The sequence below is a fragment of the Mustela erminea genome, chromosome 4 (genome assembly GCF_009829155.1).
Source record: "Mustela erminea isolate mMusErm1 chromosome 4, mMusErm1.Pri, whole genome shotgun sequence".
NCBI lineage: Eukaryota > Metazoa > Chordata > Mammalia > Carnivora > Mustelidae > Mustela > Mustela erminea.
Window position 1 is genome coordinate 1 of NC_045617.1, and position 133,279 is coordinate 133,279.

At 51.6% G+C, this 133,279-nt stretch overlaps 4 protein-coding genes across 6 annotated transcripts; 3 read left to right on the plus strand and 1 right to left on the minus strand.

Annotated features, from left to right (window-relative positions):
- Positions 1-3,835: 3,835 nt before the first annotated feature.
- LOC116587912 (vegetative cell wall protein gp1-like) lies at positions 3,836-5,829 on the plus strand. Its single transcript, XM_032338397.1, has 4 exons — positions 3,836-4,074; positions 4,506-4,665; positions 4,930-5,654; positions 5,809-5,829. The coding sequence occupies exons 1-4, from the start codon at positions 3,940-3,942 to the stop codon at positions 5,827-5,829; spliced, it is 1,041 nt and encodes a 346-aa protein (XP_032194288.1). The 5' UTR covers positions 3,836-3,939.
- A 21,091-nt stretch (positions 5,830-26,920) lies between these two features.
- On the plus strand, positions 26,921-32,711 carry PDCD2 (programmed cell death 2). 2 transcript variants are annotated; one of them, XM_032338407.1, is made up of 6 exons: positions 26,921-27,253; positions 27,697-27,939; positions 28,293-28,424; positions 29,548-29,651; positions 31,272-31,385; positions 32,123-32,711. In XM_032338407.1, exons 1-6 carry the CDS (start codon positions 26,977-26,979, stop codon positions 32,279-32,281), a joined length of 1,029 nt encoding a protein of 342 aa, XP_032194298.1. In that variant the 5' UTR covers positions 26,921-26,976; the 3' UTR covers positions 32,282-32,711. The 2 variants fall into 2 exon arrangements, with proteins under 2 accessions (XP_032194298.1, XP_032194299.1); XM_032338408.1 differs by having other exon boundaries at positions 26,921-27,060; positions 27,606-27,939.
- A 3,509-nt stretch (positions 32,712-36,220) lies between these two features.
- On the minus strand, positions 36,221-55,958 carry TBP (TATA-box binding protein). 2 transcript variants are annotated; one of them, XM_032338410.1, is made up of 9 exons: positions 55,830-55,958; positions 53,004-53,209; positions 49,423-49,572; positions 49,169-49,383; positions 44,472-44,559; positions 40,388-40,479; positions 38,734-38,901; positions 37,693-37,787; positions 36,221-36,985 (listed from the first exon to the last, which is right to left on the minus strand). In XM_032338410.1, the coding sequence occupies exons 2-9, from the start codon at positions 53,055-53,057 to the stop codon at positions 36,906-36,908; spliced, it is 942 nt and encodes a 313-aa protein (XP_032194301.1). In that variant the 5' UTR covers positions 53,058-53,209; positions 55,830-55,958; the 3' UTR covers positions 36,221-36,905. The 2 variants fall into 2 exon arrangements, with proteins under 2 accessions (XP_032194301.1, XP_032194300.1); XM_032338409.1 differs by having other exon boundaries at positions 49,169-49,572.
- An 8,250-nt stretch (positions 55,959-64,208) lies between these two features.
- Positions 64,209-80,293, plus strand: PSMB1 (proteasome 20S subunit beta 1). The gene is made up of 6 exons (XM_032338411.1): positions 64,209-64,437; positions 66,811-66,918; positions 70,286-70,367; positions 73,009-73,138; positions 78,316-78,422; positions 80,005-80,293. The coding sequence occupies exons 1-6, from the start codon at positions 64,325-64,327 to the stop codon at positions 80,188-80,190; spliced, it is 726 nt and encodes a 241-aa protein (XP_032194302.1). The 5' UTR covers positions 64,209-64,324; the 3' UTR covers positions 80,191-80,293.
- Positions 80,294-133,279: the final 52,986 nt, after the last annotated feature.

Consider the following 133,279-nt stretch of genomic DNA (forward strand, 5'->3'; position numbering starts at 1 on the left):
TGACCCTGACGGTGCGCCTGACCCAAACCCTGACCGTAACACCGATGACGCTGACCCTAAACCTCAGCCTGACCCTGACCCTAACACGGACCCTGACCCTAAACGCTAACCCTAACCCTAACCCTAACCCTAAGCCTGACCCTGACCGTGACCCTGACCCTGACCCTAACACTAACCCTAACCCTAAACGCTAACCCTAACCCTAACCCTAACCCTGACCCGGACACTGATTGTGAGCCTGACCCTAACCCTAACAATACCCTCAAGCTGACCCTGACCGTAACCAAGAAACAAACCCTGACCCTAACACTGACCCTGACGCTGACGGTGAGCCTGACCCTAACCCTGACCGTAACACCGATGACGCTGACCCTAAACCTAACCCTGACCCTGACCCAAACACGGACCCTGACCTTACTCTTAACCCTGATTCTAAACCTAACCCACACCCCTACACTAACCCTAACCCAGACCCTAACCCTGTCTAACCCTACCCTAACCCCACCCCTAACTCTAACCCTAACCCTAACCCCAAGCCCTAACCCTAACCCTAACCCTGACCCTGAACCTAACCCTAACCCTGACCCTAAACTGGAACCTACAATGAACCCTGACTCAGACCAAAAACCTAAACCTGGCCCTGACCAGAACACTGACCCTGACCATGACCCTGTCCCTAAACATAACCCTGAGCCAAACCCTAACCCCGGTCCTAACCCTGACCCTGACCCTAACCCTAACCCTAACCCTAACCCAGACCCTGGCCCTGACCCTAACACTAACCCTAACCTTAACCCTAACCCTAAAACTTACCCTAACCCTGACACTGGCCCTACCCTAACACTAACACTGACCCTGACCCTTACCCAGACGGTAGCACTGACCACGACCCTGACCCTAAGCCTAACCCTAACCCTGACCCTGACCCTAACAAGGACCCTGACCCTAAACCTAACCCTGATTCTAACCCTAACCCCAACCCTAAAGCCTAACCCTAAGCCTGACCCTACACCTGTCTAACCCTATCCTAACCACAACCCTAACACTAACCCTAACCCTAACCCCAAACCCTAACCCTGACCCTACCCTGACCCTGAACTTAACCCTAACCCTGACCCTACCCTAAACTGGCACCTAAACTGAAACCTGACTTTGACCCTAACCCTAACCCTGGCCCTGACCTGAACCCTGACCCTGACCCTGACCTTGACCCCGTCCCTAAACCTAACCCTGACCCTATCCCTAACCCTGGCCCTGACCCTGACCCTAACCCTGACCGTAACCCTAAAACTTACCCTGACCCTGACCCTGAGCCTGACCCTGAACCTGACCCTAACCCTAACCCTAACTATAACCCTCACCCTAACCCAAAACCCTAACTCAAACCCTAACCTTCCCTGTCCTCCTTCCCACCCACCGACTCAAGCCAGGGCTCTATCCAAGGACAGGCTGGGCCTCTGTCCCAGGGAACAACCAGGAAGACCCAGCAGAGGGAGAGAGAAGTGGAAGGGGCCCACTGATCTCCCTGTCCTGATTTGGCCTCCACTGATGACTCCAAGTCCTCTGGCTCAAGCCCTCATTGAGCAGGACCCTGGGACGGATTCTGAATTCTAGGCCCGCTGGGTGGGGGGTACTGGATGACCTTTGCATCCCCAGATGTCCAACCCGCCTGGCCTTGCACCCTGAGCCTTGCTTCCCAGGATAGGCACGGTTCCGGTGCTCAGCAGACTTTGGGGCCACAGAGCACTTGGCAGTGGTGAGGGAACATGGGGGACCAGTCATGGACAGCGCCATGGTGGGTACGCATCCACCACAAGGCTGGGTCATGGGACAGGTGCTGTGTGCAGGTCTCCTGGGCACACCTGGCCCTCTCGGAATGGAGGTCTGTGTGCCTGGTGCACCTTTCCTCCACCTACCCCTGGAGGAACAGCCAGGTTCAAGCGTTTCCATGTCCAACCCTCAGGGACAGTTGGGAACCTGGGCTCAAGAGAGGCAGCGACTGGCCCAGGACAAAAATCGGGTACAGAGTCCAAGGAGCAGAGCTTCCCTCCAGTCCTAGGCAATTCCTGACCCTCCCATGAGGTTTGCTTTGAAAGTGAGAGCTCCTCAGATCCTTGGGGAGAGCTACCCACCCCATCCCATGTGGGGACATGACCTCGGGCATCCCCAGACAGCTAGAGGCATATGTGATTGAGCGTACACACACACACACACACACACACACACACACACACACACACCCCACTCTGCCCAGCTAGGGGTCAGAGGGGGAGACACCCTGGGAAAATGGTGGGTAACAAGGGGGAAAGAAGAAAGAGGTTGGAGACAGCGGGGCCATGGGGTCGGGGGCATCAGGACTCCTGGCAAGGACCGAGATCCAAAGCATGGGGAGGGGAGACAGGACAGGCTGATGGTCAAGGGGTCCCCAAGGGGCCCAGGGGCTTTGCCAGGGCACTGGGTGGGGACAGGGTCTGGGGCCTGGTGTCCATCACCACCCTGGACTACTAGAAGTAGGAAGAGGTACCCCCCAGTGTGGACAGGGCTACAGCACCGAAGGCCTCCCCTTCCTCTTCTATCAGTGGGGCCATAGAGACAGGGTGTCCCTAGTCTCCCACAGGCTTGTAGAAGAGCCTATTGGCCTTGAATCTCTCTCCCCTGACCCACTGTGCTCCCAGTCTTGGGAAATGCTTTGGACTCCCTCGAGGTCCTTCTGAGCAGAAGACAGCCTGGGGGCTCGGGGGGCTGACCTTGTGGGCTTGCAGAATGTGGCAGAGCACTGGACCCCTGGTCTGGGGACCCAGGTCAGGACCCTCCTTGTTGCAGCCTCAGGGTCCCCACTGAGAAGAGGTTCCAGAGTCAGAACTCTGCTCAGGGTGAGAAGGCCTTACTTAGCAAGGAACCGAGCACCAGCCCAGGAGAGGGAAACAGGGACAAGGGAGACTTTGGAGGTTTCTCCCATCACCCCTGGAGCCCCCAGATCCGGCTCCTGGGAGACACCCAGGAACAGAGACAGACGCAGGCACAGAGACAAAGACAAAGACAGAGACAGACACTGAACCCAGGAGAGAGGGAACCAGGAGAAGTCCCAGACTTTCCTCCATCGGCTGGGAAATGGCAGCCAAACATTTTGTCCCCTTCTCAGTCCCACGCGCCATCCACCCTGGGAGGACGGATTCGGGAATGCCCGGGGTCCCCTGTGGGGGCTGGCCAGCACATGGGCGCAGACGAGGCCCTTGGACCTCCATCTAATGGGAGCCCCGGGAAGTCTGTGTCACCAAGGTCAGAAGCCATGCACTGCAACCTTGCCACGGGGGATGGTCCCATCCCGGACCATCCAGGCAGGAGGACGGTGGCTTTGCCTGGATCCCAGAGCAGATCCAGGCCCCTCTGGGCCGTGTTCCATGCCCCCGCCCAGCCCCTGGCTCACCCGTGCCTGGCCAAGTGTGTGCACCAGCCTCCTGGGAGAGCGGGGATGGAATGTATGCAGGGGTCCTACCCCTGATGGCATCCCTAGAAGGAGAAGCCAGGACACCCCCAGTGTGCAGATGGGGAGACTGGGGAAGCCCTGAGAGCCACAGGGTGTGTGCGGGCTCACAGTCCTGGGCAGGAGCAGGAGCCCGGTCCGAACCCAATTCTGGGCCCTCCCAGCGGGGACAACTGCTGCACCCAGGCCTCCCAGGGGCTGTGGGGAGGCCGTGTGGGGGTCACTGGATGGACAGGGCATGGGGTGGAGGGGGAGCCTTGAGCAGCTGGGGGAGGGGCGCCCTCAGGGAGCTCTGGTGGGAGCAGGAAGTCGGGTAAGGAGCCCCCAGGCAGTGGTGACCTCACTTCCCTGACGACACAGCCCAACGGAATTGGAACCCACGTATCCAGGCACCCACATTCCAGAGAAAACCCCCCTGCCCAGCTCATTTCTGGGCAGATCCTGAAGGAAGCGCCATGTTCTGCTGCTGCCTACCGAAGCCCAGAGGATGCAGGCAGAGGAGAGCTCGCCCGCCAAACACGTCCCCCCACTGGGCAGGTCGTGTCAGGCTTCCCCGACGACTCTGGCCCTTTGGCAAAAAGAATCAAAAGGTGACACCGGGAGGCTCAAGTCAGACAGCCCCACACCTTCTGACCGACCCGTGTAGGCCTACGTCTCCTCCCCGTGTGTGTGTGTGTGTGTGTGTGTGTGTGTGTGTGTGTGTGTGTAAAGAGAGCTCATGGGGGGTGGAGATGCCCCGAGCAGGAGCAGCCTGATGAGGGGTCAGATGCCTGGTGGGCAGGTCATGTTCACACCCCAGGTTAAGGCTGGCTAGGTGGGACGGAGTGTGGGGGCTGCACCCTTCTGCCCAGGGTTGATCCTGAGACCCTGCAGGGACGGGTCACTGACCCAGGTGCGGGGCTGTGCACGCACAGGTCTGCGTGGGATCTGGGAGAAGCAGGGGCACTGGGCAGGAGCACGGTGGGTACGGCCGGGCAGGGCTCTGACGCCTCTTGCACACTCCCCGTCTCTGCCTTGGCAGGCCACGGATGAACTAGGAAGGAGGCGGGAAGACACGCACTCCTCCCCGACCCCGGAGTCCCCGGTCCTGGGAAGGCCTCCGGTACCTCCCAGAACACTGCCCGCGGTACTCCACTGGACTGCGGTCCTGGACACGGAGCCCACGGAGGCCAAGTCCGAGGGTGAGAAGGCTGGGGTGGGGTGCCTGTGGCTGTGTGGGGAGGGGTCGGTGCTGGGCCCCACAGGGAGAAGCCCCCACAGGCCGGTGTGGGGCCAGGAGCCTCGACTTGGCTCGGAGCACCCAGGGGGTGGACTGCAGTCGGGGAGACGTCCCCGGGAGGGTTCCTTCGTGGCTGCGGCTTCTCCGGGAGGCCCCGGGCTGGGCTCTGTCTCTGCAAAGCCACAGGGAGAGGCAGGCCCGTGGGTGACCTTCTCTCCTCTCTCAGCTTCTCCAGTGGAGGAGCTAGACCCACTCCCAACTTCAGCAACTCCGGAGGGGCACATGGTGTCTGGAGTCACTTCGGCGGGAGACCGGGAGCCCACAAGTGCCGGGGCGCCTGCCCACGAAGATGCTGATGCTGTCCGGGGAGAGCTGGCTCCTGCTCCTGCTCCTGCCCCTGCTCCTGCCGCTCCCCCTTCCCCTGCCCCTGCCAGAGCGACTCCCACTTCCCCTGCCCCTGCCTGGGCTCCTGTTCTGGCCCTTGACCCAGATCCTCCCTTGGTCCCACCCCTTCCCCGACCCCTCCCTGGGCCCCTGTTCCTGCCCCAGACCCAGCTCCTGCCCTTGACCTCGCCCAGGCCATCACCCCTGCCCTTGCCCCAGCTCCTGCCCCTGCCCCTGCCCCTTCCCCCACCCCTATCCCTTCGCCTTTCCGTGCCAGGGCCACTGCCCAGGCACCTGCCCCTGCACCGGCCCCAGACCCAGGTCCTAACCCTGTTCCTGCCCTTTCCCTTGCCCCTTCCCGTGCCCCTGCCTGGAAGGCCTCCACTTTCCCTGCCGGTGCCCCTGTTCCTGCCCCAGACCCAGCTCCTGCCCTTGACCCTGCCCCAGTCATCACCAAGGCACTTGCCTCAGTTCCTGCTCCTACTCCTGCCCCTGCGTCTGCCCCTGCCCCTGTCCTTTCTCTTTTCCCTGCCAGGGCCACTGCCCCTGCACTTGCCCCAGAACCAGGTCCTACCCGTGGTCTTGCCCCTGGCCCTGCCCCTGCCCCTGCCCCTGCCCCTGCCCCTGCCCCTGCCACTTTCCCTGTTCCTGCCCCAGACCCAGGCCCTGTCCCTGCGTCTTCCCCTTCAACTGCCGCCATCCCTTTCCCTGGCCCTGCCAGGAACACGCCCCCTTCCCCTAGCCCTGCCTAGGCCCCTGTTCCCGCCCCAGACCCAGCTCCTGCCCTTGACCTGGCCCAGGCCATCACCCCTGCCCTTGCCCCAGCTCCTGCCCGTGCCCATTCCCCTGCTCCTACCCCTTCTCCTTTCCCTGACAGGGACACTGCCCCTGCACCTGCCCCGGCACGTGCCCCAGACCCAGGTCCTGCCCCTGCACCTGCCCCTACACCTGCCCCAGACCCAAATCCTAACCCTGTTCTTGCCCCTGCCCCTGCCCCTGACCCTGTCCCTGACCCTGACCCTGCCCCTGCCCCTGCCAGGAAGGCCTCCTCTTTCCCTGCCGGTGCCCCTGTTCCTGCCCCAGACCCAGCTCCTGCCCTTGACCCTGCACCAGTCATCACCAAGGCACTTGCCTCAGTTCCTGCTCCTGCTCCTGCTCCTGCTCCTGCTCCTGCCCCTTCCCCTGCCCCTGCGTCTGCCCCTGCCCCTGTCCTTTCTCTTTTCCCTGCCAGGGCCACTGCCCCTGCACCTGCCCCAGACCCAGGTCCTACCCCTGGTCTTGCCCCTGGCCCTGCCCCTGCCCCTGCGTCTGCCAGGAAGGCCTCCACTTTCCCAGCCTGTGCCCCTGTTCCTGCCCCAGACCCAGGCCCTGTCCCTGTGTCTTCCCCTTCAACTGCTGCCATCCCTTCCCCTGGCCCTGCCAGGACCACTGCCCCTTCCCCTGGCCCTGCCTAGGCCCCTGTTCCCACCCCAGACCCAGCTCCTGCCCTTGACCCTGAACCAGTCATCACCAAGGCACTTGCCTCAGTTCCTGCTCCTGCCCCTTCCCCTGCCCCTGCGCCTGCCCCTGCCCCTGCCCCTGCCCCTGCCCCTGCCCCTGTCCTTTCTCCTTTCCCTGCCAGGGCCACTGCCCCTGCACCTGCCCCAGACCCAGGTCCTACCCCTGGTCTTGCCCCTGGCCCTGCCCCTGGCCCTGCCCCTGCCAAGAAGGCCTCCTCTTTCCCTGCCTGCGCCCCTGTTCCTGCCCCAGACCCAGCTCCTGCCCCTGCGTCTTCCCCTTCAACTGCCGCCATCCCTTCCCCTGGCCCTGCCAGGACCACTGCCCCTTCCCCTGGCCCTGCCTAGGCCCCTGTTCCCGCCCCAGACCCAGTCCCTCTCATTTGCTCCTGCTCCTTTCCCTGCCCTTGCCTGTGCTCCTGTTCCTGCCTCTGACCCAGCTCCTGCTCTGGATCCTGCACTGGCCACTACTGCTGACCCTGTCCCCACCCCTAGCCCCACCCCTGCCCCTACACCTTCTCCTGCGGGACTCCCAGACCCGCATCCAGAGCCCACAACTCTGCGGGGAGATCTCCCCAGAAAAATGCCGTCAGTTCCATCCCCTGACCCCGACATCCCCCCAGAATGTTTCATCCCCCCTCCTTGTGTCCTTCCTCTCCTGTACGGAGTCACCATTCTAGTCTCCGTCCATCTCCTGTATGCCGTGTATTATTTATTTTAAATAAAAGTTCTTGTTTTCCCTTGAACACATCATGAGCATGAAGAGCATCCCCAACGCTGTGCCACCACGCCCCAGAACATCGTTGCAGGCTATCTCCTTCCCCAAAGGAGGAGACCCTGAGCCCAAGCCCTCCTGCCCATTGTTCCCCCCAGCCTGGCCCCTCGCAAGCCCTAAGCTGCTTTCTCTTTCTGTTCCTGCACGTGTTCTGGAGGTTTCTGGAAGTGGAATCCCTCAATAGGTGCCTTTGTGTCTGCACCTATTTTCAAAGGGCCCTTGTTTGGGGTTTGGTTTGCTTTGGTTTGGTTTGGGTTTGTTTGTTTGTTTGTTTTCTTTTTTTTTTTTTTTTTTTTGGCTTGGTTTTTGTTTCTTCTCTCTGTTTGACATAGAATTTCCCTTATTGGATGTTGAGACGCCCAATGGATTACAGAGGAGATGTCATCCTAGGGACCCCTTTAGGAATTCTGGGCACAATCTCGGGGCCAAGGCCCCTGTTCCTGCTGGGACACCACAGTCGGTCCCCAGACAGGACACGGCTGTTTCCTCCTGTGGCCCACACAGAAACCAGGGAAATGCAGAAAGCTGGAAGACACACCGCGGAGGGCAAAAGCATCGCTCACAACCCTAAGCCAGAGAAAGGTCTCCCATGGGTCTGCTCCACTCCATGCTCCAAGTCACTGGGCCCCACAGGGACAGAGACAGGGACAGAGACTAGACACGTGCAAGTTCAAGGGGGAGGAGAGGCACACGGGCACTATGAGTCAGGAGATGCAGGAGCTCCCGGGGAAGGACTCAGGCAAAGGAAACCCTGGGGAGGCAGTGCTGGTCCCCCTCAGACTGGCAGGTGTCTGGTCTGGGGACCAGCAGCCCTGGGGAGAACGTGAGGAAGCAGAGGTCCGATGCAGGGCCCCTGGAGAGAAGGCGGACAGGCACCCCTGTCTGAGACAACCGTGAGCGGCACCCATCCCAGGCCACAGGTCCACCTGTCACCTAGGAGGGCTCAGCCTGGGACTCACCCCCAGAAACTCTGGCTCGGTTGGCCACGGATATGTTTTCAGTAGGATTGGGCACAGCAGTGGTGAGACAGCAGGGAATGGAACAGTGTTCATGCCCAAGGGGATGGAGGGGATCCTCATCCCCGTCCTCCTGACACAATGTCCTGGGGCTCCTTTCTCAGTGTGGTCTGGGGCACAGGATCGAGGCAGCCCCTCTGAGACCCCACTCCTGCCACCCTGCTCCTGGGGACATTCATAATAGTTTAAGGAGGACGTAGAGAGGATCCAGGATGACAGAGGGCCAAGGAGAAGGAAGGTCAGCACTGGGAGGACAGATGGACCAGCCCCGAGCCACCATGCAGGGCCTAATCCTAACCCGAACCAGAACCCTAATACTAAGCCGAATCGGAACCCGAACCCGAACCCTAAACCATAACCCTAACACCGAACCTCAACGCGAACGCAAACCCTAACCTCAAATCGTAAACCTGAACCCAAACCCGAACCCTAACCCTAACCCTAACACTAACACTAACGCCTAACCCTGACCAGGACCCTGACTGTGAGTCTGACCCTAAACCTAACCATACCCTGAAGCTGACCCTGACCCTAACCAAGAAACAAACCCTGACCCTAACACTGACCCTGACGCTGACGGTGAGCCTGACCCTAAGCCTGACCGTAACACAAATGACGCTGACCCTAAACCTCACCCTGACCCTGACCCTAACACGGACCGTGACCCTAAACCTAACCCTGATTCTAAACCTAACCCTAACCCCTACACTAGCCCTAACCCTGAACCTAACCCTGTCTCACCCTACCCTAACCCCAACCCTAACACTAACCCCAATCCTAACCACAAGCCCTAACCCGGACCCTAACCCTGACCCTGAACCTAACCCTAACCCTGACCCTGACCCTAAACTGGAACCAAACTGAACCCTGACTCTGACCCAAAGCCTAAACATGACCCTGACCCTGACCTTGACCCTAACCCTGACCCTAACCCGAACTCTAACCCGAACCCTAACCCTAACCGTAACTCCTAACCCTGACCCGGACCCTGACTGTGAGCCTGACCCTAACCCTAACCATACCCTGAAGCTGACCCTGACCCTAACCAAGAAACAAACCCTGACCCTAACACTGACCCTGACCCTGACGGTGCGCCTGACCCAAACCCTGACCGTAACACCGATGACGCTGACCCTAAACCTCAGCCTGACCCTGACCCTAACACGGACCCTGACCCTAAACGCTAACCCTAACCCTAACCCTAACCCTAAGCCTGACCCTGACCGTGACCCTGACCCTGACCCTAACACTAACCCTAACCCTAAACGCTAACCCTAACCCTAACCCTAACCCTGACCCGGACACTGATTGTGAGCCTGACCCTAACCCTAACAATACCCTCAAGCTGACCCTGACCGTAACCAAGAAACAAACCCTGACCCTAACACTGACCCTGACGCTGACGGTGAGCCTGACCCTAACCCTGACCGTAACACCGATGACGCTGACCCTAAACCTAACCCTGACCCTGACCCAAACACGGACCCTGACCTTACTCTTAACCCTGATTCTAAACCTAACCCACACCCCTACACTAACCCTAACCCAGACCCTAACCCTGTCTAACCCTACCCTAACCCCACCCCTAACTCTAACCCTAACCCTAACCCCAAGCCCTAACCCTAACCCTAACCCTGACCCTGAACCTAACCCTAACCCTGACCCTAAACTGGAACCTACAATGAACCCTGACTCAGACCAAAAACCTAAACCTGGCCCTGACCAGAACACTGACCCTGACCATGACCCTGTCCCTAAACATAACCCTGAGCCAAACCCTAACCCCGGTCCTAACCCTGACCCTGACCCTAACCCTAACCCTAACCCTAACCCAGACCCTGGCCCTGACCCTAACACTAACCCTAACCTTAACCCTAACCCTAAAACTTACCCTAACCCTGACACTGGCCCTACCCTAACACTAACACTGACCCTGACCCTTACCCAGACGGTAGCACTGACCACGACCCTGACCCTAAGCCTAACCCTAACCCTGACCCTGACCCTAACAAGGACCCTGACCCTAAACCTAACCCTGATTCTAACCCTAACCCCAACCCTAAAGCCTAACCCTAAGCCTGACCCTACACCTGTCTAACCCTATCCTAACCACAACCCTAACACTAACCCTAACCCTAACCCCAAACCCTAACCCTGACCCTACCCTGACCCTGAACTTAACCCTAACCCTGACCCTACCCTAAACTGGCACCTAAACTGAAACCTGACTTTGACCCTAACCCTAACCCTGGCCCTGACCTGAACCCTGACCCTGACCCTGACCTTGACCCCGTCCCTAAACCTAACCCTGACCCTATCCCTAACCCTGGCCCTGACCCTGACCCTAACCCTGACCGTAACCCTAAAACTTACCCTGACCCTGACCCTGAGCCTGACCCTGAACCTGACCCTAACCCTAACCCTAACTATAACCCTCACCCTAACCCAAAACCCTAACTCAAACCCTAACCTTCCCTGTCCTCCTTCCCACCCACCGACTCAAGCCAGGGCTCTATCCAAGGACAGGCTGGGCCTCTGTCCCAGGGAACAACCAGGAAGACCCAGCAGAGGGAGAGAGAAGTGGAAGGGGCCCACTGATCTCCCTGTCCTGATTTGGCCTCCACTGATGACTCCAAGTCCTCTGGCTCAAGCCCTCATTGAGCAGGACCCTGGGACGGATTCTGAATTCTAGGCCCGCTGGGTGGGGGGTACTGGATGACCTTTGCATCCCCAGATGTCCAACCCGCCTGGCCTTGCACCCTGAGCCTTGCTTCCCAGGATAGGCACGGTTCCGGTGCTCAGCAGACTTTGGGGCCACAGAGCACTTGGCAGTGGTGAGGGAACATGGGGGACCAGTCATGGACAGCGCCATGGTGGGTACGCATCCACCACAAGGCTGGGTCATGGGACAGGTGCTGTGTGCAGGTCTCCTGGGCACACCTGGCCCTCTCGGAATGGAGGTCTGTGTGCCTGGTGCACCTTTCCTCCACCTACCCCTGGAGGAACAGCCAGGTTCAAGCGTTTCCATGTCCAACCCTCAGGGACAGTTGGGAACCTGGGCTCAAGAGAGGCAGCGACTGGCCCAGGACAAAAATCGGGTACAGAGTCCAAGGAGCAGAGCTTCCCTCCAGTCCTAGGCAATTCCTGACCCTCCCATGAGGTTTGCTTTGAAAGTGAGAGCTCCTCAGATCCTTGGGGAGAGCTACCCACCCCATCCCATGTGGGGACATGACCTCGGGCATCCCCAGACAGCTAGAGGCATATGTGATTGAGCGTGCACACACACACACACACACACACACACACACACACCCCACTCTGCCCAGCTAGGGGTCAGAGGGGGAGACACCCTGGGAAAATGGTGGGTAACAAGGGGGAAAGAAGAAAGAGGTTGGAGACAGCGGGGCCATGGGGTCGGGGGCATCAGGACTCCTGGCAAGGACCGAGATCCAAAGCATGGGGAGGGGAGACAGGACAGGCTGATGGTCAAGGGGTCCCCAAGGGGCCCAGGGGCTTTGCCAGGGCACTGGGTGGGGACAGGGTCTGGGGCCTGGTGTCCATCACCACCCTGGACTACTAGAAGTAGGAAGAGGTACCCCCCAGTGTGGACAGGGCTACAGCACCGAAGGCCTCCCCTTCCTCTTCTATCAGTGGGGCCATAGAGACAGGGTGTCCCTAGTCTCCCACAGGCTTGTAGAAGAGCCTATTGGCCTTGAATCTCTCTCCCCTGACCCACTGTGCTCCCAGTCTTGGGAAATGCTTTGGACTCCCTCGAGGTCCTTCTGAGCAGAAGACAGCCTGGGGGCTCGGGGGGCTGACCTTGTGGGCTTGCAGAATGTGGCAGAGCACTGGACCCCTGGTCTGGGGACCCAGGTCAGGACCCTCCTTGTTGCAGCCTCAGGGTCCCCACTGAGAAGAGGTTCCAGAGTCAGAACTCTGCTCAGGGTGAGAAGGCCTTACTTAGCAAGGAACCGAGCACCAGCCCAGGAGAGGGAAACAGGGACAAGGGAGACTTTGGAGGTTTCTCCCATCACCCCTGGAGCCCCCAGATCCGGCTCCTGGGAGACACCCAGGAACAGAGACAGACGCAGGCACAGAGACAAAGACAAAGACAGAGACAGACACTGAACCCAGGAGAGAGGGAACCAGGAGAAGTCCCAGACTTTCCTCCATCGGCTGGGAAATGGCAGCCAAACATTTTGTCCCCTTCTCAGTCCCACGCGCCATCCACCCTGGGAGGACGGATTCGGGAATGCCCGGGGTCCCCTGTGGGGGCTGGCCAGCACATGGGCGCAGACGAGGCCCTTGGACCTCCATCTAATGGGAGCCCCGGGAAGTCTGTGTCACCAAGGTCAGAAGCCATGCACTGCAACCTTGCCACGGGGGATGGTCCCATCCCGGACCATCCAGGCAGGAGGACGGTGGCTTTGCCTGGATCCCAGAGCAGATCCAGGCCCCTCTGGGCCGTGTTCCATGCCCCCGCCCAGCCCCTGGCTCACCCGTGCCTGGCCAAGTGTGTGCACCAGCCTCCTGGGAGAGCGGGGATGGAATGTATGCAGGGGTCCTACCCCTGATGGCATCCCTAGAAGGAGAAGCCAGGACACCCCCAGTGTGCAGATGGGGAGACTGGGGAAGCCCTGAGAGCCACAGGGTGTGTGCGGGCTCACAGTCCTGGGCAGGAGCAGGAGCCCGGTCCGAACCCAATTCTGGGCCCTCCCAGCGGGGACAACTGCTGCACCCAGGCCTCCCAGGGGCTGTGGGGAGGCTGTGTGGGGGTCACTGGATGGACAGGGCATGGGGTGGAGGGGGAGCCTTGAGCAGCTGGGGGAGGGGCGCCCTCAGGGAGCTCTGGTGGGAGCAGGAAGTCGGGTAAGGAGCCCCCAGGCAGTGGTGACCTCACTTCCCTGACGACACAGCCCAACGGAATTGGAACCCACGTATCCAGGCACCCACATTCCAGAGAAAACCCCCCTGCCCAGCTCATTTCTGGGCAGATCCTGAAGGAAGCGCCATGTTCTGCTGCTGCCTACCGAAGCCCAGAGGATGCAGGCAGAGGAGAGCTCGCCCGCCAAACACGTCCCCCCACTGGGCAGGTCGTGTCAGGCTTCCCCGACGACTCTGGCCCTTTGGCAAAAAGAATCAAAAGGTGACACCGGGAGGCTCAAGTCAGACAGCCCCACACCTTCTGACCGACCCGTGTAGGCCTACGTCTCCTCCCCGTGTGTGTGTGTGTGTGTGTGTGTGTGTGTGTGTGTGTGTGTAAAGAGAGCTCATGGGGGGTGGAGATGCCCCGAGCAGGAGCAGCCTGATGAGGGGTCAGATGCCTGGTGGGCAGGTCATGTTCACACCCCAGGTTAAGGCTGGCTAGGTGGGACGGAGTGTGGGGGCTGCACCCTTCTGCCCAGGGTTGATCCTGAGACCCTGCAGGGACGGGTCACTGACCCAGGTGCGGGGCTGTGCACGCACAGGTCTGCGTGGGATCTGGGAGAAGCAGGGGCACTGGGCAGGAGCACGGTGGGTACGGCCGGGCAGGGCTCTGACGCCTCTTGCACACTCCCCGTCTCTGCCTTGGCAGGCCACGGATGAACTAGGAAGGAGGCGGGAAGACACGCACTCCTCCCCGACCCCGGAGTCCCCGGTCCTGGGAAGGCCTCCGGTACCTCCCAGAACACTGCCCGCGGTACTCCACTGGACTGCGGTCCTGGACACGGAGCCCACGGAGGCCAAGTCCGAGGGTGAGAAGGCTGGGGTGGGGTGCCTGTGGCTGTGTGGGGAGGGGTCGGTGCTGGGCCCCACAGGGAGAAGCCCCCACAGGCCGGTGTGGGGCCAGGAGCCTCGACTTGGCTCGGAGCACCCAGGGGGTGGACTGCAGTCGGGGAGACGTCCCCGGGAGGGTTCCTTCGTGGCTGCGGCTTCTCCGGGAGGCCCCGGGCTGGGCTCTGTCTCTGCAAAGCCACAGGGAGAGGCAGGCCCGTGGGTGACCTTCTCTCCTCTCTCAGCTTCTCCAGTGGAGGAGCTAGACCCACTCCCAACTTCAGCAACTCCGGAGGGGCACATGGTGTCTGGAGTCACTTCGGCGGGAGACCGGGAGCCCACAAGTGCCGGGGCGCCTGCCCACGAAGATGCTGATGCTGTCCGGGGAGAGCTGGCTCCTGCTCCTGCTCCTGCCCCTGCTCCTGCCGCTCCCCCTTCCCCTGCCCCTGCCAGAGCGACTCCCACTTCCCCTGCCCCTGCCTGGGCTCCTGTTCTGGCCCTTGACCCAGATCCTCCCTTGGTCCCACCCCTTCCCCGACCCCTCCCTGGGCCCCTGTTCCTGCCCCAGACCCAGCTCCTGCCCTTGACCTCGCCCAGGCCATCACCCCTGCCCTTGCCCCAGCTCCTGCCCCTGCCCCTGCCCCTTCCCCCACCCCTATCCCTTCGCCTTTCCGTGCCAGGGCCACTGCCCAGGCACCTGCCCCTGCACCGGCCCCAGACCCAGGTCCTAACCCTGTTCCTGCCCTTTCCCTTGCCCCTTCCCGTGCCCCTGCCTGGAAGGCCTCCACTTTCCCTGCCGGTGCCCCTGTTCCTGCCCCAGACCCAGCTCCTGCCCTTGACCCTGCCCCAGTCATCACCAAGGCACTTGCCTCAGTTCCTGCTCCTACTCCTGCCCCTGCGTCTGCCCCTGCCCCTGTCCTTTCTCTTTTCCCTGCCAGGGCCACTGCCCCTGCACTTGCCCCAGACCCAGGTCCTACCCGTGGTCTTGCCCCTGGCCCTGCCCCTGCCCCTGCCCCTGCCAGGAAGGCCTCCACTTTCCCTGTTCCTGCCCCAGACCCAGGCCCTGTCCCTGCGTCTTCCCCTTCAACTGCCGCCATCCCTTCCCCTGGCCCTGCCAGGAACACTCCCCCTTCCCCTAGCCCTGCCTAGGCCCCTGTTCCCGCCCCAGACCCAGCTCCTGCCCTTGACCTGGCCCAGGCCATCACCCCTGCCCTTGCCCCAGCTCCTGCCCGTGCCCATTCCCCTGCTCCTACCCCTTCTCCTTTCCCTGACAGGGACACTGCCCCTGCACCTGCCCCGGCACGTGCCCCAGACCCAGGTCCTGCCCCTGCACCTGCCCCTACACCTGCCCCAGACCCAAATCCTAACCCTGTTCTTGCCCCTGCCCCTGCCCCTGACCCTGTCCCTGACCCTGACCCTGCCCCTGCCCCTGCCAGGAAGGCCTCCTCTTTCCCTGCCGGTGCCCCTGTTCCTGCCCCAGACCCAGCTCCTGCCCTTGACCCTGCACCAGTCATCACCAAGGCACTTGCCTCAGTTCCTGCTCCTGCTCCTGCTCCTGCTCCTGCTCCTGCCCCTTCCCCTGCCCCTGCGTCTGCCCCTGCCCCTGTCCTTTCTCTTTTCCCTGCCAGGGCCACTGCCCCTGCACCTGCCCCAGACCCAGGTCCTACCCCTGGTCTTGCCCCTGGCCCTGCCCCTGCCCCTGCGTCTGCCAGGAAGGCCTCCACTTTCCCAGCCTGTGCCCCTGTTCCTGCCCCAGACCCAGGCCCTGTCCCTGTGTCTTCCCCTTCAACTGCTGCCATCCCTTCCCCTGGCCCTGCCAGGACCACTGCCCCTTCCCCTGGCCCTGCCTAGGCCCCTGTTCCCACCCCAGACCCAGCTCCTGCCCTTGACCCTGAACCAGTCATCACCAGTGCACTTGCCTCAGTTCCTGCTCCTGCCCCTTCCCCTGCCCCTGCGTCTGCCCCTGCCCCTGCCCCTGTCCTTTCTCCTTTCCCTGCCAGGGCCACTGCCCCTGCACCTGCCCCAGACCCAGGTCCTACCCCTGGTCTTGCCCCTGGCCCTGCCCCTGGCCCTGCCCCTGCCAAGAAGGCCTCCTCTTTCCCTGCCTGCGCCCCTGTTCCTGCCCCAGACCCAGCTCCTGCCCCTGCGTCTTCCCCTTCAACTGCCGCCATCCCTTCCCCTGGCCCTGCCAGGACCACTGCCCCTTCCCCTGGCCCTGCCTAGGCCCCTGTTCCCGCCCCAGACCCAGTCCCTCTCATTTGCTCCTGCTCCTTTCCCTGCCCTTGCCTGTGCTCCTGTTCCTGCCTCTGACCCAGCTCCTGCTCTGGATCCTGCACTGGCCACTACTGCTGACCCTGTCCCCGCCCCTAGCCCAACCCCTGCCCCAACACCTTCTCCTGCGGGACTCCCAGACCCGCATCCAGAGCCCACAACTCTGCGGGGAGATCTCCCCAGAAAAATGCCGTCAGTTCCATCCCCTGACCCCGACATCCCCCCAGAATGTTTCATCCCCCCTCCTTGTGTTCTTCCTCTCCTGTATGGAGTCACCGTTCTAGTCGCCGTCCATCTCCTGTATGCTGTGTATTATTTATTTTAAATAAAAGTTCTTGTTTTCCCTTGAACACATCATGAGCATGAAGAGCATTCCCAACGCTGTGCCACCACGCCCCAGAACATCGTTGCAGGCTATCTCCTTCCCCAAAGGAGGAGACCCTGAGCCCAAGCCCTCCTGCCCATTGTTCCCCCCAGCCTGGCCCCTCGCAAGCCCTAAGCTGCTTTCTCTTTCTGTTCCTGCACGTGTTCTGGAGGTTTCTGGAAGTGGAATCCCTCAATAGGTGCCTTTGTGTCTGCACCTATTTTCAAAGGGCCCTTGTTTGGGGTTTGGTTTGCTTTGGTTTGGTTTGGGTTTGTTTGTTTGTTTGTTTTCTTTTTTTTTTTTTTTTTTTGGCTTGGTTTTTGTTTCTTCTCTCTGTTTGACATAGAATTTCCCTTATTGGATGTTGAGACGCCCAATGGATTACAGAGGAGATGTCATCCTAGGGACCCCTTTAGGAATTCTGGGCACAATCTCGGGGCCAAGGCCCCTGTTCCTGCTGGGACACCACAGTCGGTCCCCAGACAGGACACGGCTGTTTCCTCCTGTGGCCCACACAGAAACCAGGGAAATGCAGAAAGCTGGAAGACACACCGCGGAGGGCAAAAGCATCGCTCACAACCCTAGGCCAGAGAAAGGTCTCCCATGGGTCTGCTCCACTCCATGCTCCAAGTCACTGGGCCCCACAGGGACAGAGACAGGGACAGAGACTAGACACGTGCAAGTTCAAGGGGGAGGAGAGGCACACGGGCACTATGAGTCAGGAGATGCAGGAGCTCCCGGGGAAGGACTCAGGCAAAGGAAACCCTGGGGAGGCAGTGCTGGTCCCCCTCAGACTGGCAGGTGTCTGGTCTGGGGACCAGCAGCCCTGGGGAGAACGTGAGGAAGCAGAGGTCCGATGCAGGGCCCCTGGAGAGAAGGCGGACAGGCACCCCTGTCTGAGACAACCGTGAGCGGCACCCATCCCAGGCCACAGGTCCACCTGTCACCTAGGAGGGCTCAGCCTGGGACTCACCCCCAGAAACTCTGGCTCGGTTGGCCACGGATGTGTTTTCAGTAGGATTGGGCACAGCAGTGGTGAGACAGCAGGGAATGGAACAGTGTTCATGCCCAAGGAGATGGAGGGGATCCTCATCCCCGTCCTCCTGACACAATGTCCTGGGGCTCCTTTCTCAGTGTGGTCTGGGGCACAGGATCGAGGCAGCCCCTCTGAGACCCCACTCCTGCCACCCTGCTCCTGGGGACATTCATAATAGTTTAAGGAGGACGTAGAGAGGATCCAGGATGACAGAGGGCCAAGGAGAAGGAAGGTCAGCACTGGGAGGACAGATGGACCAGCCCCGAGCCACCATGCAGGGCTTGGCTGTGATTTCCTCAGACCTCACCCAAAATACTGACTCCTGATGTGTGGCCTGACTCTTGGGCTTTCTCTCCCTCTCTCCCTACTCATTTATTTATCCCATCATCCCCCCCCCCCCCGTCCTTCCCCTCTACCCCTCCCTGCCCTCCCTGACTCCATGCTCCTCCCTTCCTGCCTCCCTCTCGGCCTCCTCCTTCCCTCGCTCTCATCCCCCCGCCCTGCCATCATCCCTCCCCCATCCCCCCTTTCCTCCGCTCACTTCCCTCCCCCCATCCTCCCTCATGCCCCCCCTCATTCAGGGGAGGACCTGGGGTCCCTGCTCTATACTGAACACTGGGGCTTCATCAGTGAGCACCTCTCCACCCATTTGGTCACATCCATTATGGGAGGGGACGGGGGGTCGTCCTCAGGGCTCGCAGTGGTGATGAGCACCAGGAATCTGCTCCTGAAAACAGAGGCCCATTTCACAAAGAAAAGAATGGAAAGACACATGCTTGGCATTTCCTCAGGAAAAATCTAGTCCTGAAAAATAATGAAAATTAAATACATTCCGATACATCCAGCTACATCTGTTCAGTCATCTCTCACCAAAATGACTAGGAGGAGGAATGCCCAACAGAAGAAAAATACAGAGGATGGAACTTCTGCAACAGAGCTAACGGCTATCAACATAGACAATATGTCAGAAAGAGAATTCAGGCTAACAATTATCCAGGCAATAGCTAGGTTGGAGAAAGCCGTGGATGACCAAATGGAATTGATTAGGGCCGAGCTGAAGGCGACCAGAGAAGATTTTCACAATGTTAGGGCAGAGCTAAAAGTTACCAGGGCTGAGGTTCACAATGCTCTCAATGAGTTCCAATCTAATCTAAATTCTCTCAAAGCTAGGGTTACTGAGACAGAAGATAGAATTAGTGATCTGGAGGACAAACAGATAGAGAGAAAGGATCAGGAGGAAGCCTGCAGCAAACAGCTTAGAAACCACGAAAACAGAATCAGGGAAATAAATGATACCATGGAACGTTCCAGCGTCAGAATTATTGGAATTCCTGAAGGGGAGGAGAAAGAAAGAAGTCTGGAAGATATAGTGGAACAAGTTCTTCATGAAAATTTTCCCAATCTCGCAAATGGAACCAGCGTTCATGTACTAGAGGCCAAACTGTCTCCACCCAAGATTATAGATTCCAAAAAAAACATCACGACATCTGATAGTCAAATTGAGGAATTATAATTGTAGGTATAATCTCTTGAAAGCCTCTAGGACAAAGAGGCTCCTTACTTACAGAGGAAAGCCCATCAGCATAACATCAGGCCTGTCCACAGAGACCTGGCAAGCCAGAAGAGGCTGGCAAGATATATTCAGGGCACTAAATAAGAAGAACATGCAGCCAAGAATACTTTATCCAGCAAGACTGACATTCAAAATGGAGGGAGAGATAAAGATTTTCCAAGACCGGCAAGACTTAAAAGACTATGCAACCACCAAGGCAACACTGCAGGAAATATTAAGGGGGGTTCTATAAAAGAGGAAAAATCCTAAGAATAGCATTGAACAGAAATATAGAGACAGTCTACAGAAAGAAAGACTTCAAAGGCAACACGATGTCAATAAAAACGTATCTATCAATAATCACTCTCAATGTGAATGGCCTAAATGCGCCCATAAAATGGCATAGGGTTGCAGATTGGATAAAATGACAGGACCCATCCATATGTTGTCTACAAGAGACCCATTTTGAACCTAAAGATACACCCAGACTGAAAGTGAAGGGATGGAGAAGCATCTTTCATGCCAATGAGCCTCAAAAGAAGGCCGGGGTAGTGATTCTCATATCAGATAAATTAGATTTTAAACTAAAGACTGTAGTCAGAGATACAGAGGACACTACATCATTCTTAAAGGGACTATCCACCAAGATGATCTAACAATTGTAAATATCTATGTCCCCAATATGGGAGCAGCCAATTAAATAAGAAACTGTTAATCAAGATAAAGAGTCATATTGATATGAATACACTAATAGTAGGAGATCTTAACACGCCTCTCTCAGAAACAAACAGATCATCGAAGCAGTGTTTTCTCCCATTCCGTGGGTTGCCTCTTTGTTTTCTTGACTGTTTCCTTTGCTGTGCAGAAGCTTTTTATTTTGATGAAGCTCCAGAAGTTTATTTTGGCTTTTGTTTCCTTTGCCTTTGGAGCCATATCTTGAAAGAAATTGCTGTGGCTGATATCAAAGAGATTACTGCCTATGTTCTCCTCTAGGATTCTGATGGATTCCTGTCTCACATTGAGGTCTTTTATCCATTTTGAGTTTATCTTTGTGCATGGTGTAAGAGAATGGTCGAGTTTCATTCTTCTACATATAGTTGCCCAGTTTTCCCAGCACCATTATTGAAGAGACTGTCCTTTTTCCACCATATATTTTTTCCTGTTTTGTCGAAAATTATTTGACCATAGAGTTGAGGGTCCATATCTGGGCAACCCACGGAATGGGAGAAGATATTTGCAAATGACAGTACAGACAAAAGGTTGATATCCAGGATCTATAAAGAACTCCTCAAACTCAACACACACAAAATAGATAATGTATCAAAAAATGGGCAGAAGATATGAACAGACACTTCTCCAATGAAGACATACAAATGGCTATCAGACACATGAAAAAATGCTCATCATCACTAGCCATCAGGGAGATTCAAATTAAAACCACATTGAGATGTCACCTTACACCAGTCAGAATGGCCAAAATTAGCAAGACAGGAAACAACATGTATTGGAGGGGATGTGGAGAAAGGGGAACCCTCTTACACTGTTGGTGGGAATGCAAGTTGGTGCAGCCTCTTTGGAGAACAGTGTGGAGATTCCTCAAGAAATTAAAAATAGAACTTCCCTATCACCCTGCAATTGTACTACTGGGTATTTACCCCAAAGATACAGATGTAGTGAAAAGAAGGGCCATCTGTACCCCAATGTTTATAGTAGCAATGGCCACGGTTGCCAAACTGTGGAAAGAACCAAGATGCCCTTCAACAGACGAATGGATAAGGAAGATGTGGTCCATATACACCATGGAGTCTTATGCCTCCATCCGAAAGGACGAATACCCAACTTTTGTAGCAACATGGATGGGACTGGAGGAGATGATGCTGAGTGAAATAAGTCAAGCAGAAAGAGTCAATTATCATATGGTTTCACTTATTTGTGGAGCATAACAAATAGCATGGAGGACATGGGGAGTTAGGAGAAGGGAGTTGGGGGAAATTGGAAGGGGAGGTGAACCATGAGAGACTATGGACTCTGAAAAACAATCTGAGGGGTTTTAAGTGGTTAGGGGGGAGAAGTTGGGGGAACCAGGTGGTGGGTATTAGAGAGGGCACGGATTGCATGGAGCATTGGGTGTGGTACAAAAAACAATGAATATTGTTTTGCTGAAAATAAATTTAAAATAAATTTAAAATAATAATAATAATAAAAAGAAAATTAAATATATCCTAGACTTCATGCAATGTGTGTTCTAATGGCCCATACACATTGATTCCTAGAAACAACAAAGAGTAACTCATTCAATGTTAATTGGGTGTTTGTGACACATCTTTTCTGATCAAATAACAACATTTCAGCCAACATCTCCAGGGCCTCTGAGTTTACCCAAAGGTTTCTGTGATCCTCTGACTCTTCCATCGACCTCCGGGGAAGCTCAGTCCTATTGCCTTCCTTGTCTCCTGCCTCTTCTGGGACCCTTCTATGGACCCCTACTCCCGCCAGGGCCTCCCCACCAGGACTCCCCATGCCCTGTGGCCTGGTGCCCAGATCCTGCACTGGGTCCCTTGAGCCTGGTGCTTTGTGCAAGGCCTGTGTGCTCCCTCTGGGGTCACGTGGCATCTCCCATGTAGTGGCCTGCATCTTTCTGCACTGGGTCTCTGACGAATCTGTGAGGCCAGCCTATGCCCATACCATGGGCATGGAAGCACGAGTCCAGAAGGTCCAGATGACCTGCTCCCAATCCCAGCGTGTGGAGCCTGGGCCAAGAATGGTCCCTGAGCAGGGGATGGCTTGGGTCTAAGGAGCCTAAGGGAGGACGTAGTACACTGAGCCCATAGGAGAGTGAGAACGGTGGGGGCCTGGCACTCAAGCCAGCTGGAAGACCACACCCCACCCACACTGGCTCTGTCCCCAGGACTGGAGGTCATCGGGGTATCTACCCTCCCATGCTGCAGGCTGGCAATGACTGGCAGGCGAGGAGGCACTACTGGAGCAGGAGAGAGCCCTCTGCAGAGAGGAGGGGGCAGGGGCTCTCCCAGCAGCAGGTGCACTGGGGTGGGCTGAGGGGGCATCAGGAGACAGCAGTGTCTACATCTGGGGTCTCCACACAGACCCCCTCCTCAGGCTTGGCACAAGCTCGTCTGGATGGCCTTTGTGCCCCAAACACAAAGTCTGACTCAGGACCTGCCCTCAAGCTCCTACTCCCAATCTTTTATATTCAGCTCAAGTGACAAGAAAGGGCCAATAGTTTAGGTGGTGTTGGGTGCAGAGACATGTGATTTTCTGCCCACACTGTAACACTGCTGGCATTTTAAAGATCTCAGGGCTTTGATGCAAAAAACGGTAGGATGCCTGGGACCATGGAAAGCTTTCTGAAACGTGCCTCTGTGCCCTGCAGCCCTCCCAGCCCACCAGCTCTGCTTAGATCCCTCCAGGCCACAGACCCACAGTCTTGGGTCCTCGGACAGCCCCAACAATGTGCCTTCAAAAAGGTGGGGCACCAGGACACACTGCGGATTCCAGCAAATCCCCCGCCCAGAAAGTGCAGGTCAGGGTTCCAGGAAGACACCAGAGGCGCAGGAGTAACTGAGGAGCATCTGAAGGCAGCCACCTCACTACTGGGAGAGTTGGTGGCAAGCGAGAAGTCACAGAGGACTCCAAAGGTCTGGACTTGGTGTTTCCCTCTCCTGAGATGGGGACACCTGTGGGAGGAGCAGGTCGCCAGCTGGTGCGGGATGCAGGCGCCTGACATGGGCAGATGGGGTAGGTGAGGCCCGAGACCCCTGGGGGATGTTCCTGGCATCTGGACTGAACAGGTCTTCAAAGCTGCAGATCGGTTGGGATCATCTTCAGGCTGAGAAGGAAGATGAGGGGGACAGAGGGGACTGAGGAGGCTCGGCGTAGACAGGAAAGGGCTGAGCCACGCCTTTGGGGGAAAGTGGGTCAGCTCCAGGCTCATGGGGACAGGCCTTGAGGCCATTATGCTACATGAAATAAGCCAGTCCCCAAAGGACTGATACTGAAGGGCCCCACTTGTGAGGGACGGAGAGCACCGGTTCATAGAGGTGGAAGGAGCTAGTGGGTGCCAGGGCGGGGGAGGGGAGATGGAGGGTTAGGGTGAGGGTGAGTCGAGTTCGGTTTGGAGTGAGGACAAAGTTGTGGCAGTGGATGGAGGTGGCAGGTCCAGAAGAGCGAATGTACTTACTGCCACTGAAACGTGCTTAACAGAGTCGGTTGTATGTCTGATACACCACAATAGGAAAAGAGTGAGTCAGGAGATCAGGGTCATCATGAGTCCCAGGAGGGCCCTGGAGCAGGGATCCTGTATCTTAGTTCTCGCTCTCACGCTCTGACCCTTGTTGGTGACTGAGCTCACAGCAGGCACCCAGTGAATGCTTGCGAAGACACAGCGCAGGCAGATGGGGGCACAAGCGCAAACCCACCAGTGGGCACTGAGGAGTCCCAACAGGACCTGCATCCAGACGGAGCCAGTGCCCACATTTTACAAACACCAGCACAGAAATAGCCATTCAAAACCAAGGCAGGAACCACATATAACCCAGAGGGTTCCATTCTCCTGGAGGCTGAGCTAGCGGCCGCAGCCAAGGCCTCTGGCAGTCAGGGGACTGGGGGTCTGGCAGGTGGCTCGGCACACCCTTGACCCTGAAGCCCCATGGGACTGGGAGGGAAGACCCAGCCAGGGCCCATTCTGGCTCCAGGGCAGCTGCAGGGCCACTCCCAGCCCCACCAAGATGTGTCTGTTTAGAACCAGGGAGGAAACCTTTTCTCTTGACTGTTCTTTTTAAAGATGATTCTCAGCATTGACACAGAAAAACATCTGATATATAACTGGAGCTGTTCACAGTTGCCAATGACCCAGAAGTTATCAAAATGTAGTGACCACAAAGAGAGGAACTTGTGTCCCCAGGCAGGCCTCCCATATGCTGGTGTGGCTGGGAGCCCTGGACATCTGGGCCGCACAGTCTACCTCAAAGGGACAGAAGAAGGAACCTGCTCTAATAGCTCCACTGGCAGCATCCCCAGATGGAAACGGGGGCAGCCCCTCACATGTTCCTGGTGTCCTGGTGATTCTTGCGCACAGCCATGTCTCTCAGCTTCTTCATGATGGGGGAGGGGTTGGTGGGTAGCCCAGCAGCTGCGGATCCCACAGGTCCTCCAGGGACAGCCCAGCATCTGAAGGTCCCACAGGCCCTCCAGAGAACAGCACAGCAGCCACAGGTCCCACAGGTCCTCCAAGGGACAGCCCAGCAGCGGTGGGTCCCACAGGTCCTCCAAGGACAGCCCAGTCACTGCAGGTCCCACAGGTGTTCCGGGGATAGCATCTTGGTGAGTTTGTGATCCAGCAGGTACCTGCTCAGGTGGCTCTTGTCATGCCACATGGCCTCCATCCCACTGGCCAGGTCGCCCCACATCTCACGGTGACGGGCCAAGGTCAATCAGTGAACTTCCACCACCAATACCCTAAAAAAAGGCCCCCAGGTAGTAAATGTTGTCCTGATCCCTGGGGATGTGGGCCTGGGACTATGGCTGGCACTTGTAGCTGAAGTCCTTGCAGGCTGCCCAGTAGGAACTAGGGTACAGGGTGCCAAAGAGGGGGGACAGGATCTCCACACCCCTGTCGTCACAGAACTTCAGGTCTACGCCTGCACACCAAGTCGTCCACCTCACGGAGGAAGTGCTGCTTGCAGAAGCAGCTGACCATCACCATGTGCTCCACAGACACAACCTGCCAGTGTGGGGCACCACCGTCCTGGAGGACCACCACCCTCCAGCCCTCCTGGTGAGGACACAAGGGCCCGGCAGCCAGCTGGTCAGTGAAGATGTAGCAGGTGACCCTGTGTCTCACCATGAAGACCACTATCTTTCAGCCCTCCCGGACAGGCACACGGGCAGGGCAGCCGGCTGGTGGATGAAGACATAGTAGGTAACCCTGTGGTTACCATGAGGACCACCAACATCTGCCTCTCCCAGAGGGGCACATGGGCCCAGCAGGCAGCTGGTTGGTGAAGATGTAGTAGGTGACCCTGTGTCCCACCATGGAGGGTTTCTCCACTGTCTGCAAGAACAGGTCCAGGGAGCTATAGGGACAGGGGACAGGGTGTGAGGAGGTTCACTGCCAGAGGCTGGCAGCAGGACCCCAGAGCTGGGGGCCGTGAACATGTACACCTTCTTCAAGGGGCAGGCTCTGGGCTTCTTCAGCCAGAAAGGTCACACTGGAGAACATCCACTTGGAGACTTTGGGAGAGGAGTGGAGATGGTATCGATTTCTGAAATGAAAGCTGATGTTTTCAGATCCATTGTAATGAAGACAGAAACTAAAGCTGAGCCACAGACTACGGCTGATCTGACAGTCAATTGGGGAAAAGAAGGGCAGACAGATCTGAACATTTGCCACTAAACATATGCTACGATTCGTGACACACTGATTCCAAGTAACAAATGTTCAGTAATTAAAGATCAAGAGCAGAGGGATGTCCAGAAGGAACTGAAACAGATCTCCCCAGTGGGGTTGTTTTGGACGAGTGTCTCTGGCATTACCTCGTCTTCGCATGACTGAATTATGTGTATCAGAGAAAGGAGCGTATGTCACAGACGGGAGGTGTGAAACGTCACTGGACTCTCTAAGCCACCTGGGGCCGCCCCGCTGGAAGCACACGCTCGTTGGGTCAAGCTGGGTCGGAGCAGGCAGTCCTCCCTGGAGTGAAGCAGATCATTCCTCAACGATGTGCTGCTCCGCACGGTTCCCGGACCCGACAGACAGAGAGGAACCCGGCTCTTCTCCCTCCGAACGCAGTTCACGTCTACAAACACCCTACTCAGAAGGGCGGTGGCTTCCGCCATGTCGAGAACCTAGTTGCTGAAAGCAGACATCCTCGGGCTCCCGGGGCTGCCGGGACCCCTGCTCAGGGCGAGCCCGCGGGCCCCCTCGTGTTCTCGGTCCCTAAGAGATAAACATTCTCGTGTTGTCTCTGCTTCAGCAAAACGACTGCATCCCGTTGCTCCAGGCTCTACGAGGGACCCGCACGCCCGGCCCAGGCGCGGCCCGAGACCTCACGGCGTCCGCACGCTCCAGTCCGCGGAGACTCAGACGCGCGCTCTCGGGAGAGCCGACACGGAGACGCGAGTCGCTACAAAGTAACTCCGGGAAACGGAAGCGGGGGGGGGGGGGGCAAGGCTCCGCTCGCTCGCGGCCCGGCCGGCCCGGCCCTCCCCGCGCGGAGCGGCCCCGCGGGTCACCGGAGCGGCCCTCGGAGGAGCAGGGACCGGCTCCGCGGCAGGCGGCCAAGCGCCAGACTTGCTGCATTTGGAACTGGAATCTTATTGTCAGTTTTTACTTAAAAAAATAAAAACCCGCGTCCGACGTGGCCAAGGGCCCCACGTCCAAAAGGCGGGGAAGGGGCACAAGCGACACTCAAGACGCCGTCGAACTCCTCGGTGAACTCGCACGCGCCTCTTCCGGGGTCATTCAACTCCTCGCCCCGCGCCCAGGTCACGGGGCCGGAAACAGTTCCTTAGTCCCGCCCCCACCCGCTCCGGATATCCGGTTCTGCGCTGACGTCCGCCTTCCGGCCGCGGAGGGCGTCCCCGCGCACGCCGGCCCAGCTCGCCGTATGGCGGCCGCCCGTGCGGCGGAACTGGGCTTCGTGGAGGCGGCGCCGGCGTGGCGGCTGCGCAGCGAGCAGTTCCCGAGCAAGGTGGGCGGGCGGCCGGCGTGGCTGGGGGCGGCCGGACTGCCGGGGCCCGAGGAGCTGGCCTGCGCGCTGTGCGGCCGCCCGCTGGTCTTCCTGCTGCAGCTGTACGCGCCGCTGCCCGGCCGCGCCGACGCCTTCCACCGCGGCCTCTTCCTCTTCTGCTGCCGGGCGCCGCCGTGCTGCGCGGGCCTGCGGGGTGAGCGGCGGCCGGGGGCGGGGGCGGGGCGGGGAGTGTCGGGGTCCCGCGCGGAGGCCGGGGCCGGGGGCGGGGCGGGGAGTGTCGCGGTCCCGGGTCCCCCCGCCGCCTCCCCTGGGCGCGTCGTGCGGGCCGAGGCAGGCGGCGCGCTTCCCCCGACGGCAGGGACCGTCGTCCGCGCAGCCGGGCCCGCACGGCGCCCCCGCCCTTCTGCCGTCGCGTGACGGAACCCGGAGTGGGAACCCGGAGCCCGACGGACACCGGCTGCGACTGCTGCGGTGCCGAACTGGCCTCGTGCCCCGACAGAAGATCCGATCCCTGAAGTCAAAAAGCTCCTGTTTCTGTGTTGAAGGAATTCGCGTCTGTTCAGCCCCGGGCCGGAGGCTCCGACAGGCGGGATTGTCCTGTCGGTGACACTGACATTCCTCCTCCTCCTCTCGCAGTTTTTAGGAATCAGCTGCCCAGGAAAAACGACTTTTACTCGTACGAGCCGCCTTCCGAGGACCCTCCCGCAGAGACGGGAGACCGCGTGCGCCTCCAGCTCCCGTCTGGGGCTCATCTCTGCAGGGTTTGTGGCTGTTTAGGCCCCAAAACGTGCTCCAGATGCCACAAGGCCCATTACTGCAGCAGGGAGCACCAGACTCTGGACTGGAGATCCGGCCACAAGCAGGCTTGCACACCGTCCGGTGAGCGGCGCATCGGACGTCCTAGCTCGGTTTCGTGGCCTCGGTCAACCCAAGGTTTTTGTTTTGAGATTAAAAGTTAAGATTAGAGAAGGCATTCTGCTTCTCAGAGTCCTAGTAAGGGATACCGCGAACACCTCTGAGAGAGGAGCCCTGAGGTCTTGCCTGCTCAGTTATGTCCCAAACTTGCTTTAATACAGGCGTTTAATTTACGACCTGAATTGCAGGGACTGCGAGGGTTGATTTATTAGGGAAAACTGCTGCTGCATGCAGTATACTTCAGAAACGGGGGACGACTGGATCCTCTTTAAAACTGTGTGATTGGTAATGATGCTAGTTACGTTTTCTTGTTTCAGATTATTTGGACAGAACGATTCCAGACCACAACTTCCTTTTTCCAGAATTTGAAATTGTAATAGAAACAGAAGATGAGATTACCCCTGAAGTTGTTGAAAAAGAACATGAATCAGAAATCTTGGGGAGCATGGGTAAGGAACCAGTTTTAGAACTTGATTCACTAAGTGACTGAGTAAAAGGCTGAAAAGAAAAGGCTCAGTACGCCGGAAAGAGAGGTCGGTACTGACAGGAAGTGAACTCACTTTGGAGTCCTGCAGCCTGTGATTCTCAAACACGATCACTTGACTGTATCCTTCCTGTTCCTCCTCCTTGGTATATGTGTCAGGTAGACTCTGGTTCTGATGAAGACATGTCAGGGTAAGTATCCAGGTGGTCATTTGGGTAGGGCTCCTCCACAAGATGCTGTAAACCTGTAGTTCCTCTGGATCCCAGATCTATTTCTCAGATCAAGGTCAAACATGGGAGACACTTGGCGTAGTGTTTGGCGAGCAGGTGCCCTTTAAATGTTTCTCTCGTCTACCCAATTTTCCAAGTTACCGAGAGGTGCTAACGGTATGCTAAATGTAGTATCTAGGTCGACCAGATACCTAAGAGAAGGGTTAGTAGCCAGCATTTGTCCAGGTCTTACTCTGCATCAAGGGCTTTTTGTGCACGATCTCATTAAGAATCCTGAGAGCAGTACAGTGAGTTAGAAACTGTACCTCATTTTGCAGTGAGAAGTTTGAGGTTTTCTGGGTAACATGGTCATGTAACCAAAGTTGCTAAAGATTCAAAACTGCAGTTTGAGCTCCCATGTTGTTGACTCCAGAATTTGAGCTCTTAACTACCACAAAATTGGGTTTTAGAGTCTGAAGTCTTTAGAATATCTCCTTATTGGTTTATAGTTCCTATTCTGGTGATAACAAAAATAGACTTTGGTACATGGAACACAGACTAAATCCTGTTGAGGACAACAGTGGTTCAGAGAGCTGGGATCCTAGGAGAGGCGTGGGCAGAGAGAACACGGAGTGAGCAGACCCGCTGGGAGAAGACATGACTGAGACATGAAGACATGGGGATGGGCCAGGCAGCTTAAGGGCAGTAGTGAAAACAAAAGGTATTAAAATAGGAAAGAGCCCGTGGGGAACATGGGGCTTTTGCGATCTCATTTAACACTAATTTGGTTGTTTGGAATTTCCTGCCCTCAGCATGTGGGAAGTACCAGGTCATGGGCACTAGTTCTGTTGCCCTAACAGTTGTGCCGGTATTTTTCAGGTGAAGCACTTGAGGAGGAATTGGATTCCATGGCAAAACACGAATCCAAGGAAGATAAAATTTTCCAGAAGTTTAAAACTAAAATAGCCCTTGAGCCAGAACAGGTAAACTCTTCTTTCTGTTCTTCTCAGGTGGTGTTTTCAGGGTACAGTCCCTGACAAGTAGCTACGATAAAGGTAGTCTCTTAAGAGTGGGAATTCTTCACCCAGATGGTCTGCTGATCCTGTCAGTAATTACTGAAAAACTAGAGGTTATGCTCTTTATCACGTGGGGTCCATCATTGGACACAGATGAGTAAGATGTTGCTTGTAATACAGGCAGTTTGCGCCAGTGGCAGCAAGAAAGGAACAGGTATTTTTGCCCATTTATCCAACAAGAACCTTTTGCTTGTAAAACCAACATGATACGTAAACACAGACACTGGTTTTGTGAGAAGAAAAATGGCTTTGGGGTTTGGGAAGAATCCTCGATTCTAGAGTTACATGAAGAGCTCTGATGTAACTGCATCTACAGTGTAAAAAAATTAGAGGTTAGTTGTGAGGATGAAGGGGGAACTGGAGGCACATAGTAAGTGCTCAGCAAATGTCTCCCTTCTTCATCTCTGTTCTTCCATTAATATCATTCCCCTTAAAGACATTCGTCCTAAACCTAAATCACTGAAGAAAGTTCAACTAAATGCCTGAAAAGCAGTCACTGAATTAAATAAATACCCAGGGGAAGAACATCATGAGAACAGACCTAGGTCCTAAACACTGCGAAGGTAGTTTTTAGTAATGCATATGCCTTTTTGTTTGTTTTAAGACCTTTTTTTTTTTTTTTTTAATTTGACAGGCAGAGATCACAAGTAGGTAGAGGCCGGCAGGGAGCGGGGGAAGCAGGCTCCCCACTGAGCAAAGAGCCGGATGCAGGGCTCCATTCCAGGACCCTGAGATCATGACCTGACTTCCAGGCAGAGGCTTAACCCAATGAGCCACCCAGGTGCCCCGATAATGCACATGCTTTAAAAAAAAAAACCTAGGAAAGACACTCAGTTACAATGCAATTTATCTCTAATATTTATCTAAGCAACTGTGTATTATTTAACATTTGTCCCTTTAAATTTCTTTAAAAATATATATGTATGTATTTTGAGAGCAGTACAAGCAGGGGCGGGGGGGCAGAGCAAGGGAGAATTTTTCATTTGAGCATTTTATCATTCGTGAGAGCATGCTGAAAGAGCGCACACACAAGGGGAGGGGGAGAGGGACAAGCAGACACTGCTGAGCCTGGAGGCTCCATCCCACAGCCCTGAGACCATGACGTGAGCTGAAACCAAGATTCAGGTGCATAACCAACTGAGCCACCCAGACACCCCTGGTCCCTTTTAAAGTTTTTAACAGAGGTTCCGTTTACTGTGAAAATAAGCAGACTCTGGGCTACATTTTGGATTCAGAAGCTGGTAATGGAGAAACAGGATTATGGTGGGACCCTCACAGAACATTCCTAGGATTCAGATTCTAACCGTATTATCATCTACAAAAAAGGATTTTGGTATCCTGAGTCAGATAAGCTAAAATACCTGATTTGATAACTTTGAAAAAGCATTAGTGGTGCCAGGTCTGAAGTGGGGGGACAGTAAAACTGTTTCGGGTGAGTGTTCATCACAGTCCCCCAGGTTATCACCAGTCGTGCTGGCAGCTCAGAGGACATGGTGGAGATTTGCTCACGATGCTGGCTGATTGCAGGTTCTCAGATACGGCAGAGGGATTGCACCCGTCTGGATCTCTGGTGAAAATATCCCTCAAGAAAAGGATATTCCAAATTGCCCCTGTGGTGCCAAGAGAATATTTGAATTCCAGGTATGACCTTAAATGACTACTTTAATATATAATCACCCTAAGTGATGTTATTAAATGCCGCAAAACTTCACTGAAATAATACATGCACATGGGTCCTGCCGTTACCACGGAAAGTGCGTCCCACCCACAGGCTTATTCCCTGGAGGGAACAGTCTTACCGTTTCGTCCAGTAGTGCTCTAAATTAAATGCTTTTTCTGATGACTTGTCAGTCTGCTCGTCTCTGGACATCATCTGCTGACCGGCACGTAGTTCCTTCTTCCTTCTGGACTCCCAGTGTGGTTACATCATGATTTTTAGTGTCTGCCTTTTGTTCCCTTGTAATTGTAAATATTCCTTCTTTTCTTGGTATGGCAGTTAAGGTCTTTGTACTTGGTGACAGGAGCGTTTGAGAGGCCTTAGTAAGGTTTTGGTCTTAGTTTGTGGATTTGTTAGGAAAACAGGTGGATATAGTCATTAAGACAAATGGTTTTTCAAAAGGAATTGTTAGGGTCACAATCCATTTGGGTTAGGTAGAAATGCTCTTGTCCTGTGGATCTGCTAACCTTACAGAGGGGTCGGTAATACTTGTTGCTTGAGGAAAAAAAGGAATTGTGAAGACTGTATCCAACAGTAATTGGTTCTCAGTGTCAAAGCCAGCGAGCAGAAAGACCAGGGGCCCTGCAGTCTGGTGAGGAAGGTCTGTTGAAAGCAGTGTTCCCTGCCTCAGCGCAGGGCTCTAATCGTGTCATCTTCTCAGGTCATGCCCCAGCTGCTCAACCACCTGAAGGCCGACAGACTGGGCAGGAGTATCGACTGGGGTGTCCTGGCTGTCTTCACCTGTGCTGAAAACTGTAGACTGGGGACTGGCTACACAGAGGAATTTGTTTGGAAGCAAGATATAACAAATACACCCTAAAGAGAATGTAAAGCCTTAAAAATGCTCATAGTCTCTTAAACCTTGCAAGTCCATTTATCCTAAGAAATAATTGCAGCAGAGACAAAGGTACAAAGATGTTGCTTTAGATGAGTTTACGGTATGTAAATATTCGTGCAACAAAAATGTCTGGTGACAGGTAATTAAGTTCTGGTGACTCCCTACAGAAGAAGGTAATGCAGTCTTAAGGATACACACCTATACGCACAAGATAAAGGTTTCAACGGACACCAAGATACTCAGAGTATGTTTATATTTTTAGGAAAGTATTTATACATGTGTATGTCTCCAGAAATCGAAAGATCCATATTAGCGTGAGCAAGTTAACCAAGGATGGTGGGAATAAGTGAAGTAATCGCCTATGTGTGTTTCTTTCTACAATAAAAATGGGTTAATTGCCTAATTAAGATAATCATCATGCGGAGCATTTTCCCCACTAAAATTTGCAATGTTAAAACCAAGAAAACTATGTGGGTAAAACCTGAGGAGACATGACGGGTAATCAGGTCAGTGTCTCCAGCTCTAGCATATGTGGAAGCCCAGGACACTGGAAAAATACAAACCCCAGCAGGCTAGTGAGTGTGGTGCACACCTGACACTAGAAGAGAAGCCCTCCTTTAAAACTGACCTTGATCAGCCGGCAGCACGGCCCAGACAGGAGATGCAAGGCCAGAACGACTGCCTTTCTCCCCTCCCCCTGCCCCCATGCCAGTGAACACACGGGGAATAAATCTAAGTAAGGAGGCAGGAACTGGCCATTGGAATTTCCCTAGGGAAATCTGGCCCGGAGGTCCGCTAAATCTGTTGACTGTGCTAAGGCTCCTTCCAGCCCTAGCGCTTCACAATTCTGCTGTGACCGTCCAGTTCTTTCAGCACCAGTGATACCTGCCCAGCACGAAAGCAAGCCTGCAGGGACACTGCTGCTGATCAGCACTGGAAAACCAATAGCTAATCTAGCCATAAGTGCATCATTTTGTTAATGTCACCATTAGTTAATGTCACTACACTTTTGTAGGAGAACTCCTGGTCGATTAGCCCCCGTCATACGTGTACCTATATACATACAGTTCATAAACGTGTGTGAAATAGCGCCACCTGAGAAACCAAAGTATCGCCCTACGACGGGGGGATTTGTTACTGGGCGGTAAAGAGGGAGGCGTCACAGTTTTCAAGCTGGGAGAGCAAAGTCTGAGAATCCCACATACGGTGATAGAGCGGGTGGCCGGTGGAGGGACACATCACAAGTTGTCATCAACTGGTGGCAAGAATCAACACTTGGTGGGAAGCTTGGTGGCTTCTGGAAAACTGGGCTAGTGGTGGGGGTCTTCACACTGCAAACTATCGTAAGTCTCCCAAAGCAGAATAGTGCCCTGACTGCTAACGATTTGAACAAAATCCATTAGGGCTGTCTGGAGACCTCACTAGAGGACAGAGGACATTCTCGCAGGCATGTTGGCAACAACCAGCCAAGCTGTTCTTGAGATGTGTACCCCTACCAAGTTCTGGCAATTAGGGTGAGGGTTCACAGGGTCTTTCTGCTTACAGACTAGTCCAAATCAACAGAAGGAAAGTCCCAGTGCCAGCTAGCATCCATGTTAAAAGATGGCCATCACACGCAAAATAACACAAAATAGAAATAACCTAAAACCAAAAATTTACACAAAAACACTGAGCAATTCAGTTCTAGAAATGTCAAGATGCATTGAAAACCACTAAAACGATCACATCTCACCCAGTAAGTTCCTGTGAAGGATGTCCTTCACTATCGCTGATCCAGAGTCCACTGTCCCCCAAAACTTGTTGGGCTCAGACGCTGCCTGACGCAACTGCTCACCCCTACCAAGAGAGCAATACACTGACGTGTCCTTTCAGGTCAGATACTGAATGCTGGCCTCGCCATCCCTTGACAATTCAGAGATCGCCGCAACCTAAGTGTGTGTAAGTGCTTCTGATCATCACCTTGGTGGTCGTGTGATCTGAGGCGACTGCGTGTATAATGTACGGTGAAGTAAGCGACCGTGGGATTCCCTAACTCTCCAGTCCATGGTCTTTAAAAAGTTAAGGATTCTCAGTGTAAAAAACGTGATTAAATGAAACTTCCATAGTCCTGAATTTGAATTGGACACGTAAGCACTCGGGTATTTTACCTCAAAAACTTTCAAACGGAAAGAAGCAATCATTTATCCTGCTATGTGAAATGTATCACTTTATAAAAAGTATTCCATGAGCAACTGGAGAATAAGTAGAATCTCATCATTTGCAACCACTAACCAATTCACAGACTGATGAGAAGACAGACAACCGGGCACTGGATTCCTAACCGAGCACGCCACTTGCATAGTCTTTACAGAGGGACCAAGCCTCTGGAGGCAGCCGCTCATCTGCAGGAAATCGAACATAGGAACGTGCTGAACTACACCACGTGTTTGAAAATAGCAAAACACATACTGTAAGAAACAACCAGCTGTAAATTTGGCTGTACATGTTAAGGAAAAGATAGGGAAGGGCACCTGGGTGGCTCAGTGGGTTAATAGGCCTCTGCCTTCGGCTCAGGTCATTATCTCAGGGTCCTGGGATCGAACCCCGCATCGGGCTCTCTGCTCCGTGGGAGAGCTCTCTGCCTACTTGTCATCTCTCTCTCTGTCAAATAAATAAATAAAATCTTAAAAAAAAAAAATAAAGGAAAAGATAGGGAACGGGACTATAAGAAATGAAACAGAAACGCATCCATTTTTTTTAAATGGAAGATTATCCCATATTAGTAATTTAGGTAATAACTATAAAATTCAAGATTAATGGTTATTGGTGGGCGGGGGGGGGGGGGGTGTTGTGGCTGGACCGGCACAGGAGGGGCCCCTGGGACACGGGCAAGGTTCTGAATGGTGGCTGCAGGGATGTCTACTGAGTGACACGCTATGCTAAATGCTTGTTCTGTTAGGTCTGTGTGTGCTGTTTCACAGGGAAAAGCTTCAGAATTCAGTAAAGTGATTGGGAATAAGAAATATGTCAACAAGAATCGAAATGTAATAAAAAATTACATAACAGGGCCAGAGAATACTTAGGAATTAACTTTTATGAAATACAGAAGCCCTCTATGAAAAAATTACAAAGCTTGACGAAAGAACCTGAGAGAAGACCTATTATGTGGAAAAATACTTCTTTCTTGCGTGGAGGAGAGGATATTGGATTGACAGACGGCAGCGGCTCCCCCCTAGGCATGGTCACTACAGAAATGTCTGCTCTGAACCACAAACAGGCATGCGAGGGTGCTTCCTACCGCACTGCTGAGGATGCTCAAACACCGCCGATACGGAAGGAAACAGGTAAATACGTAAAGGTACGTAGGCGAGGGTGCTGTACATCTGTGATGCTATCAGACTCCACGACATACGGACTGAGAAACAGAAAAGCTATAAAACAACAAGTGCTTTAGTAAGATCTAAACACGGACCGAAAGGAAAGAATCTGCACAGAAGGGGTCTGGGAGATACCTGGGGAACTAAGCAAAAGGGAGAGAAGGAAAGAACTCTTCCTTCTGACTGCTTGAAAGTATACTTTGACAAATTAACCCAAACAATAAAACCCAAGAACTTACAAATTTCCAGGTAATATTCATGAGAAAAACAAACCCCTCGCCAGGCTGTACACACAGCCCAGCTTTCATACTGAAGGACTCTGGCCGAGGGGCAAATACCACAGCTGAGGCCAGCGTTTGCTCACCGGAGAAAGAGGACAAAACCGAATTACAGGTTTCGTGAGAATTACAGGCAATGAATGTCTCTGGGAAACAGGAGGGCTCGATATATGGAACATAATAAACCCATGTTTCGTGAGCAATCTTAAATTTTCAGGTAGCTCATCCATGATCACTGGACACACAATGAAATGTTGATTGAAACAAACAAGCAAGCACACACTGAAATGGTTTCAGGCAATTATATCTAAAATACAACTTTAACAGTATGATCACACGAATCTTACAAGGTATCATTTATGACATCGATCTAACACTTTTATAAACAGCATTTGTTGTACAGAGTACTCTGAAGGAAGAAAACTGTGCACAGCCGTCCGTGCTCGTTACCACGGCTCCTCTGGCCTACAACACTGAGAAGGCGGAATGTGTCTGGCACAAAAACAACCCCTAGGAGTCACGAATTAGAAAAACAACACTTTTAAAAAAGATTTTTACTTTTCTGGTAGAAATATAAAAACTGTGGTTTATGGGGAGGAAATTAAACAAAAGAAAAAGTCCAATCAATTGTAGAAGTGGTGGCTTTTTTAACACTTGAAGTTTTGTACCTCAAACCAACTTGCTGACAGCAGTATGTGTTTAAAATCTAAATATAAATAAACGGGCAGCGCTGCCCAAACAGCAGCACAGTACGAGCAACTTACATAACGCTGCGGCGTTCTCTCTGCAGAAGTGAGACCGCTTCTCGGCAACCCCGCCGGGAACGCGTGCTGGAGAGCTTCACGGGGTGCTGCAACCCACAGAACATCATCTTACCAAGTCGGGGCCGTCCGCAACACCACCATTTACATGTACCAAAACTGATTTGTTTTAAAAACAAGTGGGTGCAGAGGCAGGAGTACAGAACAGCCATTATGTCGTCTTCCTGAAACCCTTTAGAATAGGGTAGATATTTTCAAATGCTTCATAAATTTCCGCTCTGACTTTAGCACCTATGAAGACAGGTTGGAGAAGAGAGTCAGAAAAAGCTTTTCTTAACATGTTAAAGAGGTAAAATTACTTTAAAACTGCAAGCACAATTCTCTCCATTACCAGTTAGACACAGACATTAAAACATTAATGAGGGAATCCCTGGTCACAAAGCTGTTTTTGTTTTTAAAGTATTGTTTTCCTAAAATGGATTTTTAAAACTGTTAAGAACTGTGCCCTGGACGGCTGCAGCTTCCCTCAGCAGCTCACATGTGACCGGTGTCAGTCCCTGCATCGGCACGTGACCTGAGCAGCTCGTGACCCAAGCGCGCAGAAGGAAGGACCAAACCTTATTCTCCCGCCTGCTGCCTTCAAGCAAACTCTTCTGAACCTTCGCCTGGTGTCTCCAAATGGCACTGCTGATGAATCTCAAAGTTCTACTGGAGGGTTTCCAACTTAAAATGTCATCTCTTGACAGAGGGAACGGCCACCTTCCCTGCTCTGCCCACTACAGGTCTTCTGTGGTCCCCTTTCCCTGCTCTCCCTTGCCTTGGTGGATACGTTTCTCGTCAGACTGTTAGGGTAGAGGAGAACGAAGGGGCAAAGGCATCTGTCTGTACCGCTTGCTAGCCACCTGTCCCCAATCTGTGAAACTACTTCTCAGCACTGAGAAAATGCTGTTCTTGAAATTCTTTCAAACCTTCAGACACTACTTTCTGTTACAACTTACCTGTTAATACAACTTTTCCAGAAACAAAAATAAGAAGAACAATTCTGGGTTTGATCATCCTGTAGATTAAACCAGGAAATAACTCTGGCTCGTAACTAGGAGGAAAATGGCAAGAAACAGTTTAGAAACGAAAAGCTGTCCATGCTCTGGGGCAAAATGGGGACCGGCACAGGGAAAATACTGACTAAGCCACAAACTCACTGGGAGGTGAACCCAAAGGAGCGAGAACTTAAGGGCAGTAAGGGCCATCTGTCGTCAGCACGTGAAGACCTATCTCTAATGAGTCTGGATCTTCTGATGTAAGTGAACATGAGACCCTCAGGTGTACGCTCTGCAGTGTCTTACCTTATCAAGGGTCATGAGTGGCATGTCTGATTCGAACCCCAGCCGCCTCAACCAGTTATAATATGTGTGATTAACCTAGTGGGAAATGCAGAACAGGCTTCCCTGAGGAAGGTACACTTGGGAGGACATCTGAAATGTGAGAAGCTTCCTAGGTGGGAAGTGCAACAGGAGGATGCCAGGTATAAAACTGAAAAACAAAAGCCTTTGTCCAAGAGGGGCACAGCAAGTCTGAGGGGCGCAGGGAGCAGAGAGGCTGGAAAGGCGGGCAGTGGCCTTCTAAGTGGCAGGGAAAATAAGAGCAAAGAATATTCATTTCACTCAAGTTTATACTTTGCTGGCAGAGCTCATATAATGTTCAGCAGAAAAAATAAAAAAAAAACTGGGGATACAAATTGACAGAAGAGGTTATAGATTTAATTAATGCATTTAAAATGCATTGATTGAGCAATAAAATAACAGGGAATCAAGTTCATCCCAGTCAAGGGGAATAATCGATGTTAGTAAGTGAAGCGGGAAGCAGGAGAATGGTAGGATTACTACATTTTCCGAGACATAAGGAAGAAACCGCAACATTACATACATTGGTCACTACATCATCTGCGCTTACATACTGTCTGTTTTGCATGTTTTATCATGAACCGTGTTTACACAGATTACAAACGAACTGTTGCCACAGGCAGTACATTTCAGACTCACCTGCTAAACTGCTGGTGGGTCAGCACAAGGCCTTCTAACCTTATAGGGAACTTCACATCACAGCTCCCCACCATGTTCTGAATCTTGAAGTCCAAGAACTTGGCTGGAAAACCTAACTTCTGTACAACTCTGGCATATTTCCTCGCTGCCAGTCTGGACTGTTCCTCACTAGGGAAAGGAAAAAGTGAGATGGTCATAGTCAAAGCCACAAAAAATAATTACTTACATGAATAACTTATAAAAAGGTCAAACTAGAAAAGCTTATTTTTTAAAAAACTGAAAAACGGCACCCTCCGTTAAGAGGAAGAGAAAATAACAGAAGACATTAACTATTTTATTATGAAGTCCTCCTGTGTCCTTGACAGAGAACTGCAGGCTCACTCCATATTACTGATACACCCAGGTTTCATACAAGAAGAGCATCATATCTCCCCCACTATCATGAGTATTCCTGTATTTTACCCCACAACCCTGAGATGAAAATACTTCATTTTGACAGGAAATCCTCATCTCCGATGCGATTTGTACGTGACGACTGCATACACTAATTCTATCCTCTTTTATGTCAAACCTCTCACTATCCATTCTTACTACTCATCAGTTGGACAAAACTATGGCTTAGTAGTGCAGAGCTTACGTAAGAAAAGCAAAATAAAAGCAATAACACCATCGTGAGCAAAAGACCCTCAAGTGCAGGGCCACAGGAATGACAAAAATTCAGCACACATATATGCAATGCTTTTTTTTTTTTTTCTGGAGGAAAATAAATTTATTTGCAGTTTCCTATTTCACTAAAATAAACTAGACACACACTATTCAGCATGTAGCAAAGGGATAAAGAGGGCTGAACAGTGCACATGAAAAGCCTGTCTGGGAAAGAAAAACTGCCTAGAACTGACTAATAAACCAGAAGTTTTCAATGCTCCATTCAGGGGAAACAAGTCTCCTAACTGAAGACTTCTGTGAAAGCCAGGGATGGACCCGCATCTTGCCTTCTGAAAAAACTCAGAGACCAGGAACCACAACGTCCACAACAACGGCCTTCCCTTCATCAAATAAGCAAAGGCATCCACAGTCCGCTCTGTGTGTGGACAACTCCAAGGCACAGGAATTATCTTTTATTTCAGAAGTTTAGTTTCCTTCATTTGTTGAAGCTTTACGACGCTGATGTATCTACTCCTCCCTCAACCACCGCCTTCTACCAGTTACACGGCGTCGGCTCCACAAGCCTTAGAGTCAAGGCCCGAAGCGTTAACCTTCACAGACAGGATCACTCTGAACAGGTGCAGAGCACAGGCAACACCCCTTGTCTGGAAAGGGGACACTCGTTAAGACCTGCACAACCCCACCCTCCTGGGTAGAGGCAGACGGCCTGTAACAAGGGGCAGCAGGGCTCTGTGGCCAACGCACACGGGGCTGTCCCGCTGCCAGGACCCAGCCCATCTGGAGTCCCTCACACCATCAGCTCTGAGATTTTGTGGTTCCTGACCAGTTTGTTTTTTCACTTGGGGATGAATCTGTGCTATATATAAAATTTTTCACATACAGGAATCCTTAGTCATAGCTTAGATGTTACATTTTATCAAATATACATAAAATGCAACTGGATAATCATGGTAACATATGACCAGGAGAATGAACTCCTTAACCCTACCTCTTGGCTCCTGTGCACACCATCTTCCCAGAACTGAATATCAGTGCAGTGGTTCGGGGCTCTCTTATTCTCATGATTACAGCAGCAAATCGCTAAAAGGGTCAGAGACAACCGTCAATAAGGCCAACTGCTGATTTCCTTTAGAAGAACAATGACAAACACACATACAGAGTCACATACGGAGTTCTCGTAAGGTGCGACACGTGTTCCCACACAGGCTTCCCTCACAGCATCACGCGTGCTTTTTGCACAGGGAGCAGAATGAACGGTGGCTACTAAGTAAGGCGAGCCCAGGTCTGCACACTCTTTCACAGACAGCGCAACAAGTAGCAGCATTTGTGGGATGCCTGTGACACAGGCAGTAAAGCAACCAGCTCTTAGTTTCGGCTCAGGCAGTAATCTCGGGGGTTGTGGGATAGAGCCCCGAGTCCGGCTTCGGGCTGGGCGTGGAGCCTGCCTGGGGACTGTTCTCTCCCACTCACTCTGCACCCCCAATGAAAGAAAAGAAGTAATATTTGCAAAACGTTTTACTTATTACACCCTTAATAAATACCAGTACCTCTTCCTACCTTGCCAGCTTGTAGAATTGTAACTTCTGTTTTATTAATGATTTTTTGGGCAGATAGACTAATAAACCTTCTCTACCTCCAGCATGGGAGTAAATCAGATTACAAACATACCAAGAGGTACTGAAATGACCTTATGTTTCCAACTGGCTTTTAGAAACAGTATTAAAGAATCAACACTTACAAAATACCAAATTAAGAAAAAAATCAGTTTTTATCTTTAATTTCTACTTTTTAAGCTTTAACAATGTTTTTATTGCTAACATTATAACTCAAGGGGAACATGTTTCAGCCATGGATTGAATTAATTGCCTCCAATACTAGCTTAATTGATAAAAAGCAAAAAATAGCTTTCAAATAACTAAAAATTTTAATATCTGGTAAAGAAAAATTCATTTCTAATCAAGAGGACTCTTCAACAAATTAGACGGCTTTAGCAATTTTAGTTTAAAACTGTGGTCCCTTGGGGCGCCTGGGTGGCTCAGTGGGTAAAGCCTCTGCCTTTGGCTCAGGTCATCTCAGGGTCCTGGGATCGAGTCCTGCTCAGCGGGGAGCCTGCTTCCTCCCCGCTCCCCCCCTCCCCCGCCTCTCTGCCAACTTGTGATCTCTACCTGCCAAATAAATAAATAAAATCTTCAAACAACAACAACAAACTGTGGTCCCCCGTCAGATTTCACCATCATACTAGCACTATATTCTAATTTATACAAGTCCCAGGAAAGGCCTCATCATTTAGCACTTCTTATATTCCCTCTACTGGTTTTTTCGATCAAACAGTATCAATTCACTGGAGACTATAAAACTGTAAAATTACATATTCAAAGTAAATAAAATGATAAATGATTAATTATTCTAATGCTACAGGCTTAGCACAATGGATAAACAGTTACTTCCAGATGTTAGTTACCCTGGGCTCTTGGACAAATACTTAAAAAATTTTAATATTTAGATAATCTCTTAAGATAAAAATAAAAACACTGGCCAAAAAAGTTTTTATTTGGTATTTACTTTTTTTAATATTCGATACAATAACAATTCAATTTCTTGGTGGAAAGACAATGTTGGTCTACATGTTTACCATTTTAAACAATTACAGAACAAATATATAGCGTGCTCGGACGGAGAGACAGCAAGACACTTCTTGGTCATCTACCTTCTAATTTTCCTTGCATCTGTAAGCAACAACACTTGGTTACTTCAGCTAAAAGCTGAAATGGAGTAAAGTGAGGAGACAATTACCATTCTGTAAAAACAAAAATTCTCCTCACACGTCTCTCTGTTAGCAACAACAGGTACTAAGGTCCATCTTTCATAAAAGCAAAGTGACTTAACGCAAACTTCTGGATAGCACGGGAAACCTCTACTGGTCAAACCAATGTCATATACAGAGTCACGTACCCGCTTATGGGTGAGCTACACTTCCAGAGGAAACATCACCGCACACATCTCTACGTGACGTACAGGGAGCAGACGGAGACACGAAAGAGACATCGGGGAAGTTGGCTCCAAACTGCCTAGATGAAAGCGTTTCAGGCTCTCCTCCCTGAAACACTATTCTCAAGCATCAGGATCAGAAGCACGGAATCCTGCCCCAGTTTGCGTGTACTGAGAATCCAAATGGCACTAACCCCAAATCTACTAAAAGGCCTCCAGAAAGTGATGCCTCCCGAAAATACAGCTTCCTCCCAAGACTTCTCTGAATCAAGGACAGCACAACAGACTTTGTAGATTTACTGCCTTTCCTTTCTCTCATTTCTTCCCCTTGGTTTTCATCATTCTGTGCTGTGTCCAAAACGGTATAAGAACAGGATTTCACTTTGTGTATGAGATTTCTACCCTGACTGCGGAGTTCCCGGATTGTGGCTCAGACAACAAACGAAACCCCTCCCCCAACGATCACAAATTCACGGGCTAAAACAGAGCTGGCTCATGACACTGTCCTCAACTATCTACCGGCCAGCCAAGCGGTACTGGTACAACTGCTAGTAAGTGGATAAATATAGGGGGTGGGCAGGGGGGACGCAGAACAGAACAATCAATCGCTTGAGATAAAAAGACTTCATTCCTAAAACTGACCCAACTGATTCCTGGGAGTTAATTCTTCAGTTAGGCATCAGAAAACTAAAACAAAACAAAACAAAACCTGGATATATGAAGGGAATCCCATTTATTTCTCAGGACACTTACGATGCTTCTTACTCTTCGCTACTCTTCCACTGTCGAGTATCCAGGTGCTAAAAGGCTGCCACTTGGCCCCTCTTTTCAAGGTAACATTCAAATAATGCCACATGAGACAAAGAGTAAAACCCTCATAGGCAACCCAGACTGGGAATTCAACCAAAGCGGGAACATGGGAGTCATCAGGAAAGGAAACGGTGCTGACCCGGCAAAAATGAGAGGCACAAACCACACGATGACACACATTACCCAGCCGGCCAGTCACAGATAATTCAGTTAAATTCTCAAGTTTTTCTTTCTGCCTACTTTTCTTTTTCTTATATAAAACCTTATTCTTTGTTTGACAAAATAAATTCAGTATCAGCTCCCCAGGTAAGAAAGTAAATAGCACGCTAATAATAAATGTTCTCAACTTTAGGGAACAGTCTTCTGCTGGGCCCTGTCCCGGAAGCCCTCCATCGGATCACGTTCTACATTCAAACACCTCACCTGTCTGCTCTGGTCCTCAAAGAATGTCCACTCGTCTGTGAATGCAAATATGCACTATTTATTTTTAAGATTTTATTTTTTTATTTATTTGATAGAGGTCACAAGTAGTCAGAGAGGCAGGCAGAGAGAGAGGAAGAAGCAGGCTCCCCGCTGAGCAGAGAGCCCAATGCGGGGCTCGATCCCAGGACCCTGAGATCATGACCTGAGCCGAAGGCAGAGGCTTTAACCCACTGAGCCACCAGACGCCCCTGTACTATTAAAAAACAAAACAACAACAGCAAAAAAACAGCTTATCTACTAATGCAGAGTCTTACCATGTACTCAGGCTGCTACCTTAACAACAAATTCTTATAGGTATGTTATCCCACAATCTTTTTACTATAAAAAGTTTAAAAGTTATACAAATTTTAGAAAAATATAATAAACTCCCTTGTACTTACCATCCAATTCTGAAAATTATTAACTTCTGGCCACCCTGTTTCACCCAAATGCCCCTCCCCATCCTCCAACGGGCTCACTTTGAGGTAGATTCCAGAGCCTGTCATTCCACTCTGCACAGATTTCAGAACATAGATGCGATCACACTACAGACTTTGTTCTTTAATGTCACAGGATCCCCATCATAACGGGGAAATAAATTTTAGTAGTTTAACATGTAGACTGCTATTACTCTAGGGTCTCTCACATGGTGACTCTTCAATAAAAAAATTAAAAAAATATGCATTTTGCTCTAATTCCTCATTTTGTTGGTACCAACAAACGTAGGCATGACACAAACATTTTGGTTTAGGGACCTTTAACAGTAAATTCCTGTATTATTACAGTTTAAAATACATTAAAATCGCTCTGACCTTGGGATTATATTCAGCATTTCGGGCACGAAGTGCAATGGTCTTTAGGTCAAGCTTACAGCCAAGATTCACGGTGGATACAATATTTCTGCAAGAAATTTGAAAAGAAAACATGATCATTTATTTAACTTTTATAGGTTGAGATGTTAGATAATTATCTAGAAATTTGATTCTTTTACTAGAATAAATTATATTAACTGTATTTCTTTAAACTGTTGACATTTATTGAGTGTTTACCACACACCATGGTCAGCATCTTACATAGTTACCCACTTAATACTTACAAAGCACTATGAAGTAGTAACTATTAATATTCACATTTTCAGGGGAAGACGCAGAGGCTTAAATGGGGCTACTTGTGCCAGGTGAGTCAGGGTTTGTGCTCATCTATCCCCAGAGCCATGCCTTAGCCTTCTGAACGAAGCCCTGATAAGCCCTTCGAATGAAACTAATTGCCCTTAAACCATCTTGCGCTGAGGAGGAACATCACCATCCTGTGAATACTGATTCCAGAGGGCAAATACACCTCCAGTTGTTTCTAGCTCATTGCTGCTTTTGATTCCTTTCCTGTCCTGTCAAAATGCAATACTCTGGAAACCTGAGGGCTCACAATTTGATTGGATAAGAGGACAGCTGGGTACCTTAATACACAATTGTTAAGAGCAATGAGAATGATCAATCCAATGAATGTTTTCATTTCTACATCATCTGTTTCCTTCCAATCAACTTTATACACACCTACCTTTGGCATTTCTCTCCTTACAAATGGAATCAAGTAGGTAGTGGGGCATCTACCACAAATTAAGTCATACGATTGCTACATGTATTCTTATTTTTTCTTTTTTTTTAACCAACAGCAGTGCATAAGGGTTAAACTTCTCCGTATGCCCAACACTAGCTATATTGTTTTTGACAGTAGCCATCCTAATGGGTATGAGGTGGTATCTCACCGCAGTTTTGATATGCATTTACATAAACAATGTTTAGCGACCTCGAGCACCCTTTCATGTGCTTATTGGCCATTCACAAATTTTCTTTGGAGAAATGTCTATTCCAGCCCTTTGCCCATTTTGCAATCAGGCTCTTTGTTTTTTTGTTGTTCGGTTTTTAGTTCTCTAAATATCTGGATAATCATCATTTATCAGATACACAATTTGCAAGCATTTTCTCCCACTTTGTGGTTTGCATTTTTACTCTGTGAACAGTGTCTTTGGATACACAGTGTTCAAAATTTTCATGCAGTCCAATTTCTCTATTTTTTTCTGTTGTTATCTGTGCCTTTGGAGTCACATCAAAGAAAATACTGCCAAATCCGGGACGCCTGGGTGGCTCAGTTGGTTAAGCAGCTGCCTTCGGCTCAGGTCATGATCCCAGCGTCCTGGGATCGAGTCCCACATCGGGCTCCTTGCTCGGCAGGGAGCCTGCTTCTCCCTCTGCCTCTGCCTGCCTCTCTGTCTGCCTATGCTCACTCGCTCTCTCTCCCTCCCTCTGTCTCTGACAAATAAATAAATAAAATCTTTAAAAAAAAAAAAAATACTGCCAAATCCAATGTCATGAAGCCTTTGTCCTAAGTTTCCTGCAGAGTTCTATTGTTTTGAGTCTTACACTGAAGTCTTTGATCTACTTTTAATTTTTTTGTTTGTTTTTTATATCCAAAATCCTGTCATCTTGATTCATGGTGCTTTTAGAGCTGCTTCCGCCTAAAAGGCAGGCTTTTCTTCCTGTGGGCTGACAGAGGACAGTGGAGCAGTTGACACACAAAGCTATCATTTATGGTGACTAAAGACAGTGGTGATTTCGTAGCATCCCAGGTACTTCACGGCCATGAAGTAGGAGCTGGGGCTCTGCACCAGGCGCTTCTTCTTGTACTTCCTCTGCTCTTCTGAGGTCGGGTAAAGGAGGTCCTTCATGACAGGCATGTTCTTATGGCGAGGTTGCCGCCATAGTTTCTGAATGTGGTGTTAGTTAAGGGCTTGGGTTAGGGTCATTCTTGTGCATGTGGATATCCAGTTGTCCCAGCACCATTTGTTGCAAAGACTATCTTCTCTATTGAACAGTCTTGGTACCCTTGACAAAAATCATTTGACCATATATGCAAGGGTTATTTCTGGGTTCTCTGTTCTACCGCATTGGTCTAAATGTCTGTGTCTATGCCAATACCATGCTGTTTTGATCACTGTAACTTTGTAGTAAGTTCTGAAATCAGGAAGTGTCAGTGTCCCAGGCTGTTCTTCTTTTTCAGCATTGTTTTGGTTATTCAGGGTCCCTTGGGATTCCATATGAATTTCAGCCTGAGTTTTTCTATTTTGCAAAAAATATCACTGGGATTTTGATAGGGATAGCACAGAATACATAGATTATTTTGGGTAATATTAAGCTTTTGACAATATAAAATCTTCCAATCTATGAACATGAGATGTCTTCCCACTTATTCAGGTCTTCTTAATTCAGCAATGTTTTATAGTTCTCATCATAGGTCTTTCACATCCTTGGTTAATCTAATCCCTGAGTATTTCCTTCTTTTTGATCATGTTGCTCATGGAATTGCTTAATTTCCTTTTTATATTGTTCACTGTGTACAGAAATTCAACTGACTCTTGAGTGTTAACTTTGTAGCTTGCCACTTTTCTCAATAAATTCACTTATTAAATTGAATACTTTTTTGTGGAATCTTTATGATTTTCTATGTGTAAGATCGTAACATCTGCAAAGAGATAACTTTACTCCTTCCTTTCTATTCTGGATGCCTTGCATTTCTTAGGACTCCTCCAACTAGAACTTCCAGTAATCTGCTAAATGTAAGTGCCTTATTCCTGATCTTACAAGAAAAGCATTAAGTCTTTCAACATTGAGTATTACGCTTGCTGTGACTTTTTACATATGGATTTTACTAAGATAGTTTCCATCTTTTCCTATTTTGTTGACTGTTCTTATGATGAAAGGATGTTGAATTTTGTCCGTTCTTTTTCTGCATCAACTGAGACGATCACTTTTCTTCATTTCATTGTTCTGGCGTATTACACTGGTTGATTTTTGTGTGCTGACCCACCCTTGCACTCTAAGAATAAAAATCCCACTTGCTCATGGTGTATAATACGCTGCTTAATGATGTTTCCTCGCATTTTGTTGAGGACTTTTCCATCAATGATCATGGAGATACAGGTCTTAGATTTTTTTTTTTTACAGTGTCTTTGGCTTTGGTGTCAGCACAGTGCTGGATTCACTGAATGAGTTAGGAAGCATTCCCTCCTCAATTTTTTTGGTAAAGTTTGAGAAGGATTAGTGTTAGTTCTTCTTTAAGTGTCTGAGAGAATTCCCCAAAGCCGTGTGGTCCGTGTGGTCCAGGGCTTTTCTCCTGCTTTACCCTCCCCCCAGAACCCTTTCTTTTCTTTTCTAAGTTTATTTATTTCAATAATCTCTATACCCAACACGGGCTCAAACTCACAACCCTGAGATCAAGAGTCACATGTTCTTCCAACTGAGCCAGCCAGGCCCCCCTTAAAAACATATTCTTATATATTAATTATTTACCCCAATTCTTCATAAAGCCTCTAAGATTTAGAGGCCATTGGATTCTCACCCAGAAGGGCTCTTAGTTGATATGGAAACTCAGGAATGGCTGACTAGATGCTCTGTAGAGTATCAGAAAGTTTAAGGTGCCAGCAAGAAACCAATACCCCCATCACAACTAGTCATAATTTGATTTAAACAAGAGGTGCAAACTTAAGTGCCCACAAGACCCAAACAAGTATGCAAGACAACAGGAAGTGGTGTTGACAAAGATGAATTCACAAGTGATTATCTCTCTAAATCAGTAAAATGCAAAGTGTCTGATTTTTAAAACTATGTCAGGTCAAACACCCGAGGCAAGATTTGGATAACAGGATCCATAAGTAAATATTACTTAGCTCTAAAAATGACCAGAGATGGCTTACAAGAAAACTAGATGATGTAGTTATTGCAAATGACCCTCAATTCGGCAGTAAGTTTTCCAAAACCAAAGGCTATGTACTTCTCACTGACAGACCCATGAGAATATCTGTATGCTTTTCATAATTTTTTTTCCTACTCCCACCTACCCCACACCCAATTCGGTTACATAGAGAACCCATTTCATTTATGTAGCAAAGTCCATTCAGGACAAGAAAAGACATCCTCAGCTCATGGAAAGGACACAGCTCTCCAAAGCGTTATATGCGGCCCTCATAATAACTAATGAAGATAAACATGGATCACCATGAACTAACAAAAACTAAGTCACTCATCTTCCCTTCCCAGAAACTGAAAACTTGACAAGGGAAGGACACTACACAAGGCTTGATTCACCAGATCAGCCGCAGGGCAATGCCTGTAACAACTAGGTAGCTTGTGTATCTGGCCCAAAATTATAAACACAAGCTACCAAATGTCTGAAGAGGTCATGCAAGTCTTTTACTGAAGGGACTGACTCTCTAAGGCAGCTTAGCATCCCTTTCTCATGAGAGAGCGCATGTATTATTAATCGTTAGCATATGATTAATTAATATGTATTAATTAATCGTTAGCATACGAGCGCATGTATTCTTAATCGTTAGCATACGATTACCACTGGCGCTACACCCTTCCACAAGCTCATCTACCCGAAAACAAGAAGAGCAGCACCCAGTCGAGGGAGCCTTCTAGGGCAAGGGAGAAGACCCAACACGGAGAGTACTCACTGCAGCTGCGGCACGATCCCCGAGCTCTCAGAGGCGGGTGTGGCAGGGGTAATGGGGGTCATGGGGGTCATGGGGGAGGGATACAGTGGAGTGGTGCCCGGCAAGGGTGCAGTGGTAAGAGTCTGTGAGTGGAAGAGCTGTGGTGTCTGGCCCGAGGCCCCCGGGGCGGCCTGCTGGGAGGTGGACTGCTGAACCGCCGCCACTGCCTGCTGCTGCTGTTGCTGCTGCTGCTGCTGCTGCTGCTGCTGCTGGGCCTGCTGCTGGGCCTGCTGCTGCTGCTGCTGCTGCCTTTGCTGCTCCTCCAAGAGAGAAAGGCTGTTGGTGTTCTGGATAGGCTGTGGAGTCAGTCCTGTGCCGTAAGGCATCATCGGACTGAAGATAGGGATTCCAGGAGTCATGGCACCCTGTGGAAAATCAGGAGAACAGTACAGTCAGGCCAGCTGGGAATGGGTGTTCCCGGCACGTGTGCAGTAGAGGAGGAGGGGAGATGTAGGAGGACAGATGCCTTCGAGTATCAGTGGGATTATGATGCCTTAGTAAAAAGGCATTTGCTGTTCTTATACGTATCACTTTCCTCTTCATCATAACGCAGTAGGTAAAAGCTTAGTATCTGGGATCAAACCCAGGTGTGAAATCCAACCCTGCGACTTACTACATGTGAAAACTTGAGGAAGTTGCTTAGCCCTTCAGGCATATCCACAGGATAATATTCTAATATCGACAGAGAGAATAAGGAAACAACTAGAGTGACTCCCCATCTGTGTTTAAACTGCTACCCTAGTATACTGCCTGGCTAGTTCCCCGTTCACTTTCAAGGGATCTGTCCAAGTTTGAATGATTATTATAGGCTTACCCTAGAGATGCCTCTTAACTAATTCAACACAATGACAGGCACAAAGAAAACACTGAAATGTTAACAACAATAATGACAATTATCAGAATACTCTACAAAAACGTGGGTCATTTGCTCTCCAAGAAGTTTAAATCAAGAAAATCCAATACTGTATTGTTCTGTTAGATATTGTTCTAATAGAACAATATCAATTTATTTTTCCAAATGCTTAACTTTTGCAGACACTGTTACATTTATTAACTCTGGGGAAGGGGAAAAACAGATGCTGTTTTTCCCACATTAAGGAAAAGAGAACTGACACCAGGAGACAAAGCTAAATGACTTTCCTGAGACCACAGATCTCCCTAGTGGAGAAGCCACAATCACAGCTACGTTCTCCTGAGATCCAGTCCAAAGCACTAACCAGACACCGAAATCCATGGAGCCCACGGGGCCTGCAGAGCTTGTGACTTCATGGACCTCTTAAAACTATACCCAGTATTTTGGCAAGAAGGGATCCATAGTCTTCATTAGATTCTCACATGGGGGCAAGATCCGAAAGACAGCCTAACCCTTTCCCACTTCTACCACTTTATCCGGCAGAACACACAAACCAAAACTGTCTAAGATATTTACAGTGAATTGTTTAACCAGCATAGTGGAAGGAAGAATGAACGTATACTGCAGCCCTAATAGTACAGATATTATTCTGCTGCATCTAACACTTAGGTCTAGAAAATACTGGCAAGAAAATATTCAGGTTCTGTTACTTTGAAAAGATTAAGGTTTTTTAAAGATCTGCCTCTTTGGGGCACCTGGGTGGCTCAGTGGGTTAAGCCGCTGCCTTCGGCTCAGGTCGTGATCTCAGGGTCCTGGGATCGAGCCCCGCATCGGACCCTCTGCTCAGCAGGGAGCCTGCTTCCTCCTCTCTCTCTGCCTCTCTGCCTACTTGTGATCTCTGTCAAATAAATAAATAAAATCTTAAAAAAAAAAAAAAAAGATCTGCCTCTTTACATCACATATACAAATGAACACAGAATGGACCACAGACATACACGTAAATGGACTTCAGAAAAAAAAGTAATAGCTTCTACTCTCTGAAAGAGAGTAGAAGAAAATTAACAAGTAAGCCACACCACAGACTGAGGGAAAACATCTACAATACCTACCCCTGAGAAAGAACCCATACCCACAACACAGGAAGAGCAATTACACTTCAATAAAAGATAGACAAGCAATCCAATAAACAAACAGGCAAAGGATGAGGAGACATTCTACAAATGAAGGCATGTAATGGGCCAATAAGCACTTGAGAAGATGCTCAAGACTGTTAGCCATCAGGAAAATGCAAACTGAAATCACGAAGAAATACCACCACCAGAATGGTGAAAAGTTAAGGCCTCAGGTGTCAGTGAGGATGTGGAAGGACCAGAACTCTCCCACGCTGCTGGTGGAACTAGATCATGGTCTGACACTTTCTTGTAAAGTGAAACATACACTTACCATATGACCTAGCAATCCCCCTCCTAAGTGTTTACCCAAGAGAGACAGAAACAGTACACACAAAGCCTGTTCACAAATGTTTACAGCAACTTTACTGATAAAAGCCTGACCTAGAAGCCCCCCGAATGTCAGCAACTGGAGAACGGATACACAAAAGGTGGTACATCCACACAACCGAGTACTATTTGGCAATGAAAAGGAATCTGCAGACAATCGGACATTATATTGGGCAAAGAAAACAGACACACACTAAAGTACATCCTGATATAATTCCATTTGTATGAAACTCTAGGCAAAACTCTCTTTAGCTGTGAATCAGCAGATCAGATGCGTATTTTACATACACAATTATCAAAACACTTAAAATAGATGTTTCCATTTCATGAAAATCATATCTAAGGTTAATTTTTTATTTAAAAATCTTTTATGTAAATTCAGTGAATGAACACATAGGGTATTATTAGTTCTGGAGGCAGAGTTCAGTGACTCATCGCTGCCTACAACACACAGCGCTCATTACATCACGTGCCTCCTTAATGCCCCCACCCACCTCCCCTCTAGCAACCCTGTGTTTCCTAGAGTTAAGAATCTCTTGGCTTGTCTCCCTCTCTGATATCATCTTATTTTATTTTTCCCTCCCTTCCCCTATGACCCTCTGTTTTGTTTCTTAAATTCCACATATGAGTGAGATCATATGATAATTGTCTTTCTCTGACTTATAGACTGTATTTTTCTTTAGATTTTTTTTATTTATTAGAAAGCACAAGTAGGAGGGGTAGAAGAAGAGGGAGCGCAGATCCCAAGCAGACTCCACACCAAGCCCAGAGTCCCATATAGGGCTCCATCCCACAACCCATGAGATCGGGACCTGAGCTGAAACCAAGAGTCAGACCCACCACCAACTGAGCCACCCAGCACCCACAAATAACGTATCTACTTTTTTAAAAAATGTAACGTTTTGGGGGCACCTGGGTGTGAGCTCAGTCAGTTAAGCAGCCACCTCTTGGTTTCGGCTCAGGTCATGATCTCAGGGTCATGGGATCGAGCCCAGCACAGGGCTCTGCGCTCAGTGCAGAGTCTGCTGGAGATCCTCCTCCTCTCCCTCCCCATACCTCTCTCTCAAATAAATAAAATCTCAAAACAAACAAACAAAAAAAAGTAGATGCTATTTGGAAACTTAAGCATAAAAGAGAAAGATAAACCAGAATATAACCTGGTGACAGTTACTTTCAAAATCAAAGACCCGATAATCAACATTTCAAAAATGTTTAGGGAAAGATTAAGACTTATAGACAGATACATATTTTAACTCCCAAAATTAAATACTGCCATGCCTACTCAAAGCCTAATAGAACTTCTCAAGAAAATAAGAGAAACATAAAACCATATAAATCCATTTTCAACAATAAATGGTTAAATTCCTTCCTTCCTTTTTACAAGGGCTCTAATAATGCGGATTCTACCCCATCTACTCCCCCCCCCCACCCCCCGCTGTATTACCTGAGGGGAGGCCAGGCCCTGAGCGTAAGGCGGCAGACTGTTGTTCTGATCCATGATGTTCACCTTCTTCTGGGAAAATCAAGTACCTCTGCACTGGAACGCGCCTCGGCATTCAGTCTTTTCCTAGAGCATCCCCAGTCCACGCTTCTTAGCAACTTCCTCAACTGCTTGCATTATCTTCATGTACATCAACAAACAGTAATCTGCTTTGAAAAAAGTTCAAAGTTTAATGTAAGAATACAGGCAAGCTGTACAGTCTTATAAACCAATTTCACAATTACACAAAAACTAGAAAAAAACAATGAACCTAGTGTGCAATATTTTTTCTAACTTTATAATGCTGAAATGTTATTTTTTTCTATGTTTACTGTGATGGTATGTAGAACTATCAATAGAACAAAAATTGTTTTATTACATGTTTAAATACTTACAACTGTTCAAGATTAAGGTGTCAAAATTGATGTTAAAAATCTTTAGGGAAAAGATATCCAGGGAAAACAAATTGCTAAGCAAACTGTCATATCTGAGTAGAAATATTTACTGAGCACTGTATCAGTGCTATTAGACATTTATATTCTCCACAATGTCTTGGGTGTTAAGTTCAATAAATACTGAATTGGATCCAATACGTTTTGACCGTTTATTGATCTACTAATTTAATAGAACACTGTAATAGAAGCTGTACAGACCCCAAAATAAATAAAACGTGTTTTTATACACGTAGTAACTTGAGCTCTTCAAAACCCATAAATACAAACTGTGCTCTCTCTAGTTTTCCTTAACTCGTTGTCTCTTTACTAGCTGCACATTTTTTATTTCTTTTAGACAAAAAAAACGAAGCGACTACCTTTTGTTGAGTTTAGTTCAGATGGATCGTTAACTTGCTATGAGAACTGATAGCATCAAACAGGACTGGCTGATGAACACATCACCAGCACCACCCAGGGGCGCCTGGAGGGCTCAGAGGGTTAAGCCTCTGCCTTCAACTCTGGTCTTGATCTCAGGGTCCTGGGATCCAGCCCCGCATGGGGTTCTCTGCTCAGCGGGGAGCCTGCTTCCCCCCACCCTCCGCCTATATGTGATCTCTGTCAATAAATGAAATTTTTTTAAAAAAAAAAAGCAGCATCTAGTTATCACATAGTAAGCACAGGATAAATGTTAGCTATTATTATTTCAGTTTAAACATTATTATCTAATAAGATATTGTCACATATAAAACTTACTGGTCTCAAAGTTACATGTTACATATCAAAGACACATCAAGCATGTGTTGGTACAAACCGAGCACTCAGATATTCCTTGAATGAATGACAGAATGAGACAATCACTTTGAGAGGACAAAGGACCCAAAGACTATATAACCTACATACCCATCACTGAAAAAAAAGAAAGAGAGAGAGAGAGAGAGAGGGGAAAGAAGGGAACACCCACTTCTGAAAATGTCAGACACAAGAAAATTATATTTTTAAAACTGCTGTCCTACAACCGCAGTGCTACAAGTAGGAGCACGGTAAGGGCACGGCCGTCAGCATCACGCTCAGTCCGGAGGCAGGCAAATCCCCGCGGCCAGACGGACATTCCGGCACCGGAGGGGCCTACGGAGCGCAGCCGGCCACTTCGCCACGCGCCCGCGGACAGCGCGGCACCGAGGCACCACGCGCCCGCAGACCCGGACACCCTGCCCGCTGCTGTGAAGCCGGGCGTCTTCGCAAAGCTCGACCGCGTCACTGCGTCCGGCGGGCCGCTGAGCAGAAACTCACGCATCAGACTTTCAGGCCAAAGATCACCGCAGGACGACAGGACTCCAGAGCGCGCGGCCCGCGAGACCCAAGCTCAGGACCCGCACGGCCGGCGTCGGCGCGGCGCGCGGGCTCCGAGCGCGACTCCGGGTCACAGCGGCGAGAGCGGTGCGGGGACTCGCACGTGCGCGTGAAAAGGTGCCCTTCGCCGCGGGCCGGGCCAGTCTGGGCAGACCCAACTGCCCGCAGGCGACGCTCCGTGGAGGCCGAGACCCGAGAGCAGACGCGCAAGAGACGTCCCCAGTCGCCGAGGCCCCGGACCCGGCCCGGCATCGCGACCCTCCGCGCGGGGAACGCGCGCCGCTGGGCTGGGGCGCCGCTGGGCTGGGGCGCGGCGCCCGGGCTGCCCGGAGCCGGGCGCTCGCCGCGCCGACCGCACGCCTTTCCCGCCGCAGCACGCGCGCGGTCCTCCGTCCCCGCTCACGGCGGCCCCCGCAGCGCCCACTTATCCCTCAGACACGCAGCCGCGTGCGGGGCGCGCTCCCTTCCCGCAGGCTGACGCACGAACGATGGCCGACGGGGAAGCCTCGAGCCTCCCGGCTCCCGGCGTGGGCGCACCTCGGTCGGGCGCGCTCTCCCGCGCGGGCGCCCGGCGACACGTCCGGATTCGGGAGCCGCGCCGCTAGGCCTGCGAAGGCCCGGGCTGCTGCCTCCCCTCGGGCTCTCCGGCGCCCGAGGCCCCGCGGCACTCCTGCGGGCGGCCGGGCGGGCGGGCACCGGCCGGGCTCCACCTGCGCTCCGGCCGCAGGCTGCGCGGCGCTGCTCGGCCCGGGCCTCCCGGAGCCCGGCGCTCCGACGACGGACGCCGCCTCCGAGGCCAGCCGCTGAGGGCACCGGGGCAGCGGGCCGGGCGGGCGGGCGGGCGGCCGGTAGAGGCCGGAGCGGCGGCGGCTCGAGCCCGAGGAACGTCCCCCTCCCCCCGCGGCCTGCGCGCCCGCTCAGCGTCCCCCCGCCCCGCCCCCGCCGCTCGCTGCCGGTCGCCTCTGCGCGAATCCCCCGGCAGAGCGGAAGCTCGAGCGGCCGTTACCTGAGCCCCCGCACAGACCGCCGCAGGCCCGCGGAAACGAAGCTGAGCCGCGGGCGGCCCAGGCGCCCGCCACGGCGACCCTTCCCGACCCTGCCGAACTTCTGGCGCGCGCCGATGATGTCACTTCCGCCCGTTCCAGCCTCGGCCTCCGCAGGCGGCGCCCACTGGGGCGGCGGCCATGCGCAGTGCGGGCGCAGGGGCACTTCCGCCGCGGCCGCGGCCCTCGGCGGAACGGGAAGGAGCGGCGGGCGGCGCCCCCCGCAGTCCCGGGCCGGGGCGGCCCGCGGGTGGGCGCTGGCTGCGCGGGGGCAGGATCGCGCTTCTGAAACGCGGCCTTCAGACGCGGTGCAGCGGCGTCGCTCTCTGCCCCAGTCGGGTCGCCCGCCGAGGGCGTCCCGCGGGCGGGACTGCGCGAGCCGGCCGGCCGGGGAGGCTCGAGCCGGGGCCCGGGGAGGGGCCGGAAGCCGCCGGGTGTGCGGACGCGTCCTGGCCGGTTCTGCGGCGCCGTCCCGCGCGCTCTTTCCACACTGGCCGCGGAGGGCGAGGCGCCCGGACCCGAGCGCGACCCCGGGAAGAAGGCCCGCCCCGGCGTCTTTATAGGAGTTCAGGGCCGTTGATCACTAACGGGAGGGCAGCGGCCCTCGCTTTTCTTGACCAGGCGCAGAACGACGGTACCGGCCAGCCCCGTTACCGCCGCGCTCCGAAGCTGTGCGGGGGGAATGGCTCGCGGTGTCTGCTCCGTGCGGGTGGGGCGCCTGGTGGCTCGGTCGGTTAAGCGTCTGCCTTTCCCCGGGTTGCGATCCCAGGGTCCTGGGACGAGGTGGGCATCAGGCTCCCTGTTCCCCCTCTGTCCTGATCCCTGCTGGGGTTTTCTCGCTCTCACTCTCTCAAATAAATAGATGAAATCTTTTTTTAAAAAGAACGCATGGTGTACAGGTAAAGATTACTCACAGGGGCTAAGGGTGCTTGCTAGAGCTCAAAGGGTACTGGTGTGGCTGGACTGGTAGGGGAGCCGTCCCTTCCCCACTTTCAGTTCCTTCTATCCATATCTGGGATTAAAGAAGGTCCTCTTCTGGAGCTACTTCCTCCTAATTGGGGACCACACAAGGATCTTGGAGAAAAGACTTTTACTGAGTGGGGGGTGGGGTGTTTCCGGCATTTCTACTAAGGGAGACTCTGAGGGCATCTCCAAGCTAGTATTGAATACAGAGAGCTCCTGCTTGACAGTTGCCTAAATTCAAACAACCAAAGACAAGGAGAACAAGAAATAGAGCAATGCGTAAGAGGGTGTATTTCCATTTAGGAAGAGTTAAATTTAGCCAGTTGCTAAAAGGTCTAGAGCTGGAGCATCTATGGTGATGATGTGTTTAACTCTTTCGTGACATCAGCTACAATTTTTAGTAATTCGGGACATATGCACAAATACTCAATGCAAGCACAGGTCCTCCTTGAGCTGCAGTCAGTATCTGTAAAAACCATTTGGTTTTAGAGAGCCGCCTTCTGAATTTGTGAGTGACAGGTTCGCCAAACGGTGGCACTGTATGCTTGGCTAACGCCTCTACTTGGAATTTTAATTCGCTAGAGACAGCTCCTGGGACAGATAGAGCTAAGGGGATAAGGGAATCAAGAAGCCTTATTTGCTGGAAGCCTAGCCTTAACAATGCCTTAATTAAGAGTAATCATGGCAAGTGGGAGGGGGCCTGTTCCAGGAAATAAGGGTATCCCCAAGTGCATCATCCAATCCTACCATAAGTAAGTTAGGCCATGCACTGTCTCCACAAGTCCATTGTTAACACCATGGAATGGGGTATGCTCCAGCTTTGAAGGAACAGTTTTGCCATCCCAACCACAGAGAACTGGTCAAGGTGATAGTTGAGTTTCATAATTGTTGGGGAATCCATCCCATTGTCCCGCTGTTCGAGTAATCATATGCCCACGTGGTCTTGTTATTATCCCCACAGAGAAGCATGAGGCCTGTCTATACATCACCTACTGTGACAATTTCTCTGACGTTTAACTCAAACTGTCTAGCACAGGCAAACACTCAAAGATAATCAGGACTAGAACTTCACATCGACGAAGGTGTGTTATTGAAACATAATTTTTCTTCCTAAAGTCGCCCTCATTTCTAAAGATAGCCAAATTGAGACTAAATCATTTGAAAAACAAGTCCAATTTTAACAACCTTGGCCTAATTATTTACATAAGCTCAGCAAAAATAGTGATTGACTGTATAAATTCTTTAAAACTTGCTTTGCTAGAACTTTTCATAAGGATTCTCTAGATTGAAATTTAATTTTTTTTTAAGATTTTTATTTATTTGACAGAGCAGAGGGAGAGTGAGGGAGAAGCAGACTCCCTGGTGAGCAGGGAGCCGGATGTAGGGCTTGATCCCAGGATCCTGAGATCACGTCCTGAGCCAAAGGCAGAAGCTTAACTGAGTGAGCCACCCAAGCCCCCCAGATTGAACTTCTAATAGTGTCTTGAGGCCAGAAGCCAAGCCAATACTTGTGTCAGATTTGCCTGTAATACCTGTAGATTTGGGTGAATTCCTCTTCTTGAGGTACCCCAAATATTTTAAAGTTTCCAGTACCTGCCAGGAAGAGACATTCTTGACTCACCTAGCAAGGCTGCTGGGGAATTCCTACGCAAGATATCCCACTGACATCCCCAGGGAGCTTTAATGACTCTGTAAAGTCAACCTTAATTCCTTAAAGCTGCCTAGTCAAATCTGATTCTATGTATGTCTCTCTCCAATATGGCATTCCAGTCAAAGCCTTGGTAGTATAATGAATATTTCCAATGATGTCCTGTTACAAAAAGAACAGAATTTTGCCAAATTTATGCAAATAATTTTAATTGTCATGAAAGAAAGAATACTTAAGAGTTTCTGAATTCACGAGGGTTTGAGTAGGGAGAAAAGTTAAATGATTAAATTTATTCACAAAGGAATATGTTATCATATTTCCATCAGTCACAGATATCCTAAGAGAAAATTTCCTTAAATTTGGAAGAGCAAACATTAGAGAACTAGCAATGTTTCAAACCAGGCTCATCAGTAACTTGACATACCAAATAAAAGAGCTTAATGAGTCAAAAAGACTTCATTTAGAAATTGAATCTAGGGAAGTTTATTTTAAAAAAACCTCTAAGTTCTAAAACACATGCCTAAATAGGACCGTTATTATAACACTTAATTTTTTTAAGTTTTTTTTAAAGATTTTATTTATTTATTTGACAGACACAGATCACAAGTAGGCAGAGAGGCAGGCAGAGAGAGAGGAAGAGAAACAGGCCTCCTGCTGAGCAGAGAGCCCGATGCGGGGCTCGATCTCAGGACCCAGGGATCATGACCTGAGCTGAAAGCAGAGGCTTTAACCCCCTGAGCCACCCTGGCGCCCCTATAACACTTAATATTTGATTAACTATTTAACGAAGGTGGCAATAAGAGAGTCTCCAGAAGGTTATATAGTTAGCAAAACTTAGCTCCTTTAATATTTGAGAAGTTTTAGTTCTCTTAAGTAATCAAAGACCTGATAAAAGCAAAACACAGAAACTTTGGTTTTCTGCACAAAGAAAAAAAACTTTGTTTATACTTTCTTATCAAGTAACTATCATATCAAGTATAAGAAAGTATTTTATCAAGAACTGACCAACAGGGCGCCTGGGTGGCTCAGTGGGTTAAGCCGCTGCCTTCGGCTCGGGTCGTGATCTCGGGGTCCTGAGATCGAGTCCCGCATCGGGCTCTCTGCTCGGCGGGGAGCCTGCCTCCTCCTCTCTCTCTCTCTCTCTGCCTGCCTCTCTGCCTGCTTGTGATTTCTCTCTGTCAAATAAATAAATAAATAAAATCTTAAAAAAAAAAAAAAAAAAGAACTGACCAACAGGGCGCCTGGGTGGCTCAGTGGGTTAAAGCCTCTGCTTTCGGCTCAGATCATTATCCTGGGGTCCTGGAATCAAGTCCGGCATCAGCGGGGAGCCTGCTTCCCCCTCTCTCTCTGCCTACTTGTGATGTCTGTCAAATAAATCAATAAAAATCTTAACAAAAAAAACATTGACCAACAATTCCAGAAAACTTTTTTTTAATAGAAAGAAAAACAGAATTTCAGTCTTATACAAGTATACTTTTAAAATCCATTCATTTCCATCTTAGTTTTGAGCACACATAAAATTATGTTTTTCCCATTTGAAAAACACAAACCTTCACAAACCTTCTACAACTTTTTCATTCAGATTTTGTCCTAAGCCTTTTTTTCTAAATTACCAGTCTCCTTTTAGGACAAAATTACTTTCTTTTACCTGAAAAAAAGTGTATTCTCTTTTCTCTTTTTTAAGATTTATTTATTTATTTATTTGAGAGAGCGAGCGAGAGCTAGCACGAGCAGAATGAGGGAGAAGCAGACTCCCGGAGCAGGGTGAGAGACGCTCAGGACCCGGGGATCATGACCCGAGCTGAAGGCTTCATGACTGAGCCACCCAGGCGCCCCATTCTCATTTCTTTTTCTTTTTTTTTTTTTAAGAGAAATCAGGGAGATTGCCACTTTACCTTTTTTTTTTTAAGGTTTTATTTATTTGACAGCAAGAGAGAGAGCACAAGTAGGGGGAGCAGCAGGGAGAGGGAGAAGCAGGCTCCCCGCTGAGCAGGGAGCCCGATGTGGGACTTGGTTCCAGAACCCTGGGATCATGACCTGATTTGTTTAACTGACTGAGCCACCCAGGCGCCCCTCCGCCCATTCTTACACATCTCTTTCTTTCCTACATAGAGAGTTGCTTTCCTTATTTCCATCAGTCTTCACTACACTTGGCAGAATTTTAACTCTTAGAAACCTTCCTCTCCAGTGAAAATTAAGTAGTAACCAATTGTGAACTGTTACACCAGAATTCTGCAGGGGGCAAATTTATTAATACATTTCATAATTTCTAAAAACATATGTATTATAGCACAATCTTTCAATTAAGTATAAACTGTGTTTATTAGCAGACCCAAGTATCTTTAGTTTCTCTGTATTAAGAAGCCAGAAGCAGATAAGCCTGTTTATCGAATAATGTTTTAGTATTTTATCTTATTTAGAAAAGAATTACATATCCAGTAAGTTCAGCCCAATTTATCATTTAACTTAGCAAAAGTTCAAGGTTGCCAAAGATTTTGAAAGCTATATGCCTTTTTATTTATTCAACCTACTTGATTATAACAATTACTTATGAAAACTTTGAGACAGACAAAAAAGTCATTTTTGTTGACAATACAACAGATACAAAATGATTTTTTTTTTTTAAGATTTTATTTATTTATTTGACAGACAGAGATCCCAAGTAGGCAGAGAGGCAGGCAGAGAGAGAGGAGGAAGCAGGCTCCCCGAGGAGCAGAAAGCCCGACGTGGGGCTCCTGGGATCATGACCTGAGCCGAAGCCACCCAGGTGCCCCCATAATGATCTTAATTAATAAACTCAGGTAGAGTAAAAGCTAATGTATTGTATTCCATGCAGATAACTCTAAAAACATGTTTATTTTAATTAAACCAACAGCACTGAATTAGGTTTAATACTGGACACGTCACACTTGCATCCACTAAAAGACCACTGATTTGTTCCCCGCTGTCACTTTTTACCTGGGGCACCTGTGGGGGTCTGAGGTTAGCTCAATTCAAGCCCAGGGAGCCCCTGGGGTTCCTTCACGTTAATTTGGGAGGCGCTTTATCCTGAACACCGTTAAGGAGGGGCCCAGCCTCTTGGGGTGCTTTGCACTCCTTGATAATGAGGGGAGGAGGAGCAGCAGAAGCCAGTGGCAGGGGCAAGCACCCAGCACGGTGGAGCAGCTGTGTGAGCCGAGTCCCCGGGGTGCAGAAGCAGAAGGAGCAGGAGGTGGAGGCCGAGGTGCAAGGGCACCACCGGAAAGGCTGGGAGCAGATTCAAAGCTTCGAGTAACATTCCCCACCCACCCCTGTCTGTCTCTGGCTCTCTCGGCAAAAGTTTTTTTTTCCCTCTGGTTGATTTTCAGCTCGCTGCACCTCGTGGGACGCCTGGGTTGGTTAGTCGGTTAAAGGTTTAATGGCTGCCTTGGGGGCACCTGGGTGGCTCAGTGGGTTAAGCCTCTGCCTTTGGCTCAGGCCTTCGGCTCAGGTCATGATCTCAGGGTCCTGGGATCCAGCCCCACATCAGGCTCTCTGCTCAGCAGGGGCCTGCTTTCCGCTCTCTCTCTGCCTCCTTCTGCCGACTTCTGATCTCTGTCATATAAATACATAAAATCTTAGAAAAATAGTTTAAAATTTTTTAAAAAATGGCTGCCTTGGGCTCAGGTCAGGATATTAGGGTCCCAGAGTCTAGCGCCCTGCTCAGCAGGGAGGCTATTTCACCCTCTCCCTCTGCCCCTCCGCCTGCGTGGGTGTGTGTCCCCGCACGCGCGCGCACAGTCTCTCATATAAATGCATAAAATCTTTAAGAAATAATAAAAAAAATTAAAATAGACCCTCGTGGACCTTCTTTGGGAACAGAAGTAATATTCCTCATCTTCCTGGGACTTCGACTCAGTGAAGCCCGGACGACCTGCCAGCATCGGCCCCGCTCTAGAAGTTGGCTTCGCCAGCTAAACTGAAGGCGTCTTCGCTTCTGGTCCTCCCCAAAGCTGGAGTTTCACCGACGGAACCAAGCCAAGATCCCTAATTGGGAGGCACCGGATGGGAGGCAGGAATCCAAAGGAGCCATGTAGGGGTCCCCTGACCTCTCCAACTGGTACCCGGGCCAAACCGCGCTCCAGTAAAAGCTCATCCTGTCCACGGTCCTAGCTTCCCGGCTCTAGTCTATTCGGCCCGGGGGCTTTCAGGGCGCTAGGATGGCGTCTCCCACTAACACGAGGGTGACACGACACAACACAGCCGTCCCCGACCCGCAGCAAAGCTGATCTGTTCCGAATGCCCAATGGACTGCCCGTTGCTCGGGCCCCTTCAGTTCCCCCGGAAGCCAGGCCTCTGCGAGGGGAGGATATTAGCCCCGGACGGCGCTTCCCGGGGACGCGGGCTCCGGCACGGCTTCCGCGGACGGACGGGTGCCGAGGTCCGTCCGCCTCCCCGCGGGCTCCTCCCTCTCCACCAAGACAAACAACGAACTCGGCAGCCGGTGTCCCTGGGGCACCAGCGAGGAGTCGGCCGGAGGCGGACCCGGTGTCCTCGGCTGCGGGGGCGGCCGCCTCAGACACCCCGCCCGGCACCAGCGAGCCCGGAGCCGCGTCCCGCGGTCCCGGCCGGCCCCGGTTCGCGCACACTCGACGCCGCCGCCCCCACAGCATCGCGGCGCGGGCTCCGGCCCCGGCTCCCGGAGGGTCCTCGCGTTCCCCGCGGCGCCGCCCGCACCCGCGTCCGTCCGGGCTGGAGGCTCCGCCGGCCACGGAGCCGCCGGCCGCCTGCCCCCGCGGGACGCGGCGAGGAGCGAGTCACGCACACACGCGAGCGCGCCGGGAACTCCCCCGGGGAAGAGCGCGCGCTGCGTCCCGCACAGAGCCCGCCGAATCCTCCGCCCGGAACCGACCGCGGAGACCCGGCCTCACGCTCCGCTCGCCGAGAAACCTGCGGGAACGTCCCCGGAAGCTCCCCAAACGCTTCCGCGGCCCCGGGCTGCGCGCGTGTCCGCGGGGCCGTCCCGCACGAGCCAACCGCCCGCTCGCCCGCGTCTTCAGGGCCCGGTCCACGGTCGCGCAGAGGCCGCCGCACAGGCGCGCGCGGACTCGCACGGGCTCCGGGGTCCCAGCCCCGCCCCGGGCCCCGCCCCCAGCCCCGCCCCCGCGGCGCGCCGGGACGGGACGGGACGGGACGCGCGTTCCGCTGCGCACGCGCGGAAGACTCCCTCCCGCCAGGCTGTCAGCCGGCTTTCGGGGCGGGGACACACCCGGCCGCTCCGAACCGGGGAAGCCGGGCCGCCCGCGCTCTCCCGCGCCCGTGCTGTGCCGAGGCTCCAGCCCGCGCCGGGCCCGCTTGCTTCTGCAGCGGGGCCGGGCAACGCCCACAGAGCCGTCGAGCTTCCACAGTCCAGCCAATTTTCTTGTAGGGTCAGACTTTGAAATTTTTGTCCACCAGGCGTGAATTCCAATGTTTTCTTGGGAAAGGAAAACCTTTCTTAGGGAGAAAACAGAAATCTGGCGGCCTCCTCGGAAGAGGGGGCGCCTGGCTCTCCACGGGAGCAACGACAGCGGCCGGTAGGAGCGCTGCCGGAGCCGGAAGTGAGGGGACTTCCGGCCGGGCGCCCTCTCGCCGTGAGACCGCGGGCGCCGCCGGAGCCGGAAGTGACGAGACTTCCGGCCGGGCGCCCCCTCGCCGTGAGGCCGCCGGAGCCGGAAGTGAGGGGACTTCCGGCCGGGCGCCCTCTCGCCGTGAGACCGCGGGCGCCGCCGGAGCCGGAAGTGACGGGACTTCCGGCCGGGCGCCATCTCGCCGTGAGACAGCAGCCGCCGCCGCGGGAGCCACCGCGGGAGCCACCGCCGGAGCCGTCGGAGCCGCCCCCGCCGTGCGATGCTGTCGACCGCCGTAGGGTGCTGGGGACCCGGCCGAGACCCGGCGATGGAGCCCCCCAGCACCGCGGGCCCCGTGCAGCTGCGCTTCTCGCCCTACGCTTTCAACGGAGGGTAACGGCCCGAGAGCCTCGCTTTCCCCCGTCCCTGCTACAGGCTGTCGGCGGCCTTGGCGGCACCGCGCTGCCCCGCCGGCCCCCCTCTCCGTGCGTCGCCTTGCCGGCCGGTCGCTCGTGCCGCAGCGGGGCCGTAGACCGCAGTGGAGGCCCGGCTGGGACCCCGAGGCTCTCCTCGCGGCCTGAGCGGGGCTCCGGCCGGACGGCGAGGCCGCGGGGCGGCCGCCGGTGCTCCTGGGGGCCGCTGGGTCAGCGTCGGGACGCGCTGGTCGTGGGCGCGTCGCCAGCGGAACCTCGCTCGGCGTTTACGTGAAGGCTCGGTGCCTGCGTCCGAGAGCCCGCTCGCTTCGGGGGAAACGGGAGCGGAGCGACCCTTGGGATGCCGCCGCCCTCCGGTTGTCCGTCTGCACCGGCGGCTTCACGCTGGTGCTTCCTTCTCGGCGCGCGGGGGCGCGGGGCGACCGGCGGGAGGCGGCGCCGTCCGTATCCCCGCCCCGGTTCGGGCGGACCCGGTTCTTGGCGACGGCCGGGGGTCCGTCGTGTCCGGACGGGTCGGACCCGGGGCGGCTCTCGTGTAGCCTTGTGGCTGCCGCCGGAGCGCGGCGTCGTGCGGCTTCTCGCCGCCGGACCGCATCACCGCGCGGGCCAGTCCGGCGGAGACGCTGCGGGGACGGGTGCGCAGTCCGCGGCCGCTCTCGGCGTGGCTGCGCGCGGTCCCCGCAGAGCAGCTGGTTCAGCCGCGCTCCTGGCCCCCCTCGCCGTGGGAGGGCTCCCGAACGGGTCCCTCCTCTTGGGCTTCTTGTTTGTTGATTTACTTGTTTTTCCTTTGGGGCTTCTTAGTTGAAACCTTTCTCCCTCGATTTCCGCTGTCGCGTGACCCAGGTCGCCAGAACCAAAACCAAGCTCGTTACTCCTCAGTCCCTTCTTTGCAGTCATAAGGGATGCCGCATCCTGCTTGACCAGGGCTAAAGTCCTGGCCATCCCAGCCGGCTCTTGCACTTCTGTCACGTTTGGTAGTTCCAGAAACTTGCCCAGTTTGTGTTTTTCCCGTGTCCCCGCTCCCTCCAGGTCGCACTGCGGCCGTGCTACTGCGTTCGCCTCCTGGGACCGCGCTTTCGGCCCATCTCGCGCGGCGCTCCTGGCCCAGGAGCCTTCGTGAAACTCCACTCAGCTCTGCACTGGAACTTGAGGGTGTTGTGAAGTCACCCGCGCGCCCTTCCATAAGCCCTAGGTGCTTCCCCGAGCTCACAGCGAGAGGAGCTCCTGAAGAAGTTGTGTGTAGTTTCTGGATACTCCCGGTCCCTTTATTCTTTGTCCACGGGACCCGGAATGCCGCCCTTTTGTACTTAGAGCTTCAGGGCGCGTCCACCGCAGGGAAGGGCCTGAAGCCTGGTCTTCTGTGAAGCATTGTGCTGGGTGCTGTGGTCCGTGTCGTTCACCCTGGCAGTCGTCCCGTTACTCGGGAACTGGTACTGCCCGCGCGGACTTGGACCTCTCGGCGGCCATCACAGAGCCAGCAAGTGGCAGAGCCAGCAAGTGGCAAGGCGGGGTCTCCAGTATCTCAGGGATCACACTCTCCTTCCTCCGACCTGTGCCACCGCAGTCACAGCTAACACGGGGGACCCGTCATGTTTCGGGCTTTACAGTTATTAACTCCTTTAATTCTTGCGCGATCCTGATAGGTAGTTACTGTTAGGATCTCTGATGTGTGTATGAGGACACGGAGGCCTTGGGATGTTAAGCAGCTGACCCACAGTCCGGAGAGATCCGGAATTAGAACTGGATAAACTTCTTTGGGAATTCGTCCTTCAGGCCTTTTCAGTAAACTGTGAGCAAAAATCATACGCAGTAAGAGGAAAGGTTTGGGTTTTGCTCATTCATTTCCAACAGATGCTGTTTACTGAGAGCTTGGATGTGAAGGAATGAAAACCACTGAGCCCTCCTTTCAGCTCAGAGGGCTTTTGTGTTGGTACCACTGTCTGTCCCTCATCCCCTGGGCAGGACTAGGGTCCGGTTTTGTGATATCAGTATCTTGCACAAGGTCAGTATTTAAGGTTTTTGATGTTGTTATGTATTGATGATGTTATGAGAAGCCAGTGGTTTTTCTGTTACCTTCTGTTAAGTGACTTCTGCTCTGATTTAGGCGTGTGTTTTTCAGGGAGTACTTAAATTTTTCTTTCCCAGATGACTCGTAGGAAGGGGTCTTTTCCCTCTGATGTTTCATCTTTCATCTGAGTCCTGCTCTTGCTCAAATCCCATGGGTTTTATTCCAATATATGCTACAGGTAACTGTCCTCTAGAGAGAGGTGCTATTAATCATCCACAAATATTCATTCATTTTTGTGTCTCTCCACCCCCCCCCACCCCGCAGTACTGTATTGGCAATCGCTGGAGAAGATTTTTCGATTGTTGCTTCTGACACTCGATTGAGTGAAGGGTATTCGATTCACACCCGGGATAGCCCCAAGTGTTACAAATTGTAAGTAAATATTTCTAGGGATGCATTTCCCAATGCCTTGTGGTGGTGTACTGCTGTAAGAGATCCCACTTCTAAATGGTTTATTTCATGAGATTTTAGATTGCGTATTTAGAGCTTAGTTTGCATTTTTGTTAGAAAATTGCTTTCTGAATTAGTATTTCTTAATAATTCAATGTGTAGTCTTCATGGTATTTGTTGTACTGGCAGGAAATACTCTTTTTTTCTTTCTTTCTTTTTTTTGCAGGAAATATTCTTACCTTAACATTTTATCATAAAAATTTTCAAATATACAACAAAGGTGAAAGAGTTTTATAGTGAACACCTGTGTGCTGTCACGTGGCTCTTATTGTTAACATTTTGTATAGTTACGTTATCACATAGCTTTGCATTCTTTTATGTGTTAACCCATTGCATGTTTTTTTAATCTCCCACTTTTTTTTTTTAACCAGAACATTTAGCCAGAATCTAAGCAGCTATATCTGTGAGCCACAGTCTTAATGGGCTAGCTATATTTTTTCTAAACCATGAAAATGAAATATGCACTGATGGGCATTGGTTTGTAGTTCACATTTTTGGAAACAGTTACAAATGGTGGTTAATTCCTAAGTTAGTCCACAAGAGCCTGTTAACCCTGAATTGTAACAGGAATGGATTGATAGGGTTCAAGTCCTTTGGATCGGGTCCTGTGTTATGAGTAGGTAAAGAAGAGGGTTCTGTCTTCTTTCCTGGTCCAGGCCCAGCCTACACCCTACCCTAAAGAACAACTGATGGTTGTCTTCATCTTCCCAGTCCTCTTCGCGTACTCTTTTTTTTTTCCTCTATGAGACTTTGAGAGAGCGCGCATGCATGCACGAGAAAGAACATGCACAGGGGGCAGAGGGAGAAGCGGGCTCCCTGCTGAGCCCAACACAGGACTCCATCCCAGGACCCTGAGATCGTGACCTGAGCTGGAGGCAGACGGTTAACTGACTGAGCCACCCAGACGCCCCTTCATCCACTCTCCTTCCATCTTTGGATACCCCTTTCTCCTCTCTAATTCATAGCGCATGGATGCTACCTTATTTCTTCTTGATGTTTCATAATTTGAAAGTAGTAAACGTCACAGATAAAATTTAAGAACCTAACTTTACAAATACCATTGTCATGCAAGGTTCTGCTTATCTTTGTGATGTTCTGCTTTAGCGTGTGTGTTTATAAGGAGAATACCTGTTCTTTTTTCTTTTTGTGCAGTACTACAGGTATGTAGATAGATAGCACGTTAATAACGTCCTCTACCCTTATCGTCCGTCTGCAGCACTGAACCATACATAGAGCTGAAGCTGCCTGTGTACACCTAATCCCAGGCCCTTTGGGGCTGACTTAGAGCCAAACTTGCTTCTTCCCCACCTGTTGGCGAGTCTGCATTTAGTCTTCATTCTTTGCATGCAGACTCTCCTCCCTTTAATGTGCACCTGAATATCTGGGAGAAGCATCTTAAAGCTCCGAGATTTTGTCCTACTCTGTTGGTATTATTCCCCCATCTTGATACTAAAGACACTGCAGCCTTACGGGGAATTGGAACTCTTTAACTCGGTGCAGTGAGACTGGTTGTAGCGATAGGTCAGGAAATGCTAGTGATGCCCCCAGAGCTGTCAGTTCCCCTGGTTGGGCAGGTATGATTTGTATAAATCACTCATAAATCTCTGGAAGGAAGAGTGTATCATGTGACTTCTGCAATTATCTTGATGATATTGATACAGGTTTTCGTATAGATTGATACTGAAATTCAGAAGTCTTTGAGACCTGGTTGAATTTCTTTGGCTCTACCAGAATTTAATCAGTTCCACAGTGGTGGGCATTTAGGTTGCTGTTTGTTTGTTTTGTTTACAGAGCCATTAACATAGCACGTATACTTTCCCAAATAAGCGTGTAGTCATCTTTGCAAACTTACATCAGTATATTTACAGGATAAATCTCTAGCAGTGGAATTACTGGACAAAAGTGATGTTCACCTAAATTTTTACTAGATATGCCAAATGACCCTTTAAAAAAATTAAATTAATATATACTCTTAGCCAGTTATTTATTAGGAGTACCATTTTCCACAGCCTCCCCAGCATTAGGCATTATTAACCAGGCTAATAGATTGAAATCATCTCCTGTGTAGCTTTGGATTTGTGAACAACATGAAGGGTCTTCATATGTTCGTGGTGACTTGTGTTTCCTTTTATGTGACTCATTTAACTGTACCAGTTTTCCCATTTTTTTTTTTTTAATTGAGATGTAATGGACATATACAGTGGTTTCTGGTGTACAACATAATGATTCCATATTGGTGCGTATTGCAAAGTGATCACCACAACAAGTCAGTGAACACCTGTCACCGTATGTTATTACAGAATTTTTTCTTTTGTTGGGGACTTTTTAAGATCTGTTCCCAGCAACTTTAAAACATTCAGTACAGTGCTATTAATTCTAGTCCTCATGCTGCACATTACATCCCATGATACAGTGTGTTAATACTTTTGATATTGATAGGAGCCCTTTTAGACTAAGGTTAAAATTAGACTTCGGTCATATCTACTGTAGGTTTTCTTTTTTCTTTATCATTTTTCTCTCTATAAGTTTTAATCTGAGGGGTACCTGGGTGGCTCAGTGGGTTGTGTGTCCACCTCTTGGTTTTTGCTCAGGTCATGATCTCACAGTCAAGAGGTGGAGCCCTACGTCAGGTTTACGGCTCAGTGGGGAGTCTGCCAGGGAATCTTTCTCCCTCTCTCTGTCCCTCCCTCTGCTTGCTCACTCGCTCCCTCACTCTCTCAAATAAGAAGTAAATCTTTTTAAAAATTTTAATTTGCGGGGCACCTGGGTGGCTCAGTTGGTTGAGCAACTGCCTTCAGCTCAGGTCATGATCCTGGAGTCGTGGGATCGAGTCCCCTATGGGGCTCCCTGCTCGGCAGGGAGTCTGCTTCTCCCTCTGACCCTCCTCCTCCTCATACACGCATGCGCGCGCTCTCTGTCTCTCTCTCTCTCTCAAATAAATCTTTAAAAATATATTTTTTAATTTGCTGTGTAGTCACATTTATGAAACTTCTCTGTGTGTACATTGGGTTGTATCATATTTAAGTAGGTGGCTCCCAACCCAAGATTGTATCACCTGTGTTTTCTGTAGGCCACTCACTCTTTAATTCTTCTAAGTCTTTGATCTGCATTTAATTAGTATAGCGTAGGGAATAAAGTGATGACCCCCTCCCCACAACAACAAAGGGCTAACTAGTCCCATTACCGTTTGGTAAGTAGTGGGAATAGGAGTTTTAAATTTAAAATTGCCCAAGGCATGTTTTACTTTGTTATCTGACCAGCTCAGTTTCTTGAAATGTGCTTTTTACAGAACAGACAAAACAGTCATTGGATGCAGCGGTTTTCATGGAGACTGTCTTACCCTGACAAAGATTATTGAAGCAAGACTAAAGGTAGATGCCTTCCTTATATGTCTATGCTATGGAAAGTTAATGGCAGTTCTTCCACTGTTGGAAGTGTACAGCAGAACTGTCATTCAGAATAGCGGAAGAAGCTCCAGGTTAGCTGATGAAACTACATGTCGCCCATTCTGAAAATGAAATGATACTGTTCATACAGCCACATGAAAGTAGCATAATGTGAAACTGCAGAATATTCCCTTTGTTAAAATCTCTGTGCAATATAAAGGTTCTCTACCCTTTTCAAGGTAGCCTGGGAAGGGTTTCTTCAGAAGATAATCTTCAAAAACAAATATTCTCTGGAGGAGGCAAGCTTCTACATAGGTGCTTGGTTTGGAATGCCATTAGCTGACGTGCTTTCTCTCTTTGCGGCATTGCATTCTGAGTCAACAGGATGCAAGAGCAGGAACAGGAGTAGACGAGGCAGGGGTGTTTGGATGAGGGGGTACAAGCCAAGCTGACCTCCCCTGCCACCTTGGTAGGCTTCAGTGACTGCCCGCTAGGGAAGTTTTGATACCTGAGGGGTAGGAGTAGAACAGCAGGAAAGGGTGGTATGAGAAGGAGGTGCGAGAGTGAGCCTTTCTAACCTGTCCTGCAGATTCTGGAGGGGCTGACGGTGTCACTGCCTGCATGTTTTTTGTGCGAGATGGGTAGGCATGAGGAACAAAGGAGTACTGACTTTCAGTAAAAGCAGAGGCACGTCGATTTTTTTCTTAAAGATTTTATTTATTTGAAAGAGGGAGAGAGATCACAAGCAGGCAGAGAAGCAGGCAGAGGGGGAGGGGGAAGCAGGTTCCCTGCTGAGCAGAGAGCAGGATGTGGGGCTCGATCCCAGGACCCTGAGACCATGACCTGAGACGAAGGCAGAGGCCTAACCCTCTGAGCCACCCGGGCGCCCACGTCTGGATTTTTATTAAGCCCTTTGTATGTTCAGCAGTATGTAACTTCCAGTCATTTCAAGGAGAGTAGGCTGGAGTAGTGTAGCCTGTATTAAAATGGGATTTTAGGGGCGCCTGGGTAATGCAGTTGGTTAAGTGTCTGACTCTTGGTTTCAGTTCAGGTCATGATCTAGGAGTAGTGAGGTAGAGCGCCACGTCAGGCTTTGCCCTCAGAACAGCGTCTGCTTAAGTTTCTCCCTCTCCCTGCGCTGCTCCCTCCCCTCCGGCCTATGTGCACGGGCATGCTCTCTTTTTCTCTGAAGATAAGTAAAACAGGTTTTATCTGTGAGAGTAACTAGTAAATACATACTCTTCACTGGCAAAAATACAAGGGTGGAGTAGGGTTCACTTCTGTCGGGTGCGCGTCCCAACTGTTAGGTGGTGGTGAAGAAGTTAGCAGAGGCGGTCACGTTCTGTCTTTGCCTGGTTTTGAGTAACACGAGATCGTATGCACTTACGAATGATGTCATAGGTACTGGAGTTTGTAATAAATGTAACCTGTTTCTGAATCATTTTGAAATCGCTCGTTGGAGTGTACACAGGATTTCATTCAATAGTTCACCATTTATTAGTAGTATTTGAAATCTTTACATTGAACGCTTCCCTGTACATTTATGGACATGTTTATATGCGTCCTGGTACATATTTTGTAAGTGAAACTTAAGGTACAAAAGTACATGACTAGCAGGGTAGTGTTGTGTTAATAAAATAAACAAGGAACAGTGAATTCAACACAATTACACAATCCTTGAAATTTCTTTAATGTATTATCACATAAATGGTGTGGTGATTAAAGTGTTAATGCTTGGTTTTGAAACAAAGATTATTTTTCCTAATTTTTTTTTTTTTTTTTTTTTTTTGGTATTTTGACTGATTATTTTGGCCTGTATTCTTAAGTGAATCTTTAGAGATGCTTGTTCTGTGGCTCATAAATTTGTGAACTTAAATTTATTTTATGTTTGTAATTTTTGTAGAATTTCTCTGTTGGATAATTTAGGGTTCCCTAAGACTGCAGTAAATCTGGAATTCAAAATCACAATAAGGTTTGCTTTGGATACTTGTATTCTCCACTGTAGATGCTTTAAGGAGCAAGAGCACTTCCCAGAGTAAGGGTCCCGCCCTCACACCTTCTGTTCTCACAGGTATCTGCTCTGCAAAGAGAAGGGCTTGTATCTGGGTCTGATCAAGGGTCAGCAAACTTGACCTGTAAAGGGCCAGAGAGTAATTATTTTCAGCTCTATGGGCCATTGACTCTGCTGTTGCAGTGCGCAGGCAGAGGTAGATCTATGTAATGAACGAATGAGACTGTTCTAAGAAAGCTGTTTTTGCAGAAGCAGTTGGCGGGCTGCATTTGGTCCAAGGGTCTAGTTCGCTGATGCCGGCAGAGGTAGAGGGGGGCTGGACTTAAGTCTTCCTCCCAGGTCACCCCACGTAAGCCTCGTGTGTGCATTTGCTCTTGAATGAGCAGTTCCTGAGATAAAGGTGGCATGGAAGATAGCTGAGGGCAGATTTAAAGTTCTTTCCCTTAAAAATTTTTATAGCTCTCCCAGATGGTATGCTAGTATTGCTGTGTGATCACAGAAGAGATGAGCACCCTTTCACCAGGTCGGCGTTCACCCTTTAACTTGATTGTTCCTCGTTCTAGTCTGTAATACAACCTGCCTCTCCATGCTTGTTACTTTTGTTAATACTTGCAGATGTACAAGCATTCTAATAACAAAACCATGACGACCGGGGCGATTGCCGCCATGCTGTCCACAATCCTCTATTCAAGACGTTTCTTTCCCTACTACGTGTACAACATCATCGGGGGACTGGATGAAGAAGGTAGAATTCTTTCATTCTGGAAAATGGAGTGGGGGGGGCATGTTTTAGATAACGTGTGTTTCCATGTAGAGTTGAAAAGAACCACAGACACCATCTTGCCCAACAGTTTTATTTTTCTTAATTAAAGCAATAAGAAACTGAAGGTAAAAGGAAAGTAAAGAGGTGATCAGCAAATTGTATCCGGAAGCCCTGATAATGACTAGTATTTTCTTTTTTTTTTTTTTTTTTTTTTTTTTTTTAGATTTTATTTATTTATTTGTGAGAGACAGAGGGAGAGAGAGCGAGCGAGCACAGGCAGACAGAGAGGCAGGCAGAGGCAGAGGGAGAAGCAGGCTCCCTGCCGAGCAAGGAGCCTGATATGGGACTCGATCCCAGGACCCTGGGATCATGACCTGAGCCGAAGGCAGCTGCTTAACCAACTGAGCCACCCAGGCGTCCCAATGACTAGTATTTTCTGAAGCTCTCACATGAGTTCAGGAGTAGATCATTAGCATTTGAATCTTACGGAGAGAAAACACACTTGAAGAAGTTTGATCTAATTATCATTCTACATTCCAAAAGTATTTGACTTTTAAGTTTTTAAAAAGCAGTGCCTTAAAAGAAATGTATGCATTTCCAACATTGTATCCTGAATGTATTCAGGACATTCTGGAGGGCCTAAGAAGATCAGTCTCTGTTACTTGACATGCCCATCCTGTTTTTTGATACAAAGCTGTATTACAGAGCAGGGACCCTGGTTTTCACTGGGTCTCATTTGGATTGACTTTTGTTAGCTTCCAAAAACCAGACACTATCTCTCAGGACAGATCTGTGCCACCATTTACAGCAGTCCACTGAAAAAAAGTTTTAGAAATGCCCGACTAATAACAATATATTAAAGTGTATCTCCTGAGAGGGAAAATTTCTGGATGGCAAGGAGTTGGGTTCTTCTCCTGTCCTGTATCCACTTTTTACTCCTGCCCCTTCTGTTCCGTGGGCTTTTCCTTTGTTTTCTTTCTGTCTTAATAGCTGCCCCCAAACGTGGCCTCCGGGAGCATTCTAGTCATGTTATCTACTGTGGTTTAGATGTAGACAAATTAGGTTGACACAGTGTATTTTGAGGCTTTCAACCTTATTGCAAACTGAGAGGAAATGTAAGGCATGGATGTAGTCTAGCCTCAGATTATCTTGCCAAACCCAACATGCTGAACACTTTTTTTCACTTAAATTATATCTGACTTGAATGTCAAATAAAGTCAGGTTTTAGCAACATTAATAATAGCTGCCATTGAATTTGAGAACACCAGACAATATCCTTTGAGTTTTACTGAAAGACACACACCAGTTCAGGAAAGCTCACATCTACTGAAGGGCAAGGGCAAAGCCAAGGTTTGGGTTTGAATCTGTTTTGAGTTCAAAGCTCTGTTCTTTGATGTTTTGGTGGTATTCTCAGGCATTTCCAACTGTCTTTTTTTTTTTTTTTTTTTTTTTTTTTTTTAAGATTTTATTTATTTCTTTGACAGAGAGACAGCAAGAGAGAGAGAAACAGGCCACAGGCCTTTGGCTGAGTAGGGAGCCTGATATGGGGCTTGATCCTAGGACTCTGGGATCATGACCTGAGCCAAAGACAGATGCTTAATGACTGAGCCACCCAGGCTCCCCTCCAACTCTTTTTAAATCTTCTCTGGTCTGCCCTGATTATCCTTTATGTTTATTCTTATTTTTTAGAGGATTTTATGTGACTAGGAGACTAGGAGAGCAGTGCTCGTAATTGAGACTTTTAGGGTAGGTGGGTCAATGTCTGTCCTTCAGGACACTGGGGTCAACGGCTGAACTTAGGACAGTGAGATCAGTGGTTGTCCTTAGGGCACTAGATCCAACAACTGCCTTTTGGGATAGCCAGTTCAGTAGCTGTCCGCTCTGACCTTTGCGCTGTTACGTCTCTACTTACAGTCATGCTTTAAAAATCACCCCCCCCCCCCCCGCCCGTGGCCCAGTTAAAAATGGCTTTAGTTTTTCTGTAACAAAAACAGTAGTACTGTAGAAGTTTTGAACAGTACGAGAAGATACAGGAATGAGAGTAGTAATCACGCCAAGCTTCTACTTTGAGAGGAGTTCTATTAAACTTCTGGTGAGCATGCTTCCAGATATCTTGGCGGTCACGTGTGCTTGTGCGCTGTGTAAGTAGAGTGTGTAGTGCATGCGTCTGTACATGGGATGTGTTGTCACGGAGACAGTTTTATGCCAGTGAGTAAAGATCCGTAATGAATCGGTGACTGACTTACATAGGTTGTAGCTCCACCAGCATTCACCTAGCAGTCCTCTGAAGGTCATTTAAGTTGTTTGCAGTTTCCGTAATAGAAACAATGTAATGAACATTCTTGTACTTACAGTTTTGTAAACTTCTTAACTACTTACACCTCCCTGGAAAAATTCCCGGAAGTTCAGTTGCTGGGTCAGAGAAGACATATTTTTGTCATGTTGATGCCATCCCTGGCTTGCTCTTCAGAAAGGCCTTTGTAGCTGGGGCATGAATACCTAGGAGGGGTTTTAGCTCTGTAATGTATGCAGTGGATGCCTCCCAGGAGTTTTTGTTTTTTGTTTTTTTAAGATTCTATTTATTTATTTGACAGAGATCACAAGTAGGCAGAGAGGCAGGCAGAGAGAGAGGAGGAAGCAGATGCCCTGCTGAGCAGAGAGCCCGACGTGGGGCTTGATCCCAGGACCCTGAGATCATGACTTGGGCCGAAGGCAGAGGCTTAACCCACTGAGCCACCCAGGCGCCCCTCCCAGGAGTGTTTTGTCTCTTACGTTTTGGGGGGTGTCTAGCTAGGGCAGAATTTTCTGAATTGCATATGGTCCAGGCTAATGGTCCTTTTTTTTTTTTTTTTTTTAATGACATTGAGTGTCCTACCTTGTTAGGACTCTCCCTTTTAGGGTTTATGTTTATTTCTTTCTAGGTCTTGTTTTGACTTTATTTTTTACATTGAAGCTGTTGTGCTTTTTTAAGATTGGGCATTATGGTGAGGAAAAAGCACCCTATCTATAGTCAAGATTCATGCCATTCTGCTCTGATGTTACAAATGTCTCTCTTGCCTTTGTTAAGTCGGGGGAAGGTCTTCAAAGCTCTGGTCTTCAACTTACCCCACCCTTCTTTTCCTTCAGTGTGTTGTGTGTAGCTCTTTCTGAGATTGGTTCTGCCTTCGGTTAAAACCTGGGCTCGTTTCACTTGTGGCCTCTTGGCCTGCTGAGAGATAGAGTGACTCTTTGGCTTTGTACTTGCTGTCCCTTTTTCGTGTGTTGAAGTTAGTGAACTGGCCACTGGGATGTCCGTCTTGTCCCACACTTGCTCCCAGCAGAAACACTCCCCGGGTTCTTCTGGGCGACCTCAGCACCTCAGAACGCTGCCTTCTCAGCCGAGAGGTGTAAGTAATTCTGCCTCCGAGAAAGCGCACACCGCTGAGCGCAGCAGAGGCCCGTGGGTGGGAAGACAGCTGTCCTTGTCTCCCGTTTCCCAGGTGTTTAAGTTCTGGTGTAATGTGTTTTCTAGATCAGATGTGTCATTTTTAAGGCCTACCTCGTAAATGACCCATGATTTCTCACACCCAAAACACAGTTGTTTTAAAAAAAATTACAGTGGCACATGTGCTCGGTAACAGATTCAGTACCGAAGCCTACCAGATGATTCCCTTCCTTTCTGGCCTCCAGTCCCACAGAGAGAACCAACTACAGTTTGCAGGTTATCTCACCGTACTTTTTGTGTGCTTGTACAAATATGTATATGTTTTCCCTACGCTTCTAAACAACAGGACTGTGCTACAGGTATTATAGGGCTCTTCATTGCACATCGTCTGGTGGTTGTGGGCCGTGGGGCAGCCCCGTCTCCCTCTGCGTTCCGGGTTGTGCTGGTGAAAATACGCCTTCCTGTAGGTAGACCTGATCTACAGGTGGGATTGTTACTGGGTCATAGGGTATGTACCTTTCCATTTAAATGGGTACTACTGCCAGATTGCTGTTTCAAAAGTCATAGCAATTTATGCACCCTTCAGGAGAGCCCGAGAGGCCCATTTTTCCGCCCCTTGTAGCGCTCTGTAACTGCTGTTAAGAGTGGGTGCATTCAGGGGTGCCTGGGTGGCTCAGTCAGTGAAGTTGCCGCCTTCAGTCCAGGTCATGATCCGCAACGGCTCCCTGCTCAGCAGGGAGTCTGCTGCTCCCTCTGCCCCTCGCCCCTGCCCCTGTGCGTACGTTCTCTTCTCTTTCTCCACCGAATAAAATATCCAAAAAAAAGAAGAAAGAAATGTGTACATCCAGATTCTGGTTTGGTAGTTTTGTTTTGTTTTGTTCTGTTTTGTTTTTTGTTTTTGCAATACTGATCAACTCCAGTAGTACAGAGCAGAGTGATGACGTTTTAGGCAGAAACTTTTGCCTGTGGTGTTTGTGTTTTTCTGAAATTTTTCCTTTATTAGAATCAGGTTTTTTTATAGTGTTGATGCTAAAGAGTGTGCTACTGCTTAGTTTAAAAACACAGTGAGGGGTTCCTGGGTGGCTCAGTCGATTAAGCGGATTCCTTCAGCTCAGGTCATGATCCCAGGGTCCTGGGATCAAGCTGGATCCCTGTTCAGCGGGAACGTGCTTCTCCCTCTCCCTCTGCCTGCCACTCCCCCTGCTTGTGCACGCTCGCTCTCTCTCTCTCTCTCTCTCTCTCTCTGTCAAATAAATACTTTAAAAATAAATAAAAAGTAAAAACACACAGTGAATCTTCTTTGTGATTGTTCACATTAGCAGAAGAATTTTAACTCAAGTCGGTGCTAGAAGTACACTAGTTCATTTGTTAGGACTGTTGAGGAGCTTGGTGCAGAACTCCGAGCAGGAGCTGTGACTCACCAGTGTGCCTGCGAGACCACAAATGTACTGGGAGCCACTGGGCGATCCACGATGTCCCCCTGATGACAGCAGGGAGCTCCAGGGGCAAAAACACCATCAGGAAGCAGGAACGGGCAGGTGTGCCTCTGACCACATTCTGGGAAGAGGGGAGCAGACCCCTGGCTATCACAGCGGATGTACTTCTTACCGAATTTGGCTGGAATTTTAGTTACGTGCATAGCCCATTTGTGTCCCACTTCGACTAGGGTTATTCTTGCTGTGATCTGGGATTGTGGTCAGGATGGGCCCCTATAGAGATTGTTTTATTCTTTCAGGGAAGGGAGCCGTGTATAGCTTTGACCCCGTAGGGTCCTACCAGAGAGACTCGTTCAAGGCTGGAGGCTCAGCCAGTGCCATGCTCCAGCCCCTGCTTGACAACCAGGTAAGAGACTGCATCCATGTTGCATGTGACGTTGACACAAAGTGCTTTCCTCTGCGTTCTCCTGTTTGCCAGCGGAGGAGAATGGAGACATCAGGGCTTTCTTGTGTGTCCCTGCTGAATATGTTCCAGTCTTCCTGTCTCTGTTTGGCTGGCTGTCTTGTGGCCTCTTTCTGCCCCACAGCGGTAGCATCTTCTGTGTTCTATGAAGTCCAGGCTCTGGTGTCTACAGTGGTTAGTGGTCGCTCCATGTTTTCAGTTCTCTGGCACCTTTCCCTGAAGATCTTGAAAATAACCTTTCTCCTGGGAGCCCTCCTACACCGTTGGTGGGAATGCAGGCTTGGGCAGCCACTCTGGAAAACAGCATGGAGCTTCCTCAAAAAGTTGAAAATAGAGCTACCCTTCCAACACAGGAATCGCGCTACTGGGTATTACCCTAAAGATACAAATGTAGTGATACGAAGGGACATGTGCACCCGAATGTTTATAGCAGCAATGTCCACAATAGCCAAACTATGGAAGGAGCCCAGATGCCCATCAACAGATGAATGGATCAAGAAGATGTGGTATATATACACAATGGAATACTAGGCAGCCATCAAAAGAAATGGAATCTTGCCATTTGGGACGACGTGGATGGAACTAGAGAGTATTATGCTGAGTGAAATAAGTCAGTCAGAGAAAGACAGCTATCATAGGATTTCTCTGATCTGAGGAATTTGAGAGGCAGGTGGGGGGTTGTGGGGGGTAGGGAAGGAAGAAATGAAACAAGATGGGATCGGGAGGGAGACAAACCATAAGAGACTCTTGATCTCAGGAAACAAACTGAGGGTTGCCGGAGGGGAGTTGGGGGTAGCGGTGGGGAGGCTGGTGAGGGACACTGGGGAGGGTACGTGCTGTGGTGAGTGCTGTGAGCTGTGTTCGCCTGATGATTCACAGACCTGTACCCCTGGGACAAATCATAAATTCACCATTTTTCTGTCACCACTTTTGTATTCTAACTTCAAAGTACATTTTTTAATTTACCCCTTTTCTGTTACTGTTGCCTAAATTGAGGCCTGCATTTCCCAGCATCCTTTTGCCTCCAAGCTTCCTTCCTTGTGCTTCTGAAGTGTATTACAGATGTGTAGCCACTGGTGTGTGCTGCTTCTCTGCCTCATCTCCTGCCACTCTTCTTTACACCCGCACCTCCGGTGTGGTGTGCCTGCCCCGTCACCAGGCCTTGGGTCTGCAGTGTCACTCCCCTCTGACTGTGGCTCACCCTTCCCACTCCTGCACCCAAGTGTCTTCTGCCAAAGCCTTTCCCTTCAGGCGACCTAGTTACGGCAGCTCCGGCTCTCCTGGCTCTTTTTCCTTCCTGCTGGGAGCACACTGTGGCCCGCAGCTCTGCTTTCGTACGTCCTCTCTAGGCTGTGTGTGCTCCTCAGGAGCAGGAGCTCTGTCTTAGTGAATGAGTGTCAGGTGTCACTGCTTTTCAGCTCGCAGACATACCAGGTTTGTGTGATCTGTTCGTTGCGAATCCTCAGATACTTGAAGGCATTCATACTGTCATGTGATGACTCAGCCACCTTTCCTGTCCCACCAGGTTGGTTTCAAGAACATGCAGAACGTGGAGCATGTCCCACTGTCTTTGGACAGAGCCATGCGGCTCGTGAAAGACGTCTTCGTTTCTGCGGCTGAGAGGGACGTGTACACCGGGGACGCGCTCCGAATCTGCATTGTGACCAAGGAGGGCATCAGGGAGGAGACCGTTCCCCTGAGGAAGGATTGATTTCTGTGCTGTTATCCTTATCACTTCAGAACTGGTGAATTTTGTATCTTGGAACTGTTGGACTGATGTGCTTTATTAAAAAATAAAGGCTGAAGTAAGCAGTCTGTTATAACTTGTGGTCTCTAAGCAGGACAGATCTAGAAAGTAGAATTTCTTTTTTCCTTCCATTTCCTTTTTCAAAGATTTAATTTATTTGAAAGAGCGAGTGAGTGACACATGAGCAAGGGGAAGGAGAGAAGCAGACTCCCCGCTGAGCAGGGAGCCTGATGTGGGGCTCAATCCCAGGACCCTGGGATCATGGACCTGAGCCAAAGGCAGTCATCTGTCAACTGAGCCACGCAGGCACCCCTTCCTTTCTTTCTCTGCTTCTCATATTTTTCTGTCTTCCAGAGCTATTTTTGTATTTTAATCCATTTTTAATTTTTAGATTTTTTTTTTTTAACAAGCTCTGCGTCCAACATGGGGCTCAAACTCATGACCCCAAGATCAGGAGTTACATACTCCACTGACTGATCCAGCCAGGCACCCCTGTTTTTGTATTTAAAAGATGAAAAAACAAACAGGTCCTGTCAGTTTTTCCCTTCTATTTATTTTTCCAAAGGTTTTATTTGAGAGAGAGACAAATAGAGGACAAGCACGGGAAGAGAGAGAGAAGCAGACTCCCCGCTGAGCAGGGAGCCTGACACGGGGCTCGATACCAGGACCCTGAGATCATGACCTGAGTTGAAGGCAGAGGCTTAACCGACTGAGCCACTCAGGAGCTCCTTTTTGTTCTATTTATGAGCAAGAAATTTTTCTGGAAAAGATGACTCTCTCAGTCGGCTGCTCACTGGATAATGACAAGCCCTTGTGACAAAAAGGGTTTTTGGAATTTAGTCCACCCAGCTTACCTTAAAGCGTGGAGTATTACCACTTTCGACTTCAAAGCCATCTCGGTTTTATTAATGAATGTGAATGGAATGTCTTAAAGTTTCCGATCCGTGGAGTGGCTAAGCAGTCTGAAATGGCTGTGTGGGAGGAAAATTCGAATCAACCAGAACAGAAGAAAATGACAAAAGCAAAGAGCCCTTCAAATCAGCTTTAGTCAGACATCAGCAGGAAGAATTTTTGTAAACACTGTAAGAACATCAAATCCGAGGGCACCTGGGTGACCTAGTCGGTTAAGTGTCGGACTCTTGATCTCAGCTCAGGTCTCGATCTCAGGATCGTGAGATCAAGCCCTGCTTTGGGCCCCGTGCTCGATGTGGAGCTTGCTAAAAAAAATAAATAAATAAAAATTCGAGACCTAAACTTTGGTAGAGCTAAAGTAGTATCCGTTTAGGACAATTAAATAAATTTCATCTCCACTACATAAAATGGGAGCCATTTTCTTGGTGTTGAGCAAGTCACATGGTACGGTCTGACCTAGGGGTTGTGATTGGTTTTGTGGTGTATGAACGACAGCGGGGTTTTCTTTTTGGCCTCCTGTTAACTAGAATTATCAAAACTCTAAGAGATACGTATTTTAAAATGTGGTGAGAAGTCCATTGATGCGTCACCTGAAAGCTGATGACCCAGGAGAGGTGATGTGTGAGGAATGCCCTGTCCCAGCTCAGCAGTTGGGCTGAGAGCCCATTTTCCCTTGTACCTTTTCTGTTCATGCCCCGGGCAGATCAGATGATGCCCACACTGGGCGGGGCACCTGCTTTACTCCGTGCACCAATTCTAATGCTGATCTCACTCAGAAGTGCCCACAGACACCTGAAAGTAATACTTGGCTAGATATCTGGGCGCCCTGCGATCTGGGCAGGTTCACCTAAGACTAGTCCTTACAATTTTACAAACTAGGTATGCTTTTTGTTTCAAAGGAGTTTCCATTGATTTGGGGATTCAATTCTCCAGTATTTAAAAAATACAAATTTGTGTGTCTAGAATTTTCTATAAGGTCCCCACCTCCAAAGATTGCTAGGGAAGTTTTACAAATTTCATGTCTTTTTCTCAGCTTCAGGTACGAATTCTTGGGACCTAGTCTTTCTCTAGACCTTGGGTGCAGTCTCATTTGAAGGCTTGTGTTTGCAGTAGGCTGGAGTCAGTACAGCCTTGTGTTGAGGACATGGTGGCATGTGGGTCCTTTCAGAGCTAACTCCAATTATTTGGGTGGCTTTTATAAACCATTTAGCCACGGTTCCTCTCCTGAAAAAGGCAGCCCCTTAGCACTTCGGTAGATGAGAGTAAATTTCTAGTTAGCCTTTGGTTTTTGGTGAAAAGCTGCTATTAAGTTGACTTCCCTTCATAGGTCAGATTTGCGTTGCTGCCTACTGCACAGAATGAAAGGGATTGAGAATCTGATGCTATTAGAAACTGTAGGAAACTAGTGCTTACTCAGTGTTGACTGTGACTTAATTTACACACATGGAATTGAAATGTGTGTGTGTATGTTCTCTAATGATCAGAAAGGGTAGAAACACTTCTTTGAAGCCTGCTCAGCGGAACTCCCCAGTGGGGTTGTGCCAGCCCAGCTGGACCTGGGACTGGCAGGTGCTGCTCGGGCCTCCAGGGTTCATACACAACCACGTTTACTGCTGCCATTGCAGAAAGAAAAAACAGGCTACGGGACCAACTCAAGCCTACTTAAGAGGAATATGGACCAGTTAGTATGACAGTGTCCTTATGACCAAAATGTCTTGGCTGTTACCCTGACAGTTTCTTCCCCTGCCTTTCTGTACCTAACACCTAGAAGGGCCCTTCATGGCCAACGGCATTTGCTAGCTTGCTCTCTGACTTGAGGTCTGCATTCCTTCACCTCTGACTTCCAGATTACGACTGGTGGAGTCTCTTGTATTGGAAGAAAACTGGTTAAAAACTAATTCCTAGGTGCACCCCAGATATATTATCCTAGTCTCTGAGCTGGGCCCTAAAAATATTTTAAATCCGATACCCAGATGAAGTATACACAATTTTAAAAACTCCCTTAACTCTTCAGATGTTCAATCAGAGAAACAACTTGTAGGAGACACCCAGCAAGGGATTTATGATGGGGTTTGACCTGGTGTGCTTAAGAGGAGCTGGACCTGGTCTGTGTGTGGTGCTGGAGCCTAAAGTCCACAGTGCAGGCTGTTGGAGAGGGAGGGCAGGTGTGACGTGGAGGATTCAGGAACACTGGAACTGGCGAGTCAGGGCCATGAGCACACTTGGGTCACCCTCACTACCTCCAGATAGCCCACCTGAGGGACGGGACGGGGACAAGGGAAAGCTAGAGTGAGTCAGGCAGGAGCTGAAGGCACTGCCCATGCCCCCTCCAGGTGGGCACCAGAGCACGACGGCTGCTGCTTCCCCCCTCACCTGCCAGCCCCCCCCCCCCCAGGGTTCCCAGCATCCGGCCACGCCTGCACGTGGGAAGGAGATCCGTTTCCTTCCCGTGCTGTCGCTTCTACCAAGGAGGGGGTAGCTCCTTCCACGCATGGTCTGGGCTGCTGCAGGAGCCTGAGGGCCGGGTGAGTCGGAGGTGCAGGAACCTCCTGCCTGCATTCTGCGAGGCAGCTCATTTTCCTCCAGGACAGAGGACAGGGGAAGTCCCACCTGCAGGATCATGGGGGTTTGTCTATTAACATCCTGGGTCTTGTTTTCTGTCGGGGACAGGGGAGGGCTCACAGCATGTGTGTGCATTTCGGAGGTGGTGCGTCTGGGTATGTCCAACGAAGGGAGGCCCTGCCTGCCTGGGCTGTGACACCCGTCTCTGTCCTGAAGGTGAGTCACAAGCAGGTGCTGGGCTCCACCATGTAGCACAAGATTAGTGTCCAGGTGGCTCTTGGGTCCGAGTGACTTCTTGGAGCCTGGAGTCATCCTTGAAAAGTAATTTTTCTATAATGGGAAAATCTCCATTCAAAAACACAACGTGGGGAGAGGGAGTGGGCGCCTGGGGTGGCGCAGCTTGCTAAGCATCTGACTCCTGGTTTCGGCTCAGGTCTGATCTCAGGGTCCTGGGATGGAGCCCCACATCAGGCTCTGCACTGAGTGGGGAGTCTGCTTGAGTCTCTCTCTCTCTCTCCGCCCTTACCTCCTGCCTGCTTGCTCTCTCTCTCTCTCTCACTGAAATAAATGTTCAAAACAATGTGGGATGCGGATTGACGTTCACGGGGCTGACTAAGGAGGCACAGGTGATCTACGCTGTGCGCCCATACCACTTTGTCGTCCAGCAGATCTGAACTCGTGCCTCTTCTGGAGAGCAGCAGTCCGCTGGAAGCTTGTGGAGTTGGAAGAGCAGTTAGCTGTGGTCCAGGGAGAGGTGCCACTCACGTTCTGCAGCGGCGACCACTCTCCCAGGGGCCACCAGATGGCAGTGTCGGCTTGCCCAGGCTAGCCATCCCCGGCAGACGCTCCGGTGGGTCGCCTAGCGGGTCTGAGGCCCACCCTCTGCCAGGACACAGACTGTGCTGAGGTTTTGAAGGGGCCCTGAGCCCAGCTGTAAATCCTCTTTCATACCTGGAAGGAGGGATGCCTTGTTGGTGCTCTAAATCTCAGATGACCCTCATACCGAAGCGGAAAGGGCTGGTGATAAACCCAACAAACTGGTAGTAATCTACAGAAGAGGGGCTAACCCAAAAAGCTGGTAGGTGGTAATCTGTGCTGGAGATCCTGAGTGTGTGTATGGGATGGGGGTACTGAGGTGGGGGCAGAAAGGGGGGGGAGGCTTGTGGTCTGGAGAGACAAACATCAAAACACAGACTTTGTTTGGAAGCAGAGAAATTTATGGGGTTTCCCAGGCAACGGACGGGCAGCAGAGATGACATTAAGACTCAGTATTCATTTGATTCTACTGGTCTCTCTTTCTCCGGGTTTTCTGTGTTTTCTACCAGCAAGTCCTCTTCTTGTGCTTTGGTAAATTCCTTTCAAATGAACCTTGATGTTGTGAGGGGCTCTAAATGCCGCTGAGATTCTCGCTGAGGATTTTGTATAGATGCCGACGCCGAATTTACCACAAATCCTGAGGCTTCATCTCGGTTACGGACGTTCTGAGTCCAAAGACCAGACGGCCTGCTTCCTGCGGAGTTCTGCTCCACCCCAAGAAAGTGTGAGAGAAGGCTTGATTCTTTCTTTTTAATTTAAATTCTAGTCCGCTAACATGTTCATCACCCACACACAGCTCGCAGGCCTCATCCCTGCAAGTGCCTCGGTAATGCCCACCCCTCGCCCCCACCCCCAGCAACACTGTGCTCTCTTAACTCAGAGTCTCTTAGGGTTTGTCTCCCAAGCGAAGACTTGCTTTTCTCAGAGCCTTTGACTCAACAGGATATGGCCTGTGCTGCTTTCACTTACCACTGGCAAGGGGTCACCGTGTTTCTCCTTGTCCTCTTTTTCTCAGAGCAGAAATCAGAGAAGTCCAAGACAGACCTACACGTCCTGGCGATAAAAGGAAGGTCCATAATGAGAATGACTCTATTTCCTATACCAAATCTTGAAACATGCTATAATACAAGGTCTGACCAAATATTTGAATTTAAGGCTGCCTTTGAAATATTAACAGTTGTAAGAGACTTGTTAAGAATCCCTATTTAATTTTATTTTCCTCTCTTAGTATTTATTTTTAATTATTTCAAAAACTACAACTGGATTCTGATTTTGTTTATGTTCTTGACTCTGTCATATTAGCAGTTTTCATTAACGATTAGAATTGATTCTTGAGAACCACAGGAGGGGCCTCGAAGGTGGGGACACTGCTGGCCCATCTGTGCTGCTTTTCCTGTCCCTTACAATTTTCAGAATAGTCCTGCACAAACACCAAGATGTCGGTGAGCTTCTCGGAGGCGAGCCTGTCGGACTGCACCAGCTGTGTTCTTCCCGCTTCCCGGGAGCGCCGCTGTTTACAGCTCCTCTGGAGCCTCGTCAGGCTTAGAAAAGCCTTGTCCCTGGGCGCTGAGGCTCTGAAACTCAGGCATCGTAAAAGGATCCCCTGCCCTTTGTGGTTTCCCTGCGAAGCTATTTGCAACAACGCCAGCCAGGCCAGCGTTTCTCAGGGGAAGACGTGAGCCTGGAAAGACACAGGGGCCTACGCAGGGCCAGGGATACCTGCAGGGTGCGGAGGGGCCCGTGGGCTTCGTCACAGTCCCGCCCGTGGGCTCTCAAGAGGATAGAAGTCCGCACCAGGGCCGGCACTGATCGTTATGAGAGCGTAGACACGAGAGGATGATTTTCCCGAGAAATCAGAATTTGCTTATTTCTGTTGTTTATTAAGAGGTGGGTTGGGGTGTTTGTTCAGACAGTCCCTGCTCCCTCTCCACTACGCTGACCACAGCCGTCCAGCTCCTGTCATGTCGCGGCGCTTCGTAAGTCCCGGGGAGAAAGCTGGGAACAGAGACATGACCCCCCGCCCTCTTGTGCCTGAGCACATCAGGTGTCTCTGGGGAAAACCAAAAGTGTGAGGTAACTGAGTGGGCAGGTGTCCACTTTAGAGGGTCAGGGAGGAGGTGACATTCGCGCTGAGACTCGGTAAGGAGGACAAGCGGGTCCTGGGGGTCCGGGGGACGAGCTTGCAGCACACACCGGTTCCCCCCACACCCTGAGCACCATCTCCATGCCCAGCCCTGGGGCCCAGCCCGGGGCAGAACGGACTCCGGCCCTCCCGTCAGGGAGCTCGTGCCCTCGTGGGGAAGGCGGGACGACCTAGCTGGGAGCGCGCGTCGCGGAGTCCCGTGTGCGGTTCTTACCAGCCGCCCAGGGCCCGGTGCGGGGAGAGGGACGAAGCGGCCCGGGCTGCGGGCCGGGGGAGGCTAGTGCAGGTGTCTGGGAAGGAGCCTCCTCCCGCCGGACACAAGTGAGACAAGGCCGCTGATGCTTTCCGAGACAGAAGGACCGACGTCCCCACCCTGAAGCCCGTCCTCGCCATCGGCCCCTCGCTGTGCCGGGACACGGCCAGGGCCGGGCTCCTCCGTTAGTTGTCGCTCCTGGCGACAGAGACGTGCAGCGCATCTCGTAAGTAGAAGCCCTGTCCCGAGAGGGGGCGTTTTAGTTCCAAATCCCTTAAATAACCAACCATGGGGAAGTTGGCAGTTTGCGAAATACTCCGTGTGGGATGCTATCCTGCCACTGCGAGGGCCGACTACGAAATCCGTGAGGGAAACACGGCAGGACGTGAGGGCAGAGCGCTGACTGCACACCAGGGGAGCTCCGGGTGCTTGCCGAAATGAATCCAAAACACCCACGTTAACCCAGCAGGGCAACCCGGTATGTGCGGTTTTCTTTATTTTACAGACCTCCATAATGAGATTTTATTGTTTGTTTATTTATTTATTTATTTATTTTTAAGATTTTATTTATTTATTTGACAGAGATCACAAGCAGGCAGAGAGGCAGGCAGAGAGAGGAGGAAGCAGGCTCCCCACTGAGCAGAGAGCCCGATACGGGGCCTGATCCCAGGACCCTGAGATCATGACCTGAGCCGAAGGCAGCGGCTTAACCCACTGAGCCACCCAGGCGCCTTTGTTTATTTATTTTTAATTTTAGGACAAAGCTTGTAAATTGGAATTCTAGTGTAATAACTCCTCTCCCTCCCCTGCCTTTTTTTTTTGTAAAGGAATTTCTACCCTGAACCTGGGACTCGATCCCACAACCCCGAGGTTGACAGGCACAGCCAGACAGGCACCCCACTCCTCCTCCTTTTTGGCCAAACTTCTCAAAATATTTTATTTTGATTATAGATGCAATACAGTAGTCAACTTAATAGGGGAAAATGTAAGGGGTAACTTGGTTTGCGTCAGTAACAAATCACTTTGTTCGACAGAGCGTCTCACTGGTAGCCAGCCAGGGACGATGTCCGTGGGCACACCTGATGGCCTGCTAATGAGTGAGAAAGAGACTGTCGTCTCCGTGAGCGCTGTCTCCACAAACCCAGAAATGTTCAGGCCGTGTGCAGGGCGAGGCTGGGAGGAGGTGTGTTGACTCACTCCCGCACAGGGCGTGAGCCCGCTGGTGCTGCCCTACTGTGCACAGGCTGTTGCTCAAACTATCTGCTGGACAGTGAAACTAAAACCCCAAGCTTTTTACTTTATTATTATTTTTTAAAGATTTTATATACTTATTTAGAGAGCACATGTGTGCTTGTGGGGAAGGGCAGAGGCAGACGGAGAGAGACTCAGGCAGACTCCATGGGGCTCCATCTCGTGGCCCTGAGATTGTGACCTGAGCCAAAACCAAGAACTGGACGGTCCACTGACTGAGCCACGGGTGCCCCCAGAAACACCAGACGCTTTATAAAGATGTACACGAAGACTTTGGGTTGTCTGGAGAAACCCACAGAAAATTATGACTTCCCTTGGGATTCATGAAAGTGAGAGGAGTTTTAACCTTTATGCACATTGCAAAGTTCTAACAATGTGGATTTCCCTCGGAAAAGACTGCTCGTAGGGAAAAATGACCAGTGCTTTTCTTACTCCTTTGGAAGTTGGAGCAAGGTCACATTCCTTCTTATAGTTTTCACGAATTGGTCAGAAACATCCACCTATCAAAACTCATCAGGAAGTTTGGTTAGGTTTGGAGGGATTTTTACTTTCTCTAATCCCTTTAATAAATCTACATCATTCCATGTCCTTGTAATGCTATAAGAAAAATAATTTTGAAATTTTAAGTACAGAAAACCTAAGTAGCTGTTCAGTGGCTCCAAATTTACAGCCAGTGTGGGGCTGGGTCCCCCTGACGCCTCAGCCCCTCTCACCCTGACACTTGCCATCCCTTGGGCATGGGGGCTTGTGCGTCTGTCCTAAATGAAGGAATTTCCTAGAGGGCAAGGTCTTATCTTTGTTTATCATCTGAAGTGACTGTAGGCTTCGGTTTATTACAAAGCACAAGCTCTGTTTTCCTTAAATCCCTCCACTGCCACATCCACTTGTCCAGGACTTTGACGATGGGACATCTCACGTGCACGCAGAAGGAGCCAAGTGACCAGCACGGCGAAACGCTATGTGCCCCTCACGCACTTCAATACCTCCTTGTGCTCAGGCTTATGTCATCCTTCCCACCCCCTAGATTATTTCAAAGCAAATCTCAGAAATTCTATAAAACTTCATCGTAAATATTTCAGCCCTGGAGAAGATAATGACCATATATTAAAATATAACACAGTACCACAATCATATCTTTTTAACATTAACTGTGATTCTTCAATCAAATATCCAGTCCAATGTCAATTATCTTTTTTTTTTTTAAGATTTTATTTATTTATTTGACAGACATCACAAGGAGGCAGAGAGGCAGGTAGAGAGAGGAGGAAGCAGGCTCCCCGCCGAGCAGAGAGCCCGATGTGGGGCTCGATCCCAGGACCCTGAGATCATGACCTGAGCCGAAGGCAGGGGCTTAACCCACTGAGCCACCCAGACGGCCCTCATAAATGTCTATTTACAGTTCATTCAAGTCAGGAGCGAAATCCCTCTCTCTCTCTCTCTCATTCACCTGACGTGAAATTGTCCAAGAGGGCAGGGGGTTTGTGCTGCAGACTTCCCTGCTTTGTGGACATTACTGACTGCATTTCTGTAGCTCCTTGTAAATCTGTAGATTTAGAAGCTTGATCAGATTCAGTTCCGTTTCCACTAAGAGCAAAAGACGTTTGTATGAGTCTAGATATTGCTGAATTGAGCAAATCGGATCTGTTTCTATTAGTTGAGCGAAGGCTCCAGTGCACCTGGGCCACTTGTCGCTTTTCCAGGCAATTTTGCCAGAAACGGATCGACAGGGTTCCAGCACCGCTCAGGAGACCCTGACCTCTTCGTAGGGTCTGGGCTCTGATCTCTCCTGACCTGCTCAGCCGGAGGAGGACGCCAAAGCCGGGAGCAAAGGGACATCACAGAAAGAAGCGGAGCACGTGTGTGTCTTCGGACCGGACCCCAAGACCCGTTCTCTCCAGCTGCTGACTGTCCCAGGCTTTCCAAAGGAGCCAGTGGCGAGCACACATTCTGGAAAACAGCCTCTTCCTGCCGTGTGACTTACTGAGGTAGTCACCGTCTCATTTCCTTTATTGTGACAGGTGCTTCTGTGAACCGCGTAGATGTCTTCTGGTGATCCGAGACCCACGGCGGAGGACTGCCGGCCCTTCCCGGGGTGCCACTGTAAGACCACCCTAGCCCTTCTTCGATCATAGGCTCCACATCAGCCAGATTCCCCGCAGGCAGGGCGGATGCCCCTTCCCACGGTGGGGGCGGAGGGGGGACCTGGGGGGCCCCGGCCTCTGCAGGAGCCGCTCCTGGCCGCCGGTGTGCTGGGCGACATGGGAAGCCCTTCACAAGGTCTCGGCAGCTGCTTCCCGGCCGTGCCTTTCCTCCCAAGGTCCTTTGCTTTTTGTTCTTAAACACGGTTTCTACTCGTTCCCGCTCCCCTGCTCTGTGTCCGTAACACACACGCCGCTTGCTTTCTCAGAGAGCAGACTTTCCAGCCCATCTGGTCCACTCGCCGGCTCCGGCAAGTCCCCTTACAATTCAGCCCTCTGGTCCCCGCTTTCCTGGGCTTTTTGGCTAACACCTTTATCGCATCTTTTATTCCTAAGGGGTCGCGCTCAGGACGGCTGCCGGTCCCATCTCATCTCTGCCATTATGTGTCCTGTCCGTGCGCTGGGACTATTTTTGGGAGAGTGCGCCGCAGTGACAGCTGTGGGACACATTTAACCTGCCCGCTGAAATGTCTCCATTTCCAGCTTCTGTACATGGCTCTGCCTGGGCACAAACGGCAACAGGGTCGGTGTGACTGGTAGCTCTTCTGGGAGGCTCAGGTGGTCCAGACTCCCTTTTAGAAACTTCAGGGTCAAGCTATTTGTAGCGAGGACCCCTCACACTCCAGCAGCCACACCTGCTTCCGGCCAGCAGGCGGGGACTGGGGTCCCTGATGGCCTTAAAAGGAAAGGACTTGGGAGAGGCCGCCCTGGGTCAGACCGTGGGCTGCACAGGCCGGTGCTTCTCTCTGAGGGCAGTGCCAAGGGAACGATTCGTGGGCACGGGAGGATGTCCTCCCAGAGCCTGGCCTCAGAATAGCCTGGCTGCCCTGAGCTACTCTAGGAGCGCGCCAGGAGTCCCTCTCCGCAGTCCACGGAAGCCACTGAAAACCTATTTATATTTATGTCTGTGCCGTCATGAATCGCAGTTGAATTCAAACTGTCATTCCTGAGGCATTTTGTTTCTCCTTTGTTTTCCTACGACGAAAGCTGTCTTTACGCCTCAGGGCTGTCCTCCTGCCTCTATGGCTGGGGACTACATGGAATGTCATGGGTCCCCTCAACTTGTGAATGTACCTCGCAGGGTGACACTGAGGGTGACCATCCGACGTCACGACACCTTCAGCCTAAGGAGGGCACCACAGGTGGCCCACGGCACCTCAGTGTACGGCAGAAACTAAGTAGCTCACCTTTCGGAGCAGATTCCACCCCGAAGAACTGTTGTCCCAATTTCCTTCCTGACTACAGTCAAAGCTTTTACAGGGAGAAGAGTGCACGCACATGTGGCCAGCCACCTCGGCTGAGCCACGGCCACCCTCCCTTTCTCCACGGCACTCAAGCTGCGACAAATGCACAAGGCAGGAGGTCCAACTCGGGAGGACGCTGAGGAAAGTCACAGACGGGAAGCCGACTCACGCCAGTCTCCGTCCGGAGAGTCCGGGCTGGGCTCGCTCAGCAGCCTGGGCGCGCCGGCACCGCAAGAGGAGCTCACGGTGTCCCAGAGCTCCGGGGTGTTCGTAAGCGTTCTGGGCAACATTGTGTAAAATCTAACAGGAAGGGGGCACGTACACGAAATAGGGCCCAAGGACCAGGGGGACCCTTCCCGCATTGAGAGAGCAGCGGGGGAGCCAAGCCCGCTGGGCCCCTCTCCGGTCGGCCTGTGGTCTGCCCCTCACTCACTGGCCGGGGGAGCCCAGCCGAGCGCACACCGTGGCGCCGTCTCTCACACTCACTTCTCGGGCAGCCCCACACTGATTGTTGGTCGAAGACACCGCAGCACTGCTGGTTGTAGGCTCTGGAGTCCAGCGGCTTCCCAACGCGAAGGCCTCACGTCCCAGCTCTGAGGCCCTGGGCAAAGCGTTGGACGTGGGGAAGCGGCGGGTGCCTTGCCGGCGAACTGGGCGGATACCCCACATCTCCAGGACGTCCTCGGAGTGAGCACTAAAGGAGCGACCGCGTGGGCCCGGAGCCTGACGCGTAGTAGGGCATCCTCGGGGAATGGCGGCCATCCTGACTAGGGCCTCCATGGTGTTCCTGCGCTCCACAGGGGACTCCGGCCCCAACCCCCAGCTCCTCTCCCCTTACCCTTCCAGTCCTTCAAGGGGCGGCTCGGGGCAGCCTCCTCTGCCCCCCCCCCACCCCCAACACCCTTTCCTCTCTCGTCCTGTGCAGGTGCTCTGAGCCGGTGACTCTGCACGTGTCGTCCGCCATTAGCCCGGGGACAAGGACGTCACAGCTGTGCACTCTGGCTCTGGATCCGTGTCCACCATTACTGCTTACTAAATAGTGTTAAACTAGTTAATCACATCCACTTGCCGGTTTCTTGCATAAAGCTTTGGCTGGCAACTATAAATGTCTTTGATTCCTGAAGAATTCATTGTTACTAAATCTGTAGGAAAACCTGACCCAACACACTGTGGCTCGGCTGGGGTGGGGTGGAAAAGATAAAAAGAATTCTTGGTGGTGGAAAGTTGGAGGAGCCCCGAGCCAGCACCTCCTCCTGTCCCAGCGGAAGCTTGATCTCCAAACTAAGCCTCTGTTTCTGAGCTCGGGGGGGCAGCAGCTGCCGCAGAGGGCAAGGGACAGTGCTCTGATCGGAACCCTTCCAAAACAGCGTCCCCCCCAGCCGGCGGCCGCGCCTGCTGGCTTTCTCTGAGCCGGCCTCCAGCCCCTGGCCACTCCCTAAGGTCCCTTGGGGTCACTTTGCTGCCTACAGCCTTGAGATCTGGGGACAGCTCCTCTCACCTTCTGCCTCTGGTGAGCAGTTAAAATCCCATACGTGCAAATGGAGTAAATGACCCAGTATGATACAGTCACTGCTTTTAGACTCCAAAACTTTATCTTTTTATTTATTTTTAAAACTTTATTTTTAATTGGTGCTTAATAATCTTGTCCTTGACCTAAAATGTTAAAAATCCTGGTCATGGGTCCTTATCCTTCAGTAGCTCATGAAATCAGTTTTCCCAAGCATATGGCTTTTCTGTTTTGTTTTTTGTGGTTTTTTTAAAGATTTCATTTATTTATTTACTGGAGAAGAAGAGGGGGAGGGGCTAAGCCGGGGAAGGGAGGAGCACAGGAAAGAGCCCGCGCGGCGCCGCCTCCAGGTCTCCAACGGGCGGCCCTGGATGTGAACTGGGCCGGAACCAAGTCGGCCCCCAGGCGCCCCGTGGCTGCCACACGTGCAAGGTACCATTGTGCAAGCTGGTTCTCATACGCACACGCACATGTGCACACACCCCTATTTTAAAAAAATTTGCTTTCTTGGAATCCGTCTTTGTATTCCCAGGCCTAAAATAGTCCGAGGAGTTACTGAAGCCATGTTCTCTGCCCTGACTCCTTTGCTGCTTCAGTCTTAGTGAAGTCCCTGCTGGTCTTGGACCCCGAGGACTCCGGGTATCTCCTGGCCAATCTGCGGGCCTTCGGGTCTTTGCCTCACCCCTTCTGCTCCCCACAGGGCAACAGGTGTGAACTTCCTTACCTGCAAATCTGGCCAAGCCCGTTCCCTCCTGGAAATTCTTCATGCCTATTGTTTTTATTCACCTTAAAATATTTACATACAAGAGAATTAACTCTTCTGGATGCACCTGTGCCGGTTTTGACAAATGCATACAGTTGGTAACAACCAGCAGCACAATGGAAACACAGAGGGTTGCTTCTCCTCACAGAAATCCCCTGTGATCTCTCCCCCAACCCCCAGCCCTTGGCAACCATGGATCTATTTTCTATTCCTTTAATTTCGCCTTTTCCAGAATATCCTATAAATAGAATCATACACCTAATGTTTAATTTTTTTAAGTGATTGCAAATGGTGCTGTATTTTTACTCTTGGTGTCTGTGTAGTCGTGTCTGGCGTGTAGAACATTACTGGTTTCTGTGTATCCGTCTTCTGTCCTGCGATCTCACTGAACTCCCATATAGCTTTAGGTGTTTCTTTGTACCGGTTCCTTAGAACACCCTCAATAGACAGTCGTGCTGTCTGTAAGTACAGACGTTTTGTTCCTCCTTTTCCGCCTGTATACTTTTTATCTCCTTTTGTGGCTTCACTGTACGGGCCAGAACTGACAGCACTAGGTAGAGTGAGAGTTCTGAGAACAAACATTCTTGCCTTATTTCCAGTCTCAGAGGGAAAGCATTTAGTCTTCACCCTGCAGCATAATGTTAGCTGGAGGCTTTTTGTAGATGTTCTTTGACGTTGAGGAAGGTCCCCTCTATTCTTATTTTTCTGAGAATTTTTAATCACGAATGGATGTTACATTTTTGTCAAATGCTCTTCCCATATCAATATGATCATATGACTTTTTTCTGAACCTGTTATTTTGAATACTTTGAATTATTTTAAATTAAAAATGATAGTTTGATATAATTGAAGTAATTTATATTATATTTAAAAATTATTAATTTGAGGGGCGCCTGGGTGGCTCAGTGGGTTAAGCCTCTGCCTTCAGCTCAGGTCATGATCCCAGGGTCCTGGGATCGAGCCCCGCATCAGGCTCTCTGCTCAGCGGGGAACCTGCTTCCCTCTCTCTCTGCCTGCCTCTCTGCCTACTTGTGATCTCTGTCTGTCAAATAAATAAATAAAATCTTTTTTTAAAAAGATTATTAATTTTTGAATATTGAACCAGTTTTACATTTCTAGAATAAACCTCACATAGTCAGGGTGTATAATTCTTTTCATGTGTTTCTGAACTCTATTTGGTACTATTTTATTAATGTTTTTGCACCTGTATTTATGAGGGAAATATGTCTATGAAATTCATTTCTTTGGTACTGTCTTTATCTGCTTTTGAATAAGAAAAATACTAGAATCACAAAATTAATTGAGAAGTAGTCCCTCCTCTTCTATTTTCTGCAAGATATTGTACAGAATTGGTGTTAACTCTTCTTTAAACATTTGGTAGAATTATCCAGTGAAACCATCTGGGTCTGGGGATTTCTTTGGGGAGTTTTTAAATTATGAACTCAATTTTAAGAGTTATAGGGCTAATCATTACACAACTAATAAATTCTTAAACGCCACATCAAAAATTAATGATGTACTATATGTTGGCTAATAATAAAAACATATAGTAAATAATATAACATAATAATAAAAAATCTAAAATAAAGAGTTATAGCGCTATTCAGATGATTGATTTCATATTGAATGAGAGTTGTGGGAGGTTGAATTTTTTTTCAAACACATTCTTCTCTTGTTTCTTTTTTTTAAAGATTTATTTATTTGACAGAGATCACAGGTAGGCAGAGAGGCAGGCAGAGAGAGAGGAGGAAGCAGGCTCCCCGCTGAGCAGAGAGCCCGATGCGGGGCTCGATCCCAGGACCCTGAGATCATGACCTGAGCCGAAGGCAGAGGCTTTAACCCACTGAGCCACCCAGGCGCCCCGAGGTTGTATTTTTTCAAGATTTGTTCTATTTCATCTAAATGACCAAATTTATGTGTAGAGGTGTCTGTAGTGTTCCCTTTTGATCCACGTGATGTCTGAGGTCTAGTGACATCTCCTGTCTCATTCCTGATACTGGTGATCTGTGTCTTCTCTCTCTCCCTCTTTCTCTGTCTCTGCTTTGCTAAAGGTTTGGCAATGTTATTGATCTTTTCACAGAATAAGTTTCTGTCTTAATTTTTTTTTCTAGTATTTTAAATTTCATTGATTCCTGCTCTTTATTTTTTTCTTTGCTTTGTGTTTTTCTAGGTTCTCGAAATGAGAGCTTAGATTATTGATTTGAGAAATCACATGTGTTCTCCAACCATAGTAGACTCAAACTGGAAATCAATAACAGAAAAAAGAAAAATAACAGGAAAATCTCAAAGATGAAGTCTCAAGGAAAATGAAACAAATACATTGCTCTAAATAAAAAGGATGTACAACCTATCATACTTACGTGTATGTTTCCAAATCTGGTCTGCCCGTCGGTCAGTCTGTCTGTCTGTCTTTCTCTTCCTTCCTTCCTTCTCTCTCTCTCTCTCCCTCGCTCTTTCTTTCTTCCTTTTTCGTTTTTTTCCTCCAAGACATCTTGGTATACCTTCCATGGGCACTTGAAAAGGACATGTATTCTCTTGTTGTTGGTAGGACTGTTGTATAAATATTGACTGAAGCTTGTGGGCTGGTTCTCAGCTCCAACTGTAATAGTGGATTTGTCTGTTTCTCCTTTCAGTTCTGGAAGTTTTTGTTTTGTTTCATATATTTTAAAGCTCTGCTGTTTGGTGCATACCCATTTAGGGTTGCTATGTCTTCCTGGTGGACTGGTCCTTTTATCATTATATAATGACATATTTGGGCTCTGGTAATTTTCTTCACTCTGAAGTCTACTTTACTTGAGAGTAATATAACCACTTCTGCTTTCCTTTGATTACTATTTCCATGATGTGTGTATTTCAACTTTTCTACTTTCTGCCTATTTCATCATATTTGAAGTAGTTGTAAATAGCATAACGTGAAGTCATGCTTTTTAATCCTCTCTACCAATCTTCCTTCTAATTGGAGTGTTTAGACCATTTATAAGTAATTAAATTGATGCTGTTAGGGTTTAAGTTGCCAGCTAGTTTTTTATTTTCTAGTTGTTCTCTCTGTGTTTTTTCTCCTTGTTTTCATTTTCTTTTTTTTTTTTATAAGATTTTTAATTTATTTATTTGACAGAGACATTGAGAGAACACGAGTAAGCAGAGAGGCGAGGAGAGGGAGAGAAAGAGAAGCGGTCTCTACACTGAGGAGGGGTCCGACGTGGGGCTCGGTCCCAGGACCCCGGGATCATGACCTGAGTCGAAGGCAGAGGATTAACCAACTGAGCCACCCAGGCGGCCCTGTTCTCTTTTTCTTAATCTTTTTGTAGATTACCATCTTTTTACAATTCCATTTTGATTAATCTATATATTTTTTAAAGATTTTATTTACTTACTTGCCAGAGGCATAGCGAGAGAGGACACACAAGTAGGAGGAGTGGCAGAGGGAGAAGCAGGCTCTATGCTGAGCAGGGAGCCCGGTGCGGGGCTCGATCCCAGGACCCCGGGACCATGACCCAGGCTGAAGACAGACATGTAAGGACCGAGCCACCCAGGCGCCCCTATATATTTTTTTTAATTGTGTCTCTTAGTAAAGTTTTTCTAATTATTACATTATTTATATAAGGATCCAAGATTCCTTCTTTTCTTTATTCCTGTCTGTTTAGAGGACTTACTTTAACCATTAATTTAGGGTAGGTCAGCTGGCAACAAGTCTTCTTACTGGTTCTTCATCTGAGCATGTCTTTGTTTCCCCTTCATATTTTTTCTGGATATGTGATTCTCGGTTGACAGTTCTTTTCTTTCAGAACTTGAAAGAAGTGTTGCTTTCTTGGTTTCTGATGAGAAATCTACTGTCATATGAACTGTTTACCCCTATAGGTAAGGTGTCATTTCTCTTACTCCTTTCAACATTTTTTCCTTGTTTTTAATTTTCAGAAGTTGAGTTATGATGTGTCTTGATGTGGATTTCTTTGGGGTCATCCTGTCTGGGGTTCACTTAACTTTTTGAATCTATAGATTTATATATCTCTTGCTAAATTTGGGAAACAGCCATCATCATCATCATCATTTAGCACTTTTATGTCCTGCCCTCTTTCTTCTCTCTCTTTGACACTCCAGTGATATGAATGTCTGATCTTTTGTTACGGTCCTATAAGTCCCTGAGGCTCTCTTCTGTTTTTTGTTTTGTTTTGTTTTGTTTCGTTTGTTCAGACTGGATAATTTCTACTTTTCTATCTTCTTGTTCAGTGATTCTTTCCTCTACCCCCTCCATTCTGCTCTTGGGTCCATCCCTTAAATTTTTTATATCATTAATATATTTTTCATTTCTAAATTTCCCATTTGATTCTTCTTATATCTTTTTTTTTTTTGCTGAGATTTTGAATTTTTTTCCATTTATTTTTAGTGCATTTATATTGCTTGCTGAAGCATTCTTATGATGACTTAAAAACCTTTGTCAGATGATTCTAACATCTCTGTCAGTGTTAGAAACAAATCCTTGTTTCTAACACAGTATCTCACAAACATATAATATTGTCACACTTGTTTTTAAAAGCCATTTAATGGTATCACATTGTGGTTTTAATTTGTATTTTACTAATGACTAATAATGTTGAAAATTTTTTGCTTATTTTTTATAATAAATTATTTATCATTACATTTTCTTATCATTACATCTTCCTTAGTTTTTAAAAAGCTCCCTAGCATCTAGATAATCCTTGGCATGGCATATGGGATCCCGTATAATGTGACCTCTGCCTGTATTTTCAACTTCATCTTCCAGTTGAGTATTGCCCTGATGACCTCCCTCGTGATTGAAAAGGTATTACAATATCACAGTAGACTTCCTTCACATTCCGACTCCCAAATCTATAACCACACCTACACCTGTCACTCTTTATTCCCTCCTAATGTAACTGGAGAAGTGTCTCTCCTCCTAACAAATGTCAACTCTTTTACAGAGTTTCCCTCCCACATTGTCTAGGACTTCGTTCCTTCCATTATTCCCTTTTCTGTCATGTGCAATTGATTTTCATTGGCACCTGATTATTCTTACCAGCAGACTACTGTGCTCTTGTATATCCCATCACAAGGAAACAAGAGAACCTCTCTTGCCCCCTAATTCCCTTCCAGATGTTTCCTTACTCTTACTCTCTTTATACTCAAATTTCTCAAACACATTTTCTATAATTTTCCTGTTCCTTCTTTACTGTCCTCTGACCCACTAAAGTGCTCTTGTCAAGGCACCACTGATCTACTTGGGAAAAATCTAATGAAGAGTTCTCTTGCTTGACCACTGCCTTCCATTTTGAAACAACCTCTTGTCTTAGGTTTGGTGATGCCTTATTGCTGTTTCTCCTATTTCTCTAGCTGCTCCTGTGTGCCTTCTCCTTTTCTGGTTGTGCTTCTAGTTGTGCTTCTAAGGAGTCAGAAGGCTACTCTTAGAGAAAATTGGCTTTTGTGATACAGTTTTTTAAAATTATATTAAAGTGCATGAAGATATCTTTTCATTGAAAAGGAGTCCATGATTATATGAGTTAAAAATCTATTAACCACTCACATGCAGCCCTATTTTCCCCAGAACTAACTGAATGCGGGGCCTATAGCCCTCCAGCCCTGTATGTCCAGGCCCCCGGCTGCCCAGCCTCACGTCCCTTCCCAGATGACATGTATTCAAGTCTTCATGCTTTTAGAAGAGTTTCCCTCAGCTCTGCAAGTAGCAGCTTCTCTCTCTCAGCGACCCTGTCTGAATGTTCTTTATCAGAGCAAACTGATTATTGTGTCCCTGGTAATTAACACCACCTGCAATAATCTGTTCACACCACCTGAGGATGATCAGTCTCTGCCATTAGATTAAGCCCTTTGGAGGCAGCAACTCTGTCCCGGTGTTTAAAACAAACAGGGCACGTGCGAGCAGTGTGACAACTCCCGTGAAGCCAGCATTTGTGTACAAATTCATATTTACACGCACAGAGGCTACGTGTGCACCTACTCATGAACGCAGGCAATCCTCATTACTCACTGGTGCTGTATTCAGGCACCGGCTTGCTTGCTAAGATTCCTTTGTAACCCCATGGTCGCAAGGGACACGAGAAGAGCTGGAGAAGAGGGGAGTCACCCGTGTGCGTGCTCCCAGCTGAGATGGAGGCAGGCGACACTCTGCCTTTCTGTTTCAGCTCTCTCTGTAAAGAGGGATCCCTTTGCCTCCGAGTTAGTGTCATGTTTTCATATGTTTTTGCTTTTTATTGGTGATTTTGCCAATTAAAGTGGCCCTCAAACCTAGTGCTGACGTGCTGTCTAGGGACCCTGAGTACAAAAAGGCTGTGACAAGCCTCATGGAGAAAATATGTGTGTAGATAGCTCGTGCAGGCCTGGGGTAGAGGTCTGCTGGCAGCAAGCTCAGTGTTTGGAAGTCAACGGTGGATATTAGATAAAGTGTCTTGAATAGAAATGCACCTAAAACAGGTTGACATTGTCATTGGTTGGTGAAAATATTGTGACCGGAGGGTCATAGGAACCTGACCCTGGTATTTTCCTCTGGGAAAAACGATTTAATCTTCACTAATTCAAGGTTTGTGGTGACTTTATAGAGCATAATTACTGCAAACGGCAAGACTCAATAGTAAAAACACATATACCTTTCTCCAGTTTGCTTCCTTTAATCCTCAGTTGCGGGGGAAGCTGGAAAACTGTGCACACGCACACACGTGTGTGTGTGTGTGTGTGCGTGTGTGTGTGTGCGTGTGTGCGCGTGTGTGCGCGTGCGTGCACGTGCGTGTGTGCGTGTGCGTGTGCGCGCGTGCGCGCGTGCGTGCGTGTGTGCATGTGTGTGTGTGTGTGTGTGTGTGTTTTGTCTGTCTTCTATGAATGTCTGTTTATCCTCTTTTTTAAAAATACTTATTTATTTGGCAGAGAGAGATCACAAGCAGGCAGGCAGGCAGAGAGAGAGGAGGAAGCAGGCTCCCCGCTGAGCAGAGAGCCCGATGCAGGGCTCGATCCCAGGACCCTGAGACCATGACCTGAGCTGAAGGCAGAGGCTTAACCCACTGAGCCATCCAGGTGCCCCTGTTTATCCTCTTTATTCATTTTTCTATTAGTTGTCTTTTTCCTAAGAAGATAAATACTTTATTGATCTATTATGCATATCAACTCTTTATCTCTTACTTTACAAACATTTCATTCCAGTTGCCACTCTTTAAACTTCACTTCTCTGGTCTTTTCACACAAGGAAGTCGCAAATGTTTAAATGGTCAAATCAGCCAGTCTTTTCTTTTGTGACTTCTGGGTTTGTGTTTTTCATAGGATGGCCTTCTTCAACCTACATTAATAAACAGACTTCTCTATTTCCTACTATGTTTTTGAAGGAAGGGCGCCTTCTACTTCATCTGGGATATTTTCAGCATTTTAAGGTGGGAAACTGCTGAATTAGCAGCTGCTCGAAATTTCTTCTTCCTTCTTCTCCCAGACTTATTTTCCATTAACGCCTTAGGATTGGAATCAACTGATTGCCTCTGCCTGCGTGTCTGACTCCACACACATTGTCTCCCAGCTTTGCCCCTCCAGCTGCTTGTCAGTCTGGGGTGCGCGCTGGCTCGCCGTCTGGGTGCCCTCGGACACTGGTGAGCCCTGGCACAGCAGCTCCACTTCCCTCAAAGACCTCCACTCCATTCCCCCCTCGTGCAACAGTCCTGATGTCTCCAGTTATCCTTGATGCTTTAAGGAAGTCTTTAAAAAATGTTTGTATGTAAGGTACAGACTAAAGCCCATTCTTGAAAGAAGACCTTAATAACCAGAGACCTATTTATTTATGTCTTAACTTTATTTTATTTAGTAATCTCAGCACACAACGTAGGGCTCAAACTCATGACCCTGACGTCAAGAGTCACACTCTTCTGGCTGAGCTGGCCAGGTGTCCCAGGCCAGAGACCTTTTTAAAACCTCTGAAGAAAGGGGTCTGGGGGGCTCCATCGGTGAAGCGTCTTCCTTCGGCTCAGGTCGTGGTTCTGGGGTCCTGGGATTGAGCCCCATGTTGGTCTCTCTGCTCAGTGGGAAACTGCTTCTTCCTGTGTGGCTCCTCCTGCTTGTGCATGCTCTTTCTCTCTGTCAGATAAATAAATAAAGTCTTAAAAACTAAACAACGCCTCTGAAGAGAGCAGAAGTGCAGCAAGTCCTGACTTCACCAAGATGGGTGTCTGCTCGTCTCCTACAGGTCCCGTTGTCCCCGCATGTCCCCACTGGCTATGTGACAGCTCCTCGTGTAGGTGTCGGGCCGTAGCCAACTGGGCAGCGGGAGCTTGGAGCCTGACCTTGAATCATTTCCTGTAAGTGAGGCCCTTGCCAGCGGCTGCCAGGCTGGACAGCTATGGCGGGGTCATCTACTGGAGTGAGACAAAGCCCTTTCTGCCCTCTCGGCTGGCCTGGGAGCCTCGAGGCTGAAATGAGTTCCCCCACGTTGCTGCTGGACTGAACCACTGCCTTTGGGCCTTTGTTGGGTGAGGAGTCACCGTGTATAGACCGCCACCGCCCCTTACCGCTTTTGTTCCCTGACTCACTAAAGCTGAGAAAAGAACTTGTGAACTCTTAGAAGGCTTTTTCTTTCATCAGTCTCTGTTCCAAAGGATGAGCAGATCGGAGACGGACGACTTTGCAGAAATGAAACCAAGTGAGCAAAACCCAACCCAACCTAACAGTTGTCAACATTCGAAATAATGGAAGTTGAGAGTCTTCTTTCCAGATATTAGTTATGCTCTATTTTCTGTTGTAAAGACCCTGAATCTTTCTCCAGTGAAAGAAACCTTCATTTCTTTCGGCTCACCAGACCCTGTGTCAGAACCGTTTGCTGTTTTTCAGATTCTTTAATAAACTTAATTTGTTTATAGGGAGGATGTTTCCCCAGAGACTCTGGCTACTAGAGATTAATCCAGTGCCATGCTCCTCTGGCAATCCAGAGGGTCACAAACATGGTGATGTGATGATGAAGGCAAAGAAAAGGCCCTCGACGGTAACAGGAGAGACACTTGCTGCTTCTGTTTCTGGGGATCTCTGAGCCCCTCACACATCACCCTTCTAGTTGGCTGTGGGGTGGTGCTCTGGTCCAGGCGGGTTCAGCCCCCTGGATGCCTCTGGAAGTGACGGCTCCCCTTCTGTGGTGCGTGGGTCTGCCCGCTATTTCCAAATTCAGATGACCCTTGAACAAAGTGGGGGTGAGGGCTCCCCATCCCTTGTGCAATCAAAAATCTGTGCATAACTTTTGATTTCCCACGCACGTAACTACTTAATAGCCTACTTGCTGATAACGTGAAGAGTCGATTTTCACATACTGTGGATGTCCTATGTATTATGTACTGTAGTCTTACAATAAAATAAGCTAGAGAAAAGAAAGAAAGTGTTATGGAAGAAAAGTTACATTTGTAGTGCCACACCGTACTTACCAACAAAAATACCCATGTAGGTGGACCTGTGCCGTCCTAACCCGTGCTGCTCAGTGGTAAGCTGTCATCAGGTCTGTGTGCAGCCTCTGTCCAGAGCCCAAGCTGAGCCCCCAGGCTGCCAGCCTCGCACGGAGGGGGACCCACGCTCGTCCCCTTTGCGGCTGTCTGTTGGGAGGGTTTGGGGGCCTGGGTCAGGAAGGCACTGTGGCTCTCTCCCGCCCAGCAAGAAGCTGCGTCCAGGGCCGCCCAGGGAAGCAAGGCTCAGGGGAGAGCAGGCTGGAAACCGGGCATTCCTTCCCAGCAGGGACCCCATGGGCCTGTGGGCCCCTGTGCACGTGCAACTTGCTAGAAGACAGGGAGGGAGAGGTGCCGGCTTTGGTGTCCCGAGGACTCACTCCGTTCTTAAGGTGCTGCGTGGTTTGCTCTTCATTTCTTCTGGCCTCTGAAACGCCACTTCCTCGCCATCCTCCTAGCCTGCTTGGCCAGCACCTGGCCCCTTATTCACGTGTCTGCTGGTTACGATCTTGTCCCCTTGCCCGCCGCAGCCACGAGGGCAGGACTTCCTCCGTCTTGCTCGCGTAGACCGGTGCCTGGCCTGCAAACTGTTCAGCAAACACTTCTTGGTGTTTGACCCCCGCCCGGTCAGAATCTGTTCATAGTTTTCCGTCGTCCCGAATGCCCGTGTGCCTGGCACATGGCGCGTCCTCAGTGCACGTGCACCGGATGAGTGAAATGCCGGCCTCATAAAACTTCTCCTGATATTGCCAATAGAACATGTTTTCTGCCTTCTCCGAACTCCCACAGACCTTGTTCAGAGTTTGCTTATGACACCAGGTTTCTGCCTCCTTTCTAGGCTTGTTTCTAGGCTTGTCTTGATCTCTTCATGAGACAATACGATGCTCGACGTGGAGCTTTTCTTTCTCCCTTTTCCTTCCTGGGATGAAGGGACCAGATAAATGTTTGGTGATAGACTGAACTGAATACATGAATGAAGGAGTGAGCAAAAAATTAATGACTGAAAATAACCGTGTAGACCCTGCCTGGATTGAAAGCATGGGAGAGAGTTAAGACAGGGAGGGGCACCTGGGTGGCTCAGTGGGTTAAAGCCTCTGCCTTCGGCTCGGGTCATGATCCCAGGGTCCTGGGATCACGCCCCGCATCGGGGTCTCTGCTCAGCAGGGAGCCTGCCCACCGCCCACGCCCCGGCCTGCCTCTCTGCCTACTTGTGATTTCTGTCCATCAAAGAAATTAATAAAATCTTTAAAAAGAAAAGAAAAACAGAAAGAGGGAGCACCTGGGGGCTCAGCGGTGTGGCGGCAGCGTCTGGAGGCATGGTGATGAAACGGGCCATGAGCGTGTGGCCAAGGCTGGTGGCATGCCAAGCACCACCCAGAGAGAGTGGCTGGAGGGCCCAGGGGTCCCTTTTCAGGAAGCCTGACCTTGTCCTGAAGGCTTTGTGAAGCTGACCACCCATTCTCAGGAGGAGGATGAGGCGTGGGATTTGTGATTTTGGCCGATCACCCGCCCGCAGCTGTTTACGGGAAGGGCTCCAGGGGAGATGGTGGTGGTGGAGAGGGGTGTGCAGATGGGGAGGTGCTCGGATAGCAGAGCAGAAACTGTGGCCATGGGCAGGGTGTGGAGGAGGACGGGCAGGGAGCCCCATCTTCCTGGAAGTCTCAGATGCCTGGACCCAACGCACTCGCACTCTCCACTGGCCTTCTCATCTGTCCGCCCTGCCCACCCTCTTGTCCACGTTGGAAATGTGCACGAGAGGCAGTGCCGAGAGCCCGGGACAAGCATCAGAGTGGGAACGGGACGGGTGGGCCCCCACAAGTCCCTGTAGGCAGTCTCATTTATTGGGACTCAGTGGTCTCCAAGAAATGCAGTTCTAAGAGGCCTTGTCCCTTCAGGCACTCTTTGTGGGTGGAGCAGTGACCAGGGGGAGGGCAGCTGTCCTTTCATAGGCCAAAGGTCAGAGGTGGCCTCCACAGCTGGCCGCCGACAGGAGCGTTGGAAGAAAGCCCCAGCCAGCTGTGCCCACCGCTCAGGCTGAAGGGCTGCATGGTGAAGAGGGGGGAGGGGTTCAAACGGGAAATGAGACTGGAACTCCCCAAGTCCCTTTGTCCCTCGGTGGGGACAGTAGCCCTCGCCACCCCCCCATCATACGGACGACACCAGCCGTGACTGTCTACTGACTGTTAAGGATTGGGCTCTGTGCCCTGTGCTGTGCACGGATCCACGACCCCGTCCTCACAGCGCCCTGCGAGGTGGGCACCGTTATTACCCCCAGCTTCGAGATGAGGACACTGAGGCACAGAGCTCAAGGAAGTCACTCATCCCCAGTGACGTTTTGGCCTGCAGGACAGAGACTGGGGCTTTGTAACTGCAGTAACCCCACATGCAGACGTGGCAGGCTTCTGGGGGAGCAGCTGGCCGCCCCAGGGACCGGGGGAAGACAGACTCTGAGGGAGTGCTCTCATGTGTCCCGGTCAAGGCGGGGCAGAGAGAGCACAGAGAGGGTTTAGCTGGTCAGTGTTACGGAAGCTTCCGCTCAAAGAATGAAGATCTTCTCAAGTTGTGATCGAAAGAGCCAGAAGCCGCCTGAGGGCTTCCGTCTACTTGAACAGATGCTCCCAAAGTCACCGCCAGGGTTTGTAAGAGGCGCTGGAATGCCTGATCCCAAAAGAGAAGCCAGCCCTCACCCAAGGTAATCGTCCGTTATTATTTCGGAGTATGCGAGCGTTAGGACCACGGCTGAGGGACAGATTTCCCGCAGTGAGCCCACGTGGGCAGGGACCTGCTCCAACACTCCCGTGAAAGGCGGCGCGAGCTGCTGCAAAAACACATTCTGACACCCGAGGGACTCGGCAGGACAGGAGCACCCTTCTTATCCTCGTGAGGTCCACGACAGGAGCACCCCAACAGGGGTTCTGGTGATGGGGAAGGGTCCCTGGTCCCTGGTCCCTTCAGGCCCCCAAGCTGATGGAGGTCCCGCCGTCTTCAGCATCTGATGTCCGAGGTCGTCCCAGCTGGAGATCCAGCCGGCAGACTGGAGAAGTCGGAGCACGGAAGACCCCAGCGTGAGGGATGCTCTACCTGCCGTGACAAGACACCACCGTCCAGGCAGCTCAGACCAAGGCTCTCAGGGCTGGGGGTCTGACCTCAGGGTGTCAGGCGGCTTGGTTTCTAGACAGGACCCCCTTCCTGGCCGGCAGAGGGTGGTGTGGTGGGGGGCTCTCTCCCACCTCGGCCAGCTTGGGGCCCTGCTGCTTGACCTCATCGAACCCTAATTTCCTGCCGCAGAAGGGGTCCCTCTCCAGATACCACCGTATTGGCGTTGTGAGTTCCGGGGGGACACAACGTGGTGCGCGGCACTGAGGCCACACGGCCACGTGTCACGAGCCGGGCGTGGCATGGCTCTTGCTCCTTTTACTTCCCCGGCCAGAGCCGCCACGGGCCCGGACCTGCAGGAGAGGAAACTGGTCTCGGCCGAGTCGGCGCTTTCCCGTCACAACCAGAGGTGGCTTCGAAGTTTACCTCGAACCTTCATTGACCCAGTTCTGTTACGGAGGGACCATCTGTTACCCAAACTCCTCGCGGTTTGAAAGGGCGTTTACTTGTGCGGTCTCCCCGTGTGGCTTCACGGAGGCTCCAGGCGCCTCCTGGGGTGGCGGCCACGCTGTCAGCCGGCTGACATCCTCGAGAGTGGGAAGCCCGAGGCCGGAGGAGCGACCCCTCTGCACCCCTGCGGCTGGCGGGGGCTGGCTGCTGGAGGCCTGCGGCTCAGGGCTGGCTGGGCACCCTCGGGGAACAGCGGTGGGCTGCCCCCCCGCCCACCCTCCGCCCCCCCCACCCCCACCGAGGGTGGCGAGGAGGACGACCCGCCTGGAGGAGCCGGGCTTTGCTTCTCCACCTTCTGGGCGCGGGAAATGAGCTGCTAAGTGTGGCCACACGCCGGCGGGGAGGAAGGAGACTCGGCCTCTCACAGAAGGGATAGCAAGCAATGTGTGGGCATGTTTTAAATCACTGTGATGGTGTGTTTCACTGGACCCATAGAGACTTGACCCCAAAGCCACCTACGAATGTCATTGGGTCTAATCTCGTCGGTGGATTTGTAATGCAGTGTAACTCGGCGGCACGGCCATGGTGGGACCTCGCTGAGCCGCTTGTGACTCGGGCTTGTTATCTGTCAGGTCAGGAGGCTGCCACCCTCCTGACCCCAGGGGACAGAGCGTGCCGGTGGAGCACACAGCCGCCCTGGTCCCCGCAGAATGTCTCTCGCCGTGCTGGCGATGACCGGCGGTCAGCGGCGCAGAGCTGGCGTTCCCCTGAGCCCTTGGGCCCCGAGCCAGCTCGGAGGTCGGCTCCTCCGCTGTCTGCGTTTGCCCCACTTGTGGCCTGCAGGTAGAAGAGAGGTGGGTAAGACGACAAGGTCCTGGGGATCGATGGTTCTCACATGCAGAGCGAACGGCTCCGTGGAAATTCTGATTCCCGACCGGCGAGCACGTGGGAAGCTGTGACATCGCCGCAGTGTGGCTCTGCCTGAATTTTCTGTCTGCGCTTTGTTCCCCTCCTTGCTCTGTGCCCCTGGGGTTAGGTTTGGCCCGGCAGCACGCCCTCCACGGACTCCAGTATCTGAAGGAAGGCGGGCCAGGCAGCTTGGGTGTCGCCTGCTGGGCCTCAGGAAGAATTTGAGTGAATATAACCCTTCCTTTGTTTTGTTTGCCTGACAGATGTTCAGCCTGGTCTCGGGCACCGCCCAGCTCCTCTTACTGAGAGACCGTGAGCTTACTGATCTCTGCACATCGGTGTTGCTTACGAGGCCTGTGACCCCCAGCCCCCAGGCCTTGCCTTGGAACCCCTCACTCTCTCCCAGGACCCCCCCAGACACAGGGAGCCACGGGGAGCTTGGTGAAAACAATCACAAAGGGTTTGGGGCAGCCCTTATGTGGACACTTTCCCCATGATTTTTGCAAGTGCAATGAAACTAGTGAGAAAACGTGTCCCTATTTCTTTTTGTTGTTGTTAAAGGTGTTGTTGTTGTTTTCTTAAGTATGCTCTCCACCCAGTGTGGGGCTCAAACTTACAACCCCGAGATCAAGAGCTGCATGTTCTATCCACTGACCCAACCAGGCACCCCCCAGGTGTCCCTATTCTGATTCGGAAGACACGTCGCCCTTTCAAGAAGAGAAGTCTCTTTCTCAGGTTGTTCACAATAGTAAAATTTAGGCATAAATTCTGAGGCTAAAATGGCAGATAAAACCTGGAAACAGTCTAGGCTCTTGTCTGTTTGCTCAGTCAGTAACAGTAACCAGGATACAGCTGCTATACGTTTGTATTCTCAGCAAACAATTGGAAACTGGAAATACTCCACCAACTTCTTGGGGTTAAAGCACGGCCATTGTGCACCTTTTTAAAGTTTTGATATATCGATATCAATATTGATATCTATCCAGTGATATTTCTGAACAGAGACCCAGAAAAATGACCTGGAAACTACAAGTTTATCAAGAAAAGTTAGAAAATACATGTAGTAAGAAGAAAAGGCATGCAATATACCAACCAAAGAGAACCACTTTTAACCTTTTCTTCTGTTTCTCTCAACATTTCTGCGCGTACGTGCACACACACACACACACACACACACTCGTCTTCTGGGAACAAACGTCTTGCTCCAGGCCGTCCTCTTTTTCCGCAGTGCAGACTGCCTTTCCGCCTGTCTGAAGGAACCTCACCGCTCACTCCAGCCAGAACTGTTTCTTAGAGGGATGAAACCAGATGCCCGTTTGAAGACACGGAGGAGTGGGTTGGAAGGGAAGACAGCACCTTTAGGTGACTGAATATTTTGATATATACTTAGAAAACCAAAATGGGATCGAACCCTAGATATTATTTGAGATTCTTTGATTCCAAGTAACAGAAAACCCAATTAACCCGGACCCAAGCAAGAATGGAGTTTATTAGCTTATGAAACTGTGTCCAGAGGTGGAGTTCACTCGGCCAAGTGGCTGGAGTGCGTTTCCCCGCAGCGCCATCCGAGTGCAGGACCCCAGTGCCCGGCGTCTCCCGCTCCGTCCCCTGAGTGTGCCAGCTGTGAGGACCTATTTTATATTTTTATATTTTAACCAGAGGCTTCCATTGAGGTTCAACAATAACCTTGTTTAACCCTTAAACTGTCCCTGCTCCCCTTCGCCCAGGGGACTGACTTAAAAAGAAGTCCTGGAAACCAGCCCAGGGGCAGTCGAGAGGGTCCGAACGAAGGGTTCCTTCCGAAGAAAAAAGAAGTCCCTTTCACAGTAGCCTTGGGACGCTCTTCCTTCCTGGAACGGGTCTGGTGCCCGCCCTTGTGGCCGGTGGGAACGGACGCGCCAGGTGGGTAAAGCGAAAGGGCCACTGCAGGTGACGCGTCCGTCCATCCATACACGCAGCTCGAAAGGAAAAGAGACGGTTCTCCAACGCGTCTTTGGGTGCTGTTCCTAGGGAATAAAAGAATAAACCGTGGACAGGAAACATTTTCTTTTGAGCTTCCTTTTAAATTTTTAAATTTTACTTAATGGTGCGTCGTGAACCACTCACTCTGTACGAACAAGCAAACTTCCAGAGTAATTTTTAAATATTTTATTTGTTTATTTTAGAGAGAGAGAGAGTGGGAGGGAAGGAGAGGCAGAGGGAGAACCTCCGGCTGACGCCCCGATGAGCCGGGAGCCGGGCTCCGCGCTGGACCCTGAGATGGTGACCCGTGACAATGTCGAGAGTCGGCCGCTTACCCAGCTGAGCCACACAGGCTCCGCGTATTACTCCTACCGGGGGCCTGGCATCTCAGTCTGCTCCCCAAAGCTTATTCAGTGTATCTCGTCCCGTTACTTACCTTGCGCTGTAACACGGATGTCGCAGTGAGCCTCTCTGCTCTCCTGTCTGGAAATTCCATTCACCCATTTTACAAATTTTATTCAGTGTCTGCTATGTGTCGGTCACTCCTCTAGGCCCTGGGAGTTCTTCAGCGAGTGACACAGATGGAATGTGTCCCTTCACCTACGTTACATTTTAATGGGCAGTGACGGTGAATGAAGTGTTGTGTCTCGGGGTGCTAGGGGTCCACCCCCAAATGGAGCAGGGGAGGGGGAGGGAGCGCTCGTGCAGGCCCTTGCTGTTCCCCAGGAAATGACCAGCACACACCTCGGAGTGTCCTTGCCCTGCCTGTGGCGCACTCACAGGACTCACCTGCTGTGTCTGGAGGCAAGAGGGGAAGCGCCTCTTCCGCAGACACATTCTCCAGTGACAGCAGGTCCCGTGACGCTGGGGCCACCACGCGTAGCCCGTGCTGGGCTAGGGAGGCCCTGTGAACTCCCTTTCCTCTTCCGCAGGCTGGACGTCTGGGCTCTCGGACTGAGGCCGACTCTGCGGTAAGCCAGGGCTGCTCAGACTCCGCGTCTTCTGCTGTTCCTGGACGTGGGGTGGGACCGGTGTCAGTCAGGGGCCAGGCAGGAAGCGCTGCGACTCCCCGGCTGATTCAAACAGGGAGTTCAGATGAGCTGAACTAACCCGGAGATCACGAACTGAAAGAAGCACCTACTGCTGTTCCAGAAGGGTGAGGGGGAACCTGAGGCAGCAGACACAACAGACCGGGAGTAGGGCCCTGGGGCTGGAGCAACACCGACAAAAGAGGGAAACTAGGGGAGGCCCTCTTCCCCTCCTCCGTCTGTCAGACCCCTTAGGGTCTCCTATTCCCAGAGCTGGGCCCTATAAGAGGCTTACGGTCAAAGGGAAGTGCAGCGGAGAGAGTTTTAGCCACACGATTTCGGAACAGAATGCCAAAGAATGAGTTTGAAGACACAGGTCAGCAACAGGCACGTGCCTGCCTGCTTAGTTTCCACGTACTACCTTTACCCACACCTGAACGTCTACACAAGAACCGTAACACTTACCAAAGCCATCGCGCTCACCTCTTCCCAGAAAGGCGAGACAAACAGTTCCGTTGGTTCGTAGCCCACCGAAGGATTCTGCGATCGGAAAAATAACTTTTGAAGTTAACCACTATAAATAATTCTTCTAGAAAAGAACAGGGAAGAGGAGGGAAGGAATTGCTATACCCAAGCACATGTAGAGACAACAAGAAAGAGAATGCAAAGTCTTGATATTTCTTTTTCTTCTGTGATTTATCTCCAGGCCACAGTTAACTTCAGTGATTTCCTTTCTTAGGAAGAATAATTGATGGACAGCATCTATCACGGAGTGCTGTGAACCCTGGAAAAGGCTGACAGTGGAGGACGTCCCCTGGGCATCACTGAATGAGAAGGGCAGGGTTTGGAAAGGGGACGAAGTGATCGCACGACTGCTCATGAGGGACCCCCTCAAGAGGCCGATTACAGATCTGTGCTTGTGCTTGTGTGAGGTTGTGCAAGCATGGAGACCAGCAGAGGAACCCGGTGTATGCAGGTTTATATATGCAGGTCCCTGCTGATGAACTCTTACATCTTTTGTGTGTCTAAAAGTTTACTTATTTTGCCTTTGCTTTTGAAAAATGCTATCGTGAGGCGAAGGATTCTAGTGGCCAATGTCATTGCAAAAGGTTAAAGACATTGACCAGCTGTCTTCTGGCTCCCGTGGTTGCGGATGAGAAGCTGCCAGCTGTGCTTTTTTCTTCTGTACAGATGTTGAACATCTTCTCATATACTTATCTGACAACTATATATCTACTTTGGTAAAGTGTGCTTTCAGAACTTTTGTATTTTTTAATCAGGTTCTTTGTGTATTTCAGATACAAGTCCTTTATTAGATGTGTGTTTTGTAAATACTTTCTCTAGTCCATGACCTGATTTTTTATTCTTTGAACAGTGTCTTTCATAGAGCAGGAGTTTTTAATTTTAATAAAGTCCGCCTCATTCATTTTGTCTTTCATAGTCACTCTTTAGATGAGTTATCCAGGGGCTCATTACCGAACTCAAGGCCACTTGGATTTCCTCGTGTCATCTTCTAGAAGCTGCCTAATTAAATGGTTTATGTTTATTCTTACAATGCATTTTGAGTTAATTTTGTGATGGTGTAAGGTCTGTGTCCAGATTTACTTTTTCAGAATAATTTTCTTTTTCTACTTTTCTCCCATGTTCCATTTGCCCTCAACTCTTGATGGGGTTCTTTCCATGACGTGGGGACCCAGACATTCATTTCTGAAGAGTCCAGATCCTCAGTGAGTCTGCTTCCTGGCATTGCAAGGTTTTCCACTGACCTTCACCGTCCGGCACGGCAAGTTCCCGGGTCCAGACATCACTTCCGCTGTCCCCCAGCAGCAGCCAAGTTCCCCCTGGTGGTCAGTCACCCAGCTCACGCAGCACCTACTTTCTTTGCCTGTTGATGAAGGGCCAGGTGGCAGCTCCAACTTCCAGTTCATTAGAACAATTATCGTGTCTTCTTTTGAGAACGAAATCCTGTAAACAAGCACAGTGGGAAGTTGAGGGGACGGACGGCAGAAGCGCGCACACGGTTAGTAAGTACAAACGCTAGTTCCCTTCCGTTCTTGATTCCTGGACTCTGGCTATGGCGGGGAGAGCGCTATATACTGCTTACTGGACCCTGCGGGAGGCTCCTCCATGGAAATATTTACTGCGTGTTTTCAGCTGAACGGGGCTGTAACTGAGTTCCGCCACCCTGCGACAGGGCAGACGCTTCTCAGTGTTCGATGCGACGGGAGACGGCAAGCTGGGTACCTCAGTACCTGGGCACAGGTGTGTGAGTGTGTGTGAGTGTGTAAGAGTGTGTGTCCACGCTTCAGGGGTGTGTGAGTGTGTGTCCACGCTTCAGGCGTGTGAGTGTGTGTGAGTGTGAGAGAGTGTGTGTGTGTCCACGCTTCAGGCGTGTGTGTGTGTCCACGCGTGAGTGTGTGTGAGTGTGAGAGAGTGTGTGTGTGTGTCCACGCTTCAGGGTGTGAGTGTGTGTGTGTGAGTGTGTGTGTCCATACTTCAGGCGTGTGTGAGTGTGAGTGAGAGTGTGTGTCCACGCTTCAGTGAGTGTGAGTGTGTGTGTGTGAGAGAGAGTGTGTGTGTGAGTGTGTGTCCACGCTTCAGGCGTGTGAGTGTGTGTGTGTCCACGCTTCAGGTGTGTGTGTGTGAGTGAGTGTGTGTCCACTCTTCAGTGTGTGAGTGTGTGTGTGTGTGTGAGAGAGAGAGTGTGTGTGAGCGTGTGAGAGTGTGTGTCCATACTTCAGGCGTGTGAGTGTGAGTGAGAGTGTGTGTCCACGCTTCAGGCGTGTGTGAGTGTGAGTGCGCGACCGCGCTTCGGAAGGCCCCGCAGGGTTGGGTCAGCCCCGCCGCCCCGGGCGGTCGGAGTCCCGCACGCGGAGCTGCCGTCGGGGTTCGCGGGCGTCGAGGCGACCCCGGGCGGTGACGCGGGGGCCGGGTGGAGGCCTCCAAGCAGGGAGGCCGCGTGGCTCCTCTCGGGTCTCGCCGCGGCTCCGTCCAGCGACCCCGCGTGCGGAGCGCGGCCAGAAGAGCGGGTCGCAGGCCCTGCGCGCCCGTGGCCGGTGACGAGGCCGCCGCTTGGAGGGGCCTGTGCCGCGGCCACGGAGCCGATCCAAGCGGGAGGCGTCGCTCTCCGGTCTCGCTGGGGCCCGAGGGCTCCTGTCCCGCCGGGCGGTGTCCCCGCTGCGAAACCCTCGGGCGCCCGCAGGGGTTTGCGGCTTGCGGGGGTCCCGTCCACTGCAGCTCCGGGCCAGGCTGGGGGTGTGCACATGAGGACAGGTGTACACGCGCACGCAGCACACCACTCACGCCCGTGTGCATGTGCTCGCACACGCGTGTGCACGGGGCTCGCTCGCGGCGCGCACACGGGTCCCGAACCTCGGCCGCGGATGGCTTTGCCCGCGCTGTCCCCCCTCCCTGCCCTGCCTCCGGGATCCTGAGGGAGCTGAGCCTGTTTCTCTCTAGAGTTTAGTGGAAAAAGGAGAAACAAATGTCCTCGCTCTCCCAAACCAGTTAAGATTCAGCTTCCCCCGCTGCTTCTCCGGTCTTGGAGGGCTCAGAAGGAGAGGTTGGGTTGATTGTACAGGAGCCTCCTGGCTAGAGTGAAGGGGGCGAAGAGCCCGGACCAGTTTTCAGCGATGACCAGGGCCTCCCTACGCCCGCCCAGGGAGAAGGCCGGCCGCGGCCCTGGATAGCAGCAAGCAGCGGGGCCTGAGAGGCAAGGGCAGGCCAGCTGGGGGAGAGCCCCGTCCAGGGTTAGGGTTAGGGTTAGGGCGGAGCTCACTCTCTTTCCAGGCTCCTGTGGTAAATGCGACGCACCTTGTCCCGACCAAGAAGGTGGAGAGAAACAGGAGTGCGATTCGATTCCGTTCTTTAGACGGTGAGCGAAGAAACCAACTGTGGCAATTTACACAGAGATAAGTTATAGGGCCGTGAGGAGCTCCAGGAACTCAGGAGAAGTTTGAAAATAGACAAGAGGCAAGACAGCCTGTGCGGGAAGCCGGGGCCATGGGGACAGCCAGCAGCAGGAACGGCAGGTCGGGATGTGTCTGGAGGGGTCCTCCACACATTTCTTTAGGTTCTCAACCAAGGGACAGAGAGCTATGGGGCGTCAGAGGGCCTGCTTAGCCACAGTCTTCCCTTCCCACAGCGGGAAGGCTCTGAGGGTCTTTACTCCTCCCTCCGGATGGCAGGAAGGCTGTCTGCAGATCAGTCATTTGCTCCGCCAGTGAAAGGCACCCACCCAATGTCTCATCTTCCCAAAGAACATAAAACTGACAGCGCACGTGCATCTGGGGACCGTCTCCTTAGAAAGGAGACGCAGCTTCAGGACGGCACAAAGGGGGCGGGTGACTCCACTGCCTCTGCCGCCGGGTTAAAGGGGCTTCTTGATATATTCTCGAAGTCTGTTGTAGATGAGACGCTGATGAGGGGTTTCGTCCAATCGATGCTGGTCACCCAAACGTTTCTGAGGTCCCCACGCACCAGCCTTTGCGTGGAGAGGACAAGCTGTTTGTCCAAGTCTCTGACTGCCTTTCAGTGGTATCTCATTTCTTTCAAGTTTGGGCCTTATCTCATCAAGCTAATGTGTACGGCCCTCTAGAAGGAGAGTCATTCCAAGGAGAGCCGAGGGTCAGACGAGCGTATGTCGGCAGGTGGATGTGAGGCTGGACCCTCGAATGCCCGGCTGGAAAGAAACAAAAGCCTCAGGGTGCAGAGCTCCGAGCCTCTCAGCTGCATGGCTGGGCCCGTTCAGAGCAGCAGAGAAGGACCCAGCCTGTGGATGGTAAGAGTTTAGGGGAGGGAAGCAGTGGGAGGATCCTGGCCTTAGCTCTGGTGGTCAAGGGACCCTCAGGAGAGGGATGGCAGCCCAGCGTCCCCTCACAAGCAGCTCCTTGGGGGTGGTCCTGTGCTGTGTTCTCTGCTTTGCTTCCATTCCTGTTGTCAGCAAGCAGCTCTGTCTGTCTCGCAATCCAGCTCTGGCGGAGAAGCCGACTTCCCGTAGATTCCCATCAGCTCCCTGGGCCGTCTGCCTCTCAGGCCAAAGGCAGATTCAAAGTACTATGGGGCCCCCACGGGGATCTCCTGCACGTTTAGACCACGGGGGGGGGGGGCAGGCAGCTGGGGCATGACTGTAGGGCTGGGGCACGGCGAGAGGCAGAGACACCATCAAGGGAGAAGTGGGAGAGCGAGAGAGAGACGGAGGAAGGACAGGGAGACGAGAGGAGACACAGTCCCTCCTCAGGGCTCCATCTGGGTCAGGCCTCACTGCCGCACTGAAGGGGACACAGGGCTTCTCTCGTTGCATGGATAAGAAAAGGGGCTCTCGGAACATTCCGGAGCCTGTCTGACTCCAAACCTCGAAGTCCTTATTCCTAGAGAAGTTGCAGGAGAAATTTAGAAGGAAGAGACGGAGAGGCGGATTCGCACTGACAGATTAGCCTGTGGCTGGGGCCCGTTTGCCAGAGACGGAAGCGCCGACCCAGAGCGGGAGAGAGGCCGGGTGTCCCCAAACCAATCGGAGAAGGCGACTGGCCAGGTGAGCCAGGCCGGGGCGGCAGGAAGGACGCGGTGTCCGCGTTTGTGAATCACACAGCGGGGTCTGGGGTGGGAGGAGGGCGCAGCCGGGCTGCGGGTGTGGAGGAGATGCCCTCGGAGGGGTCCACGGAGGCCCGGCCGGACGGCGGGAGCCGCCTCAGCAGAGGCCGGGGCAGAGCTCGGCCAACAGAATTAGCGGCCGGCGGTGGGGGAGGCGAGGGCAGAGGTGGGGCAGGGAGCGTCCCGCGGGGCTGGGGACCCCGTCGGGAGTGGGGCCGCGGCGCACGGCAGGGTTAGGGCGAGGGCCTCCCCGCGCTCCGTCCGGTCCGCGCGCAAGAGCCGGCGCGAGGCGAGACCACGCGGGGGCCCCGCGGGCGGAGGCCACAGTCCGCGCCGGCCGTCGGGGAAGGAGAACCGCGGGCCACGGCCGCGCACAGCCGGCGGGGACCGCAGGACGACAGGTGTCTGTGCGCCGAGTCCTCCGCCCGCGGGCCCGTTTCAGCCTCAGGACGACCCGGGAGCTGCTCGCCCGCCGCCGCGGCCCCGACAACGTGGGGAGGCCCCGGGCGTGGCGACGGCGGCGGCGCCTCTCCCTCCGCGCGGGCCGGGACGCGGCTCCTGGGGGCGGGGGCGGGGGTCCCACCGGCGCGCGGCCGGCATCCGCGGCGCGAGCGGCCGCCAGCCCGGGGAGCTCAGCCCGCGGAGCAGGGAGCCCGATGCGGGCTCCATCCCGGACCCTGAGATCACGACCCGACCCGACCCGAAGGCTCGACCCGCTGAGCCCCCAGGCGCCGCGTCGGTCAGCGTTCTTACCCGGTCACCCGCCCGCAGGAGCCCGACAGGCCCCGCGCGGCAGACGGAGCGTGTCGTCCCGTCCGTCCAGCGCGTCCGTCATTCCCCGCGGGTGCCTCGAGCAGCGACTCCGCCGCCGCCGCCGAGCTCGGCCGTCTCGGGACCGTGGCCCCGCGGCGCCTGGCGTCCCCCACAGCCTGTGCCAGGAACACAGACGCCGGAGCCCCACTCGCCACCCTTGACAGCCATGGGGGACCCTCGGGGCGTCTCGGGGAAAGAGCAGGTGCAAGAAACAGACGTTCGCTGTGTCTTTGGCTATTTAAGGTCTGAATGCAGATCTTTCAGAGAAAAGTTGGCTTCCTGGTCTTCTACCCAAATGGATGTGGACTAACAGAGCATTACAAATCCCTTTTGATAATATACTATCATGTGATTTTTTAAAAATGATTTTTATCATTTATCAGAGAGAGAGAAGAGAGAGCGCGCGAGATCGCCCAAGCGGGGAGCAGGAGGCAGAGAGGGAGCAGACCCCCGCTGAGCAGGGAGCGGACGGGGGCTCGATCCCAGGACCCTGGGATCATGACCTGAGCCGAAGGCAGAGGCTTAACCCACTGAGCCACCCAGGCGCCCCCGTACATTATCATGTGATTTTTGACTCTGGAGGAACTCAAATAATTGAGTACTATTGTTATAGTAACACTATATGAACAGGGCTGCCTCAAAAATTGCATCCCTCAAAATGAGAGCTAGGACGATAACTGAGGCTGGGAACCCTGTACTGGTTTAGAAGTAAGTATTAGTCCCCCCCAAAGAGAAACAAACTGGAAAACCCCCAGCCTCAGCCAGGTTATTAAGAGACGCATTTTAATATGTTATTCTTCATGTTTGTTATTTATCATGATTTATAACATATTTATGCCGTTTTGATCAGTTAGGTAGTCCTAACAAACATGATGATAGCTTTATCCACAGTGAATTTATTTATTTTTTAACTGAAGAGTCGTTTACACACGGTGTTATACTAGTTTCAGGTGTACAACACGGTGATTTGGTAAGCGTGTATGTCACTCAGCGCTCACCCCCTCGCCACAGTATGACGCTGCCACGGTGCCACGGACTACATGTCCCCAAGCTGTACTTCCATCCCCGTGACATTTACTTCATAACAGCAAGTTTCTGCTTCCTCATCCCGTTCCCTTATTCCGCCCAACCCCGCACTCCCCTGTCTCTGGCAGCCGCCCGAGGTTCTCTGTATTTACGAGTCTGTTTCTGCTTTTTATTCATTTGTCTGTTTGCTTTGCTTTTTGGATTCCACATACGTGAAATCACATTGTATTTGTCTTTCTCTGTCTGGATTATTTCACTGAGCATAATGACTTGTAGGTCCATCCACGTCATTGCTAACTTAAGATATCATTCTTTTTGATGCCTGAGTAATATTCCATGGTCTGTGTACACCACATCTTCTTTATCCATTCATCTATCAATGGACACTCGGGCTGTTTCCAAGCTTGGCTATTGTAAATAATGCTCCAGTAGACATGGGATGAATACATCTTTTTGAATTAGTGTTTTTGTTTTCTTCAGGTGAATACTCAGAGGTGAAATTATTGGATTATATGGCAATTCGATTTTTAACTTTTTGAGGAACCTCCATGCTGTTTTCCAGAGTGGCCGTGCCCATCTGCATTCCCAGCAGCAGCGCACGAGGCTCCCCTTTCTCCACATCCTCGCCAACACGTGTTGTTTCTTGTTTTGTTGATTTTAGGCATTCTGATGGGTGTGAGGTGTTATCTCATTGTAGTTTTTGAAAGAAAGAGTGAGAACATGAGCACATGGGAGCGTGTGGAGACAGACAGAGAGGGAGAGAGAATCTTAAGCAGACGCTGTGCCCAGCTTGAAGTTCGACGTAGGGCTCAATCTCACCACCCTGAGATCATGACCTGAGCCAAAATCAAGCGTTGGCTGCTTCACCGACTGAGCCACCAGGCACCCTGTTCTCATCCTAGTTTGATGCGCATCCCCTGATGGTAAATGATGTGGAGCATCTTTTCATGTGGCTGGTGGCCATCTGGATGTCTTCTTTGGAGAAAGGTCTATCCAGGTCTTCTGGCAATTTTTTAATCAGATTGTTTTTTGGCATTGAGTTGTATTAGTTCTTAATGTATTTTGGATATTAAACCCTTATCAGCTATATCATTTGCAAATATCTTCTCCTAGTCAGTAGATTACCTTCTTTGTTTTGTTTTGTTTTGTTTTTGATGGTTTCCTTCACTATACAAAAGCTTTTTATTTTGGTCCCAGACAGTAAATTTTTTATACTTAGAATAGGGTATCTTAGCTTAGTGTGTTCATGAACTCAGGTGACAATAATTACATCTTTGTGTCACTAACGTCTAAGTGACATTTTGCATTTCCCCCATTGCAAACAAAAACAACAAATGACAGCGGTATTAGTGTCTATAACTCTGTCACCAGGAGAAATCAGAAAGAGCTTCCTCACATAACTGGAAACATTATTTCTGTTTATCACTGCTTCAAAGTTACAATAGTTATTGAACTTTATGCTAGATATTTAATATATATATATATATATATATTTACTTATTTCAGACAGAAAGAGTGCATGGGGGGGATGGGCAAAGGGAGAAGAAGACAGCAGACTCAACACTCAGCAGGGAGTCCCACTCCGGGCTCAATCCCAGGACCCTGAGACCATGACCTGAGCTGAAATTCAGAGTCGGACGCTCAACAGACTGAGCCACCCAGGTGCCCTTTATAGCTAGATTTTCTTAACGTGGCAATAAAGAATTACATGCATTATTATATCACAATTAAAACTATTTTCAAAATTGCATTCTAATAAAGTTGGCTTCTTTTTTTAATTGTCTGTATTTTATTTTCTGCATTTAAAAATATTACTTTGAGAAAGGGTCTACAGCTTTTTCTTTTTAAAGATTGTATTTATTTATTTGACACACAGAGAGGGATCCCAAGTAGACAGAGAGACAGGCAGAGGCGAGAGAGAAGCAGGCTCCCCGCCGAGCAAGGAGCCGGGTACGGGACTCGATCCCAGGACCCTGGGACCATGACCTGAGCCGAAGGCAGCGGCTTAACCCACTGAGCCACCCAGGCATCCCCCCAGTTTTATTTTTAAATGTAAATTTTTACCATAGACCAGAAACAATATTTTTTGCAACTATTTTAACACATGATATAAATTTTAAGTATAAACTTTTTTTTTTAAAGAACTTATTTGAGTGGGGAGCCTGATGTGGACTTGATCCCAGGACCCTGAGACCATGACCTGAGCTGGAGTTCGGTGCTTCACCGACTGAGCCGCCCACATGCCCTGGTGTAAAGGGTTCACAGTTTAAAAAATTCTTTGAAAAAGTTTTAGGCAACAAGCTTTATTATGTGCTGTTCTGGAGGATTTAAGAATGCTCACAGCCTGAGAGCATCTTGCCTGCCCTCAGCTGAATCCTGGGGTGTTACACCCATTCATCCTCGAGCTAAACTTCTTCTCCTGAACACCTGTGGTCCAGGCCGGGGCTGGGGTTGCTCCTGTAGGAAAGGGACACTGGAAATTAGATGTGAAAAAAGTCAGCTGAGACTGAAAAGGGTGAAAAGGGTGTGTCACATTCAACAGTGAGAGGTCCGAGTTCCAGGTGGGAGAAGGGAGCCCCATGAGGCAGCCGGCAAAGAAGCCAATGTCCTTGCTCTCATCTGTCTGGTGGTGGCTGCTCAGGGGGTGCAGGGGAGGCTGCAGCTGAAGGTCACCTGTGACTCCTTGAAAGAGACCTGGCATTGAGGGTGGCGGGCAAGGCCACTTGTGAAGAGATGGGGGTGGGTGGGTATGGCTTTAATCAAGTTTCAAAAGATCTGGGACAGAGGGAGCCATCTGGCCTAGCAAAGACATGCTCTGGGACATGATGGGGCCTGAAATGGAGTCTCAGAAAAGTGGATGCTGGGGCATCCCGGTGGCTCAGAGGGTTAAGAATCTGCCTTCGGCTCCGGGCACAGTCTCGGGGTCCTGGGATCAAACCCCACAGCTCAGCAGGGAGTCTGCTTCCCCTCCCTCCCTCTGCATCTCTCTGTCTCTGTACCTCTCTCAAATGAATACATTTTAAAAATCTTAAAAAAGAAAGAAAGAAAACTGGATACCGGAATGGAGAAGCAGGTGCAACCCTGCATCTCACCTGCTAGCCTGGCCGGGAAGTAGCGCGGGAGGAAGTCGCAGGTGGACGTCACAAGCTCTGCAAACACGTGCACACACACACCATTTCGTGGGGGAGTTTATATAGGACGTTTTAAAAGATTGTATTTATTTGAGAAAGAGGGAGAGAGAGCACAAGCAAGGGGAGCAGCAGAGGCAGAGGGAGAAGCAGAGACCCCGCTGAGCAGGGAGCCTGCTGTGGGGCTCTAGTCCAGGACCCCAGGATCATGACCTGAGCTGAAAGCAGAAGCTTCACCAACGGAGCCACCCAGGATCCCCTATAAAAGATCTTCTGTGGGTTTTACTTTTTAAAAGGACTTTGTGGAAAGGAGGTCGCTGCATTGCAGATATTTTCAGGAGTTCTGGGAAAGGGAGAGACTATGCTTTGGGGCAAATATCACAAAAGTGTCCTGAGACAGCCCTGGTAAGTAAAGGGGAGTAGGTGCCACCTGGGTGCCCGAGGCCGTCGTGTGCCGTGCCCTGCTCACCTCCTTCTTGTGCAAGAGAAGACACACGCCCCCTCACGTTGACTTAGCTCTTCCGCCACGGGCCGCTGAACTCAATTCTTAGCAGAAACCCTCATTTCGTGGGCTTTGCATGAAGAACAAACGACACAGAAACACTCAGACGCCAGACAGCCTGGCTCGTGGGGGACTCACGGGCTCCCCCAGGGCTGCTCCGGAGGGACTGTGCTGGCGCCAGAGTGGGAGACGGCGGAGCTGTGCCGGGGGGACGTGTGCAAGGGTGGGACGTGTGCAAGGGGGACGTGTGCAAGGGGGACGTGTGCAAGGGTGGGACGTGTGCAAGGGGGACGTGTGCAAGGGTGGGACGTGTGCAAGGGGGGACGTGTGCGAGGGCGGGACGTGTGCAGGGGGGACGTGTGCAAGGGGACGTGTGCAAGGGGACGTGTGCAAGGGTGGGACGTGTGCAAGGGTGGGACGTGTGCAAGGGGCGTGTGCAAGGGGGCGTGTGCAAGGGTGGGACGTGTGCAAGGGGGACATGTGCAAGGGGACGCGTGCAAGGGTGGGACGTGTGCAAGGGAGACGTGTGCAAGGGTGGGACGTGTGCAAGGGGGCGTGTGCAAGGGTGGGACATGTGCAAGGGGGCGTGTGCAAGGGTGGGACGTGTGCAAGGGGGACGTGTGCAAGGGGGGACGTGTGCAAGGGAGGACGTGTGCAAGGGAGGACGTGTGCAAGGGTGGGGCGTGTGCAAGGGGGGCGTGTGCAAGGGTGGGACGTGTGCAAGGGGGGCGTGTGCAAGGGTGGGACGTGTGCAGGGGGACGTGTGCAAGGGTGGGGAGTTAGGCTGAATTCAGCAAGAGCGCCTTTCTCCTTCTCCACCGTGGGTTTACCGACGACCTGGGTCACCTTTTCCATACCTGGGGACAAGCCGCCAGCCCCCGGCGCTCGGCTCCGAGCGGATTCTTCCTTCGGCCACACCACTGACTTTGTCTCGAACCTCAGCTAAGGCTTGAGGGTGGCCAGTGAGACCCTGTCTGACAGACGCGCAGTGGGGAGGGCCATCTGAGACTCCTGACTTTCTTTCTGGCTGAGCTGACCTCTCCCAGAAAGCCCAGACATGTCTGGTCACCATCTCAGCCTCCCCCGAACTTTCTGGATGGGTAAGGGACGAGAGGAAATAGTTCTTTTCCCTTTGGTTTTTTTGGGGGGTGTTTTTGGTTTTGGTTTTGTTTCCTTTCGTTTCGTCCGAGGCACTGGTCATCCATCAGCAAGCCGGCGCTGCTCGGCCCCCAGCCCTATCTCAAAGGACAAGGAAGGGAGGGAGGCGCTGCCTTCTCTCTGGGCACCCCTGATCCAGACTGCAGCGTGGGCGGGCCTGGCCGGCTGGGGAAGACGAAGGGGCACCGGCTCCCCTGGATCTGACCTGACCGTTCTGTGGCTGCGGGTCACAGGGTTCATGCCGACACGGTCACGTGAGAGGGAGAAACAGAACAGGTGAGCAAAGTCAAATGTCTACTTTTCTTTTTCTCGAGTTGTCAGATAAAGGACTTTTTTTTACCACTTTTGAAAACCCATGAGAAGGACTTCCCTGAGCTGTGAGGGTTTGGGCTATTGAACATAGGAGGCCCACAGTGACTCAGCTGCCCTGGTGTGGGTCTCACTGAATCATCGGCCTTCGTGCCGGGGCTTATGGTGGGGAGACCTTCTAGTCCGTTCCCACTCGACTCCCCGGGAACCTTAGTGGAGCAGCCGCGGAGAGGATCGCTTCCCTTTCCTCACTGAGGGGCGTGCAGAGGCCACCGTTAGGCAGCAGGCATGCGCAGCGGCACCTGAGAAAGGCAGGACCCACGGCAGCCACAGGCGGGACACAAACCGCCCCGTCAGGCCTCGAAACAGCCGCAGCCCTAGCGGACCGGGGCTACAGCCTACAAGGAGACTCACATCTGCCCCCGTCCCTCCTCACCCCTCCTTCAGGGCAGGCCCCCCGCAGCCTGTCCTCTGACGTCCTGCCCGCGGCTCCCTTGCTGTGTAGACAGCCAACTTCATCTCTCGAGCTGGCCTTGGGTGAACCTTCCACCGCCCGCGCCGCCAGCCCCCACCCCATCGGTCGCCTCGCTGGGCCGGGCGGGGCGGGTCTGCGGAGGCCTCTTCCCAGAACTCCAGCTCGTCCGAGACCGTGACTGCGTACAGAAATGAGCGGCGAGTGGAGGGGCCTCGGCGCTGTGGTTCACGGAGGGAGCGGGTGCCGCCCGTCACGGGGCCTCTCCCTGTGGCGGGCTGCCCTGCGGATCAGAGAGGTCAAGCCCTTTGTCTGGGTCGCACAGTCTGCTCACGCCAAGGCCCTGGCTTTCCCCTCCTTGAAGGGCCAGCGTGTGCGTCGGGTTGTGGGCCCAGTGGTGGTTTGAGACGGTGTTGATCTTTGGAACCAAAGGCCTTCAGGACTGTCTAACGCTTATCTTAGGGTTTGTTTTGTTTTTCCTGGTGATGGGTTGGAAAACAGATCCCTGAACTGCCGAAGGGTACTGGTGTTTGGTCAGGCTGTGGTCGGTTGTCTCTGCTGGCCGGAGCGGGTCCCTCTCGTCAGCTTCACCGCAGCAGCCCACAGGTGACGTCTCTTCTGGGTCGGCCCTGGCTCTTCTTGCCGGCTGGGGAGCACGGGGAGAAAGCAGAGGAAGCCATTCAGGGCTTCTGCTCACAGCCAGGTTCTCCCAGCAGGAAGGGGAGTGGATGGCGCTGGGAGCCGGGAGCAGGAGACGGAACCTTCCGGCCGGCAGACCGCCTGTCTGAGCCTGGCTGGCTGCGCACAGGGACCAAAGGCCGCTGCTGCCCAACAGCCATGGGGTCTCGGGCTGACGCATGGGGACAGCTGTGACCCAACCACGGTCTGCTCTCGGCCCTTCCCTCTGCTGACGGAATTGGTCAAGGGGCCAGGCAGTCATCTTCACACTCGTGAATTCTTCCGTTCACTTTGCGAATGAAGAACCATTGAGCACGGGCTCTGCGTCGGGGACAGACGAGAGGACAAGTGTCTGCCGGAGGAGTTCGCTCCATCCGCGACGGGACTAGGGCTTCGGGGCACACCCGGAGTCCTCCATGCACTGGCACTGCTGTGGAGGCCGCACTCTCCCCTCCCGACCGTGGAGTGGGGCCCAGCCCCAGGCATGGGAGCGCGGGGCCAGGGTCCCGCGTGCCAACGTTTGCTGCCACTTGGAGATGCGCGTCGGCCCTGCCCACGATGGGTGGCGGTTGTTTGAAAGCCTCTCAGACCCCTGAGACCATCCGCGATGGGCTAGAAAGTCAACGGCGTAGCTACGAGTCCGGGTGCAGAAAACAGCCGAAACAAGCATCTGCGCCTGTACTTTTCCAGCAGCAAATTCTGAACAGAAAAGTGTTTCTTCCGGGAGCGAGGCCACTCGTTCAAGGCACTGTTACTGGGCACTCTGTGTGGACAAAACTCAAGCTGCCCCTGAAACGGTACGTCCTGGGGAAACGGCTTGAAGAGCGGGGCTGACGTTTCCGCACACGACGGAGCTGGGGGCAAAGATCCCAGCTGCTCAGATGTTACTGCAAAGCAGTAACTGAAATGAGCAGAAACACCAATAAAACATCGTTTCAAGAGTTTCCAGTAAATGATCATTCCGTGACAGAGGCCAAGCCACAAGAATCATTACATCACGTATCGAACCATTCAGGCAACCAACATTTATTGAGCACCAAGTGTGTACAAGCCACTCTAAGAGATAACCCACTCTCAGGGCGAGGCCCCACCAGCCACAGGCTCCTTCCCAGAGACCGTCTGGAGGGGACGCTCTCCTTCCAAACACGCCAGCCCCGGCTACAACGCAAGTAGCCAGTTCACTTGCTTTGGTGAGCCAGAGCCGAGCCCGCTGAGTGGGACAAGCTCAGGAGGACGTGTGCTCTGCGGAAGTCCCCGCGGCTTCAGTGTCCGTCGGCTGAGCCCCCCCCCCCCCCCCCCCCGCACCAGTGTGCCCTTGCCTCCTCCCTACCGGGCGGCAGCCATCTGCCCGGCTGGGGGGCAGACCCCAGGTCACAGCTGGTGGGGAGCAGGACCAAGGCTCTGTGAACGGGGCCAGCCAGCATGCAAATCCCACGCCGGGGCCTCCTTCCGCAGTGTGGGGAGCCCCCCTAGCGCTTCCCCCTGGAGGTGGCCGCCCTTTCAAAGCCCACCTTTGCAGGCCCTCCTGGGCTCCAGCCCCAGGCAGGTGTGAATTCTTGTCCTCTGGGGGTGGTAGTGGGACTGAGCAGGAGCCAGGGAGGGGGGCTGGTTCCTTTGATCTCAGACACCCTTCAGGGTCCTTTGTGGCTGGGAGTGGGCAGCAGGGAGGGAAGCTGCACTTCTCAGCCAAGTGTCGATGGCTCCTTTCCATTGAACTCTCCAGTCCGCAGGGGTGCGAACGTCCTCTGAAGCCCAGAGCAGGCTGTGGGGGTGTGAGCGGGGCGCAGGGGGTGAGGGCCAAATCTTCCCTTTGACACTTTTATATTCACGTTTGTTTCATGTGGAAACCCGACTCCGTGCGGGTTTGGTCTGTGACCTTTCTGGGCCGCACTGGGGAGGGAAGGACCTCAAAAGCTCATTTGACAGAGCTCCCCGCCTCCAGGCAGGGCCCCACCCAGACGTTTCCAGGACAGATGCGGCCTGCCCGCTCAGGGGGAGGCAGGACAGGGAGCAGCAGCCCTGCCTCTCCCGGCATAGTAGGGGCTGGAGACCCACGGGGTAGCCAGCTGCGGCGTGGGAGGGGCTGTCGGGGCTGAGGGGTGTCTGCACCGTGGTGCTGGTGACACTCGCATACAGAAGCACGCTGACTGGGGCCTGGGGGCCCTCTCCGCAGGGCTGGCCCTGTGTCCTGGGGACACCTGTGTCTCCACCTCCCCTCACCCCACCCCTGCACACGCAGCCCCAGAACTTGGCCACTAGCAGGTGCTTAATCAGTGTGTGCTGATGCTGCAAAGCCCACGAGCATTTCCTTGCTCGCGTGACTATTTGACACACACGACCCACGTCAGGAAGACCAGTCCCTGTGCTGGGCGGTGGTGCCTAGAGAGGGCTGTGGAGGGCACAGACAGGAGCAGCCAAGGGGGGCTCTGAGGCATCAGCCCCTGGCTTTGTACACAGACGCGGCCCGCGCAGACCCGAGCCTGACGGCGGTCCGCATCCCGCAGGGAAGGGTATGTGCGCGTCCGTCCCTGCGCGCCCCCCGCCCGGGAGCAGAGCTGGGACTGAGCGTCCGGTCCCGTGTCTGCGGGGGGCGGCTGGTGTGCTCTCCACCGGCTCACAGTGTGCGGGTGACACCGCACATGTGCGTCACTTCAAACTCCTGCTTTTTGCTCGTGTACATTCCCTGTTTCGGTGGAAACAACGGAGGCAGCGTTCTGCAGCGCTGGGAACCGCCTCTGTGCGGCCAAGGAGCGGACGCGGGGCCCAGACCCAGGCAGGCACCGCCCGTATGGGACGCCACCATCGGCTTGACTTCCACGAGGTGCCCCCAAGTCACCCAAAAACAAAGCCAAGGGTCTGTTTCCTTTTGCACATGGCGTCCGTCTGTAAGAGCGTCTCCCCGTTCAGTTCACTGCCTCTGAGCAGCAGAGCATGGGAAGGCCCGTGACTGCGCGTTTTAAGACCTTTCATCAGATTCTCTTTGTAAATGGGCCTTCTTTTTTGGACTTCTTCTTCTTCTTTTAGGATTTCTGAGACCCTTTTCTATGCCTTTCTTGGTGTCTTCACTGACCGTCCCTTGTCTTGAGGGCCTGGCCTTCCTTGCGGGGTGGGGGCAGGGAGCGTCAAGCAGTGCTGGTTCCCCGAGCTGCGGGGGCTGTGGGGCTGCTCCATGGCCTATGCTGACCTGGGCCGGTCCCTGGGCCAGACCAAACATCAAGTCCCTGAGGCTACACCCAGGGAGGGCTCTACCAGTCCGTGGGGCCCGCTGCCTCTGTCTCTGTGTCCGGGGGAGACGGGGCAGGAGCCGACAGGTGACGTCCTGAGGGATGCTGGCCACAGGCAGGCCACGCAGGCCAGTCTGCAGCAAGTCCCCCCGCCAGGTCCCCGCGGTCCTCTTGGCCCACACGTGTGTCTACGGCGTAAGCCGCCCCCAGTGCTCCCCTCGAGGCAACTTCAGAGCTTCTCTTTCGGTTTCTAAGCTGCTTCCACCCTCCCTGGGACAACTTCCCATCACCCTGTCCTCTGGAGAGAAGCCTCCTTCCAGTCACCCGCTGCAGCCGAGGACCTTCCCGCGCCCCCAGGGCCCCCGCTGCTTGCTTGCTGCCTCTGCCCGCGTGAGGGCCCTGGTGTTGCCAGTCCGGGTCTCCGGAGGAAGACCCCAAGGCTTATTCAGGGCATTCCTGCCGGTCCAAATATGGACAAGTTCCCAGCTCACTCACTAGAGGTCCTGGCGGCCCGCGCAACGGCCTCCCCTTCACAGCTCCCGGAGCTCCTGGAGCAACAGGCCTCCTGCCGCACCAGGCGGCCCCAAGAACCGTGACTTCCATCCCGCCCCTCCTGTGCTCAAAGCCCTCAGCGAGCCTCTACCGCAAGGAATCGGGCCCTTGGTGCCGGGTGTCTGCGCCTGGGTCCTAGCCCACGGGTCCGTCTCAGCTTCCTGTGGCCCAGACAGGCCTCCTCACTGTCCGCGGGACCGGGAGCTGACCAGAGCCCAGCACTGGCAGCCCGAGGTCTTCTTTCAAGGGCTCCTGAGCACGGTCAGAGCTCACTGCTTGCCAGCCTCTCCCTGACGGCCTTTCTGCCCCACGACCGGGAAGGGCAGGGTCGGACGGCATCATCTCTGCAGCTGCGGGCCGGCTTCTAGGGTCCTGGGGTCGCCGGTGTAGATGGGGCTGCACCGTAGCCGGCCTTCCAAAGCACACCTGCCTAGCAGGTCTCAGGAGACACTCTGTTTCCCACCCAAGCCTGGGCACCCTCAGCCACCGGCTCTGTGCCGAGAGGAGGGGAGAGGGTATGAGCTCTGCAGGTGACCTGGGAGGAGCACTAGTGCCCCGAGACACCTGGTCCCCAGCCGGGACCCTGCAGGGCCACCAGCACCCCAACCCCTCCACTCCAAGTCCATCCAGGGGACAGCCTCCTCTTGTCTGTCCTCACAGCTCTGTGTATTGTCCAGGGGCTGCCGACAGCTCTCCACACGGAGGGGCCGGCACGGTGAGAACCACTTCCAGTCCGGCTCAGGAAGCTTTTCACCAGGGACCACCTCCGACCTTGATAAAAACTTCCTGCCTCCGAACACGGGAGCACGGCACAGTGTTTCCCCTCCACGCACTCCCTGGACTTCTGCCTTCTTCGGAGGGGCCCCGGAGCTGCTGTGTGTGGCCCCGAAGGGGAGGGAGCAGCCGGGGCGGGGGGTGGGGTGGGGGAGAGCAAACCAGGTGGGGCGGAGGGGGGGGAGATGGTGAGGGGCAGGGAGAGAGCAGGATGGCCCTGGGCAGCGGAGAGGGAGCGGGCGGGCGCTGGGGCCACTCCATCAGTCAGGCGGAGCCTCCAGTCCGGCCAGTGAGCTCCCCTCTTCCGTCTGATTCTGAGGCTCAGCCGTCCACATGGGCTCAGCACCCAGGCCCCGCACTGCTTGCTTTCGCCAAATAGTGAAGACGACCCTTGAACTGCTTCTTCTCGGCTTGGCTACCCAAGCACCTGCGTGGCGCTTCCGCCCTCTCCGCTCCCTTCTCCTCGGACGGGTCCACACACACCCTGCAACTCTGCTGGGAATGAACAGAGACTTTGGGGGTCTCTGGCGGCTGGAAAACGTAGTTACGCCCCCGCCGAGATCCTCGTTGCTAACCCCTATGAGCTGGACGTTTTCATGCCCACTCCCTCTTTTGTCTGGCTTTGGGTGCTTTGTGTGAGCCTGTGATACGTGGGGCTGATGCAGTCATGTTGTGACCACGAGGAGAGGCCAAGAGAACCCCAGAGATGCTCACCCAGTGCCCTGGTATCCTGGCCCTGAGCTCCCCCCTCAAGACTTCTTATCCCATGAGACCGTCTATTTGCCGAAGTCATCATTATTCTAGACTCAGTTACCTACAGCTTAAAGCATTCCTTTCAGCACACGCAGGATTTGGGTTAACCAAGGAGTGGATGGAGGTCATTCCAGGAGAAAGAAAGCAACCAAAGGCTAGATGACATTTTATGTTCATGGGATGGCAGAAAGACCGGTAGGTCTGTGTCGGTCATGGAGCAAGGGACAAAATTAACGTAATCACTCAACGTGTACCGAGTACTTACTACCTGCCAGGGAGCATTCTCGGTGCTGGGGTGTAATAATGAGCAAAGCCTTGTCCTGGCACAGATGTGGCTCAGCCAGAGACACAGGCAATTATTTAATTACTGATGAAATAACCCACATACAGGGGTACAGTCACTGCCTGAGACCAGCACCCCGAGGAGAGGGAGCGTCTCCACCCTGGCGGTGGGCCAGGGGCTTGGGAAAGGTACCGCTGGAGCAGAGGCCCACAGCCCCCCCGCCCCCTGCCCCGTGCAGGGAGTGCCCCAGAAGGAGGGAGCAGGTGTCCGCCCGGCCCCACCTGAGTCCGCGGTGCCTGCGGAGACCTGGCCAGGCGGGAGGGTGAGCTCCGTGTGGGGGTGTGGAGGGCCCAGAGGCAGGAACAGCTCCCGACCTCTGCCCACGGCCCGAAATGTGGTGCACCGAGCCAGTAACCTGTGTGAGAAAGAATCAGCGGGAAGTGCGTAAAAATGGGGTTGGTTTGGGCTCCTGGGTATGATATAAGTGTTTGAATCTTAATTCTACTTCACATTTTGGAGCAAGTTACCTTTTTTCTGAGTCACTATTTCTGGGAGCCCATGGGCAGCTCGTGGAGCACAGCTCTGGGTCACGGGCTGTGCACAGGCCAACAGTCCTGGTAACTCCTTTCTCAAGCCTTCAGTGCACGTTCCTCTGGGAACCTTGATTCTCTTATTTGTCCCCACAGAACCTCTGTCCACTTTGTCACCTCATTCCCTTGGCCAGGCCATTGCCAGCAAGGCTGTCCTGTAGGAAAAGTCCGATATGTCACTCTCAGACTTAAATATCTGCATCACTCCCACCGCTCCCCAGAGGTCTAGAGTCCTTAGCAGAACAAGCACAATGTTCATCGCCGCGTCCTTCGAGCACGCTCCCCTGCCTCCCCCAGCCCGTGCCGATTTCCCCGTCCCCCAGAGCTCGTCCCCACGCTCCGCACACCCCCCCACCTCCCAGGGCCTGGCCTGCTGGACACTCCGTGACCTGATGTACAGCAGCGCCCACCATCCGGGGGAATCTGACTTCCCCGTCCCGGAGGATGTAGGTCCTGGACCCTGCGGGCTCTCTGGGACGTGTCTCCAGTCCAGGCTTTTCTGTTCTTCTCTCCAGCTTTTCCTGTCTATGCAGGCTTGCTTCCCCAGCGCCTGGGCGGAAGGACCTCTTCTCATTCACTTTCTGTTTTCTGCGTCTGGCTCAGAGTCGGACTCGATGCCCGTTTTAGTCGGTGCATGGCTATGACTGAGTGAATCTGCTCCCACAGCTCAGGCTGTTCCCAGAGCTCTGCGTGGGCTTTCCCACCATCTGCACCAGCTCTTAAGGACGTGCCTGATCCCGCCGCCAGTAGCGCCCGTGGGTCCTCTGTTCCTGGGGCTGCTGACCGTCTTCCTCTGCCCCCAGGCTGCACCTGGTCCCGGTCAGGGCTCTCTCCATGCCTCAGCCTGTAGTCACATAGTTCTAAAGGCCCCAAGGCTCTCCTCTGGCAACCCCTTCCCATCCTGGTGCTGGCGTGCTCGCCCGCCAGCTCTGCGGGGAGGCCGTTAAATGGCTACTGGGAGCTGGGGGTTGGGCACCCAGCCCAGCAGACCCCAGATCCCAGGCAGAGGGTCCCAGTGCTGCTGTGGGCAGATTTGTCCCTGAGAGGCCTATGGGATTCTGGCCTTCAAGGGCCGGGGTCTCCAGGGGTCATCCCCACAGGGACCAGGCATTAAGGAATAAGAAGGCCCGGTCACTTGCCTCAAACACAGGGGCAACAGGCCCGCCTTGTCCTGAACCCTGGACAGGACCCAGCACGTGTGGTTCTGAGCGCAAAGTCTGAGGTCCTCCCGCGGGGTCCTGAGGGTTTTATCTAAGCTTGTAGACATGTTCGAGGCAAAGCGGGGCTGATTTAAGGAATCCGCAAAGCACCCACGTTCCAGTCACGAACGATACCCCTATTCCAAGCCAAAGACACCAACCATGTCTTGTTAGAAGAAAGTGAGTGGGCGGTGCAGGCAGGGTCCCTGTCTGGGGCCTTTCTCCTTCAACCCTGCCTCTCTGCCTCCAGCCACTTGGAGGGCAGGACAAGTGCCAGTACGGCTTCTTTTGAACCTGAGCCTCCGCCCAAGGCCAAGGCCCTGCGCCTTCCCCCAGGTGTAGAGGAATCTGCTTTCCAGAGCCTTGTGGGATGCCTTGTTCACAAAAAAGTGAAGGAGCTGTTTCTGGCACCTGAAGGGCCGATGTCCTGCAGTGATGACATCGCCCGGAGAAGGACACCAGAGCCCCCGGCTGCAGGCGAGGAGGGGCGCCTGGCCCTGCCCAGCTCTGTCTTTTGCTCAGGACAAGCGAGCTGGGTGGTGAGGCCGCACAGGGGCCCAGCTGCAGGCAGAGCTGCACCCCCTGTGCCTCCTTCCAGACGACGGTCCTCTCGCATTTACTTACAAGCTCTTCATCTTCCTCTGTCCTCTGCACAAGCCACTTGTTCCAAGATCCCAGCATATGTCCTACTGTAGCTCCTGGGGACCTGTCACACGCTAAGGCTGCAGAGCTACTCGGAGAACACAGGGTCTCAGGAAAGCATCGGGTGGTACCCTTACCGTGTGACGTCATTGTGTATTTGCCAACATTGCGCTATGGGCAGGCACACTGGGGTGAAGGTGTCACCCCATGCAGGGACTGCACCCACTTCCCAGCCTACCCTCAGGCCCCGGCAGCTGTGTCTGCTCTGACCTGGACTGGGGCACAGCCAGGGGCGTCCTGCAGGGGCCGTGAGGCCTTGTCTCGCCAGGTGCCCTCCCAGAAACCCAACACAGCAACAGGCTTGGAGCCAAGGGCTTTGCAGGGATGGGGGACACGGTGTGCCAGGTCTGGGAGCCCAGAGCACAAGGGCACGGGTGGCTAGATGGCCAGGGCCGGAGGGTCTGCGTTCAGACGGTGGCAGAGTCCACCACGAGGGCGGGAGCCACGGAGCCTACCAGTGCAGGGACTGGCTGCTGAGGAAAGTTCTAGGCAGGGGCCGGAAGAGGACAGGAAGTGGCGGGAATTCCTGCGTCCCTCCACCAAGGGCTCAAAGGAGAAGCCGTGGGATGGAAGTGCTCAAGGCAAAGGGGTGTCCTGACGTCAAGAGCGAAGCGCCCAGGAAGCTGCTTCCAGCTGTGGGGCCCGGGCGGGGGCCAGCGGGGGCCAGCGTGGGCCAGCGTGCATACGTGCAGTTGTGTGACGCACGTGTGTGTGCTTGTGTGCGCGTCCTGGAGGAGGTACAGGGTGGACAGGTCAGGTCGTGGGATCCTGGGCTCTCC

What these genes read in the sequence shown, in the direction of transcription:
- LOC116587912 (XM_032338397.1), top strand. Translation starts at nt 3,940, where the DNA reads ATGTTCTGCTGCTGCCTACCGAAGCCCAGAGGATGCAGGCAGAGGAGA. An exon ending in TTGGCAAAAAGAATCAAAAG is followed by an intron (nt 4,075 to 4,505) that starts GTGACACCGGGA and finishes CTGCCTTGGCAG; the next exon opens with GCCACGGATGAACTAGGAAG. An exon ending in CACGGAGGCCAAGTCCGAGG is followed by an intron (nt 4,666 to 4,929) that starts GTGAGAAGGCTG and finishes CTCCTCTCTCAG; the next exon opens with CTTCTCCAGTGGAGGAGCTA.
- PDCD2 (XM_032338407.1), top strand. Translation starts at nt 26,977, where the DNA reads ATGGCGGCCGCCCGTGCGGCGGAACTGGGCTTCGTGGAGGCGGCGCCG. An exon ending in AGAAATCTTGGGGAGCATGG is followed by an intron (nt 28,425 to 29,547) that starts GTAAGGAACCAG and finishes GGTATTTTTCAG; the next exon opens with GTGAAGCACTTGAGGAGGAA. An exon ending in AGAGAATATTTGAATTCCAG is followed by an intron (nt 31,386 to 32,122) that starts GTATGACCTTAA and finishes TCATCTTCTCAG; the next exon opens with GTCATGCCCCAGCTGCTCAA.
- TBP (XM_032338409.1), bottom strand. Translation starts at nt 53,057, where the DNA reads ATGGATCAGAACAACAGTCTGCCGCCTTACGCTCAGGGCCTGGCCTCC. An exon ending in GGGATCGTGCCGCAGCTGCA is followed by an intron (nt 44,560 to 49,168) that starts GTGAGTACTCTC and finishes AATTTCTTGCAG; the next exon opens with AAATATTGTATCCACCGTGA. An exon ending in GTGTGCACAGGAGCCAAGAG is followed by an intron (nt 38,902 to 40,387) that starts GTAGGGTTAAGG and finishes TCCTTTCCCTAG; the next exon opens with TGAGGAACAGTCCAGACTGG.
- PSMB1 (XM_032338411.1), top strand. Translation starts at nt 64,325, where the DNA reads ATGCTGTCGACCGCCGTAGGGTGCTGGGGACCCGGCCGAGACCCGGCG. An exon ending in CCCTACGCTTTCAACGGAGG is followed by an intron (nt 64,438 to 66,810) that starts GTAACGGCCCGA and finishes CCCACCCCGCAG; the next exon opens with TACTGTATTGGCAATCGCTG. An exon ending in AGCCCCAAGTGTTACAAATT is followed by an intron (nt 66,919 to 70,285) that starts GTAAGTAAATAT and finishes TGCTTTTTACAG; the next exon opens with AACAGACAAAACAGTCATTG.